The sequence below is a fragment of the Xenopus laevis genome, chromosome 2S (genome assembly GCF_017654675.1).
Source record: "Xenopus laevis strain J_2021 chromosome 2S, Xenopus_laevis_v10.1, whole genome shotgun sequence".
Classification (NCBI taxonomy): domain Eukaryota; kingdom Metazoa; phylum Chordata; class Amphibia; order Anura; family Pipidae; genus Xenopus; species Xenopus laevis.
This window is the reverse complement of record NC_054374.1, coordinates 58,418,708-58,562,886: the sequence shown is the minus strand read 5'-3', so window position 1 is coordinate 58,562,886 and position 144,179 is coordinate 58,418,708. Positions and strand designations below refer to the sequence as shown.

The following is a 144,179-nucleotide window of genomic DNA, read 5'->3' as shown; positions in this document are numbered from 1 at the left end:
GAGAGATTTTGCCTTATTACGCAAAGGAGTGTAATTAATTTCTGGAGTGGGGATATATGAAGCTGGGAGTTTAGTGCCTACATAATCCAGGTGGGATTGTACCCATGTAAAGTCAAAATTAGTCTGCAGTATTTTAACTAGGATGGAGAGAGGTTAACATTAAGAGCTTTAGATTTGATCCTCATATTTCCCCAAATTTTAATAGAACATTGAACAAATTAGGGAGAACTGTCATTGGGTTTAAGAGAGAAAGGACTAGGTTGCCTGCAAATAAAGTACATTTATACAGGGTCCTATTGCAACACTAAATATTTCAGGAGATGCTCGAATAGTAGGGCTAATGGTTCTATTGCTAAAAGATATGGAGATAATGGGCAACCCTTCCTGATGCCCCTATATAAGTGGCTGTGAGAGAAGGTGGCATATTGTATAGGGCTAATATATAAATCAGAAAGAGAGAGGGAAAGCATATTTATTTATGGATATAAAACAAGTATTCACTGGATTTAACACCTTTTCTAAATCTAGAGAAAGAAGCATAGAAGAGGCGTTTGACTGAAATACTAACCAAATGTCCACCAGATGTGAGACGTAGTACCCAGCAAACGACAACCTTTGAAGCAGATAGCATCATAAGATGGAATCCATTTCTCTGTACCTGCTAGCACTAAGTACCATTGTATGAGTATCTTATATGATGTTTCCTGAATGCCTGAGCTAATCGAGCAATGGGCAGTTGTAGAAAAAATCGTATTCCAGTCCGATTCCTCTAGCATTAAGTCTAGTTCTCTTTCCCTGGCCTTAACATATTTGAGATCCTTAGGTGAAGTGACATTAGTCCATTTATTGTAAAAGGTAGAAACTAGCTTTTTAGAGTTAGGATACTTAATACAATATAACTCAAGTCACAGCAGATGACTGGATATAATGTTTAATTTATAAATAGAGATAATGTTCCGTTTTGAGGTTATATTTTTTTCCATAGTTTAGTAATAGATTTTGTATCATCATAAATAAAATTATAAACAGTTGTCATTCCCCATTCAGACCACCATTGCAAGGTTGTTGGTGTGAGACCTGGGGGAAATGTTGGGTTTTCAAATAAACTTTTAGCTGGAATATGGCCAGATATGAGACCTAAAGGTTTTTTTTACAATATTCCCAACCCCTATATGTATTCTTTGCATATGAGAATATTTCATGTTGGATGTAATAATCAGTGTATATATCATTCATCATTATGATGCCATCACTTTAATCACTGGGGGCATGGTATTGTGTTGACCTTCCCTTAACGAACTTCCCTACACACACTTTGTAAGTAGCACTTGATGAAGGGGCTTGGCCCTGAAACGTTTGCTGGAATATCACCTTATTAAAAGAAGAACTGGAGTGGTGTGTGCCCTTGTTCCTATCTTGTTTCTACAATAGTGGGTAGCCATAATCATAGAAACATATAGGGGCCCAATTACTTAGCTCGAGTGAAGGAATAGAATAAAAAAAACTTCGAATGGTTTTTTTGGCTACTTTGACCATCGCATTGGCTACTTTGACCTTCGACTATGACTTAGACTTCGATTCTAACTAAAAATCGTTCGAATATTCGACCATTCGATAATCGAAGTACTGTCTCTTTAAAAAAAACTTTGACCCCCTACTTTGCCACCTAAAACCTACCAAGGTGCAATGTTGGCCTATGGGGAAGGTCCCCATAGGCTTTCTAACAATTTTTTGGTCGAAGAAAAATCGTTCGATCGATGGATTAAAATCCTTCAAATCGAACGATTTTTCGTTTGATCGAACTATATTCGACTTCGATATTCAAAGTTGAAGTATTTACATTCGGCAGTCGAATATCAAGGGTTAATTAACCCTCGATATTCGACCCTAGGTAAATCTGCCCCTTAGAGAACAAATTCTCAGTGTCCAGGAAATCTGCCATTGTTTGTACAACTGATTCAAAAATAAAAACAAACCTGGCACAAAAACTGAAGTGAACTGAAACCGCATACTTAAGCAACAGATTTATATCAAATGAAGTGGAATATTATAGAATCTTACCAAACTGGTATATATACTTAACTAAATATTGCCTTTTTACATCTCTTGCCTTGAGCCTGGGTCGGACTGGCCGGGAATATATACTGTGTGATATATTTACAGTAAGATGGAACCATGCATAATACAATATTAGTTTGTTTGTTTATTGTTGAAATATGCAAAATAAAAACCTTTTTTTTTAAAAAAAGGGATTCTGTCATGATTTTTATGAAGTAGATTTTATTTCTAATTTACACTGTTTACACTGCAAATAATACTCTACAATATAAAATTTCATTCATGAACCAGTAAGTGTATTTTATTTTTGTTATAATATTGGTGTGTAGTTAGCCATCTCAGGTCATTTTACCTGGTCATGTGCTTTCAGAAAGAGTGTGTCACAGTGGGACTTGGATTTTACTGGATTTTACTATGCAATTCTTATATCTACCAGGCAGCTGTTATCTTTTTTTAGGGAGCTGCTATCTGGTTATCTTTCCATTGTTCTGCTGATGGGCTGCTGGGGCGGAAAGGGAGGGGGTGATATCACTCCAACTTGCAGTAAACAGTGACTGAAGTTTCAGTCACATCAGAACACAAGTCACATGACTGGGGGCAGCTGGGAAACTGACAATATGTCTAGCCCCAGGTCAGATTTCAAAATTAAATATAAGAAAATCTGTTGGCTCTGAGAGCTGATGAAGCCAATAATACAAGCTTTAAAGCTCAGCCAGATTTGAGCCAACAGAGAAAACATATTTTCTAGTCTGCATCATGCCACGCCCCCGAGAATCTTTTTTTAAAAGGCAATCTTTTTTTACAGTATACTCATAGGCATGATTTTTGTGTTTGGGTAGTCTAAGTCTAATATCATATCTGCACCGGCGATTTTCCACTGGTGGAAAAACAGCTGATTCAGCAAAATTTGTAATTCACCTGTCTGAGAACACAGGGTTGATTTTTGATTAAAAATGTGAAATCTGCCCCATACATGAGTTGACTTAAAAGCTATTAACTGATGGGCCCACAGGCTACATGGTTAAGTACCAAGTAATTTTTCACTTGACATGGATGGAGCCCAGACTATTTTGAAAATAATATGTATAGCACTCTCTTATTGTCAAAATTAAAGAAATAGTTCAGTTCATCCACATTGCTGGAAATCATGGCTAATGATTGTGTTGTTTAACATTAAACCATGTTTATTAGTCTACTTTCTCATAACTCACAAGGGGGCATATTTTCTTATGTGCAAATTTTCACTTTGGAAGGCTCTGCCATACTTCGTGCAGCTACGTCAGATGTTATTTAGTGGCAAATATGCGTATTTATCAAAATGTGAAAATTTGTCTCTGCAAATGAATGCTGGTGTACTCTCGTCAGGAACGTTTTTAAACAAATCTTCTCTAGTGTTACTTTCATCCTAGAGAAACTTTGTTAAATATATTAATAGTAAAAAGATGCAGGTTGAGAGTGTTGCTCCATTAAATAATGGTACCAGTATGGTTGTAACAGATACAGATAAGGCAAATGTGTTAAATCAGTTCTTTTCTTCAGTGTATACAATAGAGGAGTCTGGGTTCACAGGCTCACTTAATAACTGCACGAATGGTTCAGCTCAATCTAGTCAGTGGCTGACTCAGGATATGATTCAAAAAGCTTTAATACAAATTAATGTAAACAAGGCTCCAGGGCCTGATGGCATACACCCCCGGGTTCTAAGAGAGCTTAGTTCAGTTTTAGACCAGCCCTTATTTCTGATTTTCTCAGATTCACTGTCATCTGGTATGGTGCCTATGGATTGGAGAAAAGCTGATGTTATTCCAATATTTAAAAAGGGATTACGATCTCAGCCTGGCAATTATAGGCCAGTAAGCTTGACATCTGTGGTGGGCAAATTATTTGAAGGCTTGTTAAGGGATCACATTCAAAATTTTGTCCTAATGAATGGCATTATGAGCAACAATCAGCATGGCTTTATGAAGGATAGGTCATGTCAGACGAATTTGATTGCATTTTATGATGTGGTAAGTAAGATTCTGGATAGTGGGGGGCAGTAGATGTGATCTATTTGGATTTTGCCAAAGCGTTTGATACTGTGCCCCACAAACGACTGCTTTCTAAACTAAGGTCTGTTGGGCTTAATGAAGTCGTTTGCACATGGATAGGAAACTGGCTACAGGATCGGGTACAGAGGGTGGTTGTTAATGGGACATTCTCTACTTGGAGTAAGGTTCTTAGTGGGGTCCCCCAGGGCTCAGTATTGGGTCCACTTTTATTTAACTTGTTCATTAATGACTTAGGGGAGGGTGTTGTAAGTAATGTATCAGTGTTTGCAGATGACACAAAATTATCCAGCCCAATTAATTCCATCCAGGATGTGGCATCCTTGCAACAGGATCTTGACAAACTGGCAATCTGGGCAGCTAAGTGGCAAATGAGATTCAATGTTGATAAATGTAAAGTCATGCACCTGGGATGTAAAAATATCCAAGCCACTTATACCCTTAATGGGACTGCACTAGGCAAATCCATTATGGAAAAGGACCTTGGAGTCCTTGTAGATGATAAACTTGGCTGTAGCAAGCAATGCCAGTCAGCAGCATCAAGGGCAAATAAGGTCTTGAGCTGTATTAAAAGGGGCATAGAGTCACGGGAGGAGGGGGTCATTCTTCCACTGTATAGAGCACTTGTAAGGCCCCATCTAGAATATGCCGTACAGTTTTGGTCTCCATCACTCAAACAGGACATTATTGTATTAGAGAGGGTACAGAGAAGGGCAACTAAGCTGGTAAAAGGTATTGAAAATCTTAGCTAAGAGGAAAGACTGGCCAAATTGGGGATGTTCACGCTGGAGAAGAGGCGCTTAAGGGGTGATATGATGACTATGTATAAATATATAAGGGGATCATATAACAATATCTCTAATGCTTTATTTACCAGTAGGTCTTTCCAGCTGACACGAGGTCACCCATTCCGATTAGAAGAAAAAAGGTTCCGCCTAAATATTCGGAAGGGGTTTTTTACAGTGAGAGCTGTGAAGATGTGGAATTCTCTCCCTGAATCAGTTGTACAGGCTGATACATTAGATAGCTTTAAGAAGGGGTTGGATGGCTTTTTAGCAAGTAAGGGAATACAGGGTTATGGGAAATAGCTCATAGTCCAAGTTGATCCAGGGACTAGTCCGATTGCCATTTTGGAGTCAGGAAGGAATTTTTCCCCCTCTAAGGCAAATTGGAGAGGCTTCAGATGGGTTTTTTTGCCTTCCTCTGGATCAACTGGCAGATAGGTAGTTAATAAACAAAAAAAAAAAAAAGGTTGAACTCGATGGACATGTGTCTTTTTTCAACCTTACTTACTTTGTTACTATGTTACTATGTTACTATGTAACATACTAACACTTACATCAGTTTAAATATGTTAAATAACATTTGTGACAAAAATCACTTCAAAGTTAAATCACTGTTTATGTATGTATTCTGCATGGTTATTATACAGGTATGGGATCCATTATCCGGAAACTCGTTATCCAGAAAGCTGCGAATTATGGAAAGGTCATCTCCAATAGACTCCATTTTATCTAAATAATCCAAATTTTGAAAAACTTTCTTTTTCTCTCTCTGTAATAATAAAACAATATCATATATTTGATCTAAACTAAGTTATAATTAATCCTTATTGAAAGCACAACCAGACAATTTGGTTTATTTAATGTACATAGGCCCGGGCCTAGGGCGGCAAAAATTTAGGGGCTGCAGCCGTCCAGCCGCATTATGAGGACCTGTGCGTCCCCTTTCAATAGTGCCGTTTGCCGGCGCGCGTGTGGGCGTAGACTTTAGGTGTGAAGACCCAAATTACAGAAAGGTCCGTTATCTGGAAACCCCAGGTCCCAAGCATTCTGGATAACAGGTCCCAAACCTGTATACAACATTTTTATTTTCTGGATGACATGGTGACACATTCTTACAGGGCTGGAACTACGTCCGGACCCTTGTTATATCATGCGCACTTGAGGGGTCAAAGTGTCTGTCCGGGTTTTCTTGGGTGCTCGGCTGGTTTGGCCCGGGCCTGCATTCTTATACTTGAAGTGGAATGCAAACAAGAAAAAAAAGGTTTCTGGAAAAAGTCTGTCTTGCTGATCCTATCCATAGTTCCTCCGCTGGGTCGCAAATAATTTCAGATTGCAATGGTCAGTGTTACAAAGGCTCTCTGTAGCCTCTGGTGCTGACCATTATGATATGAATGTTTAGGGATTGCAGCATGTAGCATTGCAGCATGTAAAACACTTAACATGTCTGAATCCTTCGTAATCTCTGGAAAATGGCTACTGCTGCATACTTGCAAATGTTTAGATATTTCTGTGCAATAGATCATCATTGCATGTGCCATTGCCCAAAGGGTTCAGATTTGTTTTGGCTAAACAGTTCGGATTGGCTGGAATCTGATTCTTTCAAAAAGTGCTAGGATTTTGCCAGTTCCTAACATGAATACTGGATTCAGTTTCAACATTTTCAGTTGAAACAATGGCTTCTGCCCCGAAGGTGCTGTTGTTTAGCAAAATAATACGCAGGGCAATAAAATAGCAGTCTCACATTTTTATTAATCAAAATTTTCACACACTGAATCCATAATATAGGCTGAAAATATATATTGAATATAGTTTCCATATTGCTATTTATTGAGAAAATTTTATGTATAAAGATGTTAGCCCACACAAGCTTTCCTAAGCAAAGCCTACAATCTAAATATACTTTATTTTTTGTTGATCAGTAAAAAGATATATTTTAATTTTTTATGAGATATCTATCAGCTCCAGAGTTGGTACAAGACTAAGACTCCGCTTATAAAAAATGTACTTCCTGCTTCATTCGCGAACATAAACAGGTGCAGAAGAGGGAAACCATAAAATCTATAAATATATTTAAGCAGCAGGATTTGTACAGCTGATTAATATCTCTGTGTGAGAATAATATAAAGAAGTGCTGAAAGAGCTGAAGATATGCTGATGAAAGCATTCTTATAATATCCTAAAACTGGTTAGTACAGGATAGAGACTGTCAAACTTTAGAAGATTGTATCACTATGTTTGATATCCCTGTGATAAGTTTTTACAGTTTAGTTATATTCATAAACTATTTTATTTTAGTGGTTACTAGAAATTACAAATATAGAAACTATTATCCAAAATGCTTGGGACCTGTGGTTTTCCAGATAAGGGATGTTTTTGTTATTTGGATCAGAAACATACTTCTACTAAAATCATTATAAAATGCAGCTTAATCAGGATCAAGTACAAGGTACTAGTGATGTGCGGGCTGACCCGATACCCGCAGGATTATATAAGGACCCCGGAAGTGTGGGTGCGGGCGGGCGCAGGCTGGAGCAGGCTCAGATTCGCTTTCATCTGGTATGGTACCTATCGATTGGAGAAAAACTGATGTCATTCCAATATTTAAAAAGGGATTATGATCTCAGCCTGGCAATTATAGGCCAGTAAATTTGACATCCGTGGTGGGCAAATTATTTCAAGGCTTGTTAAGGGATAACATTCAAAATTGTGTCCTAGTGAATGGCATTGTGAACAGCTTTATGAAGGATAGATCATGTCAGACAAATTTGATTTCTGTTCATGACTGGATATGACTGGCGGGGGCAGTAGATGTGATTTATTTGGATCTTGCCAAAGTGCTCAATACCGTGCCCCACAAAAGACTGCTTTCTAAACTAAGGTCTGTTGGGCTTCATGAAGTAAGTAAGATGCTGGACAGTGGCGGAGGCAGTAGATTTGATCTATTTGGATCTTGCCAAGTGCTTGATACTGTGCCCCACAAAAGACTGCTTTCTAAACTTAGGTCTGTTGGGCTTCATGAAGTCATTTGCACGTGGATAGGAAACTGGCTACAGGATCAGTTGTAGAGGGTGGTTGGTAATGGTGCATTCTCTGCTTGGAGTAAGGTTCTTAGTGGGGTCCCTCAGGGCTCGGTATTGGGACCACTTAAAAAAAATTGGTGATCGGGGTCCGCATCATAAAAGTAAAAAAAATTGGTGGCCAGTATCCCCCCTAAAGGTGGCCATAGACACACGGATCCTATCATACGAATCGAGGATTCGTATGATTTTCGGATCATGTGTGGCGTGTGCCGACATCTTTCGTCCGGCGGAGATCGGTCATTTGGTCGATCGGTCAGGTTTGATTTTGACCCGACCGGTTCCGCCGGAACCCAGGGCACATCGTAATCAGAACAATCAGATTACACCCGATATAGCCATGTTTGTTAATGGCATATCGGGGAAAGATCCGCTCGTTTGGCGATGTTGCCAAACGAGCGGATCTTTGCATCTATGGCCACCTTTACATTGGTTGCCAGGGATAAAAAAAACTACTGTTGTTCAGTGTTCAGTGTTGTTTAGCAGTCTTCTTCCTCCTTGGCGTCTTTATTCTCCTGTGGCCTCTTTATTCTCCTTTTTCGGTGGCTTCAGCTTGGCTCCCATTCAGTGGCTTCGCTTTGGCAGCTTTGCTCCTGGCTTCCACGGCCTACTTTTAAAAAAATAGTGCAGCCCACTAGGCATTTGCCTGAATGGGTGGAGTGCCAGTCCAGGTATGCAAGTTTTAAGAGAGTTTCACCCTGCAAACTCCCCCTGCAGTTTATCCATTCACCTACTTCTACAGATTCCCAAACAATTGTCACGGTCGGCAACCTAAATCCAGAACCAATGCTAAGCACCCTGTTCTCGGCTCTTGCTTCTGCCTTTAACACCCGCCTTTCACCTCGGGAGGAGCCCTCGGCTAATCGGATGCCGCCAGGTCTTATTAAGAGAGGTGCGAAGCAAAGGGTTCTGGACGAGCAGGGGAGCACAACGGTAAAGCAAAGTCTTTTGGGCAGAAGGTCACAGTAAAAGGCGTAGACAGATAGCAGAGTCAAATCAGGCCGGGTCGGTGCAGGCGGAATTCAATGCAGTCAGACAGGCAAGGGTCAAAACCGGGAAATCAACCGAGAGGAATCAAGACAGGCACTGTTCGAATTACAGAGAGTAGAATAGTCGAATTACCAGGCAGGGATCAGGATACCAGAATCAATATCAGATAACAAGCAGGAATACAAGTACAGAGCACCAGCAAGCCCTTTTAAATACGTTTGAATTTCGCGCCATTGCAAGCTGGCGTCATCACGCCAGCGCAAATGCGCCTATAAACCATGAAGAGGTTCACCGCGTGCGCCCTAGGAACCAGGCGTTGAAGAGGATTGGCAGCATGTTGGGCGTCCCCGCCGAGGGGGCGGCAGGCATCCCCACCGCCCCCCTCGAACCACTGGACCACCAGGGAGGTGAGTTGTGACTACAATAAGCCGGTGTCACACTCCTGGGAATCATTGCCTGTAGAGACAGGCCTCCTACAGTGTACAGGTTACCACTAGAGCAACCAACTAAGAGTGGAACCGTAATATACTCTTGGTTTAACTCCAAATGGAGAACATCTTTACATTTAAAGACTCTTACAGTATATTATCTTAGTAGTACCCATGTAGAATGTAACCGCTTCTGGGGCAGTCAAAAGAGGAGAAATAGAGAGCACAGTCTAACACTACTAATTTTTCTCAGAACAGAGAAATCAGAATATAAAGGTGATTACACCTTTCAATTTTTATGCTATTTGGAAGGAAACTGGGGTGGAAGTGGGGCCATGGAGTCTCTAACAGATAAAGAAACTGTTCCTCCATAAATTCTGAGGTAAAAAAATCTAACTTCCCTGTTCAGGTACTTCCCTTCCTGTGATGTCACAGTTCTCCACAATGTCAGCACTGAGAAGACCTGTGCTTGCTCTCACATATTAAAAGCACAACCACTGCAGAAGGGGAATGCAGAAACATGTCTGTAATAGTAGAAATACATTTTTCCAGCATATCTTTGGGAACTTCCGCAAAACCCATTAGCCAAGCCCGGATTTCTTGGGCGGGCGCCCCTAGGCCGCACGGTCTGATACGCCCACACGCGCGCCGGCAAACGGCACTATTGAAAGGGGACGCACAGGTCCTCATAATGCGGCTGGACGGCTGCAGCCCCTAAATTTTTGCCGCCCTAGGCCCGGGCCTATGTGGCCTTGCCACAAATCCGGGCCTGCTATTAGCTGTTGATAATCTCCCAGGTCTATGGGGTGATTGTATATCTATTTGCATATAATATATGCACTTATACTGCAGTTGTGTGTAACATAACATACTGTGCCTGAAATATTTAGATATCACAATTAAAGGGGTTGTTCACCTTCAAACAACTAGTTGTTTTCTGATAGATCACCAGAAATAACGACTTTTCCCAATTATTTTCTATTTTCTATGGGTCACTTCTAATATTGAAGTGTAAAGTGTAATTTTTCACCTTCTAAAGCAGCTCTAGGAGGGGGGGGGGGATCGCCGTCCCTGTAAACTGTTATAAACTGATACATTTAGTTGATACATTTCTTATTTTTGTCCCTGCTGAGAAGAATCTCTGGGTTTTATTACAGACAGCTGTTATAACTGATACAATAGTTGCTAATACTCCAGAGATGCTGCTGAGAAATGTATCAACTAAATGTTGCAAAATTGTAACCGTTTAGAGTCCGCACCTGAATTACTGAGCTGCCAGACTCAAACACCAGAGACGGTTATTAAAATTTAAACTTAGATTCTGGAAAAACAGTAAAAAATAAATAATGGAAAGTAATTGAAAAAAGTTGTTATTTGTGGGGAACAATCTGAAAATAACTGAACTGAAAAAAGTTTTGGAAGGTGAACAACCCCTTTAACTAGCATTGAATATTACAATCAAACTGATAAACATGATGATTCATGTACTCCAAAGACCTGTAACGAGAAAAAAGGGAGCAACCAAAATGCATGGCAATACAGGTACTAGAGTCTCTAGCCCACAACTTCTGCTTTTTGTCTAACTCTTATCTGTAATCCAGAGGCATCTCTGAGGCATCAGGTGAAGCTGAGTCTTCATTTGGTATGAGTTGTACCAGTTCAATAACAGGCTGGGGTACTCGGTGTCAGGGAGCCGGGAGCTCCCTCCAGGGAGGTAGTCTGGATCAAGGAGGAAGCCCTCTTGAGGGAGCAAGGTCGCGGTATCCAAAGGGTTAAGCAGAATCAGTAGTAGTGGTCACAGGCAGGAGTTAACGAGGGCAGGCAGATCAGATGCAAATATCAAGAGTTCAGGCAGGGGGTCAGAACCAAGATAGGAGCTAGAAACAGACTGGGAGCAGGATTCAGGCTGGGAGCTGAAAACAGGCTGGAAACAGGCTGGAATAAGGCTGGAATCAGGAATCAGGAAACACAAACAGGAACCCAGGATTAATGGCAGCAAATCCTATTCTTGGGTGCCGTCACAGTGTTTTGGGCGCCCTTTTATGATGAGATCCCGGCACCAGTGATGACATCATCATACAGCGACGCTGCAGCCATGTGTTCAGCATGGGCGCCGCCATCTTCACTGTGACCGCCGGGAATGTAAACAGCGCCGTCAGATACTTCTGGGTCGGGTACTTCTGGCAGTCCTGACAGTACCCCCTCCCCCACGGGGGGCCTCTGGACCACCAGGACAAGGCTTTTGGGGAAACCTGGCGTGGAAATCCCTCACAAGACGAGGAGCATGAACATCAGAGTGTCCTTCCCAGGAGCATTCTTCAGGGCCAAAGCCCTTCCACTTGATGAGGTACTGAAGAGAACCCCTGGAGATTCTGGAGTCAAGGATCTTTTCCACCTCATATTCTTGTTGACCATCCACAGAGATAGTAGGAGGGGGAGATTGGTCAATAGAAAAGCGGTTGGAGGTAGCGGGTTTCACCAAGGAGACATGAAACACGTTGGGGATTCGTATCTCAGGGGGAAGCTGAAGTCTGACAGCCACAGGATTGATAATCTCCAAGATGGGAAATGGACCCACAAACTTCGGACCCAACTTGGGAGATGGCACCTTCAGACGAATGTTTCCGGAAGAAAGCCAAACTTTATCACCAACCTTGAAGAGAGGAGAGGACCTACGTCTCCGATCCGCGAAGGTCTTGTGCACAAGAGCGCTCTTCTCCAAATTAGACTTGGTTGCAGCCCAAATAGCGGACATATGGGCCGCATTGTCATCAGCGGCTGGGACATCAGTCAAAACAAAGTCTTGCGGAAAGGCTTGAGGATGTTGGCCATACACAGACATGAATGGAGATCTTCCAGTGGATGAATGACAGGCGTTGTTATGAGCAAATTCCGCCCACGGGAGAAGGTCAGACCAATCATCTTGGCAGAGGGAGACATGATTTCTCAGGAATTGTTCTAAGGCTTGATTCACTCGCTCCGCTGCCCCATTCGTTTGGGGATGATAGGCAGAGGAGAATTGGAGAGCAATACCCAAGACCTTGCATAAGGAACGCCAAAACTTCGCCGTGAACTGGGAACCTCTGTCAGAGACAATCTCCGCCGGGAAGCCATGCAGGCGGAAAATGAATTGAATAAACAACTGTGACAACTCCACTGCAGATGGAAGCTTCCGTAAAGGGATGAAGTGGGCCATCTTGCTAAAACGATCTTTGACGACCCAGATCACGGTGTTCCCACTGGAGGGAGGAAGTTCGACTATGAAGTCCATTGCCAAATGCGTCCAAGGACGAGAGGGGACAGGCAAAGGCTGAAGTAACCCGCTAGGGCGAGAATGGCTAGGCTTGGAAGTGGCACAAACGGTACAAGCAGCAACAAAGTCTTTGACATCTTTACGAATAGTCGGCCACCAGACTAGACGCCGTAAAAGTTCTAGAGTCTTAGCAGGACCAGGGTGTCCCGCTTGCTTGGAGCTATGAGTCTGTTGCAGGATAGGCAGACGAAGTTCAGGAGGTACGAATGCCATTCCGATGGGAGTATCAGGAGGAGCAGAAGATTGACCAGCCAGAATTTGATCAGCAAATTGAGGGTATAAAGAAGCGATGATCTTGACAGGAGGAATAATTGGCTCTTGTCTTTCAGGAGTACAATCCACCGGAGTGAAACTTCGAGACAGAGCATCGGCTTTCCGATTCTTGGAGCCAGGGCGATAAGTCAAGACAAAGTTAAATCGAGAGAAGAAGAGAGCCCACCTTGCTTGTCTGGGATTCAGCCTCTTGAGCGATTGAATGAACTCAAGATTCTTATGATCTGTGTAGATTGTGACTGGGATCAAGGAACCTTCAAGGAGGTGACGCCACTCTTCTAAGGCAAGCTTGACAGCCAGGAGTTCTCGATTTCCTACATCATAATTATGTTCGGCAGGAGAGAACTTCTTAGAGAAATATGCACATGGGTGCAACTTTCCATCAGAGGGATGTCTTTGGGACAAGATAGCTCCAGCTCCAACTTCAGAAGCATCCACCTCGATGAAGAAAGGTAACTCCGGATCAGGATGGCGGAGAACCAAAGCGGAAGTGAAGGCATCCTTCAGGGATTGAAAGGCTTCAATAGCAGACGGGGGCCACAAGCTGGGTTTACCCCCTTTTCGGATGAGGGCCAGGATAGGAGCAATGCGAGAAGAGAACCCCTTAATGAATTGCCGGTAGTAATTGGCAAAACCAACGAATCTCTGGATTGCCTTAGTGCTCAGCGGTAGGGGCCACTCTTGGATTGCAGACACTTTCACAGGATCCATCTCGAAACCCTCTGGGGAGATGATATAGCCCAGAAAAGGAATCTTGGACACTTCAAACACACATTTCTCCAGTTTGGCAAAGAGAGAGTTCTTCCTCAAACGAGAGAGTACTTCCTTCACCTGGGAGCGATGGCTTGCAAGGTCCTTGGAGAAAATCAGGATGTCATCTAGGTACACGACCACAAACTTTCCCAAGAGATCCCGGAAAATGTCGTTCACGAATTCTTGAAAGACAGCGGGGGCATTGCAGAGACCAAAGGGCATTACGAGGTACTCATAGTGCCCATCATGAGTGTTGAATGCTGTCTTCCATTCGTCACCTTCACGGATGCGAATGAGGTTATACGCCCCACGGAGATCCAACTTAGTGAAGATTTTAGCCCCCTTCAGTTGGTCAAAAAGTTCTGCGATCAGAGGCAAGGGATACCGCTTCTTAACGGTGATTTTATTAAGACCCCGGTAGTCAATACAAGGACGTAGGCCTCCATCCTTCTTCTCCACGAAGAAGAATCCAGCCCCTGCAGGAGAAGTAGAAGGGCGAATAAACCCCCGCTGGAGATTTTCTTGGATATATTCCTTCATGGCAGCGGTCTCTGCTGGGGAGAGAGGGTAAGTGCGACCTCTAGGAGGCATGGTTCCAGGCAGGAGATCAACTGGACAATCGTAGTGACGATGAGGAGGGAGAAATTCTGCAGACTTTTTACAGAAGACATCAGAGAATTCCTTGTAGAAGGAGGGAAGTGTCTTCAAATCTGACGTAGAAATATTCACCCTCTTGATGGGTTCAGCAGGAAGGCAATGCTGTTGGCAGTATGGACTCCAACGGGAAACCTGCCCCGAAGACCAATCAATGATAGGGTTATGCAGGCGTAACCAGGGAAGCCCCAAGACGACTGGAACAGAAGGACAGGAAATAATCAGGAACGATAACTTTTCTTTGTGTAAAGTCCCAACCTGCACAGGCAATTCCCCAGTCGTCATAGAGATAAACTCGAATTCAAGGGGTCGGTCATCAATGGCGGTTACTCGAAGTGGAAGAGTCAATGGAAACAGGGGAACATTCATATGCTTGGCAAAGAGAGAGTCCATGAAATTTCCGGCAGCTCCAGAGTCAATAAAAGCTGAGCCAACAATGGTCTTAGTGGACAGATGGATCTGTAAAGGCAGAAGAAACCTGTGAGAGTTCTCTTGTGACTTGGGAGTAACGCCCCCTACATGAGTCTTTCCAAGGTTACCTTGAAGAGAGGAACTCTGAGGCTTCACAGGACAGGAGTTGGCAAAGTGAGATTGACCCCCACAGTAGAGACAAAGTCCAGCCGTACGTCTCCGGAGTTTCTCCTGTTCAGAGAGACGAGCTCTTCCGACTTGCATAGGTTCCTCCGGAGGAATAACAGAAGGCTGCTGGGGGTAGGAGGTAATAGAGGTCTTTGAAAGCGAGGAGCCAACATGGGTTGAAATTTCTTGACTCGGTCCCTATCAGCTTGATGTTCTCTCTGACGGGTGTCCACCTTGACAGACAAAGCAATGAGGTCTTCAACCTGCGTGGGTAATTCACGGGAGACCAGGTCATCTTTGAGGCGGATAGAGAGACCATTGTAGAAGGCAGCATGATAGGCATCATTGTTCCAACAAGTCTCTGCAGCGAGAGTACGGAATTCAATGGCATATTCTGCAACACTGCGATTTCCTTGGCGGATCTGGAACAGACGAGAAGCAGCGGGCGCAACCCGACCGGGAGCATCGAACACAGTCCGGAATTCTTGAAGGAAGGCTTTGGAATCATCAATTAAAGGAGACTCCTTCTCCCAGTGCGGAGATGCCCATTCGAGCGCTTTCCCTGCCAGACGAGTGATCACGAAACCAACCTTTGCTCGCTCAGAGTTAAATTCTGCAGGTTGCAGGGCGAACCGAATCTGGCACTGATTCACAAAACCACGACAGGCTTGAGGGTCGCCACTGTAGAGAGGCGGTGCAGGAATACGTGGACCAGAAGTGGAGGACTGGGTAGCCATGTCGGCAGCAACTAGCGTGGGCGTTGTCGGCGTTGGAGTAGTCGGCGTCAGCATAGATAACTTTTCCAAAATCGCCTCCAGCGTGCATCCGACATAATTTTGCCGAGCTTCGTACGCCTCCATGTGAGTATGCAGACCTCGAAAGGCCCTGCCGAAATCTGGCTGAGCTTCCTCAGTGGGATCCATGGCCCAAGAATAATGTCAGGGAGCCGGGAGCTCCCTCCAGGGAGGTAGTCTGGATCAAGGAGGAAGCCCTCTTGAGGGAGCAAGGTCGCGGTATCCAAAGGGTTAAGCAGAATCAGTAGTAGTGGTCACAGGCAGGAGTTAACGAGGGCAGGCAGATCAGATGCAAATATCAAGAGTTCAGGCAGGGGGTCAGAACCAAGGTAGGAGCTAGAAACAGACTGGGAGCAGGATTCAGGCTGGGAGCTGGAAACAGGCTGGAAACAGGCTGGAATAAGGCTGGAATCAGGAATCAGGAAACACAAACAGGAACCCAGGATTAATGGCAGCAAATCCTATTCTTGGGCGCCGTCACAGTGTTTTGGGCGCCCTTTTATGATGAGATCCCGGCACCAGTGATGACATCATCATACAGCGACGCTGCAGCCATGTGTTCAGCATGGGCGCCGCCATCTTGGATCTTCACTGTGACCGCCGGGAATGTAAACAGCGCCGTCGGATACTTCTGGGTCGGGTACTTCTGGCAGTCCTGACACTCGGTACCTGGGTACTGTCAAGTTTGGTTACCTTTACCTCAACTTTATGTACCTCCCTGCCAGTACTGGGTGTAGTCCTTGTAACAAGTCTTATAGGTCAAGATCCAGGGCCACCATCAGGGGGCACAATGGCTACAGTTTCAACAGGGGAGCCCAGTTGTGCTGTACTTTCCAAATTAGCCGGGCCCCCCTGAACAGTGTGTGAGCCGAACCTGAAGTCCTGAAGAGCCGAAGTCCCAAAGTGCCAAAGTCTCAAACAGTGTTAAAGCTGTGAAAAGAACCTGTCATCTCAGAGGACAAGGAAGAACCTTTTTTTAATTGTATTAAACCTTTGGCCACCAATGTATTATTTTAAAACTCTATAGGCCCCTGGCCACCAATGTTTATTAAAATATTCTTAATAACTTGTAAGGTGGACCCTGGCCATGAATGTTCTTTTTTTAATTTTCTATGGGGCCCCTGACCACAAATTGTGTTTTTAACTAGTAAGGGGGGGGCCTGGCCGCCATTTTTACCATTTCAATGGGGCCCTGACCACCAATGTTTTTTTTTACTTTTGCGGGGACCCTGGCCACCAATTATTTTTTTTAGCTTGTGGGGGGAGGCTGGCCACCAGTGATGTTTTGTTTTTACTTTTATGGGGGTCCCTTGACAAAGATTTTTTAAAAACTTGTAGGGGGCCTGGCCACCAGTGAAGGTTTTTTTTAACTTTTATGGGAGCCCATGACCAGCTATTGTTTTTTTTTAACTTGTAGGGGGGACCCTGGCCACCAATGTGTTTTTAGCGCCCAGAAACTTTTGTTGTATGGGGCCCTGTGATTTCTGATGGAACACCTTTTGCCAGTGGTTCAAAAGCACATTGGAATGCTGGATTAATTAATGGATTTCATTGATGCCCTTAAGGTCCCCATAGACGCAAAGATTTTTCTACGACCGATTTTAGCGAAGTCCGTCAAATCCTTCGAAATTATCGTGCGGTTAGTGGGATTCAAACGTTCCTACATCTTACGATTTTTCGGCCGCCATCTGTCAGAAAATTGATTGGCCAGGTTAAAAAAATCTTTATCGGTCCCAGTGCAATCTATCTATGTTTGCAGGGACAAGCAGGCAGCTACCCTTTTTTTTCCTGGGCAAATGGTCTTTTTAGTTGATGGACAATTTGTATGATCGTACGATCATTTGAGATAATCGTGGTCTCACAATGACGATCGGATCTTTTAAAAATCTTTACATCTATGGCCAGCTTTAGAGTCTGCTGCAATCAAAGTCTCCTGGAGGAACTGGAACCCTAACAGTCTTTTGTATGAGAAGTCTGTTTGGATTAAACATTGTGTGAAAGTCTAGATCTGTAGACACAAGGACTAATGGTCTTATTTTATTATTGCAGGTACCTCTGCCAGAAGGGTGGTCAAGGTCTCATGGGTGAGCTGAGAACACCTTGTATCTAGTAGCATGAATTATGTGTCTGGCAACTACAATCATCCTTTCTAAATTGCTTGCCATATGAGAAGAATGAGGAATATAACATTTTTGTTTAATAAAGAGAGAAAATCCTTGCTGGTTTCTAAGAACTCACGTATTGGCTGATATAGATATGAGATATAATTATTGATATGAGATATAATTATTACATTGAGAATTGATTAAAAAGGAGAATTAATAGTTAACCCCTACTCTCTGACCACCAACCAATTCTTATTCACAAACCTACACCTTTCAGATATAAATTGCCAAATTAATTCTGTATCATCGCTTATATCAATTAACTGATAATTTAAACTAATTGATACCCTTACACAATTGAAATTCATTTGATTAAAGTGCCTGTGCTGAGTTCATTTACATTGTGTCAATACTCCAATCTAAGTATTGTGTGGCAACTTGATTCTGTGCCACGTATCTATCAACTAATTAATCAAACATACACAGATGAGATCAATAAAGTAAAGTGCCTGTGCTGGATTCGATTGCAACCTCTAGCTGCCAGTAAATAAATAAATTAAATAGAATTGATTTAAAAAAAAGTGCTAGTGTTAACAAGTGTTAAAAATTAGTTTATGAAATTAATTTATGAAATGTAAGCAGGAAATTGAAAATAGTAAAGAAGTGGAGATTTCCCAAGAAACTTCTGTCAGATTTGTAATGCTAGGCCCTGGGACACCACACGGGGAGAAAGTGGGACATTGGGGACTGTGGACACTGTTGTTACCTTCCTATCTCATGAGGAGAGACTAATTTTCCCTACAAAACCACAAATCACTCAGTGCTATAGAGTGAAAAGAGAATGAAGAAGATTTAAATGCTGTACTGGAAAAGGCTCATCCTAGTTATATTCGGTATCCATAGACTGAATTAAATATAGGGTTCGAAATTAAATTCTAAAACCAAACAAGCGGAGGCTCTGCCAATGCGAGTTTTGCTGATGCTTTATCAAGGAATAAAGCATCAGCGAAGCACGCGTTGGCAGAGCTTCCGTCTGTTTGGTTTTAGAATTTAATTTTGATCTGTTCAAGATCCTGCACCAGCACTCCTGCCTGTTCCAATTCCTGTGCCAGCAGTTCTGCCACCAACTCCTGGGGACCTGTCTGCCCTGGCCACTGGGCCTGAGGACAAAACTACTTTGGTCTCCGTGATGCTGGATCTGGTGCCAGTCCAGCTGTTATCTGTGAGGGGTGTCTCGCATGATGCTTCTGTTCTGGCTACTGTCTGGCAACTCCTACATTCTGGCTCTTGTGTACATGGGTTTCTCTCATACAAACTCTGCTCCAAAGTTAACTTTAGTACTTTTAGACTGAATTGTTTTTTCTTTCTACCTTTTGCCTTAGTGTTTTTTAACCAATAGTCTGGATTTTCTAACATACTTACAAGTAATGATGGTTGAATATGACCCATTTCGTTTTGTCAAAAATTTTCAAAACAGCAAAAATTTGCCAAAATGCATTGAAGTCTATGGGTGACAAAAAGGCAGACAAAAATTATTTTTTGAGGCGCAACAAAAGCATTGCCACAGTCAGGAGCATCACGCAAGACACCCATTACAGCTGGACTGGCAGAGTCGGGTGTAACAGAGCTTCCAAATCCAGCATCACGGAGACCAAATTAGTTTTGTCCTCAGGCCCTTAAAGGCTGATGGCAGAACTGCTGGCACAGGAGTTGGAACAGGCAGGACTGCTGGCACAAGATGTGAAACAGACAGGACTGCTGGAACAGGAGCTGGAATAGGTAGGACTGGCCCAGGAGCTGACAGGACTGCTGGTACAGGAGCTTGAACAGGCAGGATGACTGGCACAAAAGATGGAACAGGCAGGGCTGCTGGCTCATGCACTGGAACAGGCATCCATTGGGGTGCTTGCAAAGGCAGCTGTCAGGGTGCTGGCACAGAAACAAAAAAAACCCCTCAATCTGCAAGTACTAAAGTAAACTTTGGAGGAGACACCCACTACAGGTGGAGGATCACCCAAAAGAGCAGGAAGATTGCCACAGATAACAGCTGGACTGGCAGAGTCCGGAGTAACAGAACTTCATGATTCAGCTGCTGGATCAGCTGGAACCGGCAGCCATTGGAGTGCTGGCACAGAAGCTGGAATGAGTAGCCATCAGGGTGCTGGCACAAAAACAGATACTGACTGGGAAAAAAGCAGACACTGGCTGTGCAGCTGGCACAGGAGCAGACACTGTCTTGGCTATGTTAGACAGACTAGAAAAGCAGACATGAGCTTGGCTGCAGGTCAGTGTCCCAGGGGCCCACCCAAAAACCTTAGGCCATGGGCCCACCAAAAAAATTTAGACCAAGGGCCCACTCTCAGTACTAATATTCTTTCTCTCCTCACTCAACCTCTATTTATAGTTTTACATACTATAATACATTATTCCATCTATTTAGCGTTTTTGTTCTCATAGAAACAGGGAATGCCCATGAAATAGGCCAAATGTTTAGCAGCACAAGGGCCCACTGACACCTGGGCCCACCGGGAGTTTTCCTGGTATCCCTGTGGGCCAGTCCGACACTGCCGCAGGTACACGATGAGACAGTCATTGAAGTGCAACCACAGAAACATATAATAACTGGGAACTCCTCAAGCTTTATCAATGCTCTTTGAAGATCAAAGGACCTGATGAACAGATGGTGTGGAACTAATTTCATCCAGAGAATGGGACTATGACAAGTTTCTAAGCAGTAATGGATGTGCGTGGAAATTTAATCATCCTCATTCTTCTTATATGGCAGGTCACTGGGAAAAGATGAGTGTACAATGTACTACCTCTGACAGCAATCGTACAATAGTTATGTCTGACAAAGCTAGTGACAGTCTCCCACTGAAAATTGTACGATCGGCAATACATGCAGACATATTATTGGCAGACGAAATTTTCAAACCCGTCTGATCGACCAAACGACCGATCTCTGCTGGACGAAAAAAACATGGTCCTAAAATCGTACGAATCCACGATTCATACGATTTTCGGACCATGCGTGGAGAGTACCGACATTTTTTTTTTTACTACGGATCGTTGCATCTATGACCAGCTTAAGGGCATGAATGGGATCCATTGATCAATCCAGCATCTTTCCAATGTGCTTTTGAGCCACTGGTGAAAGGCATATTTGCATATTCTTCAGAGACAAGAAGCTAAACTTAACCTACAAGTATAAATCTTGGGAGGCGGAGTCAAGATGGCGACCTGAAAGCACGCATATTGAGGAGCTCCCTGCTTAACGTCCCATCCTTCACCTATCCTACACATTGTGAAACAGGCAAAAAGATTTTTAATCTGCGTTTGAAAGCCAATAAGATAAGATTTTGATAAATTACGGAAACAGGCAGCCAAGCACTAAGCTTGACCGTTACCTGCAGTCATCACAACAATCAAAGGACTCGAACGCGGAAACTGAGCAGACCGCAACTCCTCCGTCTGAGGACTCTACCAAAGAACAAGGTGCGGACATTGAACCATCTAACAAGGAGATACTTGAAGTGATAAGGGTAGCCCACGCGAATACCACGTCGCAGCTAGATACTATAACAATAGATGTCTCCCACATCTGCCAAGATCTCCAAAAACTACGCGAACGCACTACAGAAGTTGAACAGCGTGTATTCCGACTTGAAGACATCACAGTACCTCTGCCTCCTGACCTAGCTCAAATCAAACATCAGCTCAACGAAATGGCGGACAAGGCAGACGACCTGGAGAACCGCCTGCGCCGTAATAATGTAAGGTTAGTCGGGCTGCCAGAGGGAGTGGAAGGGAAATCCCCTGAAACCTTCATAGAAGGCTGGCTAAAATCCACCTTTGGCCTAGACTCCTCACTGCTGCTGACCATTGAGCGAGCCCATCGAGTGCCCACGCGACCACTACCCCCAGGGACCCCACTGAGAGCGCTTATAATGCGATTTTTGAATTACAGAGACCGTGACACAGCACTGATTGCTGCCAGGAGAAAGGGACAAATTACGTATGATATTGCGACATTATCATTGTATCCCGATTACTCTATTGCGGTGCAACGACAACGGGTGTCTTTCCTGGGGGTAAAAAGACGTCTTCGGACGGCAGGGCTGGTGTACTCAATGTTGTTCCCTGCAAAACTACGCATTGTGGTGGACGACTTCACTTATTTCTTTACTACCTCTGCAGAAGCAGATAAGTGGTTGGATGGCAGAGGCGGATGGAGAACCCCTCCCAACAACCCAGACGGAGGAAACAATCAGTAGGGATTTGGCGATGGCCGGGCCTTTCTAATCCAACAGTCACTAGGCCTAATCTCTTTACTGCTGACTGCCCTGTACAAGTTGGCCAAATATGAAACTCTTACTGCATTGCTGCTTGGTGAAATAACCTATCCTGTGGTTACTAGTCGCAACATGCCTTTTCCCTGCGACATTAATGGCCCATTGGACTAATTTGGGAATCTTTTGGACTCGAAGCTGCCGTACAATCACATATGGCTGATATATGGTTGCCTTCACACAGTAGCAGGGAGTCCCCTCCAATGGGCTGCACAGATACTGCATCAGATTGCTGCACTCCTTACTCCTCCTGCTAAAAGTTTAACGGTTTGCTTTCTATGTATAGTGTACAAGTCTACTTGTGTTTTGGGGGTAGACAGGGTATGCGGAAACCGGCTCCACAGCTGGTAACTGCCAGTTATATTGTTTCTGATACGTCTGTTGATAAATTTGAATATGCAATACACTGTGTTTACACAGATGCTTAATCTAAACATGCAAATTCTAGCTCTGCTCAAGCATAGTTTACTCGATCCTGAAACACATATAGACATACCTCCTTCATGTGTCCCCCTACAATAATATCTTGGCATACTAGGGGCCTGAATTCCAAATTTAAACGTGCAGCACTTTTTTACGTCAATCGATTTAACCCCTCAGTCCTATTCCTTCAAGAGACACATCTAATGGGAATAAAAAATTCTAGCCCTCAAAAAACGCTGGGTGGCTCACGCTTACCATGCCACATACTCATGCTATTCTAATGGTGTGTCTATATTGGTACGAAAAAACATCCCATTTGAGTAACAGTCCTTACGGACAGATTGTTACGGTAGATGCATAATTATGCACTGTAATTTTTTCTATTAGGAAATGATATTGGTGAATTTATATGTGCCTCCCCCATTTTCTATAACACTGATAGGACATGTATTTACAGTCCTAGCTGGATTTCCATCTGCGCCTATATGCTTACTAGGCGATTTCAATGCTACCTTGGATGCCCATAAGGATAGATTGGGGTTTTCCTCTGTCCATTCTCCTGTACTTAGCAACTGTGTAAATAATAATGGGATTACTGGAGTTATGAGGATGGAAGCACCCCACCACACTGCAATATTTTCCCAAGCGGAGGCAGCATACGCATCCGATCCAACGGATTACAACTATAACATACTTACGCAGAGCCAGCAAGCACTGGAACTAGTAAAACCAGCCTAACCCAAAAGAAGCTACTATACTCTAACCAGAGGGCATTTGAGCAAGCTGATAAAGCAGGTAAACTCTTAGCATATCTATCCCATCCACACCAATCCCCCACGACAATTCCTAAGTTACAGGGCCCCACTGGGAAAGCATAACAGACCTAGCTGACATTGCAAATGCTATGGGAGATTACAATTCCAGCTTATACACCTCCCGGAACAACTCCACCCCCCCCAGCAATTAAACAAATCCCTCGCATTAATTGAGTTTCCCACTCTGTCACCTCAAGAAGCTGCCTACCTAGATGGTCAAATCACTCGACAAGAGGTCCAGGAAGCTATAGCGGGACACCCCTCTGGGAAAACCCAGGGTCCTGATGGGCTTCCCCCCTCGTGGTACAAAGCTCAGGGAGACACTGCTCAATAATTTGTGTAACACATTTGCGGATGCAATGGAGACAGATACACTACGCCAGTCTTTTTACTCAACTTTAATAACACTTATACTAAAAGAAGGGAAAGATCCTGGAAAATGGGATTCTTACCGTCCCATCTCCCTCATTAATACGGACATGAAAATAATAGCAAAAATCCTGGCTACGAGATTAGCGAAAGTTATCACGTCTATAATTCACCCAGACCAATCAGGCTTTATGCCTCACAAATCCACTGTGATAAACCTTAGAAGACTACACACACATCTCCAAATTGCCCACGATAATAAAGGGTCTAGAGTAGTTGTGTCAATTGACTCTGCTAAAGCCTTCGACTCAGTGGAGTGGCAATATCTATGGGCAACAATGCATAAGTTTGGTTTCGGTCCCAATTTCATTAAATGGGTCCAATTGTTGTACAAAACCCCCTCAGGTCAGGTTAGAGTAAACAATCTCAACTCAAAATCCTTCCCCTTGTCCAGAGACACACGACAAGGGTGTCCTCTCTCGCCCCTTCTATTTGCAATAGCTATAGAGCCCTTAGCCTTAAGAGTTCGCCAATCACCTAGAATACATGGCTTCTGGTTAGGTCCCCGGGAGGAAAAATTTGCCCTCTATGCCGATGACTTGTTGTTATTCCTCGGAGACCACGATGAATCGTTAGATGAAACGCTTCACAGAATTTCAGGCGAACTCAGGACTAGCTATAAATAGGGAGAAGTCTGTGCTTATGCCTCTTGACCCACTTCCAGGTCAAGTAGATACTATAAAAGGACTGCGCTGTGTGACACAGTTCAAGTACTTAGGCATGAACATAACTGGGAAAGTTACAGACTTCATGGAAAATAATTTGGAACCCATCCTCACCCGGTTCAAGCAATCACTCATTATATGGGCCACGCTTCCTGTAACCATGTGGGGACGGATAAACATATACAAAATGATATACTTACCGAAATTTTTATATGCTTTATTAAACTCTCCAGTTTATATCCCACTCTCATTCTTTAGAAGAGTCATATCCATACTGATCCCGTTCTTATTGGCTAACAAAACACCTAAAATTTCGTGGGTATCGTTAACTGCCCCCACAGATAGGGGTGGTCTTGGTCTCCCACACCTCCATCTCTACTACTTAGCAGGGCAGTTGTATCATATTGTAAGGCATCCTGGCCGTCCTCCACGCGTCCAAGATGGCGGCGCCCAGAAGAGGCCATGCGGGCGTCAGACGTTGGCGCATTAACGCTGGCGTCCAAAACATGCTGACGCACATTCTGTCACACCTCCCCCAAGGGATTACTTTTACCACTACCCATTCCTTCCTAGCCTTGGACACATTTGGCCATGGACTTTATTGTGGACCTTCCTCCCTCCCGTGGTTGTACAGTCATTTGGGTGGTAATTGACAGGTTCAGCAAAATGGCTCACTTCATCCCTCTCCGTAAATTACCTTCTGCTTTGGAACTTTCTAATTTTTTCATTCAACACATTTTTCGTCTTCATGGTTTTCCTTTGGATATTGTGTCTGACAGAGGTTCTCAGTTCATTTCCAAGTTTTGGAGGTCTTTATGCAAATCTCTCAATATTTCATTACATTTTTCCTCTGCCTATCATCCTCAGTCCAACGGAGCTTCTGAACGTGTCAACCAAGCTCTTGAACAATTCCTAAGATGCCATGTTTCCTTGTGCCAAGATGATTAGGCTGATTTAGTTCCCTGGGCCGAGTTCCCTGGGCCGAATTTGCTCACAATAATTATCTTCATGCCTCTTCAGACAGATCTCCTTTTTTTTGTGTTTATGGGTAACACCCTTTTGCTTTTCCTCAAGATGTACTCCTCTCCAATGTACCAGATGCCAACGACCAAGTTTCCCATATGTCTGCCATTTGGCAAGCCACGAAGGTCAACCTTGAGAAGAGTTCTTCCAGTCAAAAGTTTTTTGCCTATAAGAAGCGTTCTCCTCCTCCACAATATGCTCTTGGTGATAAGGTGTGGCTCTCTACTAAGAACATTCGTCTTAAAATTCCTTCTGCTAAATTAGGTCTCAAATTCATTGGCCCTTTTCCCATTATTGAACTCATAAACCCTGTGGCCGTTCGTCTCCACTTGACCCCAGAGATGAAAATTCCAAATGTCTTTCATCTTTCTCTACTCAAGCCGGCTGCTGTTGGTCATGTTTCTTCTCCGCCAGTGCCTGTATCCGTTGATGGTCATCAGGAGTTTGAAGTGGAGAAAATTTTGGATTCTTGGGTATCCAGGGGCTCTCTTCAATATTTGGTGAAATGGAGGGAGATTTCATAGAAGATTTCCTCTGAAACCCAGCCTTGGTGGTCCGTAGGCCCCCCGTGGAGGAGGGGGTACCGTAAGGTGTCCTGGCCATCCTCCACGCGTCCAAGATGGCGGCGCCCAGAAGAGACCATGCGGCCGTCAGACGCCAGCGTTTTCGCACAGCGTAATTACGCTGGCGCATTAACGCTGGCACATTAACGCTGGCGTCCAAAACGTGCTGACTCTGACGCACATTCTGGCGCACGTCCTGTGATGTCACCTAGCACGTTTTGGTGCGAAAACCCACCTATTTAAGGATGCCAGAAGGTTCTCTCAGCGCCCGAGTATAGGTTCTTCTATCTAGAGTTCCTGGGTGTTTTCTATATATTGATTCTTGATTCTCGACCTTGCCTTGCCTTGCAAGACTTCTTTTACTGGCCCCAAAAACACATTAGGTCCCTAGGTGATCTGCTGGTAGATTCCAAGTTCCCCACTATGGACCAAATAAAACAACTAACCGCTCAACCAGCGATCCACTGGTTTAGATATTTGCAACTCAGAGAGGCCTTTAGAGCTCAATTCTCTACACTCCAGATTACATACGATGCCCCAAAATTTGAAGAGATACTCTGGGATCCTAAAGTTGGAAAACTGATTTCTAGGCTTTACCATTCATTCAGGGGTGCTTCGCCAATGAGGCAAGTTGAGGCTATTGCCTCAGGCGGCACCAACCCACTAGGTACCAGGGGCAGCAAAAATGCTGCTCCTGGTAATTTAAGAGCGAATTTCCAGGGGAGGGGGGCAGCAGCAACTGCTGCTGCCTCAGGCGGCGGAGGGGCCCGGATCGCCCCTGCATTCATTAATCACTTGCCTACCGGCCCGTTCGTTAAAACACGGCAGAAATGACAGAGCATGATTCCCTCAGTAGACTCAGATAACTGGGACGAGGCCACAGATGACCTGTATGGGTTTTTAATATCTATTAAAGACCAACTAATTCGATTTAAACTTATACACCTGCTTTATCTCACTCCAGTCAAACTTAAAAAATTTGGGAGAGCCAGTGAAGCACAATGCCCTAAATGTAGACTACCAGAAGCCACATTCACTCACCTAGTATGGGAATGCCCACAGGTCTCTAAGTATTGGACGGATATAATAAACCACTTACACGAGCAATTGACATTTCCTGGGGCTTGTACGCCAGAGATCTGCTTACTAGGGATCGTAGAAGACTTCCCCTAACCAGGTCCAGAGTACTCATTAAAATTGTGCTATTTTATGCTAAAAAGACTTTGGTATTGAAATGGATGGCCCCCCAACCTCCCACAGTACAACAATGGTTGTCACTAGTAGGAAAGTCACTGGTAAATGTTAAATTGACATATGAAGCAAGAGGGTGCCCCTCGAAATTTGAGAAAATATGGTCCCCCTAGTTAGATTCACACCCAGAACAGGATCCTTGAGAAGGAGCTGTAGCTGATTCTCCCAGGGCACTTGAGTGCTCTTAAAGGTTATATGAAGTGTAATTGCTATATAATGTATGCTGCTGACTCAAGCAACAGACAGTACTGTACATGATTAAGATAATTTGAATTGGTTTTTTTTTCTGCACCCACCCTTCCTCCTTTGTTTTGTACCCCTCCCCCTCCCCCTTTGTTGAAATTCAATAAAAACCTATGCTTTAAAAAAAAAAAAAAAAGTATAAATCTTGACCTATAAGACTTGTTACAAGGACTACACCCAGTATTGGCAGAGAGGTACATAAAGTTGAGGTAAAGGTAACCAAACTTGATAGGTTACTTGACAGGTTTTCTTAGCCTGTTATTGATCTGGTACTACTTAAACCAAAGGAAGACTTAGCTTCACCTCATGCTTCAGCACTCTGAGGATTACAGATAGCAGTAAGACTGATACATTAGCAGAAATTGTGGGCTAGAGACTATAGTACCTTTATCACCAAGTATTTCTTTGTTTGCCATGACAATCATCATGTGTATGGGGTTGATTGTAATATTCAATGTTAGCTAATTGTGATATTTAAATATTTGTCTATGTTAGACTCAACTAAAGTTTGTTCTATGGGAGATTGGCACTCCCAAAGATACACTGGAAAAAATGTATTTCTACCATTACAGACTGGTGCAGTGCTTGTGCCTTTAGTCAGTGTTAGTCAGTGACTATAAGGGGGCCCACATGGGACATAACTGTTCAGTGAGTTTGCAATTGATCTTCAGCATTCAGCTCAGATTCAAAAGCAACAGTTACCCATGTGCCCCCCTCAAGTCACTGATTGGTTACTGCCTGGTAACCAATCAGTTGAAACCAAGAGAGCTGCAAAGCAGGAAGTAGTGTTCTGGCTATTATGTTAGACATTCAGTCACTCCAGTCTTTATAGATTACATTTTTGGCTAACTAACTATATTAGAAAACATTTTTTATTTTGCACAGCCTAACTATTTACCCAGTTTTTATTTTTATACTTCACAGAAAAAAAAAATATATATTATAGGATGCTTGTCTCTATTGGGCCTGTCCAAAAGGGCCCATGATTAATGGAATAAAGCCCCCAGTTCCAAAGGGCATAGACATCAAAAAACAAGAAAGTTATCCCAAAACTCAACAATATATTAAAATATACTCTTTATTCAAAAATCATGTTAATTGTATGCCCGATTTTTAACATGATTTTTGAAAAAAAAGTATATTTTTTTTCTGTTCTGAGAAAAAAAGAGTAAAGAATCTGCTCTCTATTTCTCATCTTTTGACTTCTCCGGAAATGGTTAAGTCTTACATGGGTACTACTAAGATAAAATAAGAGTCTTTATATGTAAAGATATTCTCCATTTGGAGTTAAACCAATAGTATCGCACAGTTCCATTCTTAGTTGGTTGCTCTAGTGCTAAACCTGTACACTGTAGGAGGTGTGTGACACAGGCTGAATTCATAAGCTTATTGTTTGGGAATCTGTAGAAGTGTATAGATAAACTGCAAATGTCCAGAGTGAGTTTACAGGAGGAAACTCTCTTAAAACTTTCGTATGCAGGCCTAGATCTACCCATTCAGGCAAATGGGTAGAAAAGTAGGCCGTGGAAGCTGGGAGCTGGGAGCTGCCAAATGGAGCCAAAGAGAAGCCAAGACGAAGCCCCCAAAAAAGAAGAATGAAGAGGCCACAGGAGAACTAAGCCAAGGAGAAAGAAGACTGCCTGCCAAATTTTAATTGTAAGTTTCCTCTGAACACCAGTGGGTTTTTAATCCTTGGCAATCAATGGTTTATTACCATAACTTTTATGGGGGGAAGCCTGGCCACCAAGGTTTTGTTCTACTTTTATGGGGGAGACTCTTTACTTTATTGGGGGCTCTGGCCATCAATTGTGTTTTAATTGTATTGGGAGGAACCTGGCCACCAATGTTATTTTTTAACTTTTATGGGGGGGCTGGCCACCCATTGTTTTTTACTTTTACTGGGGGGCTCCTGGCCACCAATGTTTATTTTACTATTGTGTGGGGGACCCTGGCCAGCATAACTGCTAACCTTCCAGCAGAACAACTCTGCTACTATACCAAATGCAAAAAGGGGAGTTGTGGAAGTACTGCATGGCTAAGCAAAAATATATAAATACAATGGAAGTGCTGCTGATCTGTGGCTTACCAATTTTATTATCATAACTTTGTAACTAAAACCCCCGATTTTTGTAAATACAGTACATACACTTTCATAGATATTAGATTACTTATGAGCCTTGGAATGCTCCCACAATCCATCCTTTTTTTTTGTGTGGGAGAATACTCCAATGTTGCATTTGTCAATGGAATTCCTATAGTGCATCTCCTTGCTAAAGGAAGATGATTTTATTTTATCTATGTTTTCTTGATATGCAGAAATTTATTGCACCTTATATTTGCCCACCTCACCTAATGATCCTTAAATAGAAGCTGGGTCAGTTCCCTGTTTCTTATGGATAAAATCACTATTGTGGAGCGCTCAACTCCAAGAAAAAACACTTTTGTTGTGTCAGTGCTATAGTGGAGGACCCACTCCTGCCACAGGGTCATATCAATATGTTAAAAAAAATACCAGCGGCACACTGCATAGGTTGTAATAGAGCACAAAAAATAATTTATTCTGCCCACATTATACACAAAAGACAAAGTTTCGGCTTGATAGCTTGATAAAGGGCCTGGTAGGCCTGAAATGTTGCCTTTTTTGTATGATGTGGGCTGAATAATTTTTTTTTTGCACTCAGTCTAACTCTGTGGCGTTGACCAGCTGCTAGAAGCACCATTGTGCCAGTGCTTAGTCTAACCCACATTGGGAGTTGACCTGCTGCTATAAACGATAAAAAAACTATATTTGTACACAAAAAGAAAGAAAAAAAAAAAGAAAGAGAAAAATTGCCAGCAAATGGTTTACCTTTAAAAGTAATTTTAGATTTTTTTCTTTTCTGGCTTTTTCTGGCTCTTGCACACTTTTGCACACTTTTGCATATATTTATACTGAAAAAAAGTGACTTTTGTTTCAGGTATTCTGACTTCTAACCAGGCTGTCAGATCATCATCATTTCATCATCATTTATTTACATAGCGCTGTCAAGATATGCAGTGCTTTCAGATCAATTATTTTCATTGATTTGCTTGATTGTATTTCATGTTTGTGTTTTTATTGCCGTTAAATGCTTGCATTGTTGTTTGTTATGTCTTTTTTAGCATAGGTTGACAGTTAGGTAGCTTGGAGTAGAAATACTGGATTCACCAGAATGTGTAATTTCGAAAATATATGATTTTCATGGGTCTTTGTACTGTCAGGGGGCCTTACAATACATATTACACAGGTAGGAGGCTTTGTTCACAGAAGGGGAATTTTCAGCTGAGAAAATTCATTTGCCCTATTTTTATTTTAGGTCTGTAAGTACCACATGCTTTGGTATATCTATGCATATTGGGCATCAAAATATTCCGTAGACCATTGGCATTCATATTTAGTAATTTGCTTTTGTATGTAAGAAATTGTGCAGGATGAATGCAGCAAATTACAACATTTTAGGTGATTTTCAGAAATGCCATCAAAAAAATTTTTTTTTAGTGTAGCTTTGCATTTTAGTAGTTTGGAGTAGAAATATATAATTACTCATTTTGGATTTGTCAGAATGTGTACTTTCCGAAAATATATAGTTTTCAGGGGTCACCATACTTTTTTGTAACTTTTACCACACATAAAATTGTCAGTGTGTTTATAAATTGATGTGAATGTAAGCAATGAACTAAGTTTGCACAAGGTATAATTTGGAGTTTTTCAGGGCCGGAACTAGGGGTAGACAGAAGAAGCACCTACCTAGGGTGTAATGATGGGGGGGTGGGTCTGGGCGGTACCTATTAAAGGGTTTGCCTACCCCTAGTCTGTGTTCAGTCCCCTCTGACACTCTCCCCTCCCTCCATTACTTTCCCCTCCTTCCCCTCTGCTGCTCTCTCCTCCCACCTCTGCCCTCGCCATTGATCATGCTTTCCCCTCCCTGCCCTATCCGCTGTTATGGACCTTGTGCTCGCACATTCGCCCTTGTGTGCACGCGCATAATGAGGGATCCCTGCCATTAATATTTAGGGTGTTTTATCTGGTTTGATCGAAATCAAATAAAAAAAAGGTCACCAAGTTAACTCACCAAGTATAGGAGGAGGTTCAGGTGCACTGCCCTGAACCTTTAGCTAAGGGAGTGGATCCAAACCGTAATGTAGTGAGCAGGCACTAAAAGGGCCATTCCTCCACACAGACGGAATAAAAATCAAGTATATTTATTTGGTTCTGTTAAGGCATGATTTTACTCGTTTGGTATCACAGCAGATACTTAATCATAGGCTGTTTTATTTGGTTACCTAATGACCTGTAGGAGATAAGATGCTGCTAAATGGAAGCTTTAAAGGAAAATTATACCCCCAAAATGAACACTTAAGCAACAGATAGTTCATATCATATTAAGTGGCATATTAAAGAATCTTACCAAACTGGAATATTTATTTAAGTAAATATTGCCCTTTTACATCTCTTGCCTTGAGCCACCATTTCGTGATGGTCTCTGTGCTACCTCAGAGATCACCTGACCAGAAATACTACAACTCTAACTGTAACAAGAAGTATGGAAGCAAAATACACAACTCTGTCTGTTAATTGGCTCATGTGACCTAACATATATGGTTTGTTGGTATGTTTGTGAGTACAGTGAATCCCACGATCCCAGGGGCCCTTATTTTTTAAAATGGCAATTTTCTATTCATGATTACCCAATGGCACATACTACTAGAAAAGTATATTATTATGAAAATGGTTTATTTACATGAAGCAGGGTTTTACATATGAGCTGTTTTATGCAATATCTTTTTATAGAGACCTACATTGTTTGGGGGGTATAGTTTTCCTTTAAGGTGATTTTCAGGAAAGTTGTTTTAATCCTCAACATGCTGTAAATGTGTTGATTTTGCAGCATCAGGAATGACAGAAATGATAGTTCATATGGGTGTATCCTCATTTTGAAGCCTCTATATGCCACACACTTGGGAAAACCTCTGCACATTCGGTATAAAACTATATTCATATTTAGGGTGTTTTATCTGGTTACCTAATGATCTTTAGGTGATAAGATGCTGTAGCTTTGAGATAATTTTTCAAAAATGTATAGTTTTTTAGGGTAAACCTACTGTGATTCTATAAACAAGCAATGCTTTATAGATAATAATAATAATATACACAGTTCACATTTGTATGCATGTTATAATGTGTTACTATCCATCATATAGATGCTTAGAATTCTATTTTTTTTAGTAGTAGTTTTTACATCCCCTTCAAAAGCACACATGAAAATGCTGTGCTATGATGACACCCCTGGTTGAAATGCATGTTAAGTGTATAGTGTGAGAAAATAGACCTCTGTAATTTTCATATTCAACTCCCCCCCCCCACACACACTTGTCTTTGATGTGACCCTCATGGGCCAGGAATGTGCACCCTCCCTTCTAGAGCCGAAGGTCTGAGCTATTTCCTGCAGTTCCAAGCTACGGGGGTATGTGAGCATGAAATGGACAGAGAAACAAAGGCCTTTTCTTCACACCCTCTCCTCACTCAGACCAATTGTTCATTGTTTTCCTGTAAAGCTCTTCGTAAATTGTTACCTTGTCAGGCAAACAGAAAAAAAACATGTATGCTAAGTGTCCTCTTACCGTTTTACTTGAAAAATCAACAGTGACCAGTACACAAAAATATTTATTCCGATAACTATACCTTTGTGCATGTTGCCCACATATCTGGTGTAAATGAAGCGCAAAATCACAGATTGTACAGAGCTGCCGGGCCAGACAGGGAGTAAAAAACACCCATGGCAAAAAATAAAAAAATAAAACAGCCCATATATAAATGTGTGACTTTGGCAGCTAGGCCCCCTCCCCCACAAGTTAAAAAGAAAACTTTGGTGGTCAGGGCCCCCAATAAAATGAACCCCCCCAAACATTGGTGGTCAGGGTCCCCCCCAAAGTTAGAAAAAAAAAATGGTGGTCACCCCCAAGTAAAAAAAAACATCAGTGGCCAGTCTCCCCAAGTTAAACAACCATTGAAGGCCAGGGTCCACCATTAAAGTAAAAAAAATGGTGGTCAGGGCTTTCCCCTTATAAAAGTTAAAAAAACAAAACACTGTGACAAATTTGCCAGCCAGGCCCCCATCCCCCACAAGTTAAAAGGAAAACATTGGTGGTCAGGGCCCCCCAAGTTAGAGAAAAATATTGGTGGCTAGCCCCCCAAGTTAAAAAAATAAAGATTAGTGGCCAGTCCCATCCAGTTAAAAAAAACATTGGTGGTCAGCTCCACTAAGTTAAAGACAAAATTGGTGGCTAGCCCCACCGAGTTTAAAAAAAAACCATTGGTGGCCAGCCCCTTCCCCCCCCCAAGTAGGGTTGCCAACTTTTCTGGAAAAAAATACAGTCCTTCCTATATTTTTATCTTTTTTCCCTATTAATAAAATTGGTATAAACCATCATTTTTACCAGCCAGGTGGCAACCCTACCCCCAAGTTAAAAAACTATTGGTGGCCAGGGTCCCCCATTAAAGTTAAAAAAAACAAACATTGGTGGTAAGGGCTCTCCCCCTATAAAAGTAAAAAAAAAAATACAAACACTGTGGCCAGGGATTTAAAAATTACAACAAAAAAGGTCTTTTCATTTCAGCATTCGAATTTCGGAATTTTCGACCCAATTCAGCTTTTTGGCTTTGGCTCCCAAATTGACTGGGCATTTGCCCGAACAGCCAGAGATGGCCAGTCCGAGCCTGCAAAGCTGTGACTTGCACTCAGAACAACATGCACACAGAGTAAAGACCTAAACAACGTCCATTAGTCACAACTCCTAGCATCCCTCGAAAGACTTAATAGTTAAATGTAATTGGGAGTTGCAGATCATTTTAGATTGCTAGCTAATCTTTGTATCCCAGATTCTTGTGTATGTGACTGTGATCCCTGGGAATTGTACCTAAGCAGGTTCTGATCCTGTCCTTATAACAGCAACATGTGACCCTTGAGGTTGCTTTTTAGCACTATAACCTCTAGCGTGGCAGTGACGTCGCCTATCAATTGCTAGAAGGCTGCCGATTAGCAACACCTCATTTTATTCAAGTTAATGCGATGTTTGGCTAGTTCCACAGAATCCACACTCTCTCATGCAAAACACTGCCTTGTATACGCAGCAGGGGGCGGGCAGGAAACTACAATTCCTTCCCAGGAGAGACACTCACAACCAGAGCGACAGGCGTGTGAGATAGAGTGTCGCACAACACATTACAGACAATTGTAAAGCAAACGAGGATACTAACAATACTGGATTTAGCAGAGAGCACACAGAAGATCAGGATTTCTCATATTGGGAGACTCGGTGTGCCAAAAAGTGATTGTTGGAGAGACAGACTCAAGTGGATACAATTTGAAATAGCAGTGAGTATTCATCTATACATAGTCTAGCCAATGTTTTTCCTATATCTGTGTCAATCCACAGGTTTAGTATTCTCAGGTTCTTGTTTGTGTTGATTTGTGTATGGCTCTACAGTGGCTCTGGAGCATGTGAGTAGTTATACGATTACGAACGTCACCTGGGACCACTTTTCAAGGATTGCAACCTTTTTTATATTACTTTTGTGCTATGACATTTGTGCCACATGCAATTTTTTGACTTGTTATCCAGTTTCTTGAGAGGGTGCATTTCTTTCTGTGTGTAATCGTTTGGTTTCCATAGACTACTTCCTAAGTTATTTGTGATGCTCCTGCTTTAACCATTTTTTATGGGTATATTTATGCACTTTTTTTTATTTTATTTTTTTATTTTTTTGCTTATGGCTGCCAGTGTTCTTTGTTCCACACATTGTTAAAACTGTAATGTAAGTTTACACTTGGTATATTTAAGTATGTGTTTCTTTAAATTACCAAAATTAGATATGGACAGGGCTCTGGTGTTGTTGTAAACATTGAAATCAGCAACTTATTTTAAATTTCTGAATAAAGCAATGCTTTAATGGAAAACAAAAATCCCTGTGTGTGATAAAACATTATCAAGGCATTATCATAAACACTTAAACCTGTGCTCCCCTGCATTCTGTTTAAATGTGTTTAGCCCAGGGGAGCACAGGAAAAAAACGCAGCTGACTCTTCCTTATTCCATGTGCTTTTGTAAGTACAAGCCCCTTTAGGCTATGGGCACACTGGCTATTTGCTTTGGCTGTAGTCAGCCTGGGTATTTTTGCAGGCTGCGAGAAGCAGGAATCTGCTCAGTGCCCCTGCTCCATTGATTTAAATCTGATCAGCCTGTGTGTGGTCACACACAGCAGAGCTGAAGCTGAGTTCAGTATCTGGGCTGACCTCAGCCTGTGTGTGAATGCATAAAAGCAGATCTGTGTGCCCAACCAAATGAATAACATGCATTCCTTCCTATGATCCCCTGCAACTGAGCACTTTAAGGGTAGAACTACATGGGTGATTTTTACTAGGGATGTACCGAATCCACTATTTTGGATTTGGCCGAACCCCCGAATCCTTCGTGAAAGATTCGGCCGAATACCGAACCGAATCCTAACCCTAATTTGCATATGCAAATCATGGGTAGGAAGGGGAAAACATGTTTTATTTCCTTGTTTTGTAACAAAAAGTCAAACGATTTCCTTCCCTGTCCCTAATTTGCATATGCAAATTATGATTCGGTTCAGCCTGGCAGAAGGATTCGGCCGAATCGGAATCCTGCTGAAAAAGGCCGAATCCTGGATTCGGTGCATCCCTAGATTTTACCTGTGCTACGTTCCGAGGCGATGCAGGCGTCACGTTGGATGCGGCGAAACTAATGAAAGTAATACAAATGTCGCACATATAAGCTGATTGCATAAGTCACGACTGTCGGATGTGAATGATATATGTCGTGTCGATGCAATCAGCTTCTACGTGCGACATTTGTATTACTTTCATTAGATTCGGTGCATCTGACATGATGCCTGCGATTAGTCTCCACATCGGAACAGAAGGAATCGCAGGTAAAATCGCCTGTTTTGTTCTACCCTGAAACAGAATGCAGAGGAGCAGAGTTTTAAGTGCTCATGTGTACAAGCCCTAAAGATACCAGATTTACACACATTACTGAAGCAAGATACACATATTGAGTTAAAATGTTGTTTGTTTTTTTTGCATAGCACATTCTGATCATTTGTATACTACTACTTCAGTGAAAATTACCTTGTTGATATGATACTGGACTTTTATACCACAGTTATCTCTTTAATCCTGGCTACATACTGAATCCACACCCTGCATGGCTAGTTAGCAATTAATTTAGATTCATGCTGCATGGCTGCACATAAATCAGTTCAGTCTGCAGCATGCATGTAAATTAATTGCTAACTATTCTTGAAGGATGTAGATTCGATATGTAGCCGTCATTAAAGGGGTGAGGGTGCAGCCCTGTCTGCAACTTAGTTTTCATTGGTAATGTTGCCATTTTTACCTGCTACTGATTTGTTAATCTGCACTGTGTGCTATTCATTTTAATTTGCTTTACTGGATTGTTCAGAACTGTCTTCCACTGCTTTACACTGCTATTCTTATGACTCATCTATTGCAATCTCCCCATCTATTTTGGCCTTCCAAAAAATCTTTAATCACATGATACAAATAGAATAGTATAAGAGGCCTTCCTCTCTACAGGCCAACTACAATCAGGGATTGGCCTGATTGTCCTCTTAGGGAAATGACACAATGCACTTTGTTGCCCTCAAGAAATGCAAACAAAGCACCTGAAATACCTTTGAATGGCAGTGGCATAACTACGGAGGTGCGGGGGCTGCAATCTCAAATGGGTCTGTACCCCCTTGGGGCCTTCCAGAGCCACAATAAGTGTTTTTGCTGGTGGCAGGTCAGGGGAATTTGTCGGCATGGGCTCTTGGATCGAACTTGCTGAGAGACAAGTACCTTCTTACTCTTGTCTCCTTATAACTTAGCACTTGTGAATGTGAATGTAACTATATTTTGTATTCATTGCTACATTGATCCCTGTTTGTTTTATTATATGGTTCTAAAACTGCTTTATATGTAAAAATTCACATTACAGATTTGTATGCATGTTATAATACATTTGTAATTGTATATTATTTAGATGCTTAAGAATTGTATTTTTTTATTTATTGTATTTTTTTAATATTGTTTTTATATCCCCTTTAAAAACACAAGTGAAAATGCTGTGCTATGATGACTCCCCTGGTTGAATTGCATGTTAAGTGTATAGTGTGAAAAATAGACCTGTTATTTTCATTTTTAACCCCCCCCCATACACTTGTCTTTTTGATGTGACCCTCATGGGCCAGGAATGCGCACCCTCCCCCTTAGAGCCAAAAGACTGAGCTATTTCCTGCAGTTCCCAGCAATGGGGATATGTGAGCATGAAATGGACAAAGAAACAAAGGCCTTTTGTTCACACCCTCTCCTCATTCAGACCAATTGTTCATTGTTTTCCTGTAAAGCTCTTTGTTAATTGTTAGCTAGTCAGGGAAACCAACCCAGGATATGTTTTCTAAGTGCCCTCTTACCATTTTTTGTAAAATCTATATCGAGCAGTACACAAAAATATTTATTCAGGCAATTATAGCTTTGTACATATTGCCCACATATCTGGTGTAAACTAAGCTCAAAATCCCAGTTTGCAAAGAGCTGAGAATATGCGTCTTCCACTTAGAATAACATGCACAAAGAGTAAAGTTAAACTGGAAGACCTAAAAATGCCCTTTAGTTATAACTCCTTGAAAGCTACTCTCTAAAGACATGAGTTTAGATGTTAGGTATAACATGAGAACAAGGGAATCTCATGTTTAGAACCCATAGAAAGCTAATTCAGCAAAATGTACATTGGTCTGTCACCCAAGTAACGGTGCATAGAGGGTATCAGCATGTATGGTGGTGATTTCAAGTTTATGCGAGGAACATGCCATGGTAGTGCTAGTAAATTTACATCTGAACTTATGATATATAAACTTTTAAGTTATGGAGAAATTAGTCCAGCAGTTAGGGAGATAGGTGTGTGGAATTGTTATCTAATTGTGCAACCAACTGACTTAATATTATGGTTAAACGTGTCACAATGGATCTATAAACTGGTTGCTATTTAGATGCACAGTGGGAAATCCTCTCTTGCCCTCAGGGGTCAAACAGATGAGCACTTTTCCCTGCACCCCCCCCCCCACAGCATTCAGTTTAAATGTGTTCAGTTGCAAGGGAGTACAGGAAGGAACTCAGACTATTCATTTAAAGGGGCATGTACCGACACAGGCGCATGTAAGCACCGAACGCAGGTGGCGCTGCGATTCTTCCTGCACTCCCCTGCAGCTGAGTGATTTAAAATGGAAAGGAGGGGAGCGCAGGTTAAAACACTCTTCTGGATGAAGACTTATTTTGCATAAGGGAACAGCACTTTCTTTATAATATGTGAAATTTGGGGAGAGGCAATAATGCTTCAGTGGATAATAATAAAAACTTAATCACAATGTGAGGTGTGTAGATTGAACCAAGCACTTCAATATAAAAATTCAGTAATAAAATTGTCTCCTCCCTGGAACAAACGGAATGAGTGCAGTACTGGCTTAACCAACATGTACCACCATCTCCCTCCATGCAGTAATTGCTGTGGGGGACTTTGCAAATTTTGTTGGCACCCTTTTGACCTTTTTACGCATATCATTGAACAGTAAATTGCCTGTTTAGTAGAAAATCTTTACCATTTATAGGCATTGTGTAACTATAACTCACAATTTGTGTGAAGGATTATGCCTGTGTAGCAAGAATTTAATACTATAAAGGCATAGTGCAGGTCTCCATAGAACCTCTGAGGAGTGTTGAGAACACATTGTTGGTTTATTGTGTAATACATAAAAGAGTATGCATTTACGTTTTGTAATCTAATTTATGATATATTAACGAGGATGGTATGTTTTAATTAAATTGACTTCAAACCAGTGTTAAGTCTTTGGTATTAGTGTGCCCAACATTACACCATATATCTATTACTTTATTTTTAGCTATATTGATTTATGTGTTGAGCACCTCTCATTTTTGTAATTTATTGGGACCTAGGATTGTACTTAGGCCAATTGTCTCAAATATTTGGTTAAATTTAGATGTTGTTGTGAGTGCCAGATTATTTTAGTTCCTGTATCTTTTTGCATACCTTGAAAAATGGAAAGTAATTAATTTTTTGACCATGCCCATTTTATGACCACACCCCATAATGACCAAAAAAATTTAGGACCATGTTTCATGTGATAACAGATTTGCTAATGAAGATATTGTCCTTTAAGCTGTGTGTCTCCTTTCTCTTTAGAGATCTGCTTATCTTAGATTGTTACAGTCTTATAAGTATACAGGTGCTGAGCATTCTGGGCACCCCAGAAGCCTCTAATTTAATTAGTTTTCAGATATGTTGTATCTTTTTCTAGTGTCGGCGCAGGGGATCAAAAGGAAACTTGGGACTTTTTAATAAAAATTAAGACTGCGGGCAGAGCTTAACAAATATATAACCAGCATATGCTGTGTTTTAAATACGTTGAGTGAGCTTACCACTGTACGTGGTGGACCCGGGTGCACATGCCCCAGACATTCAGCAAGGGGAGCAAATACCAGGAAACTTCAAAAGAACCAAGACCTGATGCGTTTCGTGTCTACTAGGGACACTTGGTCATAGGCTCATGACTAAGTGTCCCTGGTAGACACAAAACGCGTCAGGCCTTGGTTCTTAATTTATGGAAAATAAAATGTAAGCTTTTTTAACCTTTTACCATCTGACTCCGGCTTTACTATCCAGGCCTGTGCCAGCCTCTTTTGAAGTTTTCGGGCAGAGCTGTCAAAATCAGAAAACTGCACCGTTAGGCAGTGATCCCAAATTCTGTTGATAATCCCTGGGAATTATGCCTAAAACAGGTTCTGATCCTTTCCTCGTAATAGCATTTCCAGCTTGCAACCCTCAAGGTTGCTTTAGAGCTACAACCCCCAGACAATGATGTGGCCGAACAACTACTAGTAAAAGGCTGCAGGTTAGCAGCCCCGCTGCAGGTTAGCAGCCCCTTATTCATTTAAGGTATGTTTGCCTTGTTCCACAAAGTCTCATGCAGTTCACTGACTTGTATATGCAGCAGGTGAGATAGAGAGTTGCACAACACATTACAGACAATTGTAAAGCAAACAAGGAGACTACCAACATTGGTTTAGCAAAAAGGAGGTGGCACAGAGAAGACCAGGGTTCTACACATATTTTAGCTATTGTTTTTCCTATAACCTTGTCAAACTGTTAAAAATCTACAGTTTTGTGAAGCTAGAATTATTAGGTTATTCTCTTGTTTATATTTGTGTTATGACTAGAGTGGCTGCAGAACATTTGAGTAGTTATAAACACATTTCCTGGGAACACTTGTAACTCCTTTTTTGCATTACTTTTGTGCTTATGGCTATCTGTGACATTTGTTCCACATGTCATTTTTTAATTTGTAATCCTGAATTTTTTGAGAGGGTGTGTCTTTGTTGGTGCATTTCTTTCTTTGTGGACTCATTTGTTTCCATAGGCTATTTCTATGTTAATTGTTATGTTCCTGCTTTGACCATTTTCACTTAAGTAAAATATTTAAGAAATATTTATGTACATGCTATAACTACATTGTCAATTTTTCCATTTGCAATTGTTAAACTTGTTATCACTTATGGGTATATTTAAGTATGTGCTTCCTTTAAGGGGTTGTTCACCTGGACAACTAGTTGTTTTCCGATAGGTCACCAGAAATAACGACTTTTTCCAATTAATTTCTATTTTCTATGTGTCATGGTTTTTCTAATATTTAACTGTAACGTGTCTCTTTTCACCTTCTATAGCAGCTCTGGGAGGGGGGATTGCCAACTCTGTAAACTGTTCTAAATGTATACATTTATTTGATACATTTATCTTTGTCCCTGCTGAGCAGAATCTCTGGGTTTCATTGCAGGCAGCTGTTAGAATTAATACAATAGTTGCTAATACTCCAGAGATGCTGCTTAGAAATGTATCAATAAAATGTTGCAAATTTGTAACAGTTTAGAGTCTGCACCTGAATTACTTATCTGCCAGACTGAAACACCACAGACAGGAACATTCAACTTTAAACTTAGATTTTGGAAAAACAGTAAGAAATAAATAATGGAAAGTAATTGAAAAAAAGTCTTTATTTCTAGGGAACAATCTGAAAACAACTGAACTGAAAAAAGTGTTTGGAAGGTCAACAACCCCTTTAAGTTACAAAAATTAGATATGGACAGGGCTCTGATGTTTTAAATGTTGAAATTTCTCTATATGTAATGGGACAGTATACTACACCTGTTTCAACACAAGCAAATTAAATAGAATTTATGCTAAAGTACATTCTGCTTATTATTTAAATTTAAGAAAGTGCAAATTCCATTTTTCTATTTTTTAAGCAGTAATAGAGCATTATTTTCTTTCTCATACTCAATATATTGCCATTAACTAGCTGAGCTAGTTTAACTGCTGAATTGCCTCTAACCATTTGTTGTCTTTTTGGATTAGGCAAATGTGTGCCCTAAATTGTCTGGGAGCGATGGCCCTGCAGGGTTGCAGTGTGGCTTCTCTGCAGCCATGTTCCATGTAGCAGGAGGGGAGTTCTGGGGAGGTAAGGCATAACTGCCTATTCAAGGGGATTCCGGCTTCCCAGCCTCGTGCCTGCCTGTTCACTCCAGTACCTCAGTGCTATGCTATGGCCTTAATTCGCACATGGTTCTGTTGTTTCAGTGTCATGTAGCCGTCTAGATCACAGGAGAGTGCCAAAGAGTTCTCAGAGCCTAGAGGGAAAAATCCAGAAGCTTCTAAAACGTCTGAAAGTTCACATTCCCATTTAGGAGTCATAACGGAGAAACCAAAGGGGTATTTTCACTGGTCTTGGTTATTCTGGTGGCATACATGAGATATCAGAAGATTATTCTATTCCAATATCTAGATGACTTGATCAAATTTGCATCTTGTGTAATTTAGTTTCTTCTTAGAACCTAACTTACCTAGGGGCATCCATAGACACAGTTGCAGGGAAGAACAGAGTGACAGAGACTTCACTCAGATTGGCCATCATCCTGTTAATGACAAGAGCCGGGAATGATGGGCACACTGGAGGGTGAGATCTCTCCATGTGGCATAACTACAACAATGGGAAAGGGTTTCCCAGACCCAGTGGATTCACCGGTCATCTCACCCATACTCCACTCTTGTATGGTGGAAGAATCCAACACATCTTGCCAGGGGCAGGGTGTTTTCATCCAAATGGGTTGTAATGTTAACAGATGCCTCCGGTCTAGGCAGTGGGGCAAAAGTTGGTTCCCAGGTAGCTCAAAAAAGAATAAGATTTAGTGGACCTCTCTCTCTTCAAAAATGCTAGTGATGTTCAGGAGACATGTCTCCTCTTTCAGGATCAGCATAGAGGCAAAAGTCACATGTCCCGCAACATCGGCAAGTCCAGAATTGAAAGCTGGGCAAGAATTTTACAGGCCTAGCTGGTCATTTTTTTTAATAACTAGTAAACCCTTTTTGCCTGACTACAATTCCTTCTGCCAGCTCCCCCTCCCACAGGTACCTGCTTTACTCACTAGATTCCCTTCTGATTCTGTCAATGTCATAACGCTGCCCCATTTGCATCATGACCCTACACTTACATAACGTACTGTACCTGCCCCCTCACAGACCCATCCAGCCAGTATTATACCTGCCAAAAGGTGACAGCCCTAACCATGTAATGGTAATTTTGGGGGCAGGGTTTTCAGTGCTGCACAGATGTTTTTTAATGACTGGGGGCATGTAGTAGGGATATTTCCCTATGGAATTTCCCCAATCCATATGCTTGTGTTAATATAGGTGGCAGGCTACCTGCCTCTGACGTTTAACAAGATATACAATCCTAGCCAAATCTTTTTTTTTTCCACTGAACAGTACATCTTTTCACTTCATACTATGTATGGGGCTTCTACATAGGGGTGCCACCTTTTATGGAAAAAAAAATACCGGCCTTCCTATATATTTATCTTTTTTTCCTATTAATAACATTGGGATCAACCATAATTTTTACTGGCAGGTAAAATACCAGCCAGGTGCAACCCTACTTCTACAGTTAGAAGCTGTCACTGTGCATATTATACATTTTTGCAGGCTGAGAGAAGCGGATCCGTTCCGTGTCCCTGCTCTATTGATTTGAATCTGATGCACCCGTGTGTGCACACATGTACATGCAGCGGAGATGTCTCCTGTCATGTATTTGGGCTGACCTTGCTAAGCCGCGCACATGCAGGAGGATCAGATTCAAACCAATAGACCACCCTTATCTCAGTCTGCAAAAATATGTAGTTTGTGTGGAGCCCATCAGCTTGTGTGCCCACAGCTTTACTTCTTTAGTTAAACAGCCCCCCCCTACAAGTTAAAAAAAAAAACAAAAAAAAAAACAAACAGTTGGTGGTCAGGGTTCTCCCATAAAAGTTACCTTAAAGGTGAACCACCCCTTTAAGGGGGAAAGTTCAGCCCTGCTGGGCCCCCTTTCACCTTAAATTCTGACACTTTGGCATATTTAAAATGTATGTGAAATGGTGGATTACTATAACCCCCTGCTGCGTCATTCATGTGTCAGTAGTGTAATCAGTGTCAGACTGGGGGGCCCAGGGCCCACTGGGCCTGAAGCCTCAGAGGGCCCCCCCACATTCAAACTCCTCGGTGCTGGCTATACCTCCCACCCCTGTTGCACGTGCATGACTGGAAAGAAAAGGGAATATAGGAGCGGGTCTGGGCCAGCGAGGCCCACTGGGTTTTTTCCCGGTGTCCCGCTGGCCCAGGCTGACCCTGAGTGTAATTACACTTTGTCACTTACTTGATATAAAGATATTTATTGGAAAAATACAATGAGAAGCTGATTGTTGAATGGTCTAACTTGTACTCTTAGAGTTAAGTAAGTTATGACTTACTGACATTAAAGTTTTTTTGGAGTTAAAGGGGTTGTTCACATTTAAATTATCATTTGGTATGATGTAGAGCGTGATCTGAGACAATTTGCAGTAGGTTTTCATTTTTTATTAGTGTGTTTTTTTTAGTTTTTTTTGTAGTTATTTAGCTTTTTATTCAGCAGCTGTCCAGTTTGCAATTACAGAAATCTGGTTGCTAGAGTCCAAATCACCCTATTCATTGATTTGAATAAGAGACTGGAATATGAATAGGAGAGGCCTGAGTAGAAAGATGGTTAATAAAAACAATATATATAATATATAACACTACATTTGTAGCCCTGCAGAGCATTTGTTTTAGATGGGGACAGTGACCCCCATTTAAAAGCTGGAAACAATCAGAAGAAGAAAGCAACTAATTAAACTTTAAAAAAAAATATATAATGAAGACAATTGAAAAGCTGCCTAGAATTGGCCATTCTGTAACATACTAAACGTTAACTTGAAGGTGAACCACCCCTTTAAGAATCTTTCGTGTGGTTATTGCGATTTGTGTGGAAGGAGGAATTATGGGGTGGCATTCTAAAATGTATGGAGCAGCAAGGGAAAAATGTTTAAGGTGGCAAACAGCAGTGAAAGTGGGCGGTGCCAGCAGGCAGTGATAGGTATCCCTTTTTTGTGATTGTTATGTAAACAGAAATCCATTATGCAGGGATTATCTGTGCACTGGTAATTCTCTACATGGCAAGGATCTCCTTTTCTGTTTTGCTTTCACCCATTGATAAATAGGAATCTAAAAGCTCAATACAAGTGAATAAAAATTGCTAAAATTCTCTCTTGACAGATTATGATGAGTACCATTATAAACCACCAGCATATTTATTATTGTGCTGTATAATAAATGGGTGTATACAATGAACATGTACATTATATACAAAAAAACTATCTCCATTCTATTTGTTGTAGGAAATTAATTGATGTTGGTTACGGGATGACTTAGTCTCCACAAATATCCAAAAAAGTTTGCCCATGTATGCAGTATAAACAATCCAAACCTGCCCAACTTTTCTTTGTAATTGTGATCCAAGTACTGTTGCAATGGGCCCAATGAAATTCTGTGACTGTGGACTTGCACATCAATGTTTTTTTTCCATTGGATAATGGTACCTTATGTCTCTTATTTTAATATTTTTTTCCTTGTTTTTTTTCCTCTTAGTGTCAAAGGGTATTTTTGTGTACCATACCTGCATTCATTTGCACAAGATTGTGAAAAACTGATACCCTATATTGGTTTGTCAGTGGTGATGAGTGAATCTGTTCCGTTTTGCCCGAAAAATTCTGAATAATTTTGACACACGATAATTTTTTGCCGCAACAGTTTTGATGGCCGCTAATGTTTTTTGGCACTGCAGATTTTTTACCAGATAATTTTTGCCACAGTTTCACAAATTTATTTGAGGGCGGTGAAATGCGGAATTCTGCTGGGAATTTATTCGCCCATCACTATTTGTCAGTATAGGTGTGGGATCTGTTTTCCAGAAACCTATTATCCAGAAAGCTCCAAATTACAGGTAGACTGTCTCCCATAGACACAATTTTAATCAAATAATTTAAAATTTAAAAAAATAATAATTTTTCTCTGTAATAATACAACAGTACCTTGTGCTTCATCCCAACTAACATATACTGTAGTTAATCCTTATCAGAGGCAAAACAATTGTATAGCGTTGAATTAATATTTAAAGGAAAACTAAAGCTTAGAGAAGTAGTGTAGAATTGTACATTGTTAATTAGGCTTCTGTAGCAGCCCAAGGCAAATAATTCAGTTATGGGTACATGGCAGCATGATATTTTGCGATGACCCCTAAACTTAGCTTCTGCACAGCTGCTTAATGCACACTGAGCATGTTCTGGTATCAGTGTGCAGTTGATAATGACACCTCAAAAGTCTCTAAACATTTTTTCCTTTGTACCATCTTTATCTCTGTTAGTTACAAATAGGGATGCACCGAATCCAGGATTCAGTTCGGGATTCAGCCATTTTCAGTAGGATTCGGCAAAATCCTCCTGCCGAACTGAATCTGAATCCTAATTTGCATATGCAAATTAGGGGCAGGAGGGAAATTGTCTTTTTGTCAGAAAACAAGGAAGTAAAAAATGTTTTCCACTTCCCACCCCTAATTTGCATATGCATAAGTGGATTCGGTGCATCCCTAGTTACAAAAGGTATTTTTGTGCAATATACCTAAATTCACTTTTATAAGCATGTACTAGTTGTCAAAAATCACTGCACTGCAAAGTGACTATATTTGTCATATTTTGTCATATATAGATGCCCAAGTAGGCGTGCCACCTGTCCAGTTTTGCCTCTGATGGCTGGTTTTTCAAATTTGTAAATCAGGACAGGACTATGCTTGATTGGGGCTATTATGCTTGATTGGTCGCCATGTCAAAGCCCCAATCAAGCACAGAGATCTGTATCCTTCAGTTTAAACTCTACTGAGGTCTCACTATTTATACCTCTTTGTTATTGTAAAAGAAACCCTTTTGTTTCGAAAGTGGTGGATTTTGTACTCATACACATATACGGTATATACATTTACATATACATTTTCTAGGTAGAGTAATTTCACATCTGAGCTTTTAACCATGTGCTTTTCTAGGATAATCAAGGGGATCAGTTGTGGTTGACTGTTTACCATTATTGTCAAAAGGATGTAGGGAGTGGATCTTTTTATTGCTATGATTTTGTTATTGTAACAATACTGAAAGTGCCTGAACCCCCCACTTAAGGGCTAGTCCACACGGGGAGATAGCGACGCGTTTGCGGTCGCGGCGACAAAGCGCCGCGACAGTCGCCGCGACCGGCGCAGGCGACAGTTTTGTATGGGCGCCTATGTAAAAACGCCTGTGCTAACCACACGAGGCGATGCGCTTTTCAACAGTCGCCTGAAAATGCCTCGCCAGGCTTTTTCAGGCGACTGTTGAAAAGCGCATCGCCTCGTGTGGTTAGCACAGGCGTTTTTACATAGGCGCCCATACAAAACTGTCGCCTGCGCCGGTCGCGGCGACCGCAAACGCGTCGCTATCTCCCCGTGTGGAATAGCCCTAAAAAGTGCATTTTCAACAAAGCAACCAATGTGTAGTGAATGAAGGGTGCCCAAGCACTCATAGTTGCTCCAGAATCTAGTTGTTTATTATTCTTTTTCGATTGCGGTTTTCTTGACTCAATAAATAAAATATTATTATGGTAACTAAGTGATACTTTTTATCTCTGTTTTGGTACTGATTATACAGAACTGCCACGCCAAGCTGTTTTTATGACTGTGTACTAGTTTAATATATACACACGCATATATTGTACAGCACTATGGAATATGTTGGCATTTTATAAATACGTGCTGATGATAATAATACTAATAACCTTAAATTTTTCAAACTAGTCTATAAAAGCAATGGTCTTTAGGAATAAAATACTACATCTGAGGTCAGGAAACCCATTTTTTCAGAAAGCTTGGAAATACAACAGTCTGTTCTTAAAGTCCTATATTAAAGCAAACAAAAAAAAAAGTTCATTTTTTTTTTTTTTACTGATTTGCTTTTTGTCTTTATTATTAAGAGAATATCTTGTACTGTACTAAAGTAACATAATCCTGATGGCATAAAACTCTGTTTCTTTGTATTTTAATATTTACATTTTTAGCAGCTTTAGGGTGATAGCACATGGAATATTTTGAATTGTGCACTAGCATAAAATTCAAAGCCTTTGAAAAGAGAAGGCAGGAGAAGGCAATTTTATGTGATTACATGATTCAAACGTTATACCTCAGAGATTCAGAATGACTTCAAAACACAAGTGCTATGATGTTGTTGCCTGCATTGGGGGAGAATTAGCATAGAAGACTGTCCCATGTCATCGCATGAAGAGATCAGTGTATTTCTTTGCAAAAATTAAAACACCGTTATGACCATATGAGGACTGGGGTTATTTAAATGTAATTATGCCCAGGTACAAACAGAGTGTTTATGTGGATTACAGAGGGACTGGCAAATCTACATTTATACTCTTAATACCTGCCACTTTCCCAGTACACTGACACATAAGTATTGGACACACATGAGAATTATTTTAATACCATTAGAATCTCAAGGCACCAAAAAAAACACCCCAAAACTTCTCACTCACAGATATTTTTGGCCAAGCCCCAATGTGCATTTTGCTCAACTGGCTTCTTCACAGTAGCTCAATACACATGTGGGTATATTGGGAAAGTTATACATTTGTTTATCATCTTTTAACATTTGCTAAGAAAGAGAGTCTCTTTTTATACTGTTTACCTTGCAATGCATGAGCCCCCTATGTAAGGGTTTTAATTGGCACATTGGTATATTTAAACTCTACCCTGTGGAGCTTCCACTTCCAGTGTTTTAAGGTGTTGAAATTAAATTATGTTTTTTTGGACCAAAAAAGGATGGTTGTGTTTGGCTATAATTACATGATGCATCTTAGGCAACAAGCATATATGTAAAATTCTGTAGTCTGCAGTTTTTAGGTTATGAAATGCTTAAAATAAACAAATTTTCAACTACATGGTTACATTTACATGATTAAATCTTATATTCCCACTTGAAATAAAATGTGTATACTGTATGTGACTTGATTTTCTTCATTTTAAAGTTCAGACTAATAAGAAAGTTTTGACGCAAGACAAAAAGGATAAGATAGTATCGGTACTCAAATAAAGACCCCCCCCCCACCATCTTCTCACCAACTATGACATACCCTCCGATCTTAAAATAATTGTGTAGAACCCTTATCCTCTATCTCACTGTGTTAGCGATTAAATGATGCTGATGATGGCAAATTCAGCTGAGGTTGGAGATGCGGTGTGATAAGTTTCCTGACATGGATTATTATTTATGCGAGATTTAAAGATATTGTGACAAGGGTGATGTTTGCACACAAAATGTTTTAGACCCATGAAAATGCTACGATGAACGCAATCGGATAGCCTCATCTATTAGGTAAGGCACCTTTAGGGAACAATAATATTACATGATAATAGGTATAACTGCATACATAATTTATATGATTTTTTGGTTAGAATATAGTACTAGATATGGGACCTGAGGTTATCTGGATAAGGGCTGTTTCCTCAATCACCTACCTTAAGCCTCCTAAAAATTACTTAAACATTAAATAAACCACTTGCTTTATTATTACAAAGACAAAGGAAATAATTTTTTAAAAATAGAATTATTTGCTTAAAATGTGTTGGAGCTTTATGGATAATGAGTTTTCAGATAATAGATTCCGTTTCTGAGAGATTTTTCCAGCTATCTGACTTGGAAGATTTCTTCTGGAACAAAAAGGTCAGCGATCATATGGATTAAATCTGATTCTTGATGATCCCTTTCCTCTAAATGGCTGCTTTCCTGAAGACTTGTGCTTGATATTAGCTAATCAGACCTCCAAAACCATGGCCACTGAAAGGTTGGAGATGACTAGCTTAAAATTTTCTCCTTCGTGGATGAAGCCCCTCTTTAAGTACAAATCTAGCCTTTTGTCTATAGAGTCTTTTAATGCTGCATGGTCATCAATGGGCAACGTGTTTTTGGAGAGATTTAGCACAGGCACATACACTTTGGGCAAAAGTTGTCGTTTGATTGATTTAAATAACATCATTTTCCTCACTATTTGGCCATTGGAGGGCACATTTCAAAAGTCTGTGGATAGGATTAACTTCACATAAGAATCATGTGTTTAAATGATAACATAATTTAGTTAATGGATACATCAAAACATGATTGTACATCATGAAACTCTTATTGCTTGTTTATAAGTGGCACAAAGAAGGATAAGATATACTACACACAGAATACTATTAGGGCTTACTACTAAATGCAGATGGATTGAAATAGTTAACCCTATTGACCAGTTTCATGTTCGTGTATACAAATTTTATAACGGAACAAGGAATTTTAAGATGTATATGTATGTATTATGTATAGGTGCTCTGTGTCTACTAAAAACATGAACTATAGGATTGTATTGCCACCAAAAGAAAAAAAAGCTAATTTAAAAAAAATAGCTTTCATGGGAGAGATGACTTTCCCTTATTCTCTATTTTTCTGTATTATTGGTTTCCAGATAATGGATGCCATACCTGGGAGTCATCAGTTTCTGAAACATGCCATAAGACTATAGCTGCATTCTTTATTGCAACATTTGAAACAGCTTGTATGTTTGATTTTTTTATTTACTGGATAATTTTATTTTTACAGTGATTGCTTAAATGGATACCATACAGGGTGAGCTGGTATACTGTCCTGCAAACGAGCAGGAATGCAGGTAATTATATTTTGTTTTATTCTCTCAAAATAACTTCCTGTTGGTTATACCCTCAAATGTTTTTTTAACCCCTTATTATATCTTACAGTTGTATTACTTCATGGTGGTTGTACCTCAAAAGTTTTTTAACCCCTTAATATATCTTACAGTTGTAGTGTGCCAAAACTGTTATGACAAAGTGCAGCTGCACTAGTGTTATTCACAAAGCTCCTGGAATAGCTATGCATAAAGCACAGGTCCCTGCCTTTCAGCACAAGTAATCTTTAAGGCTAGGGCCTCACGACTTCTCAGCAGTAGTTATGGGCGAAAAATCCACTGGCTGCTAAAAAATGTTGACGTGCGTCAGAAAAGTCGTTTACGTCAACATTATTTGGACGCCCATTGACTTTAACACTGGCGGCAAAATTGACGTCGGCGTCAAAACTCACATTTTGCTAATTTTCCGCTGTTTCGCGGGAAATTCACTCATTTTTTGTGAAGCTAAACGGGACAAATTCGCCCATCACTACTCAGGCCAGGAATCCCTTGCCAAACTGCTCCTCTTCTGCTGTGCTGGAAACATTACGAGGCAGAGGTAATGTTTCCAGGTGCATGTAGCACAGCAGAAGAGGAGCAGCAATACAGCAGGCACAAGCAATCATAAATTGGCCCCTACATGGTCACTGCAAGCTAAACAGGAACAAGACAATAAAAAGGTGTAAATAATCATTGCACGCTAAATAATGTTAAGACAAAAAGCACCTGTGAATCATCACCTAACAATACATGCCATATTGAAACCGAGCAGCAATATAGTTTCCTCCTGTTAAATGACTAAAAATCATTAAAAAAAAGTCAGCAAATTAAAGATTGTGATGTATGCTTGGTTACTCTGTAACGGGCAGTTTTCTAAATAACAGGAGCACCAGCCCGGGGTATCACATAAATGATTTTAATCACTGGGGGCACACCCCAGTAATTGTAATTTTTTTTTACATTTTTTTTTTATTTGTTAAATGTATAATCAATAACTAGGCTTTTTTATTTGAAGTTTGTAACAGTAATATCCATGTTCACATATGCAGTTTGTTTAAAATGGTAAAAATAAATTAGAGCCTCTCTTATTCTGACCTGCCATTAAAGAAGAGTTAGATTATGAAACACTGAAGGCTTGAATGAGGTTTTTTGTATTGGATTAGCAAAAATCTTAAAATGGTAGGATGAAGCCGTGAAGTTGCAGCCATAGTGCTGAGAAAAATCCTATGATCTCCTCCTCACCATTTTGGTTTAATTTTGGTTTCAGTAGTCTGTGCATATACAGATATGTGCATGGCTACAGTTTTTTCATTCAGCATTTGTGAGTATATGCTGGAATTTATTCTCATATCAAAGACAGGTGGTTGATTTATGATGTTAATGGCTGCATCAGTTTTGTGGTAGGAGTTGCCGTTCAGCAGGTACTATTGGTCTGAGTATGGACAAATGTGGTCATTCCCTTATACAGTTGTGTCTGCAACATAATCTCAATGGAGACCATGTTAGAATAACTGTTTCTTAAACGCTCACCCACCCTTAAGAAATAGATATATTTTCAAATATTTCAAGATCTTTCCTAGGAGGTTCCTGGAGATGAAAAGTAATTCACCCATAATTACAACCTGATCTAGTGGCAAGTCTTTTCCAGTATGGCTGCGTTCTCCTCGCTTTTACCAAGAGCTTTGAAGCATGCTCTTTAGTCCAGCTGAACTTTCTAGACTTTCTAGGCCTCCAAACACTCCCCAGTCCTATTGTTGGTAATTTCTTTAGCCCAAGGCTTTAATTCTGCTGTACAGTTAACAGAAGTCAGTGTATGGTGATAAATATTTTATACTGTTTTATCCCCCAAAAACTGGACACTCGTGGCAGTGTCTAGGACAGTACAATGATTATACAGTGATCAGGTACATACAAGGTTCGGGTATAGTAAGTACGACCCAAGACAATGACGCTGCTCAGGTCAATCCAGTGCTGCCGTAAGGTTATTTTTCAGACTAGCAACTTTACCTATAAGAACAAAGTGTCTCTGGCTAACATCACTAACGCTAAGGGTTTTTTTAATTAAAACTCAGATTCTTCTCATTATATTAAAAATAAAAATTCAACCAAATTCCCAACCATGATTTGACTTAATTTACTTAAAAAACGAAAAGAAAATAGTACGTGTGGGAAAAGTCTAGACAAAATTGTGCACATTTTTTGTGCACCTGAAGAACTTTTTCAAGAGAAAACCAGCATTAAACAACCCAAATCCCGTGAACGCAAAAACGTCTACCACTTGTAAAAGGGAACATCTACCATTGACTTTTACATGACTTCGACAGGTTTTGCGTTTTGCCCCTTAAAATCTCGATCAGAATAATTTGAGACTTAATAAATAAACCCCTTGATGTTGTGCTTTTACAAGAGTGTCATGTTTATAAAGCTGATCAAATAAATAATGATATAAAAAATTGTCATACGTGAATGCAGACACCCTATAAGCAACTTTTAATCGTGGGGATGTAAAAAAATGCTCCAAATGAATGATGAGCAGTGACATTTCCATTTATACAAAATAGTCTGGAAAGGACATTTTTTAAATTACAAATTGCCAATATGTTGGAAGTAGAGGATATTAATTTGAGTGTATTAGTTTACTCAGGTCATGGAAATTCAGTTATTGGCGATCACTTGATGTAAAAAAAAAGTTCATTTTACACAAGCTCTGTGAATTCAGAACTCACCAAGAGTCTACACTGAACAATGGAATCCGTTTTTATAGACTTTTCATCAGTGTCGGGCTGGGATGCCTGGGGCCCACCAGAAAACCTATGGCCACAGTCCCACTCTCCAAACTATTTATTTTTCCTTCTTTTGTCATTTACTTTCTTTAATCTTTTAATCACTTCTCCTCAAATATTATCATCAGTCTCCTCCTCAATTTCTTTAAAATTTCTCTTTATTCTGATATAGAAATGCGGCTATTGCTGTTGTATAGGCATACAAGGCAAATAGTTGGCTGAGCAGAAGGGCCCACTGACACTTGGGCCCACTGGAGTTTTCCTGGTATCCCTGTGGGCCAGTCCGACACTGCTTTTCATGGTCACAGCACACAAAGACACGCTTGTAAAAAACTGGTCCCAGATTATAATATTGTAGTTCTAAACTCAAGGACAAGGAACCATGGAGATATGGAGATATTGAGACAGCGCTAACAACTTAAGGGGGCATGATGCTGCAGGTGAAATCTACATATACAGAATCAGCCATTGCACATAGGAAATAGTGTAATGTGCAGACCACTAAAACCCATCAGATTATTTAACCCTTTAAGTGTCACAAATCTGTGGATAAAAATACTCAAGTACCAAAGATAGTAGTAGCTTTTGAAGCTGCTTGCTCTGTCCCTGTTCATTCCCCAGCCCATAGGCAATGAATGATCACCCAGGGGCCCCAATGCAGCAGCAGGCATGTGAAATCTTATGTGTCCTGCTGCTGTCCACACTTCCTGGACCTCCCAACACCATCCACTTAAAGGACCCGCACAGACTCCTTTGGTTCCTGGATCGCTCCTGACTTCTATTTCGGATTTACAGCCTGCTCGTCCCCAGGTTAGTGTCACACACACTCACAAACACTTTTTACACTAATGCACACTTTGATTTACACTTACACACACACACACTCACATACACTTTTGGGTGGGGGGTCACACACTCTCAGCACTTACACACACTTGCACATAACATGCAGTTTGCCAAGTATATACACGTATAAACACACACTGTTTTGTGGCTTTTTTTCTAATCGCATGATCTTTATTTTTTGCCTGAAAAAAAATGTTTTATTGCCTTTGCAAATAGCGTAACTGCACTACGCAATACCCTATGTATGTTAATTTGGTTATTATATTGCAATTTCGGGGATTTCGGTGCGTTTTTAGCCATTTTATCGCATCTTCAGCTCTGCATAGGTGTTGCTAACTTGTTTCTGTCTGTAAAACCTATTGGCCAAGCTAAAATATTCAAACTGTGATTCTGATGGATGATTACACTAGGCGAAAAAAATCTTTTTTGTGGTTTTATTGGATATTCGTGATTTAGCACTGTTCTGTGTTACTTCATCTGCCCATGAAAATTTTGTCTGCTGTATACAGTGTCGGACTGGCCCGGCGGGACACCGGGAAAAAACCCGGTGGGCCCCCACCGGGCCAGAACCCTTTTCCAGATATTTAGAATTGCAATTGCATGCGCACCGAGCGGCGATATTGCGCACGCGCACCGAGCAGCGATGTTGCGCGCCGAACGGCTCACTCCGACGCATCGTAGTAGGGGGCAAAGAGTGGTGATAAATGGAACATTTTCTAATTGGACCAATGTTGTTAGTGGAGTACTAACTCCACAGGATGCTGCCACTTTGCAGAGTGATTTGGCTAAATTAGAAAACTGGGCAGCAAACCATGAGGTTCAATGTTGATATATGCAAGGTTATGCTAAGCTTACCATTCGTCCCCGTTTCACGGGGACAGGCCCCGTTTCAGGACCTCGGTCCCCGTTTGAAATTGCCCCGTGAAGCGTCCCTGTCTGCAGCACTATCTTAAAAAAATCCCCGTGAAGCAGCCGATCCAGCCTGCATTGCATATTTACGCAGGCAGGGGGAGCAGGAGAGAGCAAGCAGGCAGCAGGCTGATGACATCACCAGCACAGCCACGAGGAGAATGTGAAGAGGAAAGGAGCGCCTATGCACCTCAGTCTGGTGGACTTTGCAGGATCATGTTCCAGTATCCAGTATGTATGCTCCTGATTGCCCCTCTCCCCCCTCCTCCCAGACGATCAGTGGCAGGCTGAGAATGCTGATAATTTTCAGTTTTTTTTCTCTGTCTGTCTCACTCAGTTTCACTCCCTCCCCACTATTCTCTCATCAATGCTCTTGCGAAGTTTTAGCTGCTTCACCTAGTTTCTCCCATTGTGCCACCATTAACCCTTCCCTTACCTGTAATTCTGGGGGTTTTGTACCTGGAATTACCTTTATGCCAGTCTAGTATGAATTCTGGGGGTATTGTACATGGAATTGCTCAGTCTATGCCAGCCTACTGTGAATTCTGGGGGTATTGTACATGGAATTGCCTCTATGCCATCCTACTATGAATTCTGGGGGTATTGTACATGTAATTGCCTCTATGCCATCCTACTATGAATTCTGGGGGTATTGTACATGGAATTGCCTCTATGCCATCCTACTATGAATTCTGGGGTATTGTACATGGAATTGCCTTTATGCCAGCCTACTATGAATTCTGGGGGTATTGTACATGGAATTACCTTTATGCCACCCTACTATGAATTCTGGGGTATTGTACATGCCATGTTCATTTATATATTCACCGAGGGTGTATTTATAAAATGGGGAGTGGTTAGTGGGGGTGTTTTTTACAAAGTGGGCGTGGTCTAAAAATTTACCGGTGACATTCTCCCCTGTCCCCGGATTTCTTTCCAAAAATCTGGTCACCTTAGGTTATGCACTTTGGCAAAAATAATATAAATGCAAGTATTACACTACATGGCAGTGTGTTGGGAGTTTCCTTAACTGAGAAGCTCTAGGAGTTTTTGTAGATAACCAGTTGTCTAAATCTGTGGCTACTAAAGCAAATAAAGTGCTGTCTTGCATAAAAAAGAGGGATATAAATGAGTTTTAAAGAGTGCAGAGAAGTTCCAGAGAAGTTGAGGTTTTCTTCTCTGGAAAAAAGACACTTGCGAGGGGACATGATTACACTTTACAGGTGCAATAGAGGACATAATAGACAAATAGCAGGGGATCTTTTTATCCATAAAGAGGATCACCACACCAGAGGCAACTCATTTGGACTAGAAGAAAAGGACTTTGGTCTTTTTTCAACCCAATTTAATTTAATAACTATATTATCAAAAGTGGTGGTAATGTACTACTGATGGCTGTTCCAAGCACCCAGGTTTACCCAGATTTGTGTATTTTGTTTATTCATCTACATGTCTTAGATACAATAGGGGTGTGTGAGTATGCAAATACCTGGCAGTGGAACAGTCACTTTGTTTTGTTCTTGTCCACTTCCTTTGTTAGTTTGTGCACTCATTGTTCTACTTCCTTTTTGCCATACTGTTGATTAGCCTCTCCCTGCTTTCCATGTTGTGGGTGGTTTCCATACTTGGGTTACTTGTGCCAGCAGTGCATGTCACTTATTGAATGTTGTCTACATTAAATATTCAGAAGACCTGTTCTAGAGAAAAATTAAAGGAACAGCAAAAAATTCAATTGCTAGAAGGGAATGACAATATAAACACACCAATAAAAATTGGTGTATTGGCTTCGGAAACATAACTACAGTTTATATAAACAAGCTCCTGTGTAGCCATGGGGGTAGCCATTCAAGCACAGAATACACAGTAGATAACAGATAAATTCTGAAGATTACCATTGTATACTACAGAGCTACAGTACAGTTCATTACTTTAAAACACTTTTTTTGGTGTTACTGTTCCTTTAAAGGACAAGGAAACCATTCACCACAAGTTTGAAGTATATTCTTCATTACACCTGCTTTGTCAGATTGCTAAGTCTATTTTTCATGAAAACCTCTTGCTTTGCCTGCAGTCACATTTCACATTTCTCACTTTGCCACATTACAGTCACATTCATACCTTACCAAAGTATCTGCCATGTCATTTAAAACTCCAAAAAATATATGCTACAGCACTCCGAACCCTGTTAATGCCCTTTCTCTAGCCATGTCACTTAGTTACCGCAAAATCAATACTTTTGTCACATTTTACATTTGCAATAGATTTTACATGGAAAACCATATATTATTGCACAGTACAAATTTAGCCGAATCCACAGTGGATTCGGTTTTGATGAAATGCCTAAAAAGTGTCTCAAAGATGGCAATTTACAGCATTGTATGTGCTTACATGTTCATTAGGTACCAAGATAAAACACCACAAATATGGATGACAGGGGATCACCAAACAGATTGATGCCCAGTATGCTTGTGATTACAAAAGTATTTGGTGTGTAGAGACCACACACAGGGCCGGAACTAGGGGTAGGCAGAAGAGGCAGCTGCCTAGGGCGCAGTGATAGGGGGGCGCTGCGCAGCTACCTCTAAAATTGTCCTCTGCCTATCCCTAGACAGCACTCCTCGGTCTTCCTTCCCTCCTGTGACCCTGCTCTCCATCGCTGTCCACTCCCTTACTCACCCCTCCCCTCTCTTCTCTCTCAGTCGGGTCGGCACCCACCCTCCTCTGTCAGTTCCTCCCTCCTGTCAATCACGCCGGCAGGCTCCCTCCCTGCTCTCCCTTCCCTCCTCTGTCAGTCACGCTGGCAGACTGACTTCCTCCTCTCAGTCCCTCCCTACTCTGTCAGTTACGCTGCCAGGCTCCTACTCTGCTCTCACTTCCCTCCCTGCTCTATCAGTCGGGCCAGACGGCTCCCTCCTCTGTCAGTCGTGCGGCTCGTGCCGGTTCCCTCCCTGCTCTATCAGTCTGGCCGGCCAACTCCCTCCTCTACAGTAGCTCTCACCTCTCTTAGTCGCACCGGGCACAATCGCGTGCATGGGGGGTTTGTCAGGCCAGTTTGCCTAGGCCGGGTACCCGGCTGGCCTGGCCCGGCCCTGACCACATAATTAACATAGCGCAAAGGAATCGGCAAATCAGCCCAAAAAAAAATAAAAAATGCCCAAAACCTTGCATTTAACAGCATTGTATCTCCCATAAGCAGAGCTGTATTTAGTTTTGGTGCTGCTCCTGGCACTGGACCTCGGCGTGCCCCATCTGCGCATTGCAGAATATATGTGGGAAATGCAAATGCAGAGAAGTAACCCACATTATGTCACTTATGGTTGCACACGGGCCTGCAGATACCCTCCTCCACCGCCATATTTAGTGAGGAAGAATGCAGCAGTGGTGAGGCTATTTATTCTAGCCACAGTTTTATAATGTACTCTTTGTGTTATTTAGCAAACGGCATTCCCTATATTCCAAATATATACATACAATGATATGTAAAAGTTTGTGAACCCTTTAAAAAATTTTTATATGAATGTGACTTAAACTATCAACTGATTTTCAAACAAGTCTTAAAAGTAGATGATGAAAACCTATTTAAACAAAAATTATTGTTTTTATATTTGGTCATGTATTTTTGTTATTGAAAAAAATAAAAGATCCAGTAGCAAATGTATGTGTGTGGCAAAAGAAAGTGAATTGTGCTATTGGTACTTGGCATGACACCCCCCCCCCTGTGAAGCAATAACTGCACCTAACTAATGTGTTTGTTTAAACTGTTGATCAGTCCTGCACATCGAGGAGGAATTTTAGCCCATTCATCTACACAAAACAGCTTCAGTCTTTGGATGTTGGGGGTTTAATTAAGCTTTAGCAGAAAGGTATATATAAATACACCAGTAAACCCTCAAGTAATGCTGCTCTGAGACCTCTGTCAAAACAAACATGGGCTTCTGTATCAGACTTAAGGTGGCCATACACGGATAGATCCGCTCGTTTGGCGATGTCGCCAAACGAGCGGATCTCCCTCCGATATGCCCACCTTGAGGTGGGCAATATCGGGCTGATCCGATCGTGGGCCCTAGGGCCCAACGATCGGATCCTAGCGTTCGCCAAACGGGCGGTCGGATCGCGGGACCGCATCAACGAACAGATGCGGCCGCGATCCGACGGGATTTTTAACCCCATCCGATCGAGATCTGGCCGACTTTCGGCCAGATCTCGATCGGGGAAGCCCGTCGGGGGCCCCCATACACGGGCCAATAAGCTGCCGACTTGGTCTGTCGGCAGCTTTTATCGGCCCGTGTATGGCCACCTTTACTGTATTCAGCTTAAACCTCCAGGGCACAGCATGAGCATGCTCAGTTTGCTCCTCTCTCCCTTTTCCCCTCCCTTTCCCCCCCTCCCTCCTTTAATCTGAGCCGAGAGCTATGAGTGAGCATGGAGAGACTCAGGCAGGAATTGATGTCACACCAAGCTAATATGGCAGCTGTATCCTAAACAAGCATAGAGAGTTTCTAGAGCTGTTTACTCAGTTATGGTAAAGCGCTCTGCATAATAAATATATTGTTATAGCTTGCACTATTGTGGCTAATCTGTTGGCAATAAATGGCCTCTGTAGCTTTCCTTCTTCTTTAAGGTCAGGATTTTGACTTGGCCATGCCAGAACATTCACTTTATTCTTCTTAGACCATTGTTTGGTAGAACAACTTGTATGGTTAGGATTGTTGTCTAGCTGCATGACCCACTGTATCTTGAGACATTGAGGCAGATGTCTTGACATTTTCCTTGAATTCTCTGGTATAGTTTAGAATTCATTATTCCATTAATGGTGGCAATCTGTCCAGGCCCAGATGCAGCAAAACAAGCCCAAACCAGAACACTTCCACCACCATGTTTCACATATGGGATAATGTTCTTATACTGGGATGCAGTGATTTACTTTCTCCAAATCTAACACTTCTTCCATCCACAAAATATTCTTCCAGTATCCTTCTGGTTTATCCACAGGATCAGCAACTGTAGACGGTCTGCAATATTTTTGGAGGAGAGCAGTGGCTTTCTCCTTGCTACCCTGCCATACACACTATTATTGTTCAGTGTTCTCCTGATGATGGGCTGTGATGAACATCAACAATCTCCAATGTGTAATGAACATCAACAATCTACAATGTGTGACAGGCCTACAGTTGCTTAGAATTTACACTGGATTCCTTTGTAACCTCTTGGACTATTAAACAGTTGGAGTTACATTTGATGGTCAACCTCTTCTTGGTAGGGTAATAATGGTCTTAAATTTCCACATCTCCACATCTCTTACTCAAGACTTCCAGGGATCCCATTAGGCGGGCTTGTAGAGGTACATTTGGGTTACTCAAATCCTGTGTCAACCACCAGTTGAAGTAACTTATTTGACCAGCTATATAGTAATCGTAGAAATTGGGTAAACTCAAACCTCCATTAGCATATGTAGCCATTAACTTGACTGTTGAAATTCTTGGAGCTTTATTATGCCATAGAAAGGGAGTTAACAGAGCCTGTATGGCTACAATGTTTATTCTGCCCCAGAGTGTTAAAGGAAGATTGCCCCAGGCCTGCAGCACCACAGTGGTTAGTTGGTTAATAGGAACTATATTCAGGGGTACAAACTGATGGGATCTAGATGGATATTGATTCCCAAATATTTAAAGGTGGTAACCCACTTGAGACGCAAGTCAGCTGCCAGCTGGGGGTCTATGTCTGGGTCCAAAGGGAATATCACGGATTTAGTCCAGTTAATGCGGAGGCCAGCATATATTGTAAATTGGGCAAAAATGTTTTAACACTTCGGTCAGGGAGGGGCCGGGGTCCACCAGGTAAATTAGGACATCGTCCGCATAGAGTGAAATTCTATCCTCTATCCGGCCATATTTCAACCCAGTCAGGTTAGGGGATAGACGAAATTGAGTAGCCAATGGCTCTATCGCTAGGGCAAACAGGAGAGGTGACAGGGGGCAGCGCTGGTGCATCCCCCTGCCCAGAGAAAAGGGATGGGGTAATAAAGTCATTCACTAATACTTGAGCTGTGGGATTACTATATAGCAGCCTTATCCACTTAATAAATTGGTTGCCAAAGGATTCCATTACTGCCCATAAGTATGGCCATTCGACTGAATCAAATGCTTTTTCAGAATCCAAGGAGACCACCACCCTGGATCCCAAATTGTCATGAGGGACCTGCATATTGTAATAGAGCCTTCTTAGATTAACATCTTTGGACCTTTTGGGCATAAAACCTGTTTGATCGGGCTGCATTATTTGCGTGATAACCAGTTGTAACCTGACCGCTAGTACCTTTGCCAGAACTTTGGCGTCCACATTTATCAGGGAGATGGGACGGTATGAACCACATTGTGCTGGGTCTTTCCCCTCTTTATGGATCAGGACAATGAGTGCATTAGCGAAGGAGGGTGGAGTCTACTTTCCTGATTGGCCTGATTTAAAATTTCACAGTAACTCTAAAATTTCGCAGTAACTCTAGATAAATAGGCTAACATCTTGCCGGACTTATCACCTTGTTCAAATCCTCTCTGAGAGGCATACAGTAGCTTTTTCTGGGTAACGGCTGTCATTTTACATTTCAGTTTAGTGTGAGCCTGCATCAAATTGTAGTGTAATTCGGGGGAGGGGGCCTCTATATATGCCATTTCCGCTTCTTCCAGGTCTGAGGTTGCCTGTTGAACCTCAACTTTGGCCCTATTTCTCACTCCATTTATGGATTGGATCAGGGTACCTCTCGATACTGCCTTAAACGCATCCCATAGCACAGAAGGGGGGGCAGAGCCCTGGTTTTCGTCCCAGTATGTCTCTGCTGTCTCCTGTACCTTGTCCGCCACCTCTTTCTGGGTCAACCACAGAGGGCTGAGCCTCCACCTTCTGATTCCTGCACAGATATAGGGTTGTATAGTAATGATTATAGGGGAATCATCAGAAATTGACCTAACTCCATATTGGATATGGCTAATTTTGGTGGCCATGTCTATTCTTGAAAGTGTCTGGTGTGAAGTAGAATGGCAAGAAAAAACTTGAGTTCCAGGGTGCCTGACCCTCCAGACATCCTGGAGACCCATTGAATCTGCCCAGGCGTTTAATTTGGTTGGCTTGGTGTCTGTTGAATTAAGCTTATCTAACACAGTATCCCTTGCTTTTCAACTTGTTTATTAATGACCTGGAGGTGGGCATTGTAAGTACTGTTTCTATTTTTGCAGATGATACTAAATTGTGCAGAACTATAGGTTCCATGCAGGATGCTGCCACTTTGCAAAGTGATCTGTCTAAACTGGAAAACTGGGCAGCAAACTGGAAAATGAGGTTCAATGTTGATAAATGCAAGGTTATGCACTTTGGCAAAAATAATATAAATGCAAGTTATACACTAAATGGCAATGTGTTGGGAGTTTCCTTAAATGAAAAGGATCTAGGGGTCTTTGTAGATAACACGTTGTCTAATTCTGGGCAGTGTCATTCTGTGACTACTAAAGCAAATAAAGTTCTGTCTTGCATAAAAAAGGGCATTAACTCAAGGGATGAAAACATAATTATGCCTCTTTATAGGTCCCTGGTAAGGCCTCATCTGGAGTATGCAGTTCAGTTTTGGACTCCAGTCCTTAAGAGGGATATAAATGAGCTGGAGAGAGTGCAGAGACGTGCAACTAAATTGGTTAGAGGGACGGAAGACTTAAATTATGAGGGTAGACTGTCAAGGTTGGGGTTGTTTTCTCTGGAAAAAAGGCGCTTGCGAGGGGACATGATTACACTTTACAAGTACATTAGAGGACATTATAGACAAATGGCAGGGGACCTTTTTACCCATAAAGTGGATCACCGTACCAGAGGCCACCCCTTTAGACTAGAAGAAAAGAACTTTCATTTGAAGCAACGTAGAGGGTTCTTCACAGTCAGGACAGTGAGGTTGTGGAATGCACTGCCGGGTGATGTTGTGATGGCTGATTCAGTTAATGCCTTTAAGAATGGCTTGGATGATTTTTTGGACAGACATAATATCAAAGGCTATTGTGATACTAAACTCTATAGTTAGTATAGGTATGGGTATATAGAATTTTAATTAAAAGTAGGGAGGGGTGTGTGTATGGATGCTGGGTTTTCATTTGGAGGGGTTGAACTTGATGGACTTTGTCTTTTTTCAACCCAATTTAACTATGTAACTATGTAACAGGGGTCATGCCACTACTGAAATCACCCACCCAGCACTGAGGCACCGCTGGCAGTGCTGCAACTTTCTGCATTACAGTTGCCATCAGTTCTATCTAAGATATCTACCGTAGTGGTCCGCATGAATGTGATGGAGTACAAAGTGAAGGCCTTTTTTAATCAAGATAGAGTCCCCTCTTGCGTGAGTGGAGAAGTGGCATGGTATGCCTGAGCGACCCATGCCCTCTTTAGCGCTAGGACCTTCTGGCCCGTTAAATGGATTTCTTGGAGGCATACAATTGCCGGGGACCATTGTTTCAATGCATTGAATAAGAGGGCCCTCTTGATTTAAAATTAAGACCTCTAATATTCCATGAAATCAAGTTTACCTTGGCCATAGTTAAATAAAATGATTATAAAACTCCGCCAATATCTCTTGCTGCTGTATATATGCATAAGTGGGTAAAAGTGAAAGGGGGAAAAACCACATGGAAACCCACAACACCCTAGCCCGTCCTGTCCACCCTGGAACCTGGGGTGGGTCTTAACCCCTAACAGAACCCATATAGCCACCGCCTGGGACATAGCGACTATAGCATAAACACAGTTCAGTTAAACAAAAAGTACAGCATAAGCACTCGCCCCCAGTCCTCCGGGCTTTGGCTAATGTCCCCACTGGCAATCAGCTGGTATCAATGGGAGATCTTTCTGGTTCAAGTATAAGTGGTGGCCGGTAAATAGGAACACAGGTTGGCACATCATATTATAAGGGTGTATACTCACGAGCCCAAGGGCTGTCCCCACTGGCAATCAGCTGGTATCAATGGGAGATCTTTCTGGTTCAAGTATAAGTGGTGGCCGGTAAATAGGAACACAGGTTGGCACATCATATTATAAGGGTGTATACTCACGAGCCCAAGGGCTGAAACACCTGCAGAATGGCCATGTTTCCCCAGAGTTACTCACACACCAAGGGGCAAGTAGGATGTATGAGTGGCTTATCCTCTTTCCAGCCACTCCAGCCATGGCCTCCTGTTTCGTCGCAAATAATCTGGTGTTGCCATCCACCGCTCTTTTGCTTAGCTGGGAAAATTGTATTGAGTTTCCTCCGGACTTCAGTATATTTGGCTCTTTGTCGCTGAACCTCCATGGTGTAATCAGGGTAGATCATGATCTTGGCATCTCCGACCTGCAGGTCCTCTTTGGTGCGCATCAGCCTCAAAATGGCGTCACAATCCCTGTAATTGAGGATTTTGGCAATCATGGTACGCGGGGAGCCCATGGGGGAGGTTGGCGTGACGGGAAGCGATGACCAGTTTGACCAGGAACATCTGTGATAATTGGTCAGCACCCAGATGGTTCCTAAAGGTGGCCATACACGGGCCGATAAAAGCTGCCAACAGACCGAGTCGGCAGCTTATTGGCCCGTGTATGGGGGCCCCCGACGGGCTTCCCCGATCGAGATCTCGATCGGATGGGGTTAAAAATCCCGTCGGATCGCGGCCTCATCTGTTCGTTGATGCGGTCCCGCGATCCGACCGCCCGTTTGCGAACGTGAAGGATCCGATCGTTGGGCCCTAGGGCCCACGATCGGATCAGCCCGATATTGCCCACCTCAAGGTGGGCATATCGGAGGGAGATCCGCTCGTTTGGCGACATCGCCAAACGAGCGGATCTATCCGTGTATGGCCACCTTTAGAAGGGTTTCAAGAGGTAGTTCAGGAGCAACGCCTTCCTGTTTTTCGGGTATTCCGACAATGCGTATGTTATTGCGTCTCTGCCTCCCCTCTCGGTCATCGGCCCACGTCTTGCAGAGTTTCAGCTGGTTCTGGAGATCAGCGATCGCATGTGGGACCTCGCTCGAGGCGTCCTCTAGGTGCTCTGACTCAGCTGTTCACTCTCTCAGATTTTGGAGATCTTGGTGAAGCAGCGCCAGATCAATCTTCACCTCCTCCACCCTAGTGTCAATCTTTACCTCCACTGCTGTCTGTGTATCCCGAATTGCCTGCAGGACCTCCTGGAGTGTCGGTTCTGGCGGCTGTGGAGGTTCAGGGGAGATTAAAGGCCTCTATTGTGTCTGTGAGACTGTGTGGTTTCTATGGACAGAGGAGCACCTAAATTGCTGGATGTTTCCACAGTGCTCAGATGTGTCTCCCTCCTTACTAGAGTCATCATCTGAGAGTGTTTCAGTGAACCAGCAGAGCTATTGAGGATTTAAAGGAGAATTCAACCTGTGGGGGAGAAAAACCCGTACCCCCCCCACCCCAGGTAAATCCCCCTCCCTCCTCCCCCCAGGCTAACTACCCCCCGGGAATCGCCCCATACTCCGACTTACCCCTCGCCGCAGATTCTTCCAGCAAAGTTGCACGCATCCATCTTCCGCATCCTCTGTAAGCTGACTTATGGCTCGACAATTTCTGTGTAATTCCGCACATGCGCAGTTGTCGCACACCGGCAAACTGCTCCAACTGCGCATGCACAGAAATACCGATCTCACTGAAGTAAGGCCGACAGCATTGCATTTTCACAAGGGGCCCCCACTGGTACACACTATATTCAGCTGCCAATATGCTGGGGGACACAAGGATTATGCTTTTTATTAGGCTATTCTTACTGAATTATTATTATTAGATATCACTCATAGTAAATAACACCACCTTTCATTCGACCACACAGGCACGCTGCCTAGGAGTTATCCTAGACTCACATCTGTCTTTTTCATTACACATCCAAACACTTGCAAAATCTTGTTGTATTCAGCTGTGCAACATTGCCTGAATATGTCCATATCTCCGTTACGACTCAACCAAAACACTGATTCAATCTCATCATCTCCTACCTTTATTACTGCAACCTACTCCTCACAGGTATTCCAATAAGTCGCCTTTCACAACTCCAATCTGTTCTAAATGCTGCTGGTAGACTCATTCATGTACCTCACCGCTCAACATCGGCTACTCCTGTATGCATATCCTTTCACTGGCTCCTAATCTCTTCTAGAATCAAATTCAAACTACTCACAATTAAGATGGCCATAGACTCAAAGATGCGATCGCGTGAATCCTAGATTTAGGACCGTGTGTGCCGTACTCTGCCTTTGTGTGCCGTACTCTGCCTGTGTGTGCCGTACTCTGCCTGTGGAACATGAGCCTGGTATTGGTTCTGGGGGTTTGTTAGCATTTGAAAATTATTGTTAGAGGCCCTTAAGGTGTTTTATCATGTGCTGGGGGTGCCTCCACAGGGGAGGAGGAAGCATATGGATTTAAGGGTATGTCTTAATATGACTTTTTTCACATATGAGTGATGAGTGATATCAGTGAGCACCAACCATTTGTTTTTTTTTTTAGTGTGCTACCACCATTAATGTGTACATGGTCTTGTGGTAACATGGGTGTGGTTTAAAGTGGGTGTGGTTCAAAAACAGGGAGTGGTTAACACTGACTTCCATTATCGGCCCTTCACCATGTAGGCCAGAAAAATTCCGGCCCTTGGTAGCACAGAAGTTGGACAGCACTGATCTAATGTAAAGCACTGCGTAACTTGTCGGCGCTATATAAATAAATGATGATGATCATTACAGTATTAAGATATTAACTAGAAATTGACCAGTTATTGTTCTCAATATCTAACCATTTCTTACAGCTTCAGCTGTTTAATAAAGTAAGACTGTACCTGTTGCACTGCCATTCTTGTGTTCATATTTACTGGATCTTTGGGGTGTCACCAGTGTACTTTGCAAGAGTATACCCATAAGCAATTTCATAGCTCACGGGTCTGCTACATATAACAGTCATTTTTGTTTCATTTGTTTAAATAGGTTTTCTTCATCTACTTTTAGGACTTATTTGAAAAATCAGATGATGTTGAGATCTCAATAAGTTCCCGAATACACAGAGTGTATTGCATGTTAAGTGTTTAGCAGGGATTAAAAACATAAAGTTGTTTAAAACTTAAAAAGTCATTTTTGTGGAATTGCACTTGGGAGACTGTAAGTACCCGATGTAAATACTGAATTCCTGTGGGTTTGCCAGTATCACTCAGTGTGTGTCTTGCCACATGTATGTGGTGTTGGAGCAGCAGTTCCAGGCAGCATTTATATGTGAGAGATAAAGGTAAGTGTTCATCTTGAAATTTGAACTGCAGACTCTTAAGGCAGTGATCCCCAATCATGTGCTCACCAACCCTTTGTATGCTGCTCTCAGTGGCCGCAAAGTAGGTGCTTATTTTTTAGTTCCTGGTTTGGCGGTAAGCTTTTGTTGCATAAAAACCAGGTCCACTGACAAACTGAGCCTCCTGTAGGTTGACATTCCACATAGGGGCTACCATATGGCCAATCACGGAACTTATTTGGCACCCCAAAACATTTTTCATTCTTGTGTTGCTCCCTAAATCCTTTTATATCTGAATGTTGCTCATGGGTAAAAACTGTTTGGGGACTCCTGCTCTAAGCTGAGAACTTGCAGCAATGAGGGCAGGGGCAAATGCGGGAGAGGAAACGAGGCTTACAAAACAACCACTGACGGGGGTCAGTGTAGAGAGCGTGGAGAAGGGGCAGTGTAGCATAATGAGGGAGATAGGTTTGTTATAGTTAAGAGGAGAAGTAGGTGGCTGGTCCACAGCTAGTCCAAAGCAACAGATTTGCCATTTTGTGTGAAGATGCTGGGGAGGACAGCTCTGCATTTGCATGTATGGAGCAGGCTGACTCTAAGAGAATCCTTGGAGGCAGCATCTCTAATAATGGGGGGGTTGTGTGAAAAAGGAAAGATATTTTAGTTATAGGGGATTCAGTTGTTAGACAGATGGATAGGGTAATCTGTTGAAATGCTTAACTGGATGATGCTTGCCTGATGCTAGGGTTTAGCATGTGGAGGAATAAGTGGACAGATTATTGGGAGGGGCTGGGGAAGAACTGGCGGTCTTGGTAGACATAATTACAAATGACAAAGTCAGAGGAGGGGGAAGTCCTCCAGAATGGGGGCAAAAACTTCTGTGGGGTCAGAATTAAATATTGTAAAAATCTGGAAGGCAAAGATAGGAGCACATTGCAGCAGAACCCCAAGTAGTTTTTCACATATATTAATAGTTAGTGATGAGTGAATCTGTCCCATTTTGCTTCACCAAAACATTTGGGAAACTGCTTAAAAAAAAAAAAAAGAAAATGTATGGTGAAAAATTAATTCCATCCATGATACAGCATCCTTGCAGCAGAATCTTGACAAACTGGCAATCTGGCTGGCTAAGTGGCAGATGAGATTTAATGTTGATAAATGTAAAGTCATGCACCTGGGATGTAAAAATATGCAAGCCACTTATACCCATAATGGGACCAAATCCATAATGGAAAAGGACCTTGGAGTCCTTGTAGATAATAAACTTGGCTGTAGCAAGCAATGCCAGTCAGCAGCTTCAAGGACAAACAAGGTCTTGAACTGTATTAAAAGATGCATAAATTCAAGGGAGGAGGGGGTTATTCTTCCACTATAGATAACGCTGCTAAGGCACCAGGGCTACCACCAGAAATCACAGGGCCCATACGACAAAATTTATTTCCCTGTGCTCAACTTACCCCAGGCCAGCCCCAGGTTCCACCCCAGACACAAAAATGAACAAAAAAGTAAAGCCCTTTTGACAAAAGGATTATAAAGTGGCTAGGCCCCCCCTACACAAGTTAAAAAAACATTGGTGGCCAGCCCCTCTTTCACAAGTTAAAAAAAAAACATTGGTGGCCAAAGCCCCCCCACTAGATTTAAAAAAATCATTGGTGGTCAGGCCCCCCTGCAAGTTAAAAAATTATTGGTGGCCATAGCCCCTCCCAACCAGCTAAAAAAAATTATTGGTGGTCAGGGTCCTCCTACAAGTTAAAAAAACAAATAAGGTGGCCAGGGTCCCCCCTCCACTTACTTGATAAACAGCACCCAGTGCTGTCAGGGAAATGCAGACTTCAGAAGGGAGGGAGAGACGTATGTACCTGGATATTCTTTCTGTATTCTGCTTCAGCTGCAAAAGAATTGGGTTGGTCAAGTTTGAACTTCCCCACATGGGACCTTAAACTTCAGTAACCAATATAAAGTAGAGAAAGCTGTTGGCGTGAAAATTATGCTGGCGTGTATGCTCCCACCTTTCCTTCCAAAGTACAGCATGGCCGGCCCTCAAGCCAAAAAAACCCACTGGGCCCAGGACAACTGTCCCCCCCTGTACCTATACAGTTAGGTCCATGAATATTTGGACAGACAACCTTTTTTTTCTAATTTTGGTTCTTTACATTACCACAATGAATTTTAATTGAAACAACTCAAATGCAGGGTAGGACTACAGGCGTCAAATCGGATGCAACAGAAATTAGGTAAGTAATGGAAATGTCGATGAAGTCGCCGCCTTGATCCTTAGCAACACAACTTCATTTGATTTTCGCACAGCGATTTGGATCACTTCAAAATCTTCCGTCGAGTCCTACCCTAATTCAGTGGGTTGAACAAAAAGATTGCATAAAAATGTGAGGAACTAAAGCCTTTTATTTATTTTTAAACAATCACTTCATTTCAATTGCACCAGTGGTTCAAAAGTAATTGGACAATTGATTTAAAGTTTATTTCATGGGCAGGTGTGGGCAATTCCTTTATGTCTATCAATGAAGCAATGAAGCCATGCAGTTGATTTGAAGGGGGTGCTTGTATGTGGAAGATTTTTCTGTGAACAGACAACATGCGGTCAAAGAAGCCCTCCATGCAGGTGAAACAAGCCATCCTTAAGCTTCAAAAACAGGAAAAACCCATTAGAGAAATTGCTACAATATTAGCAATTTATACAGTTTGGTACATCCCAAGAAAGAAAGAGCACTGGTGAACTTCACAACGCAAAAAGACCTCCACGGACAGTGGAGTGGTGGATGATCTCAGGATTATTTCCATGGTGAAGAGAAACCACTTCACAACAGCCAAACAAGTGAACACCACTCTCCAGGAGGTAGGTGTATAGATATTAGTCTACCATAAAAAGACTGTGTGAAAGTAAATCCAGAGGGTGCACTGCATGGTGCAAGCCACTCATAAGCATCAAGAATAGAAAGGCTAGATTGGTCTTTGCTAAAAAAAAAAAACATCTAAAAAAGCCGGCACAGTTCTGGAAAAACATTCTTTGGACAGATGAAATAAAGATCAACCTCAATCAGAATGATGGCAAGAAAAAAGTATGGAGAAGGCGTGGAACAGCTCATAATCCAAAGCATACCACATCATCTGTAAAACTGCAGACGCAGTGTGATGGCTTGAGCATGCATGGCTGTCAGTGGAACTGGGACACTAGTGTTTATCGATGATGTGACACAGGACAGAAGCAGCTGAATGAATTTTGAGGTATTTAGAGACATTGTCTGCTCAAATCCATAAATGCAGTCAAATTTGATTGGGAGGCGTTTCATAATACAGATGGACAATGACCCAAAATATACAGCCAAAGCAACGAAGGTGTTTGTTAAAGCAAAGAAGTCGCCTGATCTGAACCCAATTGAGCATGCATTTCACTTGTTGAAGACTAAACTTCGGACAGAAGGGTCCACAAACAAACAGCAACTGAAAGCTGCTGCAGTAAAGGCCTGGCAGAGCATTAGAAAAGGAGGAAACTCAGAATCTGGTGATGTCCATGAGTTCAAGACTTCAGACTGTCATTGCCAGCAAAGGGTTTTCAACCAAGTATTAGAAATAAACATTTTATTTTCAGTTTTTTAATATGTCCAATTACTTTTGAGCCACTGAAATGAAGTTATTGTGTTAAAAAAGGCTTTAGTTCCTAGCATTTTTATACAATCTTTTTGTTAAACCCACTAAATTAAAGCTGAAAGTCTGCAGTTCAACTGCATGTGAGTTGTTTCATTTAAAATTCATAGTGGTAATGTACAGAACCAAAATAAGAAAAAAAAGTTCTGTACAAACATTTATGGACCTAACTGTATATAGATAGATAGAACACAGCTATAATAAGGGTATGACTTCTCCCCCTTCCCACACTACAATTGGGTCTGTAGGAGCCCTATTTAACTATTTTCTATACAAAATGTTTCTATAAAAGCTAAAATGCTGTATGATCATTTGATATGTCTGCAGATGTTGGTAGAAAATGGATTAAGAATGTCTTGCATATGATTTGTCTCTTTTCCTTGCTTTTTCTCACATTTGTCTTTATATTCGCTTTCTTTTTTTGTAAATGTTGTGAATTCATATCCATTTAGCATGAAAATAAAGAATTAATTTACCAAACAGTCGTAACAAACAGTTTTAAGATACTCTAGTGATGAGTGAATCTCCAATAGACTCTCATGGGTGAAAAAAATTTTTGCATGTCAAAAAAAAGTGTCACTCGTAAACTTTGGAGAATTTTTCACAATTTTGTAAATTATTCAGTGAAACTTTACAAACTAGACAAATCAAGCCAGTTCACACTCGTTATTGCTGTAGAGGAAAATGTTTTCTGAATATTTTTATAGATATACTTTATATCTAAGAGATCCCCCCCCAGTATATGTTCCAGTTCCTTGCTGGGCAATACAATTATGGTATTTGTAATGATTAAAGCAATTAGCAGCAAATTACACAATAATATATGCAGATATTTTGCAACAACAGTTTCTCCCAGAATGAATCAAGTACAGTTATTATCCACTTTACCCAGAACTGTCATATAGAGCTATGTTTTTCAGTGTGACCAGTTTGAGTATGCAAGTATTTCTCACGTTGACACTGTTACTTATATTTACTTTTCAGTGTTCATATCAATGAGGTGTAGAATGTAATCTGCCTACGGGCTATGGACAGGGTCTGATATAAAACGGCTTTTACTGTTGTTGACTTTATTGTATTTGGTATAATGGTCAGAATGCATACTTTGTGATCGTTCTGGATGTTGACCCCAATAAAAATCAATTTTGTTAATTCTTTTTTCTAGTAGCTGGCTAGCACTCCCACAGTGTATGGAATAAATTGTATTACTTTTATCCACCTGGTAGTTATATCACTACTATCGGACATGCCATAAGACAATCCTATAGATAAAACCACATATATTTTATTTAAACACCTTTAAAAAGGCACTCCCCTATCCCATGAACCGGAAACAAGGAGGGTTCCTCCCCACTGTTAACAATGTGCTGCTTATTAGTAGTGATATAAAAGTGATGGGTTGTAACCCAAGCACAGTTTTCAACCACAGTACTGAATTCTAAAGTTCCAAATCATAAGGCAGGGTTTGAATCAGTCACGTTGCTCAATTATTCAGTTATCCAATGATTTTAAAATAGGTGGCATTCCTAAACCACGGCGCTGGACTGTGCAGCCTCCAAGTAACCTTACAGTTCAATAATTCATGCTCGGGCAGTGAAGCCCAGAATTCAAACATTCTTAAAATTACTCTCACTGATGTTGAATGATCAGTTTTATAACTAAATAGCACAAGTTCCCACGGCATGATCATTCCATGAAATGACACGTATCCTGTTCCGGCTATTGCCGTGTATGCAAGATTGGGTGAAAAATCCAGGACCCTTCAGAAGGCACTAGTGCAAACCAGGGACTCCTTATTATATGGAATTAGAGAAGACAAAAGAGGTACACATACAACAACAGGGATTATACCAGGTTAATGCTGACCTATAATGCACAAAGCAACAACACAATGGAGATAATAAACAAACACTGGCACTAGATCTTAGTTGGGTGAAATAATATATTGACACAATCCCTCACATCTCCAATTGTAGGAATAGTTGTTTAAGGCAAAGTTTAAAAAAAGGAGAGGCAAAGTTTAAAAAAGAATAATGCTATAAATGCTGTATTTTGTATACTAAACATAAACATGAATTTACTGCACCAAAAGCCTGATTAAACAAATGATTTATGTTTTCAAAGTTGGCCACAGGGGGTCATCATTTTCTAACTTTGTTAAACATCTTTGCAAGACCATGCACATGCTCCGTGTGGTCTCAGCTTCTGTTGGGAGGCTAATCTTAGGGATCGTCATTAATTATCAAAACTGCAAAAGTCAAATACTATCTGCCATAGAAGCCAATACAGCCAAACTATAAACAGAATATGCATACTGCACTGGGTCTGCGAATAAAAATTTCTACACAGTCACCGGCTACTCTACAGGGAAACAACCAGAGCTGTTTGAGTTCTGGGAAGTAAGGTGGGGTGGCGTCACCCCTGTCGTTTAAAAGTATGATTGTTTCCCTGCAGAGCAGCTAGGGACTGTCGGAAGTTTCCTATCTGCAGCAGTGAGAGCAAGAAAAATGTAGGGGGAATTTCACTACATATAGTCGAGTTTCTTAAAAAATGGTACACTTTTTATTTATTTTATTTTTTTGTGTTTTAAATATTTTATTTGATTTTCACATTAAACAAATAAAAATAATATGGCAGTAAATATTATGCAGATGAAAAAATATACATTTTTTAATTAAAGTATATTGGAGATGGATTTTTTTCATTAAAGAAAGTAAAAATGGGATTTTATTTTTTTGCCTTTATATCCCCTTTAAAGAACAAATTTACAAGTAGTAATTTCAAAGGCAAAAGGAATCAGAATTGCTGCAAATATCTAGGTTCAAACAAGTGTGGAGGATGTGAGCAATGCAAATATATTTCTGATTCCAAAACTTTTCTGGCTAATGGTAAAACCTGGGAAATCAAACATTTCATAAGCTGCAACACAATTTTTGTTGATTCACGTTTTTGTGTAATGTAACGTATGTAAGACCAAAAGGCATACACATAGCAGACATCTTGAATGAGAATTTACTTTCAAGGATGGCTCGACACATTTGCTGTGTTCACTTGGACAAAATGGATGGCATTCAATTTCAAGGTATTGTGTTCATGGAGATGCACGGGGTGGCAATGAAGTGGATTTATATACTGAAGACCCACAAGAAGGAATCTTGAATGAAAGCTTAAATTTTCAATCTTTCCTTGAATGAGGTTATAGCAGGCGGAAACCCCAAGAGGCCTGTCTGCACTTAGCTGGCCCCTTGAACACTCATACCATCCTCTAGCAGGTTGCTAGTAGTGATGTGCGGGCTCCTGCACAAATTCTTCGGGTTGTGGGTGAGTCTGGGTTGAGCTCTTCTCCTGCTCTCCCAGTGACATAGCAGTGCCAGCTTCCATCTTCCGGCACCTAAATTTATAGACTTGCGCCTGCCCCCACCCCTTTTGTGACGTCACTGTGGGGCGAAAAATAGAGGGGGAATGATGGGCCGGCTGTGGGTTGGGAGGGGGCGAGTTTGTGTCTGGTGTGGGTTGAGAATTTCTTGACCTGCACACCACTAGTTGCTAGCCTGCCAAAAGGTAACCTTACTAGAATGCTGATAATAAAAGACATAGATAAGGTTTTATTTAATTAACAAACCCGTCCGAAAAATCAGGTTTGTAAATGAAATTAAAAACAACGTATTTTTGCTTGCACAAGACCTGTTGAGTGCTTTACTTCACTGAACTATTGCATTATTTGTTACCACCACCCAGGCATATATGTTATTCTTGTTTAAAAACTATTCCTGTACTGGATTATTTATCAATGCATTTTCTTTCTCATTAATGCTGTTAACTACAGTATGTCATGTTTTTGATAGCCACAAGGTGGCGCTGGTACCCTGTATCTATAAAAAAGCTTGTAAAACAAAGTGTTGTGCCTATGACTAAAGGTGGTCATACTGTATATGGGCAGATTTAAGCTGCCAATCAAGTGCTTTAGACCAAGCCGGCAGCTTTTTTTTCTGTGGAAGGGGTCCTCCAATGGGGCTTACTGACCGATATCTGTCCAAAAATTGTCCGGGAGTTGATCAGGCAGGTTTGATTTTCACATTGGATTGTGGACTGTATGGGCTCATTGATGTGGTCCTCGCCCGGCAGCCCCTATTCAAGTCCTTTGGTGGGCATATCAGGAAAAATAACAGATGGTATTGATTCCAGGGTACTAAATAAGCTTAGCTCTGTGATTGCCAGAACTCTTTTCTTAGAGTGATTCTGTCATGGGAAAATTTTATATTTCAGTTAATAATGCTAGACCAGCAGAAATCTGCACTGAGATCTGTTTTTCAAAAAAGAAACAGATTTTTTAATATTTAATTTTGACATCTGACATGGGGCTATACATGTCAGTTTCCCAGATGCCCCCAGTTATGTGACTTGTGCTCTGATAAACTTCAGTCACTCTTTACTGCTGTACAGCAAGTTGGAGTGATATCACCTCTCCATTTCCCCCCAGCAGCCTAACAATAGAACAATGGGAAGATAACCAGATAACAACTTCCTGACACAAGATAACAGCTCCTTGGTACATATGAGAATAGCACTGAGTCAATAGTAAAAATCCAAGTCCCATTGTGACACATTCAGTTACATTGAGTAGGAGAAACAACAGCCTGCCAAAAAGCATCCTGAATGCTGTCTCTTTCTGAAAGCACATGACCAGGCAAAATGACCTGAGATGGCTGCCTACACATCTTACAACTAAAAAAATATACTTGTTGGTTTTCGGAAATAAAATTTTATATGGTAGTGAATTATTTGCAGTGTAAATAAAGTAATTTTAGAAATAAAAACTATACTATAAAAATCATGACAGTATCCCTTTAATTTTGCAAGATATATTGACATAGTGCTGATAGGTTGATGAATTGTTAATTTGGTGCTGCTATCAGGGCCGGAACTAGGGGTAGGCAGAAGAGGCACGTGCCTAGGGCGCAATGAAGTGGGGGCGCCAAGCACGTACCTCTTCCTTCAGCCTACCCCTGGTCCGGACCCTTTCTCTTCCATCGGCACTGGTTCCCCCCTCCACAAATTTAAATAATGACTGCAGATGCGCATTTCGGGAAGCATGCACACTCCGGGATGTGTATCCTCCATGACGCGCACAATCCCGGACGCGTGCGTGCATGCGCACTCTGGAGCTGTGCCGGCAAGGGGGCGAATCGGCCAGCCGGGTTGCCTTGGGCGCCCAGGTGGCTTGGCCCGGCCTGGCTGCTATTCAGTTGCTGCTAAAACTATAGGCCTGTTAGTTTAACAAAAGTGATAGGAGAGCTTTGGGAAAGGGTAATAAGGCATAAGATACTCAACGACATTGGTACCATATAGCCTCTGTTGGTTATACGAAAGATTAATAGTGCTGGCAATATCACACAGCACCCTCTGTTGGTTATACGAAAGATTAATAGTGATGGCAATATCACACAGCACCCTCTGTTGGTTATACGAAAGATTAACAGTGATGGCAATATCACACACCACCCTCTGCACATGGTAGTAGGACAGTGGGACAATGAACACAGTAATCTGTTTGGCAATTCTCTGTCACCATCAACTTTGCAAAGTCCGGTTGATCGCTGGGGGGGTCGCTTTGGCGGAATGGGCGCTGCTGGGAGACAGGGCTGTAGTTGTGTCTAGGCTTATACTCGAGTCAATACGGTTTCCCAGTTTTCGTAGGTAAAATTAGGTACCTCGGCTTATACTCGGGTCGGCTTATACTTGAGTATATACGGTAATCACAATGCTATGGGTTTGTGCCAGCATGGCTTTATGCGTCCCAGATCTTTCCAAACAAATTTAATTGCTTTTCATGAGGGGTTGAGCAAGAACATTGACACTGGGATGGCAGTTGTTATCTAATTATATTTGCTAAAGTGATACAGTGCCTCATAGAAGGTTAAATGAAGTAATATTGGCCTGGAACATATTATTTATACCTGGTTAGAGAACTGGCTAAAGGATAGATTACAAAGAGTGGTGGTAAATGAAAATTTTGTAACTATATGATTTGTTTTTGTTAGTGGAGTAGCGCAGTGGTCTGTGCTTAGTTCTTTGCTTTTTAACCTGTTTACTAATGACCTGGAGATGGACATTGAAAGTACTGTCTTTATTTTTGCTGATGAAAGTAAATTGTGCAGAACTATACGTTTCATGCAGGATGCTGTCACTTTGCAGAGCAATTCAGCAAAATTAGAAAACATGGCTGCAAACTGGAAAATGAGATACAGTGTTGATAAGTGCAAAAGTTATGGACTTTGGTAGAAATAATATAAATGCAAGTTATACACTAAGAGCCAGATTTATCAAAATGTGAGATTAGAACCCGCCACATAAAAAAACTTCCATACTTTCTATTGATTCCTAAGGGATTTTTAGAAGTGTATTTATCAATAGGTGAAAGTTATAAATCACCATTTGATAAATACAATTCTAGAAATCAATAGAAAGTATGTGAGTTTGTAATGTGGCTGTGCCAAGTTACCAGACACAAGACTGAGCAGAACTTAGTTGTATTACAGAGTTTCTCTTAACATATGCTCTCCTATGTGGGCATGTCCAGATTTACCTGAATTACTTTCTATTATATCACTAGCTAGTTCAGTGCTGCTGCTACAGGTGCTGACATAGTCCAATATACATCCATATAGCAAACCTGACATACCATACCTCATCAACGGTATCAGTCAACCTGACGCACTCTCCTCAGGACTTTGCTGATATCTTTTAAGACAAAGTAGAGTCCATTCACAATCAGATCCCTACCTCTACTAATGTAAACCAGCTTCTCATTCCTAAGCCCCCTTCTGCATGTCTTAATTCCTTCCCTCCGGTAACAATATCTGAAGTCTCCAAGCTTCTCTTGTCCTCCCCACTCACAACTTGCCCTCTTGACTCTATGACTTCTTCTCTGCTCAAACACTGTGTTGCAGAACCTTCACCACTACTTACCCACATCTTCAATTCTTCTCTAGCTTCTGGAACCTTCCCTTCTCCTTTCAAACATGCCTGTGTAAAGCCTATTCTTAAAAAGGCCACGCTTGACCCATCCTGTCTATCAAATTACCGTCCTGTCTCCCTTCTACCACTTGCCTCTAAACTCCTAGAGCGTATTGTGTTCTCCTGTATTACTAACTTTCTACACGCCCATGATCTGTTGGACCCTCTGCAATCTGGTTTCCGGCCTGGTCACTCTACTGAGACTGCTTTGTGCAGAGTTACAAACGATCTTCAGGTTGCCAAAGCCAGAGGTCCCTTCTCCATCCTTCTCCTCTTTGACCTATCATCTGCATTTGATACAGTTGACCACTCTCTCCTGATGCAGATTCTGTATTTGCTTGGCATCTGTAACCAGGCTGCATCTTGGCTCTCTTTTTACCTTTCTAACAGATCATTCACTGTCTCCTATGATAACAAAACCTCATCTCCAGTTCCACTTAAGGTGGGGGTGCCGCAAGGCTCTGTACTTGGTCCGCTGTTGTTCTCCCTGTACACTCTATCTTTGGGAGATCTCATCCATTCATTTGGCTTTAATTATCATCTGTATGCTGATGATACCCAAATATATTTATCCACCCCTTCGTTAACAGCAGAAACAGAGGCTCAAATCTCCAACTGCCTCCTAGCTATCTCAAATTGAATGAACCAGTGCCACCTCAAACTCAACTTAACAAAAACGGAACTAATGATCTTTCCACCTAATCCTGGTCCTACTCACCTATTTACTATCTCTATTGATGGCATGCTCATTAATCCTGTCAACTCAGCACGCTGTCGGGGGTAATCTTTGACTCCTCTCTCTCCTTCTCTGTTCATATTAACACCACTGTCAAAACCTGTCACTTTTTCTTACACAATATTGCCAAAATCCGTCCCTTCCTTTCACCTGCTACAGCCAAGACGCTCATGCAAGCTCTCATCCTATCCAGACTAGATTAATGTAAACTTCTACTAACTGGCCTCCCTAACTTCTATCTCTCCCCTCTACAATCTGTATTAAACACTGTTGCCAGAATTATCCTCCTCTCATCCAAAAGGGTACAGACCCCTCTGCTGCTGAAGTCCTTATCATAGCTTCCTATAAAACAAAGAATAACTTATAAACTCCTCCTCATAACCTTCAAAGCCCTTCATTCCTTTGCACCTCACTACATCTCATCTCTTGTTTCTCTATATGTTCCTGGCCGAAATCTCCGCTGCTCTCAGATCAACCGCTTGGTTGTACCCCCCACTACTGCTGCTGTTTCCCGTATCAAACCCTTCTCTCTTGCGACTCCTTTATTTGGAATGCCATTCCTGAATCTCTCAGGAGAGAATCCTCCTTCAGTGTTTTTAAAACGAAACTCAGACTACCTCTGGGAGCACCTGGATAACACCTGAACTGGGAACTGGCACTTATATAACAGTGTAACAAAGTGTAACCTACAGCACCTTAATACCCCTCTGAATTGTGTCTGTATGTTACCCTCCCATTTAGACTGTAATGCCTACAGGGTAGGGTCCTCTAGCCTTTTGTTTCCTTGACACTGAGCACTTAATCTGTATTGTAAGTATATTTTATATTTATATTTATGTGAGCACTATACAAATAAAAATATACATACATACATACATACATACATACATACATACATACATACATACATATTTTATCCATAAATGTTACTTCACATTTTATCTTTTCTTAAATCAATATGAACTTTTAACATTACTGCCTCAATATATCATGCATAAGTACACTTTATTACGCTCTATATCTTAAGGGAAGTTTGATCTGTCTCCCAGATCTGATTTTGTAGGATTGAGAACTCTGAGGTACAAGCATATAAGAATAATTACTGACTTGATGATTGTTCACCTTGAACGGTCTCAGTTCTGTCCATGCATTAGTCATTGTTTGTCAAAGTTTCTGGATCATCAGAAGGTAGCAGTAAGTTCTCTGTTTTTCTCAGGTTTTTCCTGTTTCTCCTGTATTCTCCTCATCAGGTGTATGAACAAAAGATCTGGGTTGATCATGCTTTTACACAACTGTTGCCAGTTGCCATGTGCATCCTCTTTGCATCCTTACACTATCTCCAACTTGTAAATCTGATAGTACTTTGGATTGGCTTTGGATTTGGATTTACTTTTTTTTTTTTCTTTCATCTTGTCACACACCTTGGTAAAAACCAATGAGGTATGTGTTGGCAATTAGGTTTTAGCCTTCTGCCCATCAAAAGTTGTGAAGGTGAAAATCCAATGCCTTCAAGTGGTATGGCATGATATTCCATTAAATCGATGTAAGGATCGATGCAGTTTCCTGTTTTGACTTTTAAAGCATATTTTTAATATCTCTCTACAGCCTGTGCATTTGACTGAGAATGATCTGGACTGGAAGTTATATGCTTGAATTCCCAACTTTCTGCAAATGTGTTGAATTTTGCACTGACATACCGAGGACCATTGTCAGATATAACAATATCAGAAATATGCAAATATGAATTTTAATGCAGTGACTATACGCCTGCTTGTTGTGTCATTCAGCTTGAGTAGTTATGGAAACTTTGAAAAGTAGTCCACACAAAGTAGGCATTCCATTAAAACAAAATAAGTCAGTTCCTACCTTTTCTCCAAGGTTGTCTTGGAAGAGGGTGAGGAATCAAAGGTTTTTTTGGTTGCTTTTCATGTGCTCATTGCAATTTGAACACTAAAAAAATCGGGAAATATTTTTTTTTTACTGTCATTCTCTTTTCCAAGCCATATATGCCAACATAAATATTAGGTAGGTTGCCTGCCTCCATCCCAGACCAGAAAGTCCCTCCCCTACAAACCTATAAAAATACCCCCTTAGGGCCAGCAGTCTAATCATTTAGTCCAAGAAGGGAGGGTATGTTGGTGTATATATAGTGGCTAGGAAAGGAAAATTATGGTGTGTATGAGAAACAATTTTCCCATTTCCTAGCCACTATATGTCAACATAAACAATGAGATGTACCCAGCAATTCCATAAAGAACAGGGTGGAAAAATAAAACTCAACCAATGCTTCAGAAAAAGGTTTAATTAGAGTTAAAGGACTGAAGGACTCCAGAAGCAAACTCCACCACTGTGCATACCACATTGACGCAACTGGTCGGATTTAGAAATCGGGATAACCAGCCACCTGAAAATAGTGGAAGAAGAGGCAGCCAAACCCTTTCTTACCTCCTCCAGGATGACACAAAATTTCTCCTATGTTCTGAAGGGCTCTGTTTAACCCAGATACAGCTTAAGTACCCTAACTGGATTCAAAAACAGAGGGTCTTCCGAGGCAGACAAATTGTCAGAGGGAGCAGGACAACCTCTAAATTTAAATGAAACATAGAGACAACTTTAGGCAAGAAGGAAAGATATTGTCCTGGCCCATGGACAGGGCTTGCAAAAAACGGACTCTGGTTGCTGAAGCAATAGTCACCGAGAACAAAGTCTTTACAGTTCTATTCCAGACAGAAGCTTGATCCAGTGGCTCAAAAGGAAAAGACACTAAGGATTTTAGGACAAGAGGCAAATCCCAGGGTGAAGAAAAATACCTATTTAGAGGCCGTAACTTCAGTGCTGCCATAAATCTTTTGATGACTGGATCCTCCTCCTATTTTCTAGAATGAAATGAATGCTGCAAAAGTAGCCTTTAACACATGTTGAAAGAACAGTAACACCAAAAAACTGTTTCAAAGGCATAACGATATAATGTGCTGTTGGCTTCCACTGGTAAAACTGGTGTGTTTGCTTTAGAACCACTACTATAGTTTATATATAACAAGCTGCTGTGAAGTCATAGTGGCAGCCATACAAACACAGTAGGTAAGACATCTGAAGTCATATATTCCCTATTGGTACTGCAACTGAATGATCTGGGCCACAAAAAGGGTTGTTGAAAACATGTGATTCCAGAGGTTTTTCTGCCAAAAGGTGGAAACTGCCCACATGTATTTCTGTTCCTACAGAACGCTACACCATGTGGGTTATTTACTAAAACTTTAATTTTTCTCAAAAAATTATTTTTTTATTAAAAAAAATTAGACCAAACTCCCAAACCCTGATTCATTTAATTTGCCAATAAAGATTCTCAATCAAATTGGTGTGACAAATTGAGTAGCAGTTCGAATCGTTCAACTTTTTAGATTTCGACTTTATTGAATTGCTACCCAGAAAACTCGGAATTGATCCAATTTTCTAATGAAAACCAGAGCAAACAGCCCAAGACTATAGAGAATCCTGATGGTAAAAAACATGTTCCAATTGTTAAAGGGACCATCTGAGATTGAACAGCACTCCCAAAAGTCAAAACCCAACATAAAATGTGATCAAAACCAACCACAACCATATGTGGTCTCTCATATAAAAATATCACAAAAAAAGCACTCATTATAATGCAAGTAAAATGTATTGTAGAATAAAACCACATAGCCCATACAAATAGCAAGTTTTGATGTCTACACACCTTTATCAAGCCATGGGCATATCTGTTGCACATTAACACCGGTAATTAAGCAAGAAATACGAACCGCAACTCACCACAATAAGGAGCCTGGATTTCCATAGAGTTTGCATGGACAGTAACAGAACTACGTTTCCCAGCATGCAGCAGAGCTCAGGACCCTGCATGGGCCTTGTTACTACTGTAGGAGGGTAAAGGTTTTGCTAATGTTTGGGTCCTTTGTTTCTCCTGGGCATAGTTTAGACACCTAGATTGGGTCCTCCGTTACACAAGGGAAGCTGTTTCCTTTGTCCTATGTGAAAATGTTCTGCTGGCAGTTGAGTGACTGGCCAGTAGATGTCACTATTATATTTTATAAAAGGGTAAAGGTTTTTCTATACTCCAGGGATTTAGTTGACCAGCTAGGCTGGGTCCTTTTTTTTCCCAGAGAGGCGGGAGAGTAGTTCCCCAGAGGTTATAAAAAGGGATGTTGCCATGTGTTCTGCCTCTTTCCAGTGCACCCATTGGAAGTGGGGTGTTGCTGCTAGGGCCTGAGGTGGAGGTAGGCCTCAGAATAGGTGAAGCAAGTATTCGGTCAGAAAATGTAATAGGTCACTATTGGAGTGACTGATAAGTTCAGGAAAGTTAGTGAGCAGCTAATGCCGCCAAGTTAGGGACTCAAGTGGCTAGGCTCAGAGATAGCGAGATCCTTGAAGCGTGAGACCAGCTATGAGGTACCGTCAACAGGGATTGTGCACCAAAGGCAGGAAAGGCTGCTCAGTTAACAAAGCTGACTAACAAGGATCACAGTATCTCACTCACTGAGATTATTATATGATCCCCTTATATATTTATACATAGTTATCATATAACCCCTTAAACGCCTCTTCTCCAGCGTGAACATCCCCAATTTGGCCAGTCTTTCCTCATAGCTAAGATTTTCCATACCTTTTACCAGCTTAGTTGCCCTTCTCTGCACCCTCTCTAATACAATAATGTCCTGTTTGAGTGATGGAGACCAAAACTATACTCCATATTATAGATGGGGCCTTACCAGTGCTTTATAAAGTGGAAGAATGACTGCTTCCTGCAGTGAATCAATACCCTTTTGATACAGCTCAAGACCTTATTTGCCCTTGATGCTGCTGACTGGCATTGCTTGCTACAGCCAAGTTTATCATCTACAAGGACTCCAAGGTCCTTTTCCATAATGGATTTGCCTAGTGCAGTCCCAATAAGAGTATAAGTGGCTTCGATATTTTTACATCCAAGGTGCATGACTTTACATTTATCAACATTGAATCTCATTTGCTACTTAGCTGCCCAGATTGCCAGTTTGTCAAGATCCTGTTGCAATGATGTCACATCTTGGTGGCATTTATTGGGCTTGATAGTTTTGTGTCATCTGCAAACATCCCCAATTAATCGGATGCTTTAAAAATGATGATATAATTAGTATCATTGAGACATGGCGGGATGAAACATGTGACTGGACTGTGAATTTAAATGGGTTATACCCTTTTTAGGAGGGACAGAGGGATTAAAAAGGGTGGAGGAGTGTGTTTGTATGTAAAGCCTGAATTAAAGCCATGCACTAAAGAAATAACCATTGCTGGCACTGGTGAGGGAGTGGAATCCCTCTGGGTAGAGATTTTGACTGGGCAAAAGGTTACAAAGAAAATTATCATTGGTGTGTGCTATAAACCACCTTGTATAAGTGACAGAGTATGAAGCCAGCTGCAGATAGAAGCGGCTTTACAGCTGGGTCAAGTTGTTGCTGTGGGTGATTTCAATTATCCAGACATTAACTGCGGTAATGGGGTTGCCAAGACAGAAAAAGCTAGTAGTTTTGTAAATATGCTGAATGACAATTTTTTATTCCAGCTAGTTCAAGAACCTACTAGGAATCTGTTTTGGACCTTGTAATAACTAATAATACTGAAGTCATCTCTAGCATTTAGGGAATAGTGATCATAACATGGTCTCCTTTGAGATTCTGTTGTAGAAGCAATTATATAAGGGAGCAACTAAAACACTAAATTTCAGACATGCAAACGTTGACAGTATAAGGGCATCTCTGCAACATAATGCAATATATTTGGTGGGAAATGCTTTTCACAGGGTTAAACACGGAACAAAAATGGGAAGTCTTTAAAATGCTGCTTAATAAATATACATGTCAGTATGCTGGCACTGGTGAGGGAGTGGAATCCCTCTGGGTAGAGATTTTGACTGGGCAAAAGCTTACAAAGAAAATTATCATGTCTCTTGTAAGCAAGAAACGTTGTTGCAAAGCAAAACCTTTTTGGTTCAATAGAAGTGTTGGTGTTGAGGTGGGTAAGAAAAGGCGTGCTTTTAAGGCTTTCAAGTTAGCTGGGACAGCCAAATCATTTATAAAGTACAAGGAGGCCAATAAATCATGCAAAAATCAGAGGGGGGTCAGCTGGTTGATGAAAACAAACAAAAAGCGCAGATTCTGAACACATTTTTTCATCTGTCTACACAAATGAGGAACCAGTTAATGAGGGTTTCCTTCTTGATAGTCCCAATTATAGTAATACAACTAATGGTGCATGGTTCACACATGAGGAAATTCAAAAGAGACTAGAACATGTTAAGATAAATAAAGGTCCGGGGCCAGATGGTATGGTCCTTAGCACCAGCGCCATGTTGTTTTAGGGCCCGCGCGGCGCGACTGCGCGCCATTTAAAGGCGCAGGCACGCTGGCGTGTTGCGTCAGCACGTTTCGGCACAAAATTTGAATGCTATTTAAGGGCCATTCATTGTACAACCCTTTGCCCGTGTTAGAACTTTGTTCTTGTGGTTTCCTGAGCCTTCAGGGTCTGTTTTGTATCCTGATCTGATTATCCGTGTTTGACCCAGCCTGCTTTCTGACTATCCGACAATCTGTATCCTGATCTTTGCCTACCTAGGACAACTCTCCTGCTTAACCCCTTGATTGACTACCCGGTTTTGACCCTTGCCTACCTGACGATTCTGATATCCGCCTGCCTCGACCCAGCCTGTCTGACCATCCTTCTGCCTAATCCTATTGTAGTGTGAACTTCTGCCCAAAAGACTCTGCTACCAGCCATGCCCCTTTGCCAGCCAGAACATCTCGCCTTGTACCTCTCGTTAAGTCCAGGTGGCACCCAAGTGAGCTGAGGGCTCCTCCCGAAGCCCAAAGGTGGTCACACTACTGGTGAAGCCGAGCCGAGACCAGGGTACTTGGCACTTGTTCTGGTATTGGGTGCCGGTCGTGACAGGTATTCATCCCAGGATATTAGCGAGCTTAAATCTGTGATTGCCAAACATCTTTCAAACATCAAATTTTGAAGCCTGGCATAGTGCAGAGATACTGGCGAATTGCTAATGTGGTACCGCTATTCAAAAAGGGATCCCATTCTCAGCCTCAAAACTATAGGCCAGTTAGTCTGACATCAGTGGTAGGAAAGCTTTTCAAAAGATTAATAAAGGATAAGATACTGGACTTCATAGCAAATCGTAATATTATGAGTTTGTGTCAGCATGTTTTTATGCGTAATAGATCTTGCCAGACTAATTTAATTTCTTTTTATGAGAAGGTAAGTAGGGACCTCGATTCTGGGATGGCAGTGGATGTGATTTACTTTGCTAAAGCATTTGATACAGTGCCACGCAGAAGGTTACTGGTTAAATTAAGGAATGTTGGCCTGGAACATAGTATTTGTACCTGGATAGAGAACTGGCTAAAAGATAGACTACAATGTGTGGTGGTAAATGGAACATTTTCTAATTGGACCAGTGTTGTAAGTGGAGTACCACAGGGCTCTGTACTAGGTCCCTTGCTTTTCAACTTGTTTATTAATGACGTGGAAATGGGCATTGAAAGTACTGTTTCTATTTTTGCATAAGATACTAAATTGTTCAGAACTATAGGTTCCGTGCAGGATGCTGCCACTTTGCAGAGTGATTTGTCTAATTTGGGAAGCTGGGCAGCAAACTGGAAAATGAGGTTCAATGTTGATAAATGCAAGGTTGTGCACTTTGGCAAAAATAATATAAATGCAAGTTATACACTAAATTACAGTATGTTGGGAGTTTCCTTAAATGAGAAGGATCTTGGAGCTTTTGTCTAATCCTGGGCAGTGTCATTCTGTGGCTACTAAAGCAAATAAAGTTCTGTCTTGCATAAAAAAGGGCATTAACTCCTGAAACATAATTATGTCTCTCTTAAGGTCCCTGGTAAGGCCTCATCTGAAGAATGCAGAGCAGTTTTGGACTCCAGTCCTTAAGAGGGATATAAATGAACTGGAGAGAGTGCAGAGATGTGCAACTAAACTGGTTAGAGGGATGGAAGACTTAAATTATGAGGGTAGACTGTCAAGGTTGGGGTTGTTTTCTCTGGGAAAAAAGGCGCTTGCAAGGGGACATGATTACACTTTACAAGTACATTAGAGGACATTATAGACAAATGGCATGGGACCTTTTTACCCATATAGAGGATCACCACACCACAGGCCATCCCTTCAGACTAAAAGAAAAGAACTTTAGTTTGAAGCAACGTAGGTGGTTCTTCACAGTGAGGTAATGGAATGCACTGCCGGGTGATGTTATGATGTCTGATTCTGTTAATGCCTTTAAGAGTGGCTTGAATGATAATCTTGGATAGACATTATATCAAAGGCTATTGTGATACTAAATGATATAGTTAGTATAGATATGGGTATATATAATTTATCTTAGAGTAGGGAGGGGTGTGTGTATGGATGCTGGGTTTTTATCTGGAGGGGTTGAACTTGACGGACTTTCTTTTTTCAACCTTGTTTACATAAATTTTTATTAAAGGTTTATGGATCATATCCTGAGTCAGCCACTGACTAGATTGAGCGGAGCCATCAGTGCAGCTATGAAGTGAGCCTGGGAACTCACACTCCTCTGTTGTATACACTGAAGAAAAGAACTGATTTAGCACATTTGTCTTTTCTGTATCTGTTACAACCATACTGGTACCATTATTTAATCACAACACTCTCAACCTGCATCTTTTTACTATTAATATATTTAAAAAACTTTTTTGGGTTAGTCTTAGCCTCCACCGCAATGTACTCTTCATTTCCTTTCTTTGCCTTCCAGATTGCTGATTTACAACATTTATTATAAAGTATTTATATTGATTAAATGCAACTTCTTTCCCAACAGACTTGTCGTTTTTAAATGCCATTCTCTTCTTTCCTATTAACTACTTTACTTTATTAAGCCACACAGGGTGATTCTTAGAGCTTCTACATTTACTCCTTAAGGGAATAAATTGAGAACAATAATGATTTAAAGGGGACCTGTCACCCAAAAAAATATTCAAAATCCTATTTTATCACATTAGTCAAGCAAAATTAACTTTAATTACACAATAAAAATTATTTGAATCTTGTTTCCTTCAGTCTGGGAATTCATAATTATATCAGTAGACAGGAAACATTTTGTGGACACTGAATCTTGTTTGTGCACCAGAATGGGGGACCAAATGTCCATCCCCATGCCCTGGCTACACAATTAATTGTTATGGTTAACAGAACGGGGGAGTAGTAACATCTAGGAGGTGGCGAAAGGGAGAGCTGCAGCAGGAAATGTCTGTGACTTATAAACGGCGCGTACTGACGTAGAAACGCGACATTTATAAGGATATAATTTACAGTTTGGTCCATAGGGAAATGACCAAACTGTAGATTATAAGGATATCATTTACAGGACATTCATGGCTTTTGTGGTTTATATTTATATATATATATATATATATATTTATAAAAAAAAATTTTTTTCCCCTCCTTATTTATTTATTTTTATTTATTTATTTATTTATTTTTTTTGGTACTCTCCTGACGAAAATCCCTGTGAGGGATCGAAACGTTAAGTTTAGTAAATTTTGATTTCTGATACCTCGCAATCTCTCTTACACTTGGGTGCTATGGAAAGTAGTATCATACAGAAGAACAGAATCCAGCACTCATAGGTCTTTGTGAAAAAGAAAAAATCTAATTTTATTCAAAGTTCTGGTTCATTAATTGAGCCTTCATATGAAATAGCTATGACACAATGTGAAAATTAAAGTGAAAAATTAAAGTCAAACTTTGACATCGTGGTCTCATCCCCCCCATCGTATGTTGAACATAACGTGTACTTGTGTGCAATACACAAACACAACATGATAAAAGTATCAATATCACACAATCTGGTGTCTAGGCACTTATTTGATACTTATGTTTCAAAAAAAAGGTTTATGTATGAAAACAAAAGCAAGAAGTTGCATATCTAAAGTCATCTGTCATACTAAAAGCAAGTGAAATAACCAAAACATCTGAAATGTTGAATAAAAAATGTACTTTTTTCACAAAGACCTGCGAGTGCTGGGCTTTATTATTAATTTAAGCACTGTATAGAAGTGTCAAGTGGTGATCATGAAAGTAGGCTTCAGGCATATTTTAATTTGTGGATTAATGATATGTTAGGCCCTAGGCTACACTTTCTACAGACTTCCTGGCATGTGTCAGTGAATTTGTACCAAACCTGACCCATGTAAAGAGCTTTGTTGCACGTATGCCTGGATCTGCACACATCCAAGTACATGCATGCACCTTGCCTGTGTTGTCTTCAAGGTGCACCTGACTGGACCCAGCACAAATAAATGAAATATTAAAAGATTTGGAAAGAGAAATAATAACTGAAAACCCACTGATGTGTCCCTGATCACAGTTGCACAGGAAAGGCTATGCATAAATCCACCCCTTTATATTTTTAATCATCAGCATTTCAATCTTGTTCATTTCTCTTAAAGAATATCTGCAAAGATACCAATCTCTCCAAGTGAAGACACAGGAGGGCCCTGCCTTAAAGTGGAGGAAGATTATGAGGAGGTTTCTTTACAAACTGGCATTGTCCCGGTGTTCATCAAACAGGATTATGAATCTTCTTCTCAGGTGAGATTTATGTTTGCTGCATCACAACAGGATGCTGACCTGTAAATCCTGTTTCAAATAAAACCACCTTTTAAAATCAGCACTGTGCATTAATGTAAGCAATGTATCTCTGTTTGCTAATGACACAAACCTATAAAGCAAGGCACACAGGACACGATGCAAGCGGGGAGACCCCTGCATGTTTATTAAGGTGTAACACCTTAATAAACACGCAGTTAGTCTCCCTGCTTGCATTGTATCATTGCCTTGTGGTATACTGGAAGGTACCCTTCATTTACTGCTGTGGATAGGAATTGTCAGATGGTCCCTAACTGCTGAGCAGGGAAACAATCATACTTATTAACAGCAGGGGGAGCACCTGCCTTCCCAGCCATGCAGAACTCAAGCAGCTTTGTTTATGATGATCCCTAAGCAGCCCAGACCACACTAAGCATGTGCACAATCTTAGTCTTGCAAAGATGTTTAACAAAGGTACAAGATGGTGACCCCCTGTAGCCAACTTTGAAAGCATAAATTATTTGTTTGATTAGGCTTGTGGTGCAGTAAGTTCATGTTTATATTTAGAATACAAATTACAGCATTTCTAGCCTTATTCTATTTTAGACTTTACATGCCCTTTAATAATCCCTGCAGTTTTGTCTCTGTAGAGAAGTTGACTAGATTGATAAATGTCTCAATTATGAAGACAATCTAACCAAGTTATGATTGGCCTAATTGTCATCTTGGAGTTGGGAAGAAATTTGGAGAGTAGGGATGGGCGAATTTTTTCGCCTTCTTTCACCGCAAAAATGACGCCCATAGACCGTACGGCATCATGCGTCCAAAAAAAAAAAAAAAAGACGCGCAAAAGACGCCCATAGACCGTCGGCAAATTTTTGATGAAACGGATCAATTTCGCCCATCCCTATTTGAGAGGCTTCAGGCATTTTTTTTTTTTTTTTAAAGTGAATCCGTTAATAGTGCTGCTTCAGCAGAATTCTGCACTGAAATCCATTTCTCAAAAGAGCAAACAGATTTTTTTATATTCAATTTTGAAATCTGACATGGGGCTAGACATATTGTCAATTTCCCAGCTGCCCCAAGTCATGTGACTTGTGTTCTGATAAACTTCAATCATTCTTTACTGCTGTACTGCAAATTAAGGTGGCCATAGACGCAAAGATCCACTCGTTTGGCGGCATCGCCAAACGAGCGGATCTTTCCCTGAAAAGCCATTAACGAGCATGGCTATATCAGGGGTAATCTGATTGTTCGGCCGGGATCAGTCAGGTCAAAATTAAACCTGACTGATCGACCAAACGACCGATCTCCGCCGGACGAAAGCTGTCGGCACTCTCCACACACGATCCGAAAATCGGACGAATCCTCGATTCGTACGATAGGATCTGTGTGTCTATGGCCAGCTTTAGAGTGATATCACACCCTCCCTTTTTCCCCCCCAGCAGCCAAACAAAAAGGGAGAATTGTTTTCATACTTACCGTATTTCTCCTTTCCTGGTCACTCTCCATATCAGCATTACAACAGGGAGGCCCCTCCCATCCCTGCCCCCAGACCAGATAGTCCCTCCCTCTCCAAAACCTTAAAGGTACTCACGAGACTCACCTACCTCGTCTAATACCAAGTTCAAACCAAAGGGTGGGGAATGCTGATATGGAGAGTGACCAGGAAAGGAGAATTACGGTAAGTATGAAAACAATTCTCCCTTTTCCTGGTCACTCCATATCAGCATTACAACTGGATCTACCAAGCCATCAGCACTTAAGGGTGGGAAAACAAACACTCTCCAGACTAATAATGCAAAAAATATTTAATTCATGACACAAAAGCAAGGTGAGTCCCTGCCGTAAAAGCATGATTACTGGAGACCGAAACATCCAGAGAATAATGTTTTATGAAGGTTCTTGCTGAAGACCAGGAAGCCACTTCGCAAATCTGTGATGTTGGGACTTCCGCCAATGCTGCCCAGGATGCAGCAACCGCCCTAGATGAATGAGCTCTCAAGCCTTCTGGAGCTAGCTTACCCTGAGATTGATATGCTTTAGAGATACATAAACAGATCCATCTACTGATAGTTGATGATGATGCCGCCTGTCCCTTGTGGCAACTCGCTGGTACTACGAAGAGTCTATCTGATTTCCTAAAGTCACTTGTGACCTCAAGATAGCGATTTAGGCAACGTATTGGATCTATATTATGCATTTCTTCCATTTCCTTGTTTCCTGCATTGAATATAGGGAGAGTAACTTCCTTCTTCAAATGAAATGGAGATACCACCTTAGGTAGAAATGACTTATCTGGCTTTAACACGACTTTATCATGCAAAAACAAGATATGATTTGGACTGCATGAAAGTGCCTGCAACTCCCCCACTCTAGAAGCGGAAGCCACTGCTATCAGAAAAAGTGTTTTAAGAGTCAAAAGCCATACTGAAATAGTCTCCAACGGTTCAAAAGGATCCAATGACAAGGCTTTTAGCACTAAAGGTAGACTCCAAACAACTGCATCCCTCTGCATCCCTCTTCACTGGTGGACGTAATTTAAGAGCAGCCAACAAGAATCTTTTAATCATAGGTTCTCCGGCCCATGAAACATAAGATAATGCTGAAATAGCAGAGACATGAACTTTAAGCGTCCTGTACTGAAGACCCTTTTCCAGACCCTCTTGAAGGAACCCTAAGACCTGGGATAATGAAATCTCTTCTGAATCCTCAAGTTGTCCTTTCCATAATAAGAACCTTTCCCAAATTCTATAATATGTCAAAGAAGTAGGAGGTTTCCTAGATCTTAAGAGAGTAGCTACAACAGCCTCCGACAAACCTAAGGCCAACAGCCTTTTGCGCTCAGTCTCCATGCCTGAAGAGACAAGGCCCCAGGGTTTGGATGTAACACAGGTCCCTGTTTCAGAAGATCTTTTCTCCGTGGAAGAGGCCAAGGTGGTGCAATTGCCAGCTTCAACAGAAGTGGATACCATGGTCTGCGTGGCCACTTTGGTGCAATCAATATCATTTCCACTTCGTCTTGGATGACCTTCTGCAATGTTTGAAGAATGAGTGGAAATGGAGGAAAGGCATATAGTAGAAGACCCGTCCAGTTTTGTAAAAGTGCGTCTACTGCTCTCGCCTTCGGGCAGAACCTTCTGGAGAAGAAGACTGGACATTGGTTGTTGTACCTCGAAGCCATCAGATCGACCTCTGGCAACCCCCATCTCTCCACCAGCATCTGGAATACTTCCTGATGTAGAGACCATTCGTGCACTGACAGTATATTCCGACTCAGAAAATCCGCCTTCTGATTTTCTACTCCCGGAAGGTAACCCGCTGTCAAGAGTTCCAGATTTTTCTCTGCCCAAGACAAAATCGGTTGTACTTCCTGCAGTAAGGATCTGCTCTTGGTTCCCCCCTGCTTTTTGACATATGCCACCGCAGAGGTATTGTCTATCAACATTCGAACTGATGAGCCCTGGAGAACTTGGGCAAAAGAAAACAGAGCATTCTTCGCTGCCCTGATCTCTAATATATTGGATGGAACTCCTTTCTGTAGGCAAGACCATTGTCCCTGAACCCATTCCGAGTCCAGATGTGCTCCCCACCCATACGTGGACGCATCCGAGACTAGCGTCCTCCATTGAGGTTGAGCTAATGGCAGGCCTCTGCTGAGATTCTTCTCTGATAGCCACCAACTGAGAGACTTCTTGAATGTCTGTGACAAATGTATTTGTTGATTCCAATCTTTCTTCACTCTGTTCCATTGATCCAAAAAGAGCCATTGAGCTGGTCTCATATGTAACCTTGCCCATTTGGTGACTGGAATGGTTGCTGCCATGGAACCTATCAGAGACATGAACTTCTGAGCCGAAACTTGAGACTTTTCCAGAATCTCTGATACTTGGCAAATTAAGTCCTGAATTCTTTCTGGAGGAAGTGACACTGTCCCCCTCAAAGTGTCGAACCGGGCTCCCAGGTACTGCAAGGACTGAGAGGGGACCAGATGGCTTTTCTCCCAATTTATTATCCAGCCATGAACTTGTAAAAAATTCAGAACCCGATCTCGATGAGAAATGAGGGTTTCCCTGCTTCTTGCTAATAATAGGATGTCGTCCAGGTAATGCCATATGGAGATCCCCTCCAATCTTAGAGCTGCAATCAGGGTTACCAGAACTTTGGAAAAAACCCTTGGCCAGGTTGATAGGCCAAACGGCAGGCAACGAAATTGAAAATGCCTTCCTGCTAGAGAAAAGCGAAGGAAGCGCTGATGAGCCTCTATGACTGGAATGTGGAAGTAGGCATCTCGTAGGTCTATGGAGAGAAGCCAGTCCTCTGGTAGTATTGCCGCAATGATGGAAAAAATGGACTCCATCTTGAATTTCTGAAACTTCAGGTACTTGTTTACCTCTTTGAGATTCAGAATTGGTCTCCAGCCCCCCGAAGACTTTTTCACCAGAAATAAGACTGAATAAATTCCCTTGTTCACTTCTTGAGGAGGAACCGGAATAACTGCTCTTACTTCTAGTAGCCATTGCACATACTGATCCAGGGTTCTCTTCTTTTCTCCCGAAGTCGGGTAATGAGATACCACCATTCTGTCCTCCACTGGAACTGCGGAAAATTCCAGACGATAACCCCTTGTCAGGATGTCTAGAACCCACTGGTCTGAAATGGTAGTGTGCCAAACCTGACAAAACTCCCCTAGCCTGGCTCCCACTCTTTCCTCTACCGGCGGATAGTCAGGAAGATTTCTTCGGCTGCTGGGTCGGTCTGGACTTATCACTGCTGACAAAGGTCGATTGACCCCTTTTCCAGGGAAAGGACTTAAAATTGTCTCTGGCTCCTCTAGCCGAATAGTTAGAGAATCCTGCCCTTGCAGAACCTCGAGACATAAAAGACCTGAATGGCTGGTATCTTGGTTTCTTTTTGTCTTGTGGCAGAAACTGACTCTTTCCTCCTGAGGCTTTCGTTATAACCTCATCCAATTTTGCACCAAACAGCCGAGAACTCTCAAAAGGAAGGGTACATAAACTCATCTTGGATGAGGTATCTGCAGCCCATGGTCTGAGCCAAAGAGCCCGTCGAGCCGCCACTGAAACTGCCATAGAACGGGCAGATAGTCTTGTAAGATCTATCGCTCCCTCTGAGATAAAACCTGTAGCAATCTTCAGTTCCGTTAGGCTATCCGAAATCTCCTTCTTATCTGCTCCCTCCATAACGGCCTTGTCGATTGAATCAATCCAAAATGACATAGCCTTGGCCACCGAAATTAAGGCTACCGCCGGTTTGCATGCTGCCCCTGAAATCATAAACGCCTTTCTAAGGTCAGATTCTATTCTTCTGTCCATGGGGTCTTTTAGTGCCGACTAATCATCAATTGGTAGTGTTGTCTTTTTGGCCAGATGAATGACAGCAGGATCCACTGATGGAGAAACCATCCAATCTTTAATATCCGCCTCTCTGAACGGGTATAATCTTGCAAACCTAGAGCCTGGCGAAGTAAAAGAGACTTTCTTAGCCGCCTTCTGCCACTCTGTCTTAATCAGATCTGAAACCTCTGCAAACAAAGGAAAAGTCTGACGGTTCTTTGAAGGGGTAGGTAAAACTTTAATTGTTTTAGTATCCTCCACTTCCTCTTCCACTCCCAAGGTGAGTCTTAAGGCTTTAATTAGGGGAGGAACTAATGAAAAGTCAAAGGATTCATACATAACTTCCGACTCGTCTTCTGAATCTCTAAAAGATTCAGTTGCGTTCCTTGGGAACCCCCCTTCTTCCTCAGAAAATTCCTCATAAACCTCCCCTGTTTCCAGGGTAGGCCCTTGTTCCTCTTCCAAGGTCTCCCTGCCCAAACCAGAGGAATCAGAAGCAGACCTGCAAAAATCTTTCCAGCAGGTGTCACAGAATTTTCTGCCCAATAGAGGTGGCTTAAAGCATCCCACACATTCAGGTACTTTCAATTGGTTTCCTTTGGTCTTGCGTTTTCTAGGAAGATTTTCTTCAGGTAAGCTAAGACCAACCAAAAAAAAAAAAAAAAAAATTTTAGAAAAAGAAGAGAGAGAGAGAGAAGGAAAAAACACCCACAGAAAAAAGGAGGGACTTACCTAGCTTGGAAGGCAGAGGCACCTGAGGCTAAAGGATCCATAATTCAATCCCAACAACACCGTCTAAAAAATCCCCAAGAAAAACAATTCAAGTAACAATTAGGAACCACATTCTATCCCACCAAAAACAGTAAACCAAAATACCTGCAAGGTAGACTAATCCAACCAAAATGCAAGGTGCAAAACAGAGACTGTCTCCTTAGAGATCGCAGAACAACCAGGCACTAGTATATATATCCTAATATGGTTAACTCCTCCCCCAAAATGGCCGCCGCCTGACTCCCTGACTATCACACCGCGCCATCTTGGATGTGGCAAGGACACTACTCTCCCCTTTCCCCGCACGCAAGTGCGCTTCCGCTAACTACGGATCCCTGCAGCATCAAGACGCTGCCGAAGACCCGCATCTGAAGGAGGAGAGAGGAGGAGAGCCAAACAGCGTAACTGTCAAGGCGCTAACCAGGCGGCGCAGAAGGACTGGGAAGTCAGGTGAGATGCGCCTCAGCGTATCAGCGCCTATATGGAAAACAAGTAAGAGTTTATCGCTGCTGAAAAAACTAAGGCTAAGTTACCTGCCACCAACAACGGATCCTCTGTGTCACGAGCAACCTTCATGGCCACCCACATGACACGCCTCTAGGGATAGGTGGGTACTGACTTATAGTTAACCTAATAGTCAGGAAAAAAAACCCTAATATCCCGCTCCAAGCCATACAAGGAAAGGAGGAAGGGTCCCTCGCTCTGCCCCATGTTCACCTTCAAGATTTAATCGTATAGGGAAACGCAAGCCAGCCCTCTAGTAGTCTAAAGGCAAAAACAGAAAAGAAAAAGACGAGGTAGGTGAGTTTCGTGAGTACCTTTAAGGTTTTGGAGAGGGAGGGACTATCTGGTCTGGGGGCAGGGATGGGAGGGGCCTCCCTGTTGTAATGCTGATATGGAGTGACCAGGAAAGAACAATGAGAAGGTAACCATATAGCAGCTCCCTAACACAAGATAACAACTGCCTGGTAGATCTAAGCACAGCACTCAATAGTAAAAACCCATGTCCCACTGAGACACATTCAGTTACATTGAGAAGGAAAAACAGCAGCCTGCCAGAAAACATTTTCTCTCCAGGCACAAGTCACATGACTGGGGGCAGCTGGAAAATTGACAAAATGTCTAGCCCCATGTCAGATTTCAAAATTGAATATAAAAAAATCTGTTTGCTCTTTTGAGAAATGGATTTCAGTGCAGAATTCTGCTGGAGTAGCACTATTAACTTATGCGTTTTGAAAAAAACATGTTTTCCGATATCAGGATCCCTTTAACCTTTCTCAGGATAAAGTAGCAGTTGGGCTGAAACCTTTTTTAGAAAAAAGTTTGAACTCTATAAGAGTTGTGTGTCTTTTTCAATGTTAATTAGTATGCTCCAGTGAAAATCAGCATATCATATACTTATATACTTTGATATACTTATTTTATATTTTACACACATTGGCTCACCACTGGGATTTTTTATTGCTTTTTTTGTAGATAATTGTTGTTTTTTATAAACCAACATTGTACCATATAACTAGTGTTTATAAGTGTTTGACTTTCCCTCCTATTTATCAATACATTTTTCTGAGAATTTCTCGTGTGGGGAAAAAAATAGATAAAATTGTGAAAAAAATCTGAATCGACAATTTTTCAAATTTGATGCCCGAAACCACAAAATCTTCGGATTGTTTTTTTCCCATTTAAAAGTCAAACCAGAAAAAATCGGACATTAATAAATACCCCCATAGTAACTATGTTGCTGTTTAAGCAAAAAGAACCATCTATAGTTTATATATTAGTATTACTAATAGCTTACAAATGCTGGTGCAACTAACTAATAATAAATATAACCATTGCCAACCATCATTTCAACATATAATATCTGGGTGCTTTGTATCCCACATTAAAATGAACAAACCACTTAAGTAGACCTTAAATTTAACAATTTAAATTTAAAGAGCTGATGGAAGTGAAGGAGGGGGTCCCCCCCTCACGGTGAGCAAAACTGCTATCACCCCCTGAAGTAGAGTCCTGCAGTGAGTTGTGTACCTGCAAAAAAAAAAGGTGTAAAATGAGGGTTGCGTGTAGAATTTTTGTGTCGTACTCAGCTGTGCAACATTGCCACGAATACGACTGTGTCTTAGTTCAGACACAACCAAAACACTTATCTTGTTTCTTATTATCACCCGCCTTGATTACTGCAACCTACTCCTTGTAGGTATTCCAACAAATTGCCTTTCACAACTCCAGTCTGTTCTAAATGCTGCTGCTAGATTTATTCATATAATCTCACCACACAACATCTGCTGATTCCCTATGCATATCCCTTTACTGTATTCCAATCTCCTCTAGAATCAAATTCAAACTACTCACACTTGTGTTCAAGGCCCTTAACAATGAAGCCCCTCCCTATATTTCATAACTGATCTCAAAATACACTCCTTCACGCAACCTCGCTCTGCTTCTGACCTTCACCTCTCTTCTCTCATCACCTCAGCCCATTTTCATCTACAAGTCTTCTCTCAGACCTCTGCTTTTCTCTGGAACTCTCTGCCTCGAGCGGTCATACTTTCTCTTTTTGTAAACTTCCAAACGCTCCCTAAAGACCTATCTGTTTAGGGAAGCTTATTCAATGTCATATTCTTAGAAAGTCCCAATGTAAAAACCTAAAAAATGTATTATCTCACCAGTAATACGTGGGGCCTGGGTGCTCATGCCCCAGACCGACAGCTCGAGGTGGAGGTATCCAACCAAAGAAGAAAAATTACAGGCACTCACAGATCCCACAAACAAAAGAACTGAGAACTTTATTTAGGCCTTGAAAATAAATACATAGCCTTATGCGTTTCGTGACAGTGGGCACTTAATCATAAGCTTATTTAATGTACCTTAATTAATCAGTCATTGCTGTATCATAAATCACTAATTTGTTTCTGAAAACTTGTGTCAATTGTACCCTAACCTTTAGTTTGTAAACTCTTGGGGCCCCCTCTATTCCTATTGTACTCTGTAAATTATCCTGACCACCTCCACTGCAAATTATATCACTTCTGGTCGACAAACGACAGCACTTCCTGTTTCTTGATGGCCAGTGGGTTGCGGATCGGGTTGTGGATATAGTTTTTGAATTATTTTCCTTCCTCTTTCAGCTTTTAAATGTGGGTCACTGATAGGGATGCACCAAATCCAGGATTTGGTTCGGGACTCGGCCAGGATTCGGGCTTTTTCAGCAGGATTCGGATTCAGCTAAATCCTCCTGCATATGCAAATTAAGGCCGGGAGGGAAATCGCATGACTTTTGTCATAAAATAAGCAAGTAAAAAATGTTTTCCCCTTCCCACTCCTAATTTGCATATGCAAATTAGGATTCGTTTCGTTATTTGGCCGAATCTTTGGGGGTTCGGCCAAATCCAAAATAGTGGATTCGTGCATCCCCACTGAGCCCATCTGAAAACAAGACTACAAATGTATTACTATATTTGCTTTTTATTATTCTATTTACATCCTATCCTATTCATATTCAATTCAGTGCATGGTTGCTAGGGTTTGGTTGCAAGGGTAATTTGAACCCTAGCAACCAGACTGCTAAAAGTGCAAACCAGAGAGCTGATGAATAAAAAGCTAAATAGTGGGAGTGGTCAAAAATTATGCTGCACTACGCGCTGCAACTATTTTGTCCCTCTTTTTATTTCCAAAATGTTGTGAGTTATGCATCATGTTGAGCCAAAATGTATGCGCGTCAAAACTGAAAACAATAGGAAAACAAACTTTTAAAAATTTGACACACATATAAGTGTGCTAAGTAAGTACCCCATTCTTAATAAGCATTAGTGATCAGCGTATCTTCACTCATCACTAATAAGCATGCATTATATGTGTGTGTGTGTGTGTGTGTGTTTCATGTCATCTGTAAGATATCTGCGTGATCTGGATTTGGAATGGACTCTTAAATTGATCACAGTTGTTTAGATCAGAGGAATTATTTATATACTCAAGGAGGGACCCCTCTCAACCCTCTCAAAGTGTTGCCTTTGTTTTTATGGGTTAGGGTGTTTTTAACACCTTGGTGTCCAAAATAATAAAATGTATGCTTTTATATTTATGCAAATATCAATAATTAGTTGATATTTCGAGGTTAATAATAACCTGTAAATGTATAATAAGCATTTGTGGGTGCCACCTTCCAGAAGAGGACGTAAAGAAGAACGGAGATCTGGAAGATGGCGCCCATTAGCTCCACTGCTCTTACTCTGCACAGATATGTGAGCAAACTCTTAGGGACAATTTCAGGGGTAACTATGTGGTGGCGGAAGCAGGGAGGGGTGACTACCTAGGGCAGTAGGTAGAGAATTTTCTTATTGGGGGGTTTAGTTCTCCATTAATTTATATAAAACAGCAGCATGCATTGGGCTGGAAGCAAAAACTCCACATGCGACAATAGCCCCTAGGGTTTCACTATATGCATATGCATGCACCCACGCACACACACATGTTAAGTTTTGTTGTCCACACTAAATGTCCTTCAATAAGGCAATCTGAAAATACTACATTTTATATAAAAATGGTGCTGTGTAGCCATGGGGCCAGCTTTGTAAAGAGAATATATATTCCCCTTTTTGACATTAACTCTTGTAGAAAAGATGTATAATCACTGAATTTCCAGAAGTAATTTTTTTTGTGTACAAACATACCTGATTCCACCGATTGAATGAAGCCATGGCAATTGCAACAAGCAATTTCCCAAGATAACTTATGCTGAGAGCAGTGCTTGAATTCTTGTGGGATAGCATCTTATTACTTATTTAGCACACAGCAAACATACACAGATTAGCATGACTCCATTTGAATCTGTGAAATCCACTTTGTCTGTGTAAAAGTAAGTTTATGCACATTTTTTGTGTAAGACCAACTGAATGAGCTCATGTCACAAAGTGGTGTATATTTTGACTTTATTATGAATAGGGCAAAAAGGCATGTTTACATATCAGATAAAAGAAAAACCACAGAGTACTATGGTTTTAGTTGTTTTTTTTTTTAACAGGTTAAGACTAATGCCAGATGGGGCTGAAGATTGGCCTACTGAAATACACAGATAACCCCTATACTGGCATAAGCATCCTGTCCTGCCTGCATATGGAGCAATTGTGTCAGCCCGTTTGCAGGCACACAAGGCTGATTTTGCGTGTGACTGCAAAGTCCTATGTTTCTTTGCTTGAAATCAGCTGCATGTGCCTGCACCTGGGCCAGCACAATTGTTTGGGATGTAGGCAGGCCAGGAAGCTAATGCCAGAGTAGGGGCAGATTCTCAGTCTGCATATTCCAGCAGGCCGATTTCAGCCCTATCTGGCATTAGCCTAACAGAGATCGACTGCCATTTATAGCTCTCTAAAGGACAATCGGTGACAACCTTTCTCATAATCAAATAGATATACAAACTTTAAAGTGTAAAATAAAACTGGGTAAATTGGCAGTACAAAATAAAACTACTTATCATTTTGCCAAGTTTTCTTTTTATACTGTACTATTCCGTAAAGGGCAGTAAACCCCCTTATTTAAAGAGATACTGACACCAGAAATTAAACATTTTTTTTTAATAATATTGCCTTTGAAAGCTACTTAGAACTTTGTCATAAAGTATTTGCACAATGCTTTTAAATTTCCTGCCTGATGCCCCATGTTCCTGTATGAGGAGGTTGCCATATTTGTGCAGCAGGAGTCCGTTAGCATTAGAAATGGCCAATCGCCACTCTGCTCTGTTATGTGTAGCTGAGCTGAAGTGGACGCTGTACTTATCAGTGCTAGTTTACTGTGTATAAGGGAGCAAATGAAAAAAAAAGCAAGCTGAGAGCAGTAGAGCCAAGGATCCATGTGCCCTCGGCCTTAGACATACACTTGAATATATCAGAAAGCAACCAAAATATATTTTCTTAAGTTATTGATAAGTGTTTCCCCCTTCCCCCCCCCCCAGGATGCTAATGACTTGTGCAAACCTCAGGGTGACGCCCCTGCGTCTGACAGAAAAGAGGAAAATCTGAAGCTAAGCAAAACAGTGAGTGATGGTAAGAACTTGATGCATGTACCTGGGCTGATCAAGTCCCGTGGGCAGTTAACATGATCTTAGCCTGAGGACACATGAGGCACAGGACATAATTTTCCCCTTAAGGGGGGAAAGGAGCAGATGCACTCTCATCTGCTCAACTGTTCCTCTGCACAGAGAGACAGTGTTGGCCTGTGAGCAGACACACTGATTGGATATCAGTGCAAAAATGAGCCCTGTGTGCCATCAGCCTTATAATATAACTAAATTATATTTATTAGCGGATATTGGTGCGAAAATAAATAGTTTGGGTTTTCAACACCTATATCTGTTCATGGTGTCTGCATACAGACCGACTCTGTGTCTTTCAGTGCAGAGGAACACTTGAGCTGTTATATTATAGCTCATCCTTTATACTATACTTGTATTTCTTTAATTATTTTTCATTTTTTTGGGGATTTTATAAAGCCTAAAATGCTATTCCAAGTATAATTTCATTTTCTCTCTATATTTTCCCAATTCAATTTACCTTTAGTTTTTCCTCTGCTTTAGTTCTGCCTTTTTTATTTTTTGCACACTATATTACAGGTATTAATTGCATACTATCAAGTTATGACTTTTTTTTTTTTTTTTTTTTTTTTTTAGTACAAAGGTTTAATTTTTTACACAAACTGGAATAGCAATATGTTCTGGAATGTTTGTTTCTGTTTTTTTTTTCTTTAAAGATCAGTAGTTTCTTTAATTATGCCTCATCTAAACTTTCTAATGTTTTTGACTCTAAGGCTAATATCAGATGTGGTGGGTCTCAGCCTGAGGACAAACAAAAGGCGAGAATCCACTCCTACACTTCTTTATATGGTTGCACCTAGATACAGCCTGGATGCAGGCACATGCAGGTGATGTTGGTGCCAGAATGCAAAATCTCACAAAATAAGCCATGTGTGCCAGCATCCAGGCCAACACAATGTATCCAGCAGTAGGCACACCAATGCGAGGCAGAACATTTTCCAGGTAGGTAAAAATAATACTTCTACAAATATTTTGGCATGGAAATTAGCTCCATGCTTCTGAACTTAGGCCAATGCATTGCAGCATGTTTTTCCTCCTAATGCTACGTGTGTTTCTCTTAGGCTCTAGACACTTGTCTAGTCTTGGCAGTTCTTCCTGTATATAAACTTAAACCAAAAAGTGTCTATCTGCTGAAATCGCCCCTTGTGGCACTAGTCTGAGAAAAACTGAGAATTTCACTTATATTTTTACTGTAAATTCCTTTTCTTCTAGTCCCAACATGTCAATACACATGGGTATTGCCCGCGCAGACAAGGAGGTAGTACATATATACCAAGGCCAATAAAAATTAATATTATGACCTATAAGACCACATGACTTTATCTTCACCAGTGTTATATATTACCCATAGCAGTACCGGAATCAAATAAATTGGGATGGGAAACCCTGTACTGATATGTCGGGACTAGAAGAAAGTAAGTAAGAAGGTAAGTGAAATTTTCATTTTTTTTCTGCATCCCTCCATGTCTGTACATATTGGATCTTGCCAAACCATGCCCCAAAACAATTGGGATGGGAATGAAATACCCTACAGTACAATAAAACGAACAGATGCAAAAAGTGAAAAAAACAGGGCAACATAACGTCAAGGAAAAAGGGAAGCTGATCAGGCATATAGCCCCTTAAAATGAGAGCTAAAAACCAAGCCATAAGTACAGAGTGCTTGATATGCTAATGACCACAACAATATGCAATCTACCGAATATGGCATAAGAAGAGAACAAAGCATCGCAGAGCAAAAAAAACAATAAAAAGGAAAGGTCATTCAAACACAGAGCTGATGCCACACTCACAATGCAAGGGCAACCGCAATCATAACTCACTACTAGTGATGGCTGAATCTGACCCGTTTCACTTCCCAAACAATTCGATAAATGGCGAAACTGGAAATTCACAGACAACAGAGAGGCAAAACATTAATGAACTCCATGGGAGGGGGGCAAGTGAGCCCTCTTGCCCCCTCTTGCCCCTATTCATGGACGCCCTAGAAGTGTAGGAGCAGATTCTCGGCCTGTGTTTGTACTCAGGCATAGATCCGTGTCATCTGATATTAGCCTACCGTTGAGGTCCGATGAACTACTTCTCTACCTAGACCGATAATGACTGTAGCCAGCCTTCAGTGTATTGCAATTTAATTCTGTTCTGTTTAGGGGAACCTAGATTACTTTTTCTCTCATTTACTTTCCAGCTATGCCTGCTCTAGAGAAGTTTCTATCTAACGACTGGAAGGAAATACTTCTAGGAAATTCGACTGTAGGAAGCAAAGATTTCAAGGGTTAGTATGCTTCACTCCAAGTATTAATATGCTGCCATACAAAAATGTCAGGTGCCCCTCTAATGCAGTCGGGCATCACAATAAGACCCAAAAACAGGTAGACCATGTAGGGCCAGTAACCGTGGCTTAAATTGGTCCCTTGGTAACAGTACCTTCCCCTCTGCCTCAGACCCCGAGGTCCGAGCCCAACTGTTGCCCAAGTCTCCCCATGACATGGGCTCTGCTGTATAGATATGCCACTGTAACAATAAAAATTAAAGGGGTTTCTCTACTTTTAAGTATAATGTTCTGTTACCTTTCAAAAGACAAAACTATGTATGCTTCAGAGGCTCAAATGTAGTTTACATAAACAAGCTGCTGTGTACGTACAGGGGCAGTCATTTTAACTTGAAGCAGGGCACATGTTTACATAGCAAGTAACAGTTACGCAATGCAAAATACTGGAGATAAACAGAATTCAAGTATCATTCCTGGCCCAGTACAAGACTATAAGGGTAGTGCCACATGAGGGATGAAATTGGCAAATAAATGTGAGACTTTGCATTCTCGTGCTGAAATCTGCCTTATGTGCCTGCACCCAAACTGATCCAACAGCTCTGGGAGCAGGCAGAAGAGATGACAGTGCCCTTGTAGGGGCTGATTTTGGCCCACATATTTCAGCAGGACGATTTCAACCCCTGTATGGCATTAGCCTTAAATGAAAAAGTTTTTTGCCCAGAAATAGTTTGTTTAAATATAATTAAACAGTACTGTAAATGTTTGTTTCTGGTCTGTTCAGACCCCTATCGGCTAGCTTCCTCTGGGAGTTTGTAGGACCAATTGAATGTTCTTTTTGACAGCTTTGACTAGCATCTTTAAAAGTGTTAGGTTATGCTATGAAAAATGTTTCTTCGCTTGATCAAAAGTTTGCTTTTGTGCATAATTACATTTTTCCATCATAATAACAAAACATGTTTAGACAAATAATGCTGATAAGAATGTTCTTTTTTGCCTTCCATCAAAACAACATCAAAATTACATTTTAAAGGATAAGGAAACCCAATGTTTTACTCATTATTTATGCAGAGCAGTTCCCTCAAATCTCCAGATGTTTGTTTATTTTGTCCTGGTCCCTGGTGTAGAACTGTGGCACGCCATCATTTTGCATGACAAGTAGCTATCATGGATGGGCCCCATGTACATTGATTAGTGCATTGCAATATGCATGTGCTTCACTTCTGAGATCTTTTATGCACATGTGAGTGTCTGGTTAGAAACTAAAATGAATAAAAGAACAATTCACATCAAAATTCTTCAAAAATTATTTTCACACTCAGTTCAGGTACAGTGGCTTTTGAAGTATTATTCCCCAACATTTTCTGGAAAATCATCTTAGCACCTTTTTACAGCTTTTCATAAATAACATTCTAAGTGAATGCATTCAGACCAACCTGCCCCAGTAAATAGTAGTAGAGTCCCAGTAGATCTTGCATTGGGCCTCTGCTCTGGGCAGTTCCATCAATCTTTTTTTTTTTTTTTTTTAATTACAGCATATGCCCATATATCACCTATAATATGTATCACTATTTAACTCCTGTAAGAGCAGGTCCTGCATTTCAGGCGCCTAGGCGCAGTTCAACACTGAGTGGACGTGGGCTAAAGCATGTAGTATATTTTCATTTCCAGGTGTCATAGATATAGTTGGATGTAGTATTGCCACAGCACAGCCATAATCTAACACAATAAAAACAATTCTGGTTACACTTAGGTACTAAGGAAAGCTTGGCTGAGAAGGAGCTGCAGTTGCTGCTTATGATTCACCAACTGACAGGACTGAGAGATCAATTGCTCAGTGCACATTCTGAGCACAGAAATTTGGCAGCCATGTTGTTTGAAAAACAGCAGCAGCAGATGGATTTGGCAAGGCAACAGCAGGAGCAGGTACAATAGAACTGTAGAAAAGGTGGTGTATACAGTTTCATTATATGCTGATATATAGCAGTAGTATTCATATCATACAGCAGGGATACTGGTCAGATAGTTATGCGAGTCTTTGGTCTGCAAGCCATATCCCAATGCTCAGCTGGGTCCACCTATCCAAGGTCTGATGTTTATAATGCGTTGCACAGAGTAGGGACCACTGGTCTAGGTTTTATTTTTAAAACCCCCTGCACATATTAGGAGATGTGTATAAGATCTAAGGTTTAAATGCATTTCACATAGCTGGGCTACAGTTTTTGCTTTTTATAGTTGAATGTATTTGGACTTACTCGGGGTCATGGATATGTCTGGAATATATGATTTGATGGCCTTGGATGGCATGTATTGAGGCCCACTGGTTTGGGTTTTTAGGCTAGGACCAGACAGTACAGATTCTCCTCAGGGGGAGAATTCGCTTCTCTTTTCTGTAGGCAGGGCAAATTTTGGAGTGAAATGCAAAATGTTGCGTCTTGGTGTGGAAATCTGCCGCATCTGTCTGCACCAAGTAAAGACAATGCTTCCAGGTTCAGACTGTCAGGAGCAGAGGAGCAGCGGAGCAGCAAGGGAGCGGATTCTCAGCCTGCATTTCTCCACAGGCTGATATCTGCAATCGTCTGGCCCTAACCTTAGCTCCAAGTGCACTATCACAAACTAAGGGCCACGGATGTCTGTGTGATCTGAGAACTGATACTGTCACATTGCATAGCACATAACTGGGCCATTGGTCTTGAGTTTCAAAACCAAATGCTTTTGCATATTCCACAGATATGTGTGTGGGGTGATCTTATGGCTAATATTCACATTATAGTGTTTTATATAAATATATATATATATATATATATATATATATATATATATATATATATATATATATATATCTCTATATCTCTATATCTCTATATCTATATCTGTACAAAAGTAGAGTGGAGCACTTAACCCGTCCGTGACTAGTCCACTTACATGGACAAATTATATATACAACAAAAAAGTCCAGACCAATTCAAGGATAAGAAAAAATGAAATTTTACCAGAATATAGGTAATCATGCAACGTTTCGGAGCTCCCGTCCCTTTGTCAAGCATTGATTCTCACATTGACATCATATCCTATTTAACATGTCCCATAACATACACACCTACTTCTTACATGGTATCAATTTACATACACAAATATTAGTATTAGTTCTATAGTTTCACTCCTATCGTATTATATCCATACTATATAGGTATCGCATAATTTTAGTCATTTCATATAATGTGTCTAATCATATATATATTAGTTCTGTCTTACTCCAAAACCATTTAAATAAACGCATAAAGATCATATTCTCATATCATAGCCCTCGGGTGTGTGCTATCATATCTCAATAAATTATTACGGTCTGTGGGCTTAACAAATAAATCAGTACATATTTGTGTTCCCTTGCGATAGACCTTTGTATCCAAGAATATCACCATTTCATGGCTATGTGTTAGTGTAAACTTAATAGTTGAAACACAATTATCAAGATATGTCTTGAAATCCAGCAGGGATTGAACGTCGCCCCTCCAGATGACCATTAGATCATCTATGAAACGCCACCACTTAATACAATGTTTTTTGAACAGATCATGTGTACATACATAATGATTCTCAAACTGACTCATGAACAGGTTGGCGTATGTACGGGCGACGTTTGATCCCATCTTTGTACCCTGTAATTGGAGGAAGAAGGTGTCCTGAAACAGGAAGTAATTTTTATGTAATATCAGTGCTAATATTTCCATAAAAAACCTTCTCTCTACCTCATCGTATTCAGAAACCTCTAACACCGCCTGTATGGCCTCCATTCCTAGACAATGAGGTATTGATGTGTAGAGGCTACACACATCAAAGGCAGCCAATATAATCTCCCCCTCACCCAGATCTACATTCTGTAAAGAGCGTAAAAAATGAGATGTATCCTTAATATAGGATTTACCCAACGGTACAAAAGGGGCCAAAACCTTGTCCAAAAAGATGGCTAACTGAGCCAATATCGAGTTAACCCCTGCAACTATAGGGCGTCCTGGGGGGAACTGTTGATCCTTATGTACTTTAGGGAGGGTATAAAAGACTGGTATACATGGAAATTGTTGTATCAAATACTCCTTCAAATCCTCATTAATCACCCCCTCCCTATGGTATTGTGTTACCAAATCAAGAATCAAACTTGCAATTTCATTAGTAGGATCTTTTTGTAAGCGTACATAAGTATGTTCATCACTTAACTGTCCCAAAATTTCTCTTGTGTAGTAACCTTTGTTCATAATGACCAAGGCCCCACTTTTGTCCGCAGGTTTATAAACCACAGTTTTGTCCTTCATCAGAGTGTCCAAAGACTTACGTTCTGCATTGGTCATATTGTTAGTATACCTCATAGTCCGCAGGCCCTTAGAATCCTGCATCCAATGATTTATGAAATTAATAACTGTCTCCACGAGATGGGAAGAGGTGGGATGTAAATACTGGCTCTTTTTCTGTAAACCAAACTGTTTCATAGACAAAGAATGAGTCTGCATCTCCCCCTCAACCCTTTTATCCGCAAAATGTACTTTCAGTCTTATTAACCTGAAAAATCGCTGCAATCAATATCTAGGGCAAAGGTGTGAAACTTCGTACTCGGGCAAAATGATAAGCCCTTCTGTAACACTCGCAAATCAGATTCAGAAAGTAACTTATTTGAAATGTTGATCACTAGCGAGGTGCCGTCTTCGGTTTCACTATGCCTGCTGTGCGTGTCTGCCATGGCCTGACTACAGCGGCTGTATCCACTCCTGTGCCGTGTTCCTCGCGCTCCCCGCCGCTTGAAGGAACGCAGTCCTCCCCTAAAAAGAGGATCCCGAGGAATCCGTAGACCTCTGTGAGGTACTCTCAGCTGATCCGCTCAGCGGTATCTCCTGGCGTCCCTTGCGCTGTGAACCACGCGCCGGCCGAACTCTCGCAGGTTGATTGCGGAAGTAGGATGGGGTCGTTCTGGTATCCACCGGTAAATGTTTCCCCCGGCATAATCCTCTGCGTCCCTTAGAAACTTGAACCTCTTACGGTTCTCTGTTTCCTGTCGGTACTGTTGAATGGATTTCTCTATTAGTGCCTTAGATGTAGCAAACTCCTCCTGACTTCCCGCTTGTGATAATTGTAGCTCTATGTTGCGAGCTTGTTCCGTTACTGTTGCTAGTTCTTTCTGTATATGTTCAATAGTAAGGGTTATAATGTCCAAAAAGCACTTATTCAATATGCCCTCAAACTTCTTGCAATGCTCCACATTTTCGGAGAATATAGTGGGTCTCAAGTGCACTCTCAGGCCTCTTGGAATACGCTTTAATCTATAATATTCCGCAAGTGTGCAGCCATGTAATTCCAGTGCAACGGATTTCTTGAGTGCACGTTCCAAATCTCGTCTTCGTGTTTACGGATGGGATGCATGTAAAAAATGCCTTGATCCTTTAGCAAAAGTAGCTATACTCGCTGCTTCCACCTCCGTATAAGCAAATATCTCTGCTTGGGAGCTCAATGGTGGAGTAGACTGGGACATGGGTTCTGTCTCAGAATACGTGGTTTATATGATCAAATGCCTGTGTGGGCTAGCGTATATAGGAGAAACAATACAACCGATCAGAGACAGAATAAGTCAACATAAATCAGAAAGGAAGTGGTTAAATTACCAGTTCCTGCTCATTTCGAATTGGCAAGACATACCGCTGCATCCCTCAGATTTCTTGTGTTGGAGTCTGTTGCCCCCCCCACGATGGGGGGGGCAACAGACTCCTACAACTCCAAAAGAGGGAGAAATTTTGGATGCATACTCTACAGACGCTGCATCCGAAAGGACTCAACAGAGAATATGATCTTTATGCGTTTATTTAAATGGTTTTGGAGTAAGACAGAACTAATATATGAGATTAGACACATTATACGAAATGACTAATATTATGTGATACCTATATAGTATGGATATAATACGATAGGAGTGAAACTATGGAACTAATATAATATTTGTGTATGTAAAATAATTGATACCATGTAAGAAGTAGGTGTGTCTATGTTATGGGACATGTTAAATAGGATATGATGTCACTGTGAGAATCAACGCTTGACAAAGGGGCGGGAGCTCCAAAACGTTGCATGTTTGCATGATTTCCTATATTCTGGTAAAATTTCATTTTTTCTTCACCTTGAATTGGTCTGGACTTTTGTAATAGCCAATTCCTGTTGTAGTAGCATTTAGATTTGTCCAGGAGAGCTGTGTCACCTTGATGCCTGTGCAAAGATTGTGTGGGGTCAGATTCAGGACTAGGCATAAGCCAGGAATCCCACTGAAAAGCCATTGGTGCAGGATCCAAGCCCTGACCCCTGTAAGGGTTGCTGCCAACAGTCCTGTCTGGAGGAGTACACTTCTTAATGAAAACTTGCAAATGCAAGCATTTTCTGCCTGAAATCTGCCCCTTTGAAATAATGGATACAGTTCCACTCAGTGTTTACTCTTACAAATTAGCGTTTTCTCTATCAGTGTAGTGAGAAAATACAATTTTTTTTATTTAAAATGTGATTAATTTAAAACTTTTGTTTTCTTTGCTGTGACTAGTACTTTTTAGTGGTCTATTGATTAATGTATTATCAATGTGAAATCATCTTGCACTTCAGTATTTCTTTTTTGTTGTGATTTGTAGATAGCAAAACAGCAACAACAATTGATCCAGCAACAGCACAAGATCAATATGTTGCAGCAGCAGATTCAGGTATTGGTCTTTTATGGACTCCTTATTTTAATAATACACATTATCACTGAACTCTTTCTTTTCATATACAGCAATGCAGGTATAATGGAGTATAGAGGAAAGATAAATGAACACTTCATTCCTTTTATTCATTATTTCTGAGGTTCAGACTCCCCTCTTTTGTTCTGTGTTTCTCTTACTCCTAGTTTTTCTGTAAAAGGTCTTATTCTTGACACCCCTTGTTTTCTGCAGCAGGTGAACATGCCTTATGTGATGATTCCTGCATTTCCCTCTGCTCAGACTGTTTCAGCAGAACCCCAGATGTCACTTCCTATCCAACCTATTCCATGCAAGCCTGGTGAGACAACTGTGATAATATATGCTAACCATATAACAGAGCATCTGCATTGATGATGTGATGATTTTATACATTTGACATATATAATGGAATGTGAAATGGAATTTGAATTATACTAAAATTTGACAGCTGCATTGGTTAACTGCTTTGGCATTAGACTATGAACAACATAGACTGTATCTCTTATCATTATAGTAGAATACCCCATGCCACTTCTTCACAACTCCCATGCAGGAAGAGGCTCTGCATCTGCCAAACACCAGGTATGCTATGGAGGAGACCATGATAGGAAATGCATGTGTGAAAGCCTCGTATGAGACAGGAGGTTGACCATGGGTTTTTTTCATATCCTAGGAAACATCCCAGCCTTTAAATTTAACAGCCAAACCCAAATGTCCTGACCAGTTTCCCAACTCCAGCAGTTCTCCTGAATTCAGAATGTCCCCAGTGGGCAGCCAATGTGGAGGTACCATGGATTCTGCATCTAGCTCCCAGAAAGCAAATTTACCACTGGGTATGAATGTTTTCCTCTCTCCATCTGAAATGCATTTTGTTGTGAACTTCTCTTTCTATCACATCACCACCTGTGGTGATGGCGCACCTCTGCTAATTTTACAGGTGCATTCACGCTGACGTTTTTGCGTCAGCGCGCATTGTAGCAAAAATTTAAGTTTAAAAGGTGCATTAATGGCTGCAGTACTTTGCCCGTTATAGGATTGTGTTCCTGGTGCTTCTGAGTTGTTAGCTATCTGTAATTCTGATTCCTGTTGTGACCCTTGCCTGGCTTTTTGACGGTTCTGTATCCTGACCCCTGCCTGATATCCGACTTTGCTTATTCTATATCCCTGCTGATTGATCTCCTGGTTTGACCCTTGCCTGCCTTACTCCGTTTTGTATTCTGCCTGCCCTGACTCGGCCTGATCTGACTATGATTCTGTCTACGCCTTGTACCATGACCCTCTGCCCAAAAGGCTTTACAATTGTGCCAGCTTGTTCAGAACCCCTAGCTTTGAACCTCTCTTAATAAGACCTGGCGGCATCCGATTAGCCGAGGGCTCCTACTGAGGTGAAAGGCGGCTGTTAAAGGCGGAAGCAAGAGCTGAGAACAGGGTGTTTAGCATCGGTTCTGAATTTAGGGTGCCAACCGTGACACTACCCTATTCAGCTTTCTTTGTTTACTTTAATTTTTATATTTTGGGTTAATAATTTTACTTTATCCTATCTGTTTCACTTAAATGTTGTATAGTGTTTCCACTTTTCCATTCATTCGTTTACTCATTTACTAAGCAGTTTTCTTTACCCAAAACAGGTTTTCTAGGAGAAGGGGATGCCATAACTAAAGCAATTCAGGAAGCATGTCAGTTGCTTCATGGGCAGAACACATCTCCAGAACATTGTCAACAAAATTACAGGAAGGTAAGAAAGACATAGCCATTGAGTATGATTAGGGATGGGCGAAATTGAGCCGTTTCGTTTCGCCAAAAATTCGCCGCCGGCGAAATGTCGCAGACGCCCATTAAAGTCTATGGGCGTCAAAAAATTTGTCTATGGGCGTCCTTTTTTTGGCGAAATGAGGCGTAAAAATTCGCCCATCCCTAAGTATGATAAAAAAAAGGCATATAATAACAGATAATGACTTTAAGCAGTATATTACAACAATTGTTACCATTAGCATCCTACACCTTCAGTTGATTTTTTTTCGCAGCTAGTCATTGCTGTGATGACTCATGATATCTATTTTTGCATGTGGAAACAATCTATCTTTTGGCAGCTCTCCCTGACATTTGTCTCTGGAGGCAGCACAGAAGAATAAAACTTAACTCCAAACTGCTTTTACATACTTAAGATCCTGTTCCTTCTCAACTCCCCATTTTCTTTTGTCCTGCCAGGGGGGGTAAAGGATAGTTAATTTTAGCTAGTTTTTATTATTTTTCTTTATTTTGAGGCCTGCTGCCTTTCAACTCTGGAGTGAGAAGAGAATTACCCCCATGCTAGCTTTCCTAGTAGGCTGCTAGCACAGGCTGCTCTTTTTCACTAGTTCTATCTGGCTCAATTTCCTAGAAAGTGCTGTTAAAGAGGACTACACTGTCCTGACTATACCTCAGCCAAAGGGTCCCTGTATCCCTGACTTCACCAAGGGCCTCACCAACCTTGGGGCCTTCCGTTTACTGGGACCCAAGTCCCTGGCACCCAGCAACATCCACTCCCTCCTGAAGTTGAAGGCAAAAGAGGACGATCCACCTTCTGCCCAGCACTATACTGAAGTTTGGCAGGAAGTGGTCATCAGCCTCTGTGCCTTTGGTAATAAGCAAAAGTAGATACATGGGCTTTTCAAGAAAATATTAGCAGACTTATGTCTACTTCTTTTGTGTCATATTATTAACACAGCAGCTCCCAGTTTCGATAGTTCTTTACATTTTTGTATGTAGACTCCTCAGGAGACCAACAACCCCTCAGGAGACCGCTACAAACAACACCACAGCATTTAAAAACGTAAATTTACCTTAAAAAGAACTCCTTCTACTTCCAAGATGCTACAAACTAAGACGCACAAAGCCCCTGCATCTCTGAGCAAGTTCAGGCCTTTAACTCTGATATTGAGTTCCCTTTTGACTACCTCCATAGTTATGTATTTATCTGGGTTGATAAAAGAGTCCATCAAGTTCAACTCTCCCACAAGCTCATTAGTGGTGTTCTATGCCCAGGATCTTGGTCTGGAAGAATAAAAGGACTTTCAGATCCTCCTATATACAACCTTTAAACCCCATGATCACAAGCAAATTTTCAAGATGGAATCTATCAGGTCATTGCTGCTATGGAGTATTTAGTACATCTGTTGAACTTCAGGATGCATACTTCCACAATCAAATCTTGTTAGAGACTTTAAAGATTTTATTCTGCAGCACACCCAGTGAAGTGGTGGCCACCCTGGCAGCATACCTCAGAACTTTGTGGATTTGTGCCATACCTTACCTTGGGCCAAAAGGTGCTGCTTGGAACTGTTTGATCTTTTTCAAGCCAATTCCTCAGATTCTAAGGCTGCTGAGGTTTCTGGGCTCTTCCCTAGAAGCCACGACCTTTGCCAGTTTCCATTTGAGCCCTCTTCCTGAGATTCTGCAGATTCCTGCAGAACAAGAACCTCAAGGCTCTATAGCTAATGATTACATTACAAATTATATTTCTCACTGTCCTTTAAACTTTTTATACTTTCTTCTTTCCTACTTGTCGTCTCTACCTGTTGGAGCTTGTTAGCTATCTGCGGAGCGGATGTGAAGCACTTAAAAGGGTAGTTCACCTTTAGTATGATGTACACAGTAATAGACAATTTGCACTTCCCTCCATATGTAATAAAAGGCACTAAATTTGCCCTGTGGCAGTAACCCATAGCAACCCCCTTAGTCTTTAGCCTCACTGAGCAATATATGTTTGACTGTCCGCGTCAGTAACCTCTGTTTACAAGGTAGAAAGTGGCAGAAGAAGACAGACTAGATTAATAGTTGCTAAGAATAGGCCATATAATAAACAAAAAGATAACCTAAAAAGGCGAACAACCCCTTTATGGAAGGAGGGATTAAGAGTCTTATTCTTATTTCCTGCTTCTAGAGGTTTGAAGACAAAAGCCCTAATCTGCAAGTAGGTGCATCAGACATGCATGCTTACCACAACAATTGCTTATCTACAGTTGCTTGGTGCTAAAATGGGAATATCATTACAGTAGAACACCCATTTTACATTTTTCAGGGGACCAGGAAAAATTATGTAAAATTTGGGAAATGTAAAATCAGATAAATGATCATCAGTTAAATGAACATCAATACTGAAAGGATATAAGCACAGGAGTCTGTTTAAATACAATATTTACTGCTTTAATAACAAGGGTTAAGCATTGCAGCATTCATTTTACATTATGGGGGGGGGGCATGCGCAAGGACTCTCTGTCAGTCATATGCACAACCTAAACCAATGAGTGATTGGTGCAAGACTAATTGGAATTGACTATTTATAGGCAGAACCATTGCACAATATACATCTGGTTAGTATGTTAAACCTCCTTATTTCACTAACGGTAACATTCACAAAGTACAAAGAGCAATTTTTGAGAACATCAGGACAAACTTTTTATGTAAAATCCAGGAAAACATTACATGAAATCAGGGAAATGCACCCATTGAAATGCATTATAAATTGGTAGTACTTAAAAATGAGGTTTCACTGTACACCAAATAAAACTGCTTGTGCTTATTATATATGCACTCTTCTATACTTCCACTGTATTTGTCTGCTTAGATACAGTATATAAGGGACAGTGCCAAGTAGTTGTGGGTTCTAATTTTGTGGTGGCTGTACTTATGCTGGAATGCTGAGTAAAAAAAAAACAACTTATTTTGGGAAAAAGAAAAGCTAAGCTTTTTTTGTGCACGTTACACAAGGTTAGTAAATTAGCCTTCTTATGGTAAGATAGACAAAGCCATTCTTTTACAGATTTTTCAAATTCTTTAAGTTATACCTCCCACTTTTTCTTAGAAAATAGGGAAATCATGAGAAAATGCCACAAACAGACACAGCAGATCCACTTCTTTGTATACCTCCACCATGGTATAGGCTTGTATGCAGTTGTTCTGAGCGGATCCATTGCAAAAATGCGCATTTATGCATGAAGTAGCAGATGGAAAGCCAGGGGTGTAACTAGGCACCGCCCCCCTCCCCACCAGTATGCACACCCCACTGAAACACTTGCCAGGAGCCTTCCTTCGAGCTTCCCCGCGGTAGTTCCATTCGCGCTACGGTGACTCTGGCCACTACTCTCCTGATGCCTCTGGGAGTGGAGCATTATATGCGGTTCAGGAGGGGGCACTTTCAGAGGCAGCACTTTTAAAAAAGGCTTAGTCCAAACTGATATTCAAAATAGACCCTGGCACAGAGGGAGCTAAACAGCAGCCCACTAAATAGTGACTTTCTGTGGCATCTTACAGCAGTTCCTCTGGCATTTGTCAGAATCCTCAGATTACCAGTCCAGGTCTGAACAGGGGTTTCCCCTTTAAGCATGTCTATACAAGTTTCGTTTCTGGTGTCATAATTTTTTTAAAAATAATAACATTTAATTGATTGCAGGAGCTTTTGGATACCCTGCCAGAGAAGAATATCCAGGATGTGACTTCTCTACATCACACAGAAGCATCTCTTTTAAGATGCAGCATGGATATAGATGGTAAGGTTTGCCGTTCTGGTCAGTTAATGTTTTACCTTTCTGTTAAACAGAAGATTTTTTTATGATGAAGCCATTTCCTAATTTTTTCAACCTGCCCTTTTCTCTGCACCAGTTTACAGTAATATTGGCCAGAGGGTGATTGATAAATTCATGTAATTTGGCAGCACGCTACATGTATAATTATTTGGGTCCCCAAAAAAGTCATTTTATAAGGGTCCTGTAACCCTAAGAAATAATTCCATAATTTTTCTCTTGTGCTTGTCATGCAAAATAAACTTTACTTGTTTTCTTCAATCTTGGAATCACAGTAAGCAGGTAGGCACCATTTTGTAAACACTGTTGTTAAAGGTTTTTTCACCTTCTTCACTGCTACCCAAAAAACAAAAGATTGTGGTCCCCAAGAATGTATTTTTCAAAACGATTATGTATTTATTTAGTCAGATGCCCTGTTTAAAGCTCACCTTAAAAGCTGCTGTTTTAAGGGGGCAGAGAGTAACTTGTCTGCAGTGCTGGTCATGTGTGAAGCTTTTTCCTTACTATTCACTAAATGGCTAGCAGAAGAAATTTTGGCTGTACACCTCTAGCTTCTGATTGAGTATAACCAAAACTTTACCCTGTTTAGTGCAAAGATGGTTATATGAGTTAATTTGTCCTGCTTGTCTAAGAAGCAAATTTAAGCAGCACATCCCTTCATCAAGTATTACAGAAGAAATAACTAGTGCAGGAAAGCAGATGTATCAAATAAGTCGTATAAACATATTTTTATACACCCAGTATTGTGGCAGAAGACAGCACTGTGACATTTATTTAACAAACACTGGAGACAATTATTTGAGATCCCAGGATCCAATATGTCTCCACTCTCCTGCATGAAAACAATAGGGACTTGTTGAGAGACTGGGTCATTAGGGGCATAAAAAGAGCCACTGGAGAGACAGAGAGGCACATTTATCAAGGGTCGAAGTTCAAATTCATGTGAGTTTTTTTTTTTTTTTTTTAACTCCCTAAAGTTCGAATTAATTTGAAATTCGACTTGGGGAAATCTATTAATAAAACCAAATTTTCCAAATTCAGACATTTTAAACAACCCAAAAACTCGTATTGAATTAGATTCGAATTAGATCAAACTCGTTTAGATTTTTTTCTCTGAAAACAACTTGAATGCCAGGAAGGCTGCAAACATCTAACAAACTAATCCCTGGACCTCTCCCACTGACTTAAACGGTAATTCGGCAGGTTTTAGGTGGCGAATAGTAAGATTCAATTCTTGGATTCTAGGGCCAGAGTATGATAAATCTCGAAGTTGAGTTTGTTTAATTCCCAAGTCGCATTTCGCGTTTTGACCATAAAAAAAAATTAGAAAGTATAATTTCACCTCCTGTTTGTAGATAGGAAAGATCCTGAAGAATCCAATGCAGAAAATTGGGGGTACTGCTTTGTACCAAGAACCCCCCCCACATTTGAGGACAGACAGAATGCTACCTTCCCCACATTTGATGACAGACAGGAGGACATTTATTCCTACCTGAAATCTTCTAAGCCATCTGTGAGGATTACATTGTGGCCAAAAATCCTGGCAGGCAAGTTAAATGGCAGGACCAGTGAGATCTATAGGGAATTGCCTTACCTTTAGCGGACAGACTATGAGGAAGCTAAGAGTTCTTCCTGAGAATAATGCCATTCCACCAGTCATACCACAAGGCTATTCAAACCTGGTGGTACCACTGGTGGCAAGCATCCTATCTAGAGCGTTCCTTCTTAGATCATTTCCATGCAGCTCACTCTTAAAAATGTCTTGACTTGCTTGGGACTGGTAATACTGTAAAATGTAGCTTATGAATAACTGGGAATCTTGCATCTGCTTGCATGAGACAGACTTATGACATATATAGTTTTATTATTTAACAGAGTAAACATTTTGGAAAATTTTATGTAAGCCCTATTTCACCCTCAAACAAGCTTCTATTGTGTTACAATTACAACACATTACATTACAAGAAGCCAGAAGAGGCATCGCTTTGCAGTCAGTGTGGTTGGTATGACATTATTGAGAGCAGTATAGGGAATTATGCCACATTTTCCCTGTGGCCCAAAGGAAAAACCTTCTCATCCACCATCTGCTCAACCCCTATTCCCTCTCATCAGATACACATGGGTAGTTTGCGCTTTAAAAAAGAAAAAAGTTTATTTTCTTGCCATATGGTTTTTCATGGCAACTACATTTCATATTCTTAACCATGTCTCTCTTTTGAAAGTGAAAGATTGTGATTGTTTATGTTCAGTGGTATATCGAATCTCTACAATCTCTCAGCTATATATTCTTTCCTCTCCAGGATCCCGTGGTAATCACATTAAACGTCCAATGAATGCGTTTATGGTGTGGGCAAAAGATGAGAGGAGGAAGATCTTGCAAGCATTTCCTGACATGCATAATTCTAGCATCAGTAAGATTCTAGGTGAGACTGGCAGGAGTTAGCACAAAAATATAGGTGCAGAACTCCATGTTGTTTTTTTTACTTACATTGATTCTTGCTCCCACTACTAGATTTGCACCTGACTGTGAATGTTATACTTAAGCAAAACATAAAGTAAAGGGGAAAGTGTGGGGAGAATTGTCTTTTGAAACACCTGTAAATACAGGGAGTATCCAGACCTTTGTACTTAATGCATACAAATTCCAGGGTCGAGGTGTGGTACTGGTAAATCTTACATTCAAATTTGAGTTGGTGGTTTGAAATTCGAATTTGTGAGTTTTGGCCAAAAATTTTTTTTTCAATTTACCATTCGAACCTTAGCAAATCTCAGAAAGTGATTTTTTTACACTTCCAGTCATATGAAAAAGTATGGGAACCCCTCTCAGCCTGCATAATAATTTACTCCACTTTCAACAAAAAAGATAGTATTGGTATGTCTTTCATTTTCTAGGAACATCTGAGTACTGGGGTGTTTTCTGAACAAAGATTTTTAGTTAAGCAGTATTCAGTTGTATGAAATTAAATCAAATGTGAAAAACTGGCTGTGCAAAAATTTGGGTACCCTTGTAATTTTGCTAATTTGAATGCATGTAACTGCTCAATACTGATTACTGGCAGTTGTGTCCTGGGGATCATTAGTTGAAGTGGGTCTAACTGGAAGTTTACCGAATTCAGAGACAGTGAAGCGGCAAAGGAAAGGGGACAGAGGCAGAGGACCTCAGGAGCAAGAGATTTGTCAGCCAGAGTAGATGCAGTGCGGGCAGTGAGTGTAGGGAACATCCAGGCAATCTATACAACGGAGAGAGTTTGGCAGACAGATCTTACGAAGGAATATGCCGCACAGTACTTGCGGCACGCTCTGACATAGGAACTCTCTGTTTATAAGGATGTCATTTACAGTTTGGTCCCATAGGGTAATGACTAAACTGTAAATTATATGTGTGTGTATGTACAACTCTATTTGTAAAGCACTATTAAGGAGCTGAAGCACCGTAGAATGCATAAAAGTACAATATAAATAAAAGTACAATATATAAAAGTATACACAGGGAGGACAAGTTACATAAGGACACAGAGCTTAATTGCTATGTGGTAAGAGACACAGTAGGAAGGAGATCCCTGCCCAGTAAAGCTTACAATATATATAAAGTTTTGTTCAGAATAACAGCAGTCTGATATCACAAAGCTGATCAATCACTGTTTTTGGTTGAAATTATATTTCTACATGGCAAGTAATTTACTAGTAGGTGTAATAGAGTAATTGAAAACCAACAGACCCACTAGTCATGACATGCATGCTGCTGATTCTGTGTAATTGGATCATTAATTGCGGTTTGCTTGAAGTAATAGCAGCGTGTAGTTCAATTAGTGAGGTCATTCATTCTGTGAAAAAAACAGGTGTCCTTATTTAAGGAAGGAAGGCAGCAAATGTTGCGCATGCTTGTTATAGTGCATTTCACTCTGAAAATCGGAGAAAATGAGTAGATCGAGACATTGTTCAGAAGAACTGCGTACTTTGATTAAAAAGTTGATTGAAGAGCAGAAAACATATACAGAAGTGCAGAAAAGTATAGCTTGCTCAGCTAAAATTATTTCAATGCTTTAAAATGTCAACCAAAACCTGAAAAAAGTGGAAGAAAATGGAAAACTACTATTCGAATAGATAGAAGAATAGCCTAAATGTCAAAGACTCTGCCAATGATCAGCTCCAGGAAGATCAAAAGGTCTAAAGTTAACTGTGGGTACTGTTAGAGTACAATTAGAAGATGCCAATATGAAGCCAAGCTATCGGCAAGAAGCGCCCCAAAGTACCATTGTTGAAAAATAGATATGCTAAATAGGTTACAATTTGCCAAAGAACACATTGACTGGCCTAAAGAGAAATGGTGGGAGCAACATTTCGTGGACTGTTGAAAGCAAGATTCTTCTTTTTGGGTCTAGGGGCCGCAGACAGTTTGTCAGACGACCCCAGACACTGACTTTAAGCCATAGTACACTGTGAAGACAATGAAGCATGGTGGCGCAAGCATCATGATATGGGGATGTTTCTTATACTATGGTGTTGGGCCTATTTATCGCATACCAGGTGTCATGGAACACATTGGGGCAGATGTACTAAACGGCGAAGAAATTTGCTAGCGAAAGAGACCTTCGCTAGGGTAGTTTCACGCCCTATCACCAGGTGAATTTTTGCTCAGGTGAACGATTGTTACTCCGCTAATTCACTAAAGTGCCAATTTTACTGAACATTGCTTTATCTATCTAGAGTTTCCGTCACCACCTTAGACCGGCGAAGCTACATCCTCTTCAATCTTATGTCAGTGACAACATATTCTGTATGCCGAAAAGTCATAAAAGTTCTAAAAAAAAAACAAACCAAAAAACAGCCATTTTTTCATATTTTAAAGCATGATTGCCTTCAAAGTTTTCAACCATTTGATGGGCTTACCACATTTGTTTTAGGGTGGGCTCATGTCCAGTGCATTAGAGGATCTCTTTTGTCTTTGATTTGCTTCCTTGGACATTTGTAATAATAAGTGGCCACTTCAAGCATTTGCACCAACATCTCTTATAAAGATGTCTATACGACATATATGTACCCACCCTATTCAAATTGACCTAAGCGTAAGTGTACTTGTTTTGTTAGGCAGAAACTAACTTTGCCAGCATTCGGCTGCAGAGACTCAACTCTGCATTTTAGTGAATTAGCGAAGTGGCAGCAAATTTACGCCTGGCAAGTGGAGCGAAGTGTGGCAAAGGCTTAGCTGGCGAAAATTCACCCTTTAGTGAATTTGCCCCATTGACTAGCCTAAAGAGAAATGGTGCAACATTTTGTGAACTGATGATAGCAAGATTGTTCTTTTTGGGTCTAGGGGCCTCAAACGACCCCCAAACATTGAATCCAAGCCATGGTACACTGTAAAGACAGTAAAGCATGTTGACACTAGAAGCATGATATAGGGATTTTTCTCATACTATGGAGTTGGGCCTATTTATTGCATACCAGGGATCATGGATCAGTTTCAATACATCAAAATAGTTTAGAGGTCATGTTGCCTTATGCCGAAGAAGAAATGCCCTTGAAATGACAACAACCCCAAATACACCAGTAAATGAGCCAACAAGATTGATGTTATGGAGTGGCCAGCCCAATCATCGGACCTTAATCCAATAAAAAAAAACTCGTGGAGTGACATCAAAAATGCTGTTTCTGAGGCAAAACCAAGAAATGCAGAAGAATTGTGGAATGTAACAGGTGCCAGAAGTTGGTCGAACTGATGCGACACAGATGTAGAGCAGTTATCAGAAACTGGTTATACAACTAAATATCAGTTCAGTGATTCAAATGAAAGCAAAATCTTGAAACGTTTCATTTTATACAGTGAATATTTCAGTTTTTAAAGAGGAATGCAGATTTTGCTATTTTTTAACAGCCTTTTCTTCACTTTTTGTAATGGAATAACTTAAAGTTTTGATTTGGAATATAATGTGCAGTGTTCCCAATGCATTTGCATGTATAGAAATAAAAGCTTTAAATGGATTTTGAGCTTTATTCATTTTTTAAAATGTTATTCTGAAGTGTGTGTGCATACGCATGTGTGTCCCCCCCACACTCAAACAAAAAGCTATGATGGCTGCTAAAGTTTATTGGTAATATATGCGACAAGGGACCAGCAATACTTAGTAAGTAAGTGTAAATCTGTTTTATTTCGTACCACATCACTGTGAATCCAATACTTCAGTACCTCTCTGGGTCTTTTCCAAGGATAGTATATTAGTAGTAAATTGAATGCTTAAAGGGATCCTTTCATATGAAAACATGTTTTCTACAAAATGCATCAGTTAATAGCACACTTTAGTTTTTTTGTGTTACTAGTTTGCTAAAAGATCTTTGTAATATATTTATGTCAGATAAACCTTCAACGTTAATTTAATCTTTTCAGGGATACATTTCAGTACATCCATAAACACATGAATATTACTTGGTCTATTTATTGGTCTGCTGGACAGCTGTCCCCTCACTGACAAGGGAGCGAGGTGGGTCGGAACCAGCCCTTCTCAACCTCAGCCCAGGATGGCGGGATGGGTAGGCAGTGAATGTATATGTTACAAAGACAAAAGGTGAAATAATAGTTTAGGGTCTTGGAGCTATATATTTACTGGTAGTTGGTTACATAAAATAAATATACATATATATGTGTGTGCGTACTGGAACTTTATTGGTTATATAAATTTATAAGAGCCTTGCATTTTACTATTGTTTTGCTTAGGGTCTCGTTGGAAATCTATGAGTAACGGCGAGAAGCAGCCCTATTATGAGGAGCAAGCAAGGCTTAGTCGCCAACACTTGGAGAGATATCCAGACTATAAGTACAAGCCGCGCCCCAAGCGCACATGCATTGTTGAGGGAAAGAGACTACGTGTTGGAGAGTACAAAGTTCTCATGAAGAACCGCAGGCAAGATACAAGGCATGGATATTTGATTACATTTAAAGTGCTATTAGTGTTTAAAGTCAAGATAAAGCAAACTTTTTAAAAAGATATGGCATTGTACTAATTTCACTAAGTGCCAGCAAAATTTTCCACTTTATTTGCACACAGTGCCAGAGCGCTCCTGCCATAAGTCAGACGGCAGCGTCTGAAAGTTACCAGGGGTGGCAAAAATATGATAACTTTAATAGTGAAGTTTCTGGTTATTAAACTAAAAATTAGGCTCTTGTAGTGCAGAGAGCACAATGGCGCTCTCTGCACCAGTGATGAGGCCCCTCCTGGACCCCACTGTCGCAGGAAAGGTAAGCGTTGAGTGTTAGGGATCTCTTAGGAACACATGAAAATGTATTTATTTTCCAAATTCTCTAGATGGGCCAATAACAGATATGTATACTTTGATTTTTTTTTTTTCAAAGCATCACTCCAGAAATGATAAATAAAATGTAATCAATAAAATAAAAGGCAAAATTAACATTTACTACATTATATATGTGGACTAAAGCCACCTCAGGAAACCATGCATAGAAAACTTACTAGTGCTTGTGGCCTTGGTGCAGTTGGTGCAGAAACACAGGCTTAGTATATGTATGTAGATGCTCATTTGCCTCAATCTTCTTTCTCTTCTGTCTTCTTTTCTATGGGCCTGGGCAGGTGCATGCACAGTAGAGTAAAAAAGCTGGCTTCATGTATCGAAGTTAGGCTTCCATTCAGTTGTGCATGTGCCCGACCGTAAGAAGATGGCGACAAGAAGCTTCTACAGAAATACCCTGGGCTAGTGCAGTTTTTTTTGTTAAAAGTAGCACTTGCCTGAGGTATCATGTAAGCAATTATAATTATTGGGGGATGCCTAATATTTTATTACCTCCCAGTGGTTATACCTTTAGTTCTCCTTTAAAAGTTGCTACAATGCCCACAAGTACAGAATCAATAGACTTTTCCAAAGTAGATTCTACTAAATAAAATAAATATTCTAAATAAAATAGGATATGCTTTAATGTACTGTATGTTTTATTTATGATTTATGTTAGTCAAACTGAAAGTGTTTGAAGTGATTAAAATATTTACTGTTGCCCTGCACAGGTAAATCTTCAGAAACACTACTATTATATAATACTATATAAATAAACTTTTTAGCCATAAAGGCAGCCATTGAAAGGAGAAAACAGATTATGTAGAGGAATATAATGGCATTTTACAGAGCTTATCTGTTATCTGCTATTTCACCTGTGTCACTTAGCCCTATTTAGTTGCCTCCGTTGCTACACAACAGCTTGTTTATATAAATGATACTAGTGTTTTGAAGTAAACAGATCCATTTCACCAGTTGGTATGTGTATATGTATGTGTATAGATGTATGTACATTTACAGTTGTCTCTTTTAGGTCTCTAGGATCTCTACAATGTCCCCCTTCACCATCTGGATTCTCTTCACAGTCTTTGCTGGGCAATCTGTCACAGTCTCCACAGGAATGTAATATTCAAGTGGTTACCAGTCAGTGTCTGATGTCACATGAACTCCATGGGGCTATCCATATGGCCAAAGATATCTGTAGCGACTCTGAAGATTCTGTAAAGAGTGATGGGGAACTGGTGGTGATAACAGACTGATGAAAAGTAAAAAAAAAAAAAAAGCAGCATCTATCCTGTCACAATCTATATTGTAAATATTATCAAAAATATGACACGACTCCTATAGTAAAATCCTGTTTGATATTTCACTCATTGAAAAGTTTCACATCATCTTTGAATGGATTCCTTGTAACTTGAAGATAAAACTTGAAATGAGTAACAGCACATCATTATGGGAGATGTAAATGGAAGCTATTAGAGGCTATCATTTTTAAACAGTAACCAAAAAATACACTTTACTGCAAAATTGTTGCTTTTTATGCCCTTTATGTTAAGAAGTAGCTGGGGTCTAGGTCATATATGCTATAGAGCCTATACTTTAACATCTATAGTCCAGCAATACAGCAAGGTTTGGTTGGATGACTTCTTTTAAGGACAGCTAAAGTCACACCATAAGGAACATAGTTAGAAATGTGTGTAAAAAAAAAAGTGTTGTTACATTACCACCCAGTACCATCTTAACTCCAAGCTACTGGCACAAATTTTGCTTTGAGTAGGAGGTAAGGGTAAACAGGTAAGACCTGTGCACATGGACGCAACAGTGCTGGTCAAAATGCTAATGCAACTTAAACAGTGAGCCCTTATCTTTAGATGTTAAAAAAAAAATATAGCCTACAGAAAATGATACTTAATACTTAGACCATATACAAACAGTGGACATTTGTAATTCTGCAAATTCGAGGTTCAATTTTTGTAAAAATGATTGTCATACCTTGTGGAGGATGGTGGCAATAAAAGTCAGAGTATTGCTTTAGATCACCTAAAGATTGGGGTTTTTTGGCATAAGAGAAACCATGTTTGTCTTCTAACAAAGCAAGACTATTTTAGTGAATGTCAAAGTTCAGATGAAGTCATCTTTTTATACCCAAAGTGCCTTATTGTATAGAAGATAGGGAGAAGGCTGCCACTCCACCTGCATACCTCATGGGAAAAAGAGACATTTTCACTTGGAAGTATAATTGTTTTATACTTTTGTAAATATAGGTTATAGAAAAGTCTTTTTTTTTTTTTTAATTATTTTGTTAATCAGAAAGTAACTTGTCAGAATTATTCTCCTTAAATCTTTATTGTGCTGGAAAAAAAATAAAATGTCATTATACGAGACCCTTGTCTCTGTGTGGTTCCTTTAAATATAAACAATGAATACGATATATTTTTAAGGTCCATGTGAATATTTTTACAGCTTGCTTATGTCGTTTTAAAAATGATTAACATAATTAACATAATAAGTTAGGTTGAAAAAAGACACGTTGATCAAATTCAACCATTTATTTATGTGTGTGTATATATATATATATATATATATAAAGTGGTGTGAAAAACTATTTGCCCCCTTCCTGATTTCTTATTCTTTTGCATGTTTGTCACACAAAATGTTTCTGATCATCAAACACATTTAACTATTAGATAACACAAGTAAACACAAAATGCAGTTTTTAAATGAGGGTTTTTATTATTTAGAAAAGAAATCCAAACCTGTGTGAAAAAGTAATTGCCCCCTGAACCTAATAACTGGTTGGGCCACCCTTAGCAGCAATAACTGCAATCAAGCGTTTGCGATAACTTGCAACGAGTCTTTTACAGCGCTCTGGAGGAATTTTGGCCCACTCATCTTTGCAGAATTGTTGTAATTCAGCTTTATTTGAGGGTTTTCTAGCATGAACCGCCTTTTTAAGGTCATGCCACAACATCTCAATAGGATTCAGGTCAGGACTTTGACTAGGCCACTCCAAAGTCTTCATTTTGTTTTTCTTCAGCCATTCAGAGGTGGATTTGCTGGTGTGTTTTGGGTCATTGTCCTGCTGCAGCACCCAAGATCGCTTCAGCTTGAGTTGACGAACAGATGGCCGGACATTCTCCTTCAGGATTTTTTGGTAGACAGTAGAATTCATGGTTCCATCTATCACAGCAAGTCTTCCAGGTCCTGAAGCAGCAAAACAACCCCAGACCATCACACTACCACCACCATATTTTACTGTTGGTATGATGTTCTTTTTCTGAAATGCTGTGTTACTTTTACGCCAGATGTAACGGGACGCGCACCTTCCAAAAAGTTCAACTTTTGTCTCGTCGGTCCACAAGGTATTTTCCCAAAAGTCTTGGCAATCATTGAGATGTTTTTGCCCAGTCTCTTTCTTATGGTGGAGTCGTGAACACTGACCTTAATTGAGGCAAGTGAGGCCTGCAGTTCTTTAGATGTTGTCCTGGGGTCTTTTGTGGCCTCTCGGATGAGTTGTCTCTGCGCTCTTGGGGTAATTTTGGTCGGCCGGCCACTCCTGGGAAGGTTCACCACTGTTCCATGTTTTTGCCATTTGTGGATAATGGCTCTCACTGTGGTTCGCTGGAGTCCCAAAGCTTTAGAAATGGCTTTATAACCTTTGAGATTGAACTCAGGTGTGATAAACCACAGTTAAGTTATTTTTTAACAAGGGGGGCAATCACTTTTTCACACATGCCCATGTAGATTTGGAGTTTTTTTTCTCCCTTAATAACGTAAACCTTCATTTAAAAACTGCATTTTGTGTTCAATTATGTTATCTTTGACTAATAGTTAACAGTTTTTGATGAGCAGAAACATTTAAGTGTGACAAACATGCAAAAGAATAAGAAAACCACTGTGTGTGTGTGTGTATATATATATATATATATATATATATATATATATATATATATATATATATATATATATATATATATATATATATATATATATATATATATATATATATATATATTCCAACAGATATGATGCACCAATCAAGTAGAACGTATCACATCGTTAATAGGGTGCTGATCTGAATAGCAGTGGATAATTCCGCTCTCAATAAATATATAGTGTCCTGCCAGATCGCAACACCTTGATAAAACGTAGCATTTATTTGTTTAAGTTAAAACATTCCAAAGCGTGCCTTCATTTGCAACATTGTTTAACTTATCTGTACATAGTCCAGCAGTACATTGTCCAACGATAACGCCACATAATTATGCACCCACGCGACGTTTCAGGAAATCCTCCTTTCTCAAGCGTTTGCAGCGTGTAGTAGCGTCTAGGACTCCATAGTTGCATACAAGTCGTCTCCATGCAGGGCGGAAGTGACGTGGCCGATCACTGTGATGACGTGTCCTCATATTGGAGATGGGTCTGCACATCAGCAGACACATCCCCCCCACCTCTCGGTTGCTAGCGATATTCCTTAGCTACAAAGTATTTGCAAAAAACATTAGTTCATCATAAAATAGACCTTATTTCATTAAACATGGACAATTATACATAGCCTGCATTTCAGCTATAATGTACTTTTCACAAAAATAAATGCAAGTCAAAGTCACGATTTAACCCCTGTGGAATCAGGTTTCCCAGTCTATCAATCCACTTCTGCTCTTTTTAATATCAGGGTTCGATCTCCCCCTCTCCTGGGTGGTGGAATATACTGAATGACCCTGAATTTAAGGTCCTCCGATGATTGACCATAATCTAGACAATGTCTTGATACAGGAAGTGATCTGTTACCTGTATTTATAGTTGATCTATGTTGGGAAAGCCTGTCTCTCACCTTTTGTGTGGTTTCCCCAACATAGATCAGCTTACATGGACACACCAACATGTACACCACATAATTGGTGTCACATGTATTGTATTCCCTAATTTTGAATTTCTTATTTGTCTGTGGATGATCAAACTCTGGACCAGTGAGGACAAATCGGCATTGTGCACAACCTTTACATCTGTACATTCCCTCTTTCCTCTTGTGGGGGTTTTCGTATGTCTGCATTAACTAGTCTATTGCCTATAGTGGTACCTCTGCGATATGACATCATAGGGTTTGATTGAAACTCTGGGATTGAGAGATATGCTTCCCTAAGTAAGTGCCACTGTTTGTCCAATATATTCTTAAAATTTGAACTCGCTGAACTGTATTGTGACACATAAACTAGTCTATTCCTTTTATCCCTGACTTTTTTTTTTAACTTTTTGTTTTTTTTGAATTAGCATATCTGGATATCCCCTATCTTTTAATTTGTTACTCATTTCCAAATCTTGTTCCAAAGCTATTGGGTTACTTGTGATCCTACTGACTCTAGTAAATTGACTAGTTGGAATTGACTTTTTCACTGAGGGAGGGTGAAAACTATCATAGGACAATAACTGATTGCGATCTGTGAGTTTGGTATAAATTCGGAAATCAAAACCTGTCTGTGTGTGTGTAACCAACACATCTAAAAATGTCTAAACATCTAAAAAAATTTGGAGATCGGCTGTCATCGTGAATTTAATCTCATTGTGGGCTCCATTGATTGCCTCTCGGAAGGCGGCCAAGGTATCCAGGTCACCCCGCCATAGAAGGAACACGTCATCGATGTATCTCCACCAGGCAATAAAATGCCCCATGAAAAGTACATTATGATAAACGTGCTCTTCCATAAAGAATGTTATCTCATTATCATTATATAGACCTGATCGCCTTAAAATGATCTGAACTGCTCTCAACCCATCCACATGAGGAATTGATGTATATAGGCTGTCTACATCAAATGTGGCCAGCCAAATAGTTCCCTCTAACTTAGGTACCTGTGATAGCTTATTCAAAAAGTCAAAATACAAACACGAATCACCCCTTGATTTTTATCCTTCTAATTCCGGTGGAGGTCTGACTACAGTCAGTATTCAAAAATTTCACAATATCCAAAGAATAGAAAAGAACCCCCACTAGAACAGACTAAACTCAGGCAGTCACAAAGTATTATTGACACACTTATTTATAGTTAGTTGAATAGACACTTGAATATGCCACTTATTAAATTGTTATAAAGTGCTGTGCAATAAATTATAAAGTGCAGTGCAAGGATTATTAGTGAGGAGCTTGAAAGACCAAATTTCTTCTTTCCCACAATATTATTAGACAATTAATAGAGTGATACCAAATTGATCACCAATTTCTAAATTACTAGTAGTGCTAAAAAAATTATTTAATAATTATAATTGATTGACTAAAATGAGAATATTGAATATATTAGATTATAAAGTGCTACAGTGCTAAATGAATTTAGTAGTCCTTCCTAATTAGTAAGGTTCAATTCGTTAAATAACTAGACTGCCATTAGATAGGATAAAAATAAGAAATTAATTAAATCATTGCTCAAATTCATGAGAAAAGGAGGAAAATGAAAAAAGAGAGGGTGGAGTTGTCCCAAAACTACTACCTAATTTGTTCTATCCCTAGGACACCACAAAGGTGGAGAAGGCAGAGTAACCGGGACTGTGGTCTCGTGATTAACTAAGCCCTAAGCTGATTTGAGAGACTACGATATCCTATAAAACCACAATTCCACGGTCTCCTGGGAGTTTAGTATTGCAGAGAAAGAGAAGGAGTTGAACCGAGCAAAGATTCTTTCCACCACCCTCCAAAAATTGTTTGACCCCAAGTTGAGTATATAGTTTTAAAAGATAACCAGATCTGGAAATGAAACGCCGACGCGCGTTTCGCTATGTTAGCTTTGTCAAGGCGTAATAATAATGTTCCATGGGACGCGAGGTTTAAGTTACTTCCGCGTCCTGCGTCACGTCAATCAGTTCTCGCGAGATCTCACCCCGAGATCGCGCGTACTCACACGCTCCCACTACACCTATCGCGAGGAGTGCGTGTACCTCCCTCCTATTGGTGCCGCCGTTGCCATGACACCCATGCCGCAACTCGGAGCCATCTCGCCAGACGTGACACCCCTTGTGGCTCGCCCTTACTCATTCCAATTCTTTACTTGCAGATCCTGCATTAATCTTACCACATCAAGGGCTTCCATACACACAGGGACATTGGGGAGCATTTATTATTTATTTATATAGATCACCATTAAGTCTGAACTTGTTTTTTAATTGAATTATTTATTTTTATAACTTTTTTTAAAAAAACATTAATTGCTCTTATTGACTACATATATGAATTATTCCTAAAATTATGTTTATTAATTGTTGATTAAATGAAATTCATAAAATCATAAATGTAGCTTATCATGTGAACTCCTAAAATTTTCTTGTTTTTATAAAATTAATTCATTTAATAAATCCTACATGAAACTGAAAAGTTTTTTAATAATTTTTATTAATTTTATAAAAACAAGAAAATTTTAGGAGTTCACATGATAAGCTACATTTATGATTTTATGAATTTAATTTAATCAACAATTAATAAACATAATTTTAGGAATAATTCATATATGTAGTCAATAAGAGCAATTAATGTTTTTTTAAAAAAAGTTATAAAAATAAATAATTCAATTAAAAAACAAGTTCAGACTTAATGGTGATCTATATAAATAAATAATAAATGCTCCCCAATGTCCCTGTGTGTATGGAAGCCCTTGATGTGGTAAGATTAATGCAGGATCTGCAAGTAAAGAATTGGAATGAGTAAGGGCGAGCCACAAGGGGTGTCACGTCTGGCGAGATGGCTCCGAGTTGCGGCATGGGTGTCATGGCAACGGCGGCACCAATAGGAGGGAGGTACACGCACTCCTCGCGATAGGTGTAGTGGGAGCGTGTGAGTACGCGCGATCTCGGGGTGAGATCTCGCGAGAACTGATTGACGTGACGCAGGACGCGGAAGTAACTTAAACCTCGCGTCCCATGGAACATTATTATTACGCCTTGACAAAGCTAACATAGCGAAACGCGCGTCGGCGTTTCATTTCCAGATCTGGTTATCTTTTAAAACTATATACTCAACTTGGGGTCAAACAATTTTTGGAGGGTGGTGGAAAGAATCTTTGCTCGGTTCAACTCCTTCTCTTTCTCTGCAATACTAAACTCCCAGGAGACCGTGGAATTGTGGTTTTATAGGATATCGTAGTCTCTCAAATCAGCTTAGGGCTTAGTTAATCACGAGACCACAGTCCCGGTTACTCTGCCTTCTCCACCTTTGTGGTGTCCTAGGGATAGAACAAATTAGGTAGTAGTTTTGGGACAACTCCACCCTCTCTTTTTTCATTTTCCTCCTTTTCTCATGAATTTGAGCAATGATTTAATTAATTTCTTATTTTTATCCTATCTAATGGCAGTCTAGTTATTTAACGAATTGAACCTTACTAATTAGGAAGGACTACTAAATTCATTTAGCACTGTAGCACTTTATAATCTAATATATTCAATATTCTCATTTTAGTCAATCAATTATAATTATTAAATAATTTTTTTAGCACTACTAGTAATTTAGAAATTGGTGATCAATTTGGTATCACTCTATTAATTGTCTAATAATATTGTGGGAAAGAAGAAATTTGGTCTTTCAAGCTCCTCACTAATAATCCTTGCACTGCACTTTATAATTTATTGCACAGCACTTTATAACAATTTAATAAGTGGCATATTCAAGTGTCTATTCAACTAACTATAAATAAGTGTGTCAATAATACTTTGTGACTGCCTGAGTTTAGTCTGTTCTAGTGGGGGTTCTTTTCTATTCTTTGGATATTGTGTTATTCAAAAAGTCATTATCTTTGACATATGATTTAGTTGTTTGTATCAGGGGGCCCAAAATCTTATCCAGTGTTACTGCCATATTGCTAGTCAAAGTTGTTATATTGCCCTACACATGAGCCCAGTGTATAGTTTATGTGCCATATGTTAGGAAATTTAGGGGGGAAGCCGGTTACCCCCCAAAAAAGTATGCTCTTTTTCAGCTTATCACCCTGAAAAAGGACGCTAGCATTTTTTGGGAAAAATTTTCAACTATTTTTTTTAGGAAGCCCTATCTACTCTATTGCACTTCGCCTGGTCTGAGGTGGCAAAGGAAAGTCTAGCGCAAGAGGTAACGTTCAGTAAAATCCATATCTTAGTGAATTTGCGTAGTTATGTCCATTCGCCAGAGCACAAATTCACCAGGCGTTAAGGAGCGAAGGACTGCTAGAGTCTATCTCCTTCGCTAGCGAAGTTACGCTGGCGACCGTTTGTAAATAGGTGAAGTACCAAAATGACGAATTTTCACCTGCGTTAAGTCACTTCGCCCTTTAGTAAAGTTGCCCCTATGTATCTTGGTCTAACCACCCTGCATTTCTGGCTAGTCTTAAAATCCCATCTAGTTCCATTTTGAAGTTACTGGTAGGGTCAGTACCATGAAGATAATTGCCTAGAAAAAGTAAATACATCAAGGGGGGTATTGATAGTGCTAGAGCTTATGCTTCATAGGCTATTATCCTTACAGAAAGGAGGAAAAAAAGTTAACATTAACTGTAACTTTACCCTAAGCTGGATAGATGAGACTGACAGTGTTGTCAGCATTTGAGTTTCATTCCATGCGGAGTCGGATTTATGGCCTGCAGATTTAGAGCACGGGCCAGTCCACCTTGAACCTTGAACCATAGCATGAAGTGTGGTTTCTCATGATTCATCTGTTGCTACAGTAATTGTGTTCTTCAATGTGAGGGTGTGCATCTTCTTTCTTGAATTGCATCGAGAGATTTATTTCCCTACTTAGAGAGGTTTCTCCAGGTCGATTCTGATCTAGATTATGAGTCTATATTCCATTTTTTATATTCTTTCATTAAAACTTATCCAGTAAAGCCATCTTTGTAGGTAGTTTTGAGTTTCATGTGATGAGTATGATTTTAGTTCCTCAAACTTCTGTATTTCGTTTACTTTATTAACCAATCTCTGAGTATCGGGATGTTTTGTATCTTCCAATATCTAGGAATGAGTATCTTTGCTGTATCCAATAGGACAGGTATGAGAGATTTCTTTTTTTTTTTTTGATTGGTAACTGTGTGCCATGTAATAGCAATTGTATTGGATCATTTGGAATGTCTGTCCATCAGAATCCATTTTTTATATTCTTTCATTAAAACTTGTCCAGTAAAGCCATCTTTGTATGTAGTTTTGTGTTTCATGTGATGAGTATGATTTTAGTTCCTCAAATCTCTGTATTTCATTTACTTTATTAACCAATCTCTGAGTATCGGGATGTTTTGTATCTTCCAATGTCTAGGAATGAGTATCTTTGCTGTATCCAATAGGACAGGTATGAGAGATTTCTTGTATTTTTTGATTGGTAACTGTGTAATAGCAATTGTATTGGATCATTTGGAATGTCTGTCCGTCAGTCTCTTAATTACATCTCTGACTGTCCACCAGTAGCTATTTAGTGCTGTACACCCCCAATAGATGTGAGATAGTGTTCCCTCTTCAGTCTTACATCTCCAACATAAGGATGATTGTGAGGGGAAGAATTTTTTTTAGTTGGGTTGGGGGTTCTGTACCAGTGTGAAAGGATTTTGTAGTTCTGTTCTTGAAATCTGCAGCATGGAGATAAGGAGTTTGAGAGAGATATTATTTTCCTCCATGTCTCCTCTGTTCATAATTCAGCTCACTTTCCTATTTATTTTTGAATGACACGCTTGGGTCCGTAGACATAGTAGAAAGGCTTTTGTATAAATGAAATGGTTTTGGTTGGTGGACTATTGGACTCCCAGAGGATCTCCATCTGTGTTGAAGGTTGGTTTGCAGTTGTTGTCAATTTATGTGTGTATGTGAAATGTTTAATTTGAACATACCAGAGGTGGGCTAGCGGTGTTGGTGCTCTATGTTGTAGTAAGTCTTCCAACTTTTTTTATAGAGTTTCCTGAAAGAAAATAATGGGCCCATGGTGTAATTTTATTCTCCAATCCTGAAAATTGTTTAGATCCAGTCCTGGTTTAAATTTGGGGTTGTGGGGTTGGCAATCCATTTGCCAGTTGCTACTAATTTATATCCTTTTTCTGGATCTTGTTTTTACCCCTAAAAAAGCTTGGGCTGCAGTATTTTCAGTCCCTGTGTCAGAATCAGTGGATTTGTCTGAGCTGTCTACTGTTTGTAGGGTCCTGGGGATTTGTCTTCTTCTGAATGGCGGTGCTCTATAGTTGTCAGATTTAAGACCTAGTAACCAACCGTATGCCCGTTTTGATTTATAATGGTCCGATACTTTTTTTTTTAAGTTTATTCTGCTTAAACTTTGTCAGATCTTGTTTGTATTTATCCACCACAGTTTGTAGCTTGCCAAACCAGCCAATTACAGTCAGTTTTAAGTGATTCGGTGTATTGATCCTCCAGTCTCCCAATTTTACCCTTAACTACGGCCAGTTCCTTACCGACCTGCTCTTCGACCAATAGAATTAAATCAAATGAACATCTGTTCAGTATCCCACAACTCCGGATTACTACGACCAAGAATGATTACATAACACTGTCCCTAACCATAATGCTCATATGCCGATGCCCCTAACGCAAAGCAGATGGTAGATGCCTTACCGCTCCCAGCAGTGTGTGTGTGTGTATGTACAGGCTACTTGCCTGGGACTGGCAACCTTCCCCCCCTTTCTCCTCCACCGCTCTGTAGCTCACTCTGACAGCCAGAGAGAGAAGACAGTTGTGGAGGAGTGTGCTGTGTGAGCGCAGAAGAAGAGAAGTCTCCTGCCCAGACTGACTCTGACTGAGGTTTACCTCGTAGTCGTGGTGGGTGGCAGCACACTGCAGCAGGCAGTCTCTCTCTCAGAGTCTTCTGAGACGTCCACACGCTGTCTCCCCAGTCCCCACCCAGTCTCCACAGAGGGCAGGCTCACAGTCTGACTCCAGCCAGAGTGAAGCCGTGGGGAGGGGGGCGTGCCTGGGCAGCACATCGCTAGTGACGTCCACACTCTCACACACCCAGTCTCCACACAGGCCAGCCAGCGAAGCGGGGGGCGGGGCGTGCCGGCACAGCAGCAGTAGCAGTCTCTCTTCTCTCCAGGGAGCTGCACTGCAATCAGAGGGAATGAGGTGCCTGCCGTGGTGGACGTGGTGATGTTTACAGCGCTGTGCCGCCTCCCAGTCAATTAGTCGGTCTGTGACCGCTGGGAGATTAGGTCTTGGCATGCTCCCTGTTCTGCTTAAGGTATTTTTTAGGAATTTGATACGGGCCAATTTAAAATGGATTGCGGGCCGCAGTTGGCCCGCGGGCCGTAGTTTGGACACCCCTGGCCTATGCGCTGTTATCCTGAAAAGTAGACGGCTGGTTTCCCGAACAAACCTTGTTTCAATATATTATATATAGATCGGGGAAGTCTGATTAGGGAGTCCCCTATGAAAATTAAAGACCGGGTGCGCACACAGGAAGGACCCTGTGTAGGTAGTCCATATAGAAAAAAGGCGAATATTCCACAATATGACAGCACTCCAAGGAAAATTTGGAACAAGAGAAAAAAAGTTAATGCAAAAAAATAAAGATTTATTAAGTCCTTTGTTTCAGTTCCACACAGGAACCTTCATCAAGGAGAACATAACAGAAAACAGAGTAGTGTTTAAATAAGAAGTTTTAGCGCAAAAAATCTGTTGCCTCGGAATGGCTACAAAAGAGACAGGAGCCTAAGGGACTTATTGGTCTGCACGGACACCATGGGTGCTATCCTGCCTAATTGCTAGTTAATCCAGAGGAAGGCAAAAAACCCTTCTGTAGCCTCTCCAATTTGCCTTAGAGGGGGAAAAAATCCTTCCTTACTCCCAAGATCGGACCAGTCACTGGATCAACTTATGCTATGAGCTATGTTCCATAACCCTGTCGAGGGGCTCCGTGAAGAATTCAAGCTGAGCCGGCGCATCACAGTTGGGTGGCGGGGGGGCTGGAGGGGGGCCCTGGACAGCAGTCCCGGTGGGTCCCGGGCCCCCCAGTCCGACCCTGCTGGAATTAGACAACTTATTATCTATGAAAAATCCTAGATCCTTCTTGGTTAAAGGGATACTGTCATGGGAAAAAAAAATTTTTTCAAAATGAATCAGTTAATAGTGCTGCTCCAGCAGAATTCTGCACTGAAATCCATTTCTCAAAAGAGCAAACAGATTTGTTTTATATTTAATTTTGAAATCTGACATGGGGCTAGACATTTTGTCAATTTCCCAGCTGCCCCTGGTCATGTGACTTGTGCCTGCACTTTAGGAGAGAAATGCTTTATGGCAGGCTGCTGTTTTTCCTTCTCAATGTAACTAAATGTGTCTCAGTGGGACATGGGTTTTTACTATTGAGTGTTGTTCTTAGATCTACCAGGCAGCTGTTATCTTGTGTTAGGGAGCTGCTATCTGGTTACCTTCCCATTGTTCTGTTGTTTGGCTGCTGGGGGGGAAAGGGAGGGGGGTGATATCACTCCAACTTGCAGTACAGCAGTAAAGAGTGATTGAAGTTTATCAGAGCACAAGTCACATGACTTGGGGCAGCTGGGAAATTGACAAAATGTCTAGCCCCATGTCAGATTTCAAAATTGAATATAAAAAAATCTCTTTGCTTTTTTTAGAAATGGATTTCAGTGCAGAATTCTGCTTGAGCAGCACTATTAACTGATGCATTTTGAAAAATGTTTTTTCCCATGACAGTATCCCTTTAAGGAAACTCCAATACACTGCCATTCAGTGTATAACTTGCATTTATATTATTTCTGGCAAAGTGCATAACCTTGCATTTATCAACATTGAACCTAATTTTCCAATTTGCTGCCCAGTTTTCCGATTTAGTTAAATCACTCTGCAAAGTGGCAACATCCTGCATGGAACTTATAGTTTTGCACAATTTATTAATATCAGCAAAATAGAAACAGCACTTTCAATGCCAACCTCCAGGTCATTAATAAACTAATTGAAAAGCAAGGGACCAAGTATAGACTGCTGTGGTACTCCACTTACAACACTGGTCCAATTATAAAATGTTCCATTTATTAGCACTCTTTGTAATCTATCCTTCAGCCAGTTCTCTAACCAGGTACAAATATTATTTTCCAGGCCAATGTTCTTTAATTTAACCATTAACCGTCTGTGTGGTATTGTCTCAAAAGCTTTAGCAAAGTCCAATTAGATTACATCCACTGCCCAGGGTCAAGATTCTTGCGCACCTCCTCATAAAGGCAATTAAATTAGTCTTGATTATAATTGGTTACTCATAAAACCGTGCTGGTATCGGTATAAAATAAATTTTATACCCCTGACGTTAAACTAACAGGCCTATAGTTTTGAGGCTGAGAACGGGATCCCTTTTTGAATAATGGCACCACATTAGCAATTCGCTGGTCTCTCAGCACCAGGCCTCAATGAATCCTGAAAGATTACGTAAGAGGTTTGACAATCACAAAGCAAAGCTCATTTAGTACCTTAGGATGAGTTTATGTATCTGTTGTATTACTAAAATTGGGACTATTATTTATTGGTTCCTCATTTGTGGAAAATTATGAATAATAAGTTCAGAATCTCAGCTTTTTCTCTGTTCTTACCAACCAACTGACCCCCTTCTGATATGAAGTGTCCCACCCCATCCTGACTGAACTTTATAGTGATCCAGGATCTGGATGCCCTTATTGTACCTGAAACTGCTCACAGGACAGTCCAGTGAATTGCCAGGGGGTTCAATTTGTATGTTCTGATCAATGCAATCTTCCATCTAGTCACCTCACCCAATCGGCATGAGTAAGCCAACTTTTTCATGAATCCTGACTAAAATGCTGAAGGCCATTCTCAAGCACTTGTGGAGTCTTATTTCCTTCCAAAGGACTATGGAAGACTGGACTTTTTCAAACTGGGTGGATGCCTATCCCAAGCATTCTAGAGTCAGAGGTGTGAACAGGTGAACAATACTAAATCTAAGGTGTGAATAATGCAGGGTATTATAGTTTAAATCTGAGCTCTGCACAATGCAGGGATCATTTAATCTCAGTACTGATACCATTCGCACAAGGTAAGCAGTCACAGCAGCCAGACTTTAATGGAGGCTATACACTATTCTCCTTTGGTGTTTAACCCAATTAAAGCCCATGACACATGCTGAGATATAGAATGACGTGTTGTTTAGTTGCTGGCATGGTCCAAGGAAGAAAGGCAGGAATCAGGCATGGGAGTAATAGGAACAAGAGTAACACGATCAACAGTTCTAAGCCTTAAACTTGTTAAGCCTGGGTGCTGGTAAATACTTTATTTAAGTAAAATCGTTTTGTAACCCATTGCAAAACACTTTTTAAATGCCAAACATTCTTTGCCACAATTTTGGCACATGATAATTGATCGTGTGCCTCCAAACAGGAGGGGTGGTGAGAGAAATTTGAAACTCTGAGATTGTAATCTGGATGGATTTATAGACTGGACACGCTATCCCCTAGGGGCCTGAATGAACACTTGCCTTTATTAATTTTATTTGAAATATTGACTATTATAGCCATGTCTTGGGGCCTAATGAAACAATATTCTCTGATTAGGGCATGGAATAACATGTGATGTTCATTGCATTTTTTTGGGGTTAATCTTTTACTTTCACTCGCTTGGATTGAGGTCCTTGATTACTAGTTTGATTTCCCTAGGGGACCCTCTGTTCTGTTATTTTGGTTTTCCATTTGTGATATTGCAAAGAGGCTAATTTCAATATTACTCCAATTGACTTTTTGCAAGCCTGCCACTGTAAAGTGTTGCCTTTCATTTTATTGTGACCCCGGAGCCCATCAGGTCTAAATAACAAATTCTAGTTATGATCCCGGAAGTTCAGGTGTAGCATTGACACCACTGATAACCAGCCATTCCCAATTAGACTACAGTACCTCCTTTTTTAGGCTGATGTGGGTTATGTCTATGTGAGTGGTTGTGTAAACTTATAAAAAAGTTAAATGACCAAAGTCTCTGAGTCTTCCCCTTGGTTGTCCTACCCAACGATCCTCGTTTCTCCTCGAGTGCAAAACAACAGTCCAAAATTTTCTTTAAAGGTCAGCGCTAATTAAAAGCTCAAGGGAAAGAGTATGATGGAAAAAGGAAAACGATGAATTTTTTATAGTGTAGTATTTTACTGGGAGTTTTAGTTCCACAACCAAAAAAGACTATTTGGTGCAGTTACCCTTTAAAATTCACCACAGGTGGCTATTGGATGGGTACTTACGAACGTTTAAATTTAACAAGTGCACATCATGATTGTTTGAGAATAAAAAGTTGCAAGGTATTTCTTCTAGGATGGAAGAGGTTAAAAATGCGCAAAAATAGTGTAAAACCCTTTTTATTAAATATCTAAAAAACCAATTGGTTACACTCACATTTTAGTAGTTAAAACCAGGCATATAGTCACTTATCCGTGCAAATCCGTACTGCTGCAAGTCTTTTCCAGCAATTGCTGTTGGGGTCCCGACCAGCGTTTCCTCCACGATCAGCTTGCTGCTTGGTTGCTTTCTGGACGCTTGGATGTGACGTCGGCCAGCTATGCCTTACGCGTTTCGTCGCTTACCGACTTCATCAGAGGCTTCCGTACCTGTAGTCCCCGCTATGCCTCTTAAACGGATTTGGTTGTCATAGTTACGCGTCCACTCATTGCTAGTATCTGGACTTCCGTCTTGTGGACGCGTCTCCACGGCAACCCTGCGCTAACCTCTAATACAATTTTCAATTCCTCCACATGTGTCTCTCACTACTTAATTTAACTGCTTCTTTATACATCACAACTTTTAATCAAATACATATTCCATGAATTCGTTGCTAGGCCATTGCTCCCATTGCTTTCTGGATACAAGATATATTAATTGACCTTAAAATATTTTAATGAATTAATTTAATTAATTTATTAATCAATTCAAATTATTTTGAATTACTTTTTTCAGATTAATTTTTAAATAATTTTTAAAAATTTTAAAAAAGTTTTAAAAGGTTTTTTAATTAATGAATTTCTCAGTTATCTTAATCTCTATTATTAAAAAAACGTTTTCATTGTTCAAATGTCTATAGACTAATCAATTGTATTATGATTTGGTATACTGTATAATTTGATTAAAATATCGGGCGCTTTGGCGAAGCTCAAAAAATCTTTACACAATTTTTACAGTTCTTTAGTATCACAAATTTCACATATTTAAAAGTCTGTACATTAACTTGTTTTAATTATAGGAAGGCTTTTAGATTAAAATCTATATTTAGGCCTTTTGGCTCTAAGGACTGTAATGTGTAAATCCACTTACTTTCAGTTCTAAGTGTGTGGTTTATTAAATCGCCTCCTCTCCATTTCTTATTTATTGTTTCTATACCCCAATATTTTAACCCTTTGGGGTTTTTTTCATGGTATAATTTAAAATGTTTAGAGAGTATCAAGCCCTTTTTCTATATTTCTAATGTGCTCTCTTATTCTATCACATAACTTCCTATTCGTTTTACCGATATATTGTAGGCCACAAGGGCACTGTATACAGTATATTACATTTTCCGTTTTACAGTTAATGCATTGATTTATCTTAAATTCATTTTTTGTGACAGTGGATGTGAAAGTTTTTTTCTTCTGTCCATATTTGCATGCCTTACATGAAACACAGGGATAAAAGCCCGCCCATTCTACTTTATCCCTCTTTTTCTTTGTTTTTTTAGTTTCCACGTAGTTCTTTGTTAGAATTTGTTTTAAGTTATTCGTCTTTCTAAATACTACTGTTGGTTTCTCAGGCAGCATAGCTTTCAATTCCTCGTCACATTTTAACACTTCCCAATGTTTATTTACAATTTTCTTTATATCTTTGGCCAATGAATTGTATGTTGTAGAGAAAACTATTGTTTCTTTAGTTTCCATTATTTTTTCTTTTACCAGGTTTTGTCTATCAATTTTTTGTACTTTTTCGTAAGATTTTTGAACCATATCTTTATTGTACCCCCTCTCTTTAAAGCGGTTACTAACAAAATTTAATTGTTTGGTTAATATTTCTTCTTCCGTGCAATTCTTTTTAATTCTACACATTTGCCCAAAAGGGATGTTTTGTATCCATTGTGGGTGATGGTTACTTGTGGGAAGGTTTTAAAATTGATCTGTGATTTTTTTTATATAAATTTCTAAGTCTAAAAAGTTTACTGATTCTTTACTTTGCATGAGAGATAGTTCCAGGTTTAGATCATTCTTATTAAGATTTTCTACATAGTGATATAGACTTAATTCTGTTCCTTTCCATATTAGTACAATATCGTCAATGTAGCGCTGCCATAGGAGTAGGTTCCCGCCCGCTTTTAAATTGGGTAGTATATGACACTCTTCCCAATAGCCCAAATGTAGATTGGCATAGCTGGGCGCGAACCTAGTTCCCATGGCGGTGCCGCACGTTTGGAGGTAGAACTGGTCTTCAAACCAAAAGAAATTGTGCTCCAAAATAAATTCGATACCCTTTAATATGAATTCTTTTTGTAAAATTGGAACTTCCGTGTCATTGGCCAAATAGTGTGCCACAGCTTTTAATCCTTGATTATGCCTGATTGATGTATATAGGGATTTTACATCCAGAGTTGCTAGGATCATATCTGGTTCCCATTTAAAATCCTGTAGTACCCTAATTAGCTGTGTGGAATCCTTTAAATAAGTGGGAAGTGATTGGACATATTTCTGTAGAAGTATATCTATATATTGAGATAGATTACTTGTCAGAGACCCAATTCCAGATATTATTGGTCTTCCGGGAGGGTTCTCTAGATCTTTATGTATTTTCGGAAGACAGTATAATACGGGCATCACTGGATGTTTAACTTTGAGATATGCCCATTCACTTTCCTTTAGGATACCTTCATCTTTAGCCTTATCTAATATACATCCCAATTTTTCATTAAATATTTCCATTGGGTTATTTTTTAAAATTTTATATGTTTCTGTATCCTGTAAAAGTTTTTCGCACATCTCAAGGTATTTTTCCTTGTCCATAATTACCAATCCCCCTCCTTTGTCGGCCGTTTTGATTACTATGGTTTCATCTTTTTTTATAGTATCTAGAGCTAATTTTTCTTTCTTCGTAAGATTTTCTCTCCCATTTTTGTTTTTTACTTTAGTGCCATACCTTTTTATTAGCGTTTCCAGATCCCTTTTTGATAGTTCCTCATATGTTTTAATATAATTCCCTTTCTCTAGTGTGGGAATATACACTGACTTATTCTTTAAAGATGTATGTATATAGTTTGGCTTATTTTCATTCATAGATGTTTCATAATTCCTTTCTATATGATTATTTTTAGAGAAGACTTTCTTTAGTGTAAATTTCCTTATAAATTTCTCTGTGTCAATAAACATCCCAAATTTATCTAATTTATTAGTCGGTGCAAATGTGAGTGGTTGTGTACCCAATTTGCCATGAGAGTGGTGTGTACATAGAGCGACCTGTCTTAGTAGCTGAACTAACCCCTAAATTGTACTAGGTCAGTGCTGTCCAACATCTATGGTACCGAGGGCCGGGATTTGTCTAATCTACATGGTGGAGGGCCGATAACGGAAGACAGTGTTAGCCACTCCCTGTTTTTAGACCACACCCACTTTAAGACACACCCATGTTACCACAAGACCATGTCCACATTAATAGCACACCAAAACACCAAATGGTTGGTGCTCACTGCAGGGATCAGGGCCGGAACTAGGGGTAGGCAGAGTAGGTGGCTCTCTAGGGAGCCATCATTGAGGGGTGCACTTTTAAGGGGATTTTTTTTCCTTTTTTTATTTTTTCGTTTTTTCCAAGCTTTTATTTAATCATTTGTTTCAGTAATCATGGTCACCCAGTTGGGTGGAATCCATCTCCTTCCCCTTCTCCCTCTTGCCGGCAAGTAATAGCTGCTTTGTGTGGTGCAGCGCGATGTGCATACACGCGTCAATGACGTTACTGATTGGGTGTTTGGATGACAGAGAGAGGCAGAGAACTGGCGGCCTGTTTGGTGTGGCTCTCACTGCGCTCAGCCTTGCACAATTGCACTGAACTGAAGACATTCTGTCTATTACTGTAAAGTGTGAGGCTTCCTGCTGGCACAGCCAGGTACAGATTTGGGGGCCATATGTTTGCTGTTGCTGCTGGACTGGGCGCTGGCACAGGTACATAAATACTTGGGGCAATATGATCAGATTTATTTTTGGCTGCTGCTGGCACAGGTAAAGATTGGGGGCAATATGATGGTTGCAGGAGGGCTGTATGATGAATGGCTGCTGAGCTTGCTTGCACAGGTACAGGGGGCAGTAATATAAATGAAAAAATGTTGTACACTTTCTTGCTCTCTTTATTTAAAAACCATCATGGTAAGGAGGGAAATGGTAATT

At 40.7% G+C, this 144,179-nt stretch overlaps 1 protein-coding gene across 1 annotated transcript; it reads left to right on the top strand.

Annotated features, from left to right (window-relative positions):
* Nucleotides 1-34,763: 34,763 nt before the first annotated feature.
* On the top strand, nucleotides 34,764-125,147 carry sox13.S (SRY-box 13 S homeolog; the record flags this gene model as incomplete). The annotated part of the gene is given in 15 exon segments (NM_001087769.1): nucleotides 34,764-35,012; nucleotides 50,835-50,901; nucleotides 89,660-89,801; nucleotides 101,877-101,967; nucleotides 104,203-104,289; nucleotides 106,037-106,209; nucleotides 110,937-111,005; nucleotides 111,237-111,342; nucleotides 111,538-111,605; nucleotides 111,697-111,856; nucleotides 112,652-112,758; nucleotides 116,455-116,551; nucleotides 118,885-119,007; nucleotides 123,297-123,495; nucleotides 124,899-125,147. Coding segments are annotated over 14 exon segments (1,704 nt in total). The 3' UTR covers nucleotides 125,125-125,147.
* Between the last annotated feature and the right edge of the window lie 19,032 nt (nucleotides 125,148-144,179).